Consider the following 123,222-nt stretch of genomic DNA (forward strand, 5'->3'; position numbering starts at 1 on the left):
CGGGTTTTAAATTCTAAATGGCAGGCTAGATACACTTTAAGATATCTCCCAGACAACTGATAAGTCATAATACGCTTTAAGATATCTCCCAGACAACTGATAATGTCCCAGACAACTGATAAGTCACGACTATCAAAACTATTACGTCGTAGATATTGTAAATGTAAACCATCATTTGTAAATTATTTATATCTACGATATGGTATTACTTTCACTCTATTACATAAGTATTTCAATATCCCCAGTTCTATGCTTTCGTTCTAACAAAATAATTACTTTAAAAAACGTTTTTTTTTATTTCATTTTACTTCAGTTAAGTACTTCCGTAAGTTCCATAACCTGTTAGTTCTTCCGAATTACCTATTGTTAGTTATATTATGTGTATTTAATGTTAAATTGGTGGCCGTGACACGTGAAATTATAAATATATTACGACTGTCAACTTACAAAGACGCTAACTGTTACAGCCGACGCGTAAAATAAAAACGCAAATAAAAATATTAAGTGTTCGTGACAGCCCTATTTGCGCGTGACGCGGCGGCGACGCGTGCGCGTGACGTCATGCGTCCGCGCAGCGCGCGGGAAACTACGCCTCTGATAACTGACAGGAAAACATGGTAGGATTAGAGTTCTTGGAATCGATGGAATTACACACATTTAATAAATAACTGAAAACCAGCCGGTACAAATGACTCGCATTGTTTAACTCACAATCACTGGTAAACACGCGTACGACCTAGCTCTTATTTCACCAACTAAGTAAATATAAATATTATGGGAGGAACTTACTCAAATACCTACCTAGTCTCACACTGTTAGGTCAATAAGGATTGTGGCTCACCTAGGCAGATCACTATAAGGGTGTGAACATAACGATGCTCCACGTTTTCAATTGCATTTTATAGTATTTTTGTGTTTGAATCATATATCTTGCATAGGTACTCGAATGCTTGAATAGTTTTATCTATTGTAAATGAAAGCCGCTGCAATGGTACTTTACGTAAAACCTATTTACAACGGTATTAACCACCACTCGTTTCTAAGTACAGCGCGTATTGGTAATGCCCACCTGTCTAGCGGATAAGGATAATTCCAATGCTTGCAACAACACGTGCTTGTGTATAGCAGCAGAAGTGCCTAAGCGGTCCACGTGTTCAGAATGATCTACACACGTTCTTATTCTCTTAGCAATACAACCTGTTGGCTTCTGCTGATACAGGTATTTTTTTAATTGCGCCCCTTGGTATTTTTTTATATAAGTAGGATCCCGTCTAAAAACGTAACCAATAATATAATTAGCTGCTCGGTATTTGGTAGAATCATGAAAAAAGGCACACATATCAATATAATATGTATGTAGGTATTGGTAATTATCTACTTAATTATGTCCAATTAGACGTCACGTTGATTTTATGACCTATAAACTCGGTCTGATACCGCTCTGACCTAAATGGCCTAAATGCCATTGTGAATCCATTCACTGTAGGTATTCACTAATATAATATGTCACGTGGAAAGATTTATTCAATACACGTGTCTCTGAAATTATCTAAAGACTCTTTAAATTGAAACAGTGACATAGATAAAATATGTGTAAATTACTGGTAAATTAAGATTAAAATACTGTTCATCCCCAATATTTTGGAATAAGTAAATAATACAAACATTATAGAGTCGGACCAAGCTAACTTACATGGCATTTGCAATGGCAATGTCATCACTAATGTCAAATCTAGTGTGCATATCTTTCTGTTATTCGAAATTTTGGTGTTAGATCGACGATGGATTTGTACGAACGTTCTACAGATATCGATTCGTGCTCTTACTACGTACGACAATAGAGATGATGACACATGTTGAATTTAATAACAAAATCTAGTAAAATGGATAGCAAACGAGCAATTTATCACAATAATGTGGATATTAAAATAAAATATTGAGAAATTACAAAAATACAGGACCTGAAAGTTTCAAAATTTAAGTTTTTTTTTTAACTTCCAAAAACTATAAAAGTAAGGGTACCATTCGATTCCTTACATTTCATCCAAAAAAATACATATACACATACATAAACGCAATATTTCACCGACAAAAACGCAATTTTCTTGTTTTGTCCATACTACAAGATGGGCTCCCAGAGACCTTGACGTCACGTTCCCTTATCGTTTTGTTTAGGGCGTTTCGCGAGTGAAGTGCGACGTCGGCCTTTGACTACAATTTCTGACTTTTGTGTTACCTTAATGCAATGGGCCCATATAGAATCCTAAAAACAAACCCGATCGATTGATACCATAAATAAAAATTAGTCATGTAGCCTATTACTTTTAGACAACGGCAACACACACATTTAACGATGGTTCATTCTAGATCGCAATGGATTTATTACTCTTACTGATCCCATCAACTCTTGGCACGCGTACGTTACCGGCAGTGACATTTCAATATCATCAGCATCACCCACACAGAGCAATAATCTCGTTATATCTTATCGTCAGCAAACTTAACAGTCGAGAGCAATGGATTCCAAACGTCCCGTCATTAATTCTAAATACATATAAATAATGTACTTCTAAATATCATTGAAAACTCATGTTTTATTCTACGAACGCTGGGGATGTCCACTGCTATACATACTTTTATTTTTAACATAAGTTATGTCACGAGTGTGACTCGTGCAATCACGGGATGACTCATGTATCAACCGAACGCGTTGCCAATTCACAGAACTATTAAGATGTACTTTAGGCATGTTTAACTAATGAGGTTGGCAGCTGTCAAATGTTTTTATAGATGGCGCCAGAATAGCTTTTACCTGTCTTTAGTTTTGTTGTATGGGATTTGGCTTAAAGGGCTCGTATGCAGGGCATACATTTTCAAAAATAACAACAAAAATTTGACACTATTCGTAAGATTGACAGGTACGAGGGGTGTTCAAAATATTCTCGGTATGAGAATGAAAACAAACAAGTACGAAAAGTTTGATATTTTTATTTTTCAATATACTCCCCCCCTATGTTCATACACTTAAAAGATCGATCAATTTGTTTTTTTAATCCTGCATAAAAATATTTTTTATCTTTGGTGTAAAAATGCTCCTCCACTGCCGCCTTCAATGCTTCATCATCGGAAAATTTATTTCCACGCAGATCCTTTTTAAGATTGGGGAACAAAAAGAAGTCGCTGGGGGCTAAGTCCGGACTATACGGTGGGTGAGTAACAGTTTCAAACCCACATTCAACAATAGCTGCCTTGGCAATATGAGCAGTATGGACGGGGGCGTTGTCATGCAGAAACATAACACCTTTGGTTAACTTTCCTCGCCTCTTTTCTTTGATTGCATCCTTTAATTGACGTAGAATGTTAGCGTAGTACTGTCCTGTGATATTTACACCTTTTTCTTTATAATCGATCAGTAATACTCCTTCACAATCCCAAAATATCGTGGCCATGACCTTGCCAGCTGAAGGGATGACCTTGAACTTCTTGGGATGAGCTGAACCCTTAATGTGCCACTGCATGGACTCTTGTTTACTCTCTGGGTCATAATGATGAACCCAGGTTTCATCTCCAGTAACTATTCTTTGCAGCACCTCATCAGGATTTTCACCGCACAGGTCAATAAAATCGGAACAACAAGCTACACGCATGTCTTTTTGAAGCCGAGTCAGCATTCGCGGAACCCATCTTGCACTTACTTTTGACATATTAAGATGGTCATGGATAATATCATGTACGGTACCAATAAAGAGATTGGTTACTTGTGCTATAGATTTTACCTTCACTCGACCATCTTCCAATATAAGTTTTTCCACTTTATCAATATTTTCTTGTGAAGTAGCTACTACAGGCCGGCCAGGTCTAGGGTCGTCTTCAACACTCTCCCTTCCACGTTTAAACTCGCTTGACCACTTTTGAATGGTAGATAAAGAAGGAGCAGACTCACGGTAAACACAATCCATTTCCTCTTTTATGGTTTTTTGATTTTTACCCTGTTTTGTCAAGAATTTTATCACGCATCGATGTTCTAATTTAGTTAACATTGTCAATTCCCACATGATGTTCATGTTTGTTCAGCAATTGCAGAAAAACAAAAGAACATCTCGCTTCGAATTATACTTTTTTTTAATGTCAATGAATAAACCTTAGCGGCCAGTAACGAAAGAAATTTTAGAAGAGGTTGTAAGATATCAATACCGAGAATATTTTGAACGCCCCTCGTAAAACCTATGCTGGCGCAATCTGTAAAATAATTGGGCGCGGTCAACCCCATTAATAAGCACTTCACACTTTAAATGTTTTCTTAACTTTTTCGACGATAAGGACGCTTAATATAAAGTGTTCTGAGATAGCGTTCGCTGTCAATACTACAGTATTTCAATCCTTTCAGGTCCCAGAGGTTTATGTCGCTTACGCCCATGATCTTGGCTTGTAAGTGACATTTTGATTATGACATATGCCGTTCAAAGGGTTAATCACACCCCACAGACAAGACATCCTCCAGACTGAGCATAGTAGCGCTACCCCCTCTGCCACAAATATACGGTAGTTTTACTCCATTTTCGAGTCAAAGTGTCTTTGTGTGACGGCCGTGTCTTTGAACGGACCAATCACGGGACGGGACTCGCTCACCTCGTCTCCCGCACCCCAGTATTTTTGGCAGCATCGGTTTCACGAAATAATTGGTCTAAACTCCGTCTAGAGGATTCTTAGTCTATTTCACACCCTTACCCTTACCATAGAGAAAAAAATACATAGATTGCTCAATCCATACAACAGTTTTGGTACCAAAAAGACTTATTTTGATAGTCTACATCTAGCATCGAGTAGCGGAACTATCAGTACTGCTCTGTACTGCTACTTGACAATAGATGTAGCAGTACTGATAGTTCCGCTAATCGATGCTAGATGTAGCCTATGAAAATAATAGTCTTTTTGGTACCAAAACTGATGTATGGAGTGAGCACTCTAGTCTTACTATATTTCTCTATGCCCTTACTGAAGTCCGGTCACACAGTCTGAAACAATTTGTAACAAAACGGTTTACTAAACTTGTTATCAATCGATCACGTAACTTTTAATCAAGCCGCATTGTAGCAATAGTTTCATAATGGCGGCATTGCGAAGGTTGTCTATCGGGGTCAGTGTCGAATTTGGTCGGCTAGAACACCACAAACGAGGTTATGAGCAATCAGCGACCCGATTACTTAGATACTTAGGTACTTACCCCACCTAGCCGAATGAAACATTAAACCTGTATTGCCATAGCTTTTTGGGCTTCATATATCCTTTCCTTATATTTTTCTATGAACACTACCTCTCTTAATCGAATCTACCTTCTTATAAGCCAATCTAAGAGCTGGCGAGAAGTAATAGTTTCTTTAAATCGGTCAAAATACATTTGATTTGGAAAATGTACGATAAATAGGAATTTATACTTTATTTTATTTATTTTGTATGGTCCCTTTTCTTTCATCTTGTGTTAATAATTTTGAATCAACCAACCAATTCATATCATATCAACGTCCCGCATTCTGTAAAATTAAGTGACATTGACATTTCCAAAACACCCACAAAGTGACGATAGTGATAGTGACGGATAGATCTCAATGTTAACGAATGTGGTAAGAAGGCTGCAGCAAGGTTAACTGTCTATAGTCTATACATAGAAAAGGTCATTACCAAGCTTAAATGGAATTGAGCGGAACATGTTTCCAGGCAGAGTAATAGAGTCTGTGCGGACAGAGAAATGTCCTGAAATGTATGGAATCCAATACATTCTAAAACTCCTCTTTCCGCACAGACTAGCAGGTGGACCAAAGTATTATCGAATCGGTGGCCGCTTTCGGATGAAAGAAGCGCCTGGTTGGGTAAACGACATTCCGAAGATCGCGGGGCTCCAGACACCAGTAGTTCTAACCGACTTAACTTATTTTTAGAATATACTCATTTTAAATTCCGGAAAGCCCGAACGAGGTTTAAACTTGGGACAATTTTACGCAGCTGCCCTAAAATACGGAGAGAAAACCCTAAATAGACCCAATGGGTGAAAGCGTAAAGCCAATAGTATAGCATCATAGCCAAGTAATTCATAGTCTTAAATGCTAGGAAAAACGTCATATCATCAGTCATCACCTACTCGTAGGTCGTTTTACATACAAATATCAAACCATATAATTTAGGTAGGTACAGTTACATCAGCATGTGTGACACTGAGCAAAGTCCGCTTTATGTGGCGCAGAGCTGATTAATGTTCAATTGTTCTAATTCCATCATATTGTTAATATTTTATACATATTATAGCGAATAACCACCTAATTCTGACAGGGACTTTTTTACCCACAACGTAACATGATTATTAAAACGTATTTATTTTGTACTAGATGTTCCCTATAAGTATAACATATGACATGAATGGCACCTCACAAATATTTGAGAAATAGCAGGTGTGCCAGCCAGAAATGTTTCCAGCTGTATTTGCTAGTAAATGCAGATATGAAGCCGAAACGGTCGTGCCAGCTAGTCTAAACGTAGTATTAGCATGTGTTACTGTTTCATTAACATTCTGCGTCCACATATTATAACAGCAACGTAACTCCGAAACGTTTCTCACAACTTTCTAATTACTTAACACAAAAGAAAGAATTTCGCGAATGTGTGGCGCCCACTTTCCATTTCTGGATGGAACCGGTTCGCGCTAGATCGAGGTTCCGGATGTTTCGTTAATGACTGATGACATACATACATAATACGGTTAAGCGCGTAGACGTAACTTTGTATTGAGTCTAATGATTCGAATTTATATTATCTTGAAGATCCATTGATCCCTTATTCCTCAGATTGTTCATTAATAATTGAGGAATGAGGGACGTATGTACAAACGTGGTACAAACGGTAACACTCTTAACTGTACATCGGTGGACCCTTGGTGGACCTTATTACAAAAGGCATAAGGTCCTGGGCAATGGTAATGGTAACAATGTAACAATACAAATGATATTTCAATTGGGTATGATAGAAATTCCCGAATGGTGGTAGTAAAACAAGGAAATGTAGTGAAGCTCGTTTTCTATATGAGAAAAGGCCTTCTTGTATATATGTATAATATAATGAAATAAGATAGTGCAACCAAAATATGTTGGTAAATTACTGTCATGCAGAAGGCAAAGCCTTTGCCGCAAAGGTGGTCTAAAATGTTGGTAGTTGTAAAAATGGAAACGCTAAATCAGTAAACATCGCTTGCCTACATATACAAACTCTCAGCTCCCTTTTACATGCCAGCCATAAACTGACATCTGTCAAATAACAGTCTTGAAAACATGCTTAGGCATCGCACAATTGGTGGGCAAAATTAAAAATAATGATTAGCAAGGGAAAAATTGTGTTAAAAATTATCGTTTATACAGGATACCAGGAAGCCATGCTTTGGCAGACCTACGTTGCTTTGCTGACCCTCACCGTTGACTTCGAACAAACCATCATGGGTCAATACAAATTGAAGGAGACTGCGGTAATATAGCTGCCTTGTTTAAGCACATTTCTCCAATATAATTTTGAGAATTCGTAAATGAAGTTCAATGAGAATTCAATAGTTATCAATAAAACCCATTTTAAAGCAGTCACTTCTTTAGCTAGTTGTTTCATTCGCGAATATTGATCAAGCAATCTTATTGCATTGTTTTGTAAGCTAACTTGTATCAATATTGGTTAAAGCACTTGAAACTCTAGCCGAGACTTACTGTAGCTTGGTCGTTGACTTGCTTTATGCGAATCATAAATATGATTGTCAGATTATATTACTGCACTAGGATCTAAAGAACTGTTCAAATAAAATGCTTTATTACTCTTTATTTGTGTAATTTTACATACCACGAGAAAAAGCTATAAACTTGGAAACTTAAGAAGTAAGAGGCACCACGTGCAAGTTACAAGTTTTCTACACAGAAGCTATCATTTCATATTTGAGTTAAGTCGTAGTTTCGATTTCAGTTCTATTCACGACTACTTAGAGAAGTGACGCTTCTTAAGAATTTCCATAGTCGTCAAAATAACTTCCTTATTAATTAGGTAATTAGGCCTTGTATACTTGGAGGATCTGACCCTAGTTTCTCACAGGCGGAGCGGCTTCTGTACCACGCGTGGACTAATTTTAATATTAAATTCAAACAAGTGAAATACGTCAGACCCGAAGTGGACGAAGTTGTCGAGGAAGATGATGATGACGATGTAGAGTATGAACATGAACAACATGTAGACCTTTGTATTAGTGTAAGGCCTGAGTGGACGCTCGAAGCGGAGCGTTCGCGGCGGGGCGTGCAGCGTGGCGTCGTCGGACTCACAAGTGATTTGAGTAGCGTGCACTAAGGCCGCTACTCTGCCCCCTTAAGCCAATTAGCGGTATCTCAAAAACAAAAATAGTTGAAAATGGAATTATAAGATAAAGAACTTAAAGTCTATGTTTGCATTAAATTTTGATTTGAGATACCGCTAATTGGCTTAAGGTGGCAGTACTATACGTTTGCATTTGTTTAACATGCACGCCGCACCCCCGCCCCGCTGCACACCCAACTCGAGCGTCCACTCAGGCCTTACACTTAGGGTAAAATACTAATCACTAGCTACATACGTACCAATAACTGGCCACTTCACAACTTAGTGTGCAAACCTCAACCTCTAGTTGTAATATAATATTTAATTTAAATCCAGTAACTGTAATGCCATACAATAAATAAATAGGTAGATTTTAGCTTCTTAACTGCTTATTTAATTTAGTAAATCCTTCACTTTAGATGCATTCTCTCTTCACTCTACATCCTGTCATGAGCGTAATGTTGTAAGCCTAACAAAAATCTTTCTATTATCGCGGCTGATTAGAGTATTTTTAACGTTTTGGCAAACGCGCGAGTTATACAAAGAACTTTGGCAACGCAGTAGCCAAAAAAGAATAATCTTTGCCCCATGTCACCCAAAGACTCCTTGTTTGATTTCCATTGTCGGTAGAACGTATCTCGATCATATTATAAAATTTCGCACGATCAGCTGCAGAGAATTACCCATGAAAACTTGTTTCTTGTAGAGTATCAAGGTTACACGTCACTAAAAAATCTACCAGATGTCCTAGGCAAGCCTGTGATTTATATTTACAGTACCTAATACTCGTACCTCTGATGACATCTTACGGACGGCCCTCTCTCAGCAGCAAGAGCATCTGCTTTAAACCATATATTTCAATATTGTAAACTGAGCGGGTTGTATTGTATATTAAACATATTCCATGGTACCAGGCAACCATAAACTAAACAGAACCTTCTCCTTCCAGTATCTGGACATCGGGGAGGACATGAACGTACCCGACGACTTCACACAGAGCGAACTCCAAACGGGCAAGTGGTGGCGCCATCTGCTGGCGGGTGGCATCGCCGGGGCGTTCAGCCGGACCTGTACGGCGCCTCTGGACCGGCTTAAAGTGTTCCTGCAGGTAACTAACTGTTCGGTTCTCTGTGTTAATTATTGCTTAGCTTATACGTAGAATCTCCACACTGATTTTGTCCCGAGTAACCTTTCGGACTGGGCCAGCGCACGGCCAATTATTAGAATTTTTGGGATATGCTCATTGGGACGTAACTGTGTCTTTCTGTTGATTTATGAAATAACGACAAAATGATGTTACTTTCCCAAAGTCAAACTCACTCTCTAAAAGTCACAGATATTATATTACAGAATAATTGCATACAAAGCTTAGAATTTATAATAATAGTACTAAATTTGGACGGCTGATAGCAAATCCAACTGGATTTCAACCACTGCTCAATTAACCCCGAATCTTAATTTCCAGGTGAATCCAACAAGAGAAGGCATGAGCAAGTGCTTAGCGCGAATGATAAGCGAGGGCGGCATCACCGGCCTCTGGCGGGGAAACGGCATCAACGTCATTAAAATAGCGCCAGAATCCGCACTCAAGTTCGCCGCCTACGAGCAAGTCAAGCGTCTAATACTCGGCGACAGAAAAAACCAGCCTCTAGAGATATACGAGCGATTCGCCGCCGGCGCTACCGCCGGGGCAATCAGCCAAACCGTGATATACCCCCTGGAGGTCCTCAAAACGCGACTAGCGCTAAGGAAAACCGGCCAGTACAGCGGCATTCTCGACGCCGCGCGGAAAATATACGCTCGCGAGGGGCTCAGGTGCTTCTATAAGGGCTACATTCCAAATATCCTCGGGATCGTGCCGTACGCCGGGATAGACCTGGCGGTCTACGAGACGCTGAAGAAGAAGTACATAAACAAGTATCATCACAACGGGCAGCCGGGCATGCTGTTGCTGCTTGCGTGCGGCAGTGCGTCGTGCACGCTGGGGCAGGTGTGCTCGTACCCGCTGGCGCTCGTGAGGACCAGGTTGCAGGCGCAAGGTAAATATAGCCTCCTGAGACCCAGAAGCATTTGTTTTGTTTTTGAATTTGGAACCCTTACTTACTCAATGAAAGTTCAAAATATTTTTTGGAATGTGTACAAAAGTTTGTACGCAGGGACTTAGGAGACAGAAAATCAATCATTAAAATAATGCTTTGTATACTTGACGCTCATGAGCTCACTAATTAGAATCATTCACGCCTGTTTTGACAAAAACAAAAGCATACAGCAAAAGTTAATGAGAGCGTTATTTTTACTAGCGGTATTGACTTTAGATCAAGTAACATTACACAGTTTAATGAAGTGTTCATAGAAGTTTAGAATAACTCGATCACTATCAGACGCCCACCCTTGTCAGTGCTTATACCGCAGGAAGATTGAAGAAAACATTATCTTAGTGAAAGTTATTGATGGTTATATGGAAAGGTAAGACTAAGAAAAAACGTGTTCCCTAGTTTGACAGCCGAAACAGATGGCGCTGTACTGTGCCATGAATCATCAATAAACAATAAAAAGTTACCTTATAATTTACGGAGACGTCAGCGCCATCTCGTTTAGCTGCCAAATCAAAGCACGGAATAATCAATAACTAGATCTTTGTCTTAGTGTAGTCAATTCTACGGTTACCTGCTTCTCGATCTCGTACAAGAATGTTACCCATTATAGAACGAAAATCATTTTGTGGAACGGCCAAGTTCTCCCGAGACATACTTAATCAAACAACATCATAGAGAAATATAGTAAGACAAGAGTGCTCACTCCATACATCAGTTAGACTATTAATTTCAGTGTCTACATCTAGCATCGAATAGCGGAACTATCAGTACTGCTACTTGACAATAGATGTAGCACCGACCGGAAAGTCTTATCTCAACAGCATAAGACTTTCCGGTCGGTGCTACATCTATCGTCAAGTAGCAGTACTGATAGTTCCGCTTCTCGATGCTAGATGCTAATAGTCTTTTTGGTACTAAAACTGATGTATGGAGTGAGCAATCTATGTATTTTTAGGGTTCCATACCCAAAGGGTAAAAACGGGACCCTATTACTAAGACTCCGCTGTCCGTCCGTCCGTCCGTCTGTCACCAGGCTGTATCTCACGAACCGTGATAGCTAGAAATTTTCACACATGATGTATTTCTGTTGCCGCTATAACAACAAATACTAAAAACAGAATAAAATAAAGATTTAAGTGGGGCTCCCATACAACAAACGTGATTTTTGATCGAAGTTAAGCAACGTCGGGCGGGGTCAGTACTTGGATGACCGTTTTTTTGCTTGTTTTGCTCTATTTTTTGTTGATGGTGCGGGACCCTCCGTGCGCGACTCCGACTCGCACTTGGCCGGTTTCTCTATGACAACATTAACCAATCCTTTTCCTTGTTAAGAAAAAGCAGCGAAAGTAGCGGAAGGCACGATGCGCGGCGCGTTCAAGGACATCGTCCAGCGGGAAGGCGTGCGCGGCCTGTACCGCGGCATCACCCCCAACTTCATCAAGGTCATACCGGCCGTGTCCATATCCTACGTCGTGTACGAGTACGCCAGCCGCTCCCTAGGCGTCAACATGACGTGATCGCGCTCCGAACATTATTGAGTTATCACTTAAGCATATTAGCAAATTTTGCATTTGATTGTATATAGCTGTATGTAAGTCTTATTTATTCTATGTATGACATATTCCATTTTTGAGTACGCATCGTACTATGGTGAGCTAATGATTGCATTTTGTCCGGCCCGGTTGGGTAGCATCTGTGATTATAATAAATAACGTAATTTTTTTAAGTTTGATTTTTTTTCGTTCCTTTTTAATTTTTGTTTTGGTTTGCGCTTCTCTTAGGCAGGGTTCTTTTTAATTTTTTATTTTTGTGTTATAGTTAACGATATTGATAGCACACGCAGTTCAAATATTATGTATAGATACGTCATAATTTCATAGAAGTTTGACGTTTAAAATAACACTTGCACGGTGCGCTATCAAAATCGTTGCAGACTTATCTTGGTCTAACTCTACCTATTGAAAACTCATTTACAAGTTTATTATTTCGTTGTACTATTTAACTATAATAAAATTGATACCATCAAGCGTAGGTACTTTACAGCTTTCAACAGATATCGTGACAAATATCCATACAAATGTGGGTCCTAAGCTAATGATTTTGCCGACTGTACTGGAGCCTCGCCTCACTCGATCGAGTGGGTGCCAGCGCCTGCTTAGTCGGTTCCGAACTTACTATTCTATAGAAATTGGGCTATAGAATTGGTCAAGTTGAATAGAAGTGTTATATTTAAATAATATGATTGAAGATAAAGTCTAAAGCTAAACTGCACCAACTTGACAGCGACAAAGTGTGGCAGCGTCATTATAAATGTATTAGGAATTTGACCTCTATAATGACCCCACGCTGTCGCTTACCACGTCACTGCAGTAATTTTTTCAATAATTCACTTGGATATTAGAAAAGTATTTGATTTTTTTGCTAAAAGTACCAGGATTTAAAATTTGCAGAAGCTAAAAGATTAAAGTTATCTCACAGATAATATCCGGTAAATGAACCCATATATGCCTAGGTCTAGTTTTTGTTTTGAACGGTTGAGGTTACAGACTTTCTCTGCTTTAATTGTAATCGAAATCGACCCAATGGGCATATATGGGTTACTTAATAAAAATCATAATACTTTTTAAATTTCCGAATGCGCAGATATAAGTAAAGAAATGGCATTCAATCATGTTCTCGTAAGGGACACCCATACATAAACATAAGTCACTGTACTGTTGTACTTATTCTATGCTTCATCTATGTCTAAAATAAACTACATCCATTCATGCAATGTGCATATAATTTAAGTAAGTAAAGTAATCACAAGACGTCGAAAATCATGTCAAATGTGGGAGCTGTGATTAGAGTAAGGTATGAAGGATTAAAGAATTAGCTGGTAAAGCTCAAAAATACTTAAAATCTAGCTGTGAATGTGCCAGAGACATTTAAAATAAAAGGACCTATACTGCCTCACCAAGCGTAAACAACTACTGATGTGCGCTCTGAAGGTTTCCAAATTTGCGGAATTTCCGCTAGCTGGCGCGGCGTCCGCTAGCTGGCGCGAGGGTGCACGTAGCGGACGCAGTGACTAGAGATGGGTAAAGATCGGTTTTCCTAGGATAGCGGTGCCGTCGTATAGCGGCCGTCTCCATACTAAATAATACGGCTAAATATGGATGTCGTAGTATTTGTATGGAGACGGCCGCTATATGACGGCACCGCTTTCGGAGGAAACCAAAGCTTAACTCAGGAGTGATAGATAAAAAAGATATATATCTTTCTCTTTTCATGTATCACTCTTCTTGTCTTTACGAATCCGAATGTATCAGTATATCCGTATAGCTCTCACTCCCTCAGCAACAATTTACTAAAGCGATAAGCGATGTCTCAAAAAATAACACGAACGAGCGATAGCGGTCGTTCGGGCGTGCTCGGACGCGTCATTCGCTAAATATTCCGCGAAAAGTAGAACAGTAAGTATAGTATTTCTCGCTCGCTACTACTACTACTACTCTTTGTCTCTCACTCATAAGGTGACGCATAGTCAGCAAGTGCCGATACAGTTTCGAGCGGGACAGCTGATATAATAAATATTCTTTATTGTGCACCCTACAATTAAAAATACACAGAAATTAAATACAGATTAAAAGCTAGGTAACAACAGGCGGTCTTATCGCTAAGAAGCGATCTCTTCCAGACAACCTTTCAGTAGCAGGAAACTAAGGACTAACAACATTGAACGGGTAGTGCCGATAAACATTTAATAAAAAAAAATAGAATTAAAATAAAACAAGACGAAAACCATTACATACTTTAATAAAATACATAAATACAAATATAATAAATACATATATACATACATACATAAAATATTATACAGGCATAAATAAAGGCAAAATTAAGGCAGCGAAAGGTAATGTGATTTTAAAAGAAATTTCAAAATGGGAAGGGATTTAGCACGTCTAATGTCTAATGGCAAAGCATTCCACAACCGAACAGCACGAAAAGTAAAAGAGTTTATATAAAATTTTGATGAAGAAGATGGTGGAGCAAGGAGAAGTGATATATACGGATATAAAGATATAAAAGAGTGCGTCCGACACACGCACGCGGGTGCCATTGTAGGTAAAATCCGTCGCACGCGTCCGCGGCAGTTAAGATCGGTTTTGCTAGGATAGCGGTGCCGTCATATAGCGGCCGTCTCCAACTCCATACTAAATAATACGGCTAAATATGGATGTCGTAGTATTTGTATGGAGACGGCCGCTATATGACGGCACCGCTATCCTAGGAAAACCGATCTTTAGCGTTGTTGCCAGTGAACGAATTGTTCACTGGTTGTTGCTCATACTCTCGCTCCGTGCAACCGCGCCATCTAGCGGACGCCCTAAGGCACGTAGGAGATGTCACTAAATCTGATCGTCTCAGTTGTTTAATTTAATTTAAACAATAAAAATAGAGGTTTTTTTAACTTACTACTAATTCCTAATTCAGTAACAGTAATATTCAAACAACTCCATTAAATGGACCTAACATATTATAGTCACAAATTATCATTTTAACTTACGTTTAAATGTTTATGTGCCTCAGGCGTTTGAACTCTTTTTATTTTAATAGTATTTTAAACTTTAGATAGGCATTGAGAAAAAAATACTATTCGATTATTTATCGAACCATTTTGAAAAAAGTGTAGGTATAGGTTGCCTAAGAAACTTAATGCCATATATGTATTATTATACCTTCTTATAGGTATCTGTAGTCCCAGGTCCTATTTTAGAAGGCTTACTTCTTTAAACTTTAGTATCCAATCTTTCTCTCTAGTTCTGAAGTCTTTCTTTCTTTCTACCTATATATTGAGTCTCTCTACATACTAAACTTGTTTTGTTTGAAAACAGCATGTAAAATGGTAGTCTTAATATACAGTCGCCATCAGAGAAGGTGCTCAAAAATATCCGAATATGCACTTTAATATCCTAATAATAGGAACTTTTTCAAGGAATTTTCGAATACCTTGGCCGCTACGGTATATCTGATGACAACTGTACATATTTACATATATAGTTCAAAGTAATCGTAAGTCCGTGGCGGGAGTTTGCCTAGCAAGCTGTCCTTATTATATTGGCACAGACGTCGCTAAAGTGGAGCCATCTGGATATTGTACATTTTCGAAGAATGCAACGTTGTGTGGACATTAAGCAGTCTTTATAATTGACTCGTCTCTGATATTAGATAGTCTTTCAAATAATATACCATATTTAATAGTTTTTAAGCATTTACCTAAAAGATAAGAAAGCCCCATGAATACGTTCTAGGAATATTATTTATTCCAATTCTTTTTTTAGAAAAATGGCTATATTTCCTATTAAATAACGGATCTCTTACCATTTAATTTTCATTAAAATGTCCAAGAAATAGAGTGTAGACGCTATAAAGGATTGCTGACTTTCTAAGGCTGCCCACAGACGCTACGGGATTCCGGCCGGAATGTGTGTGGTGACAAAAAACTGTCCGGCATTACGAAATTGCGTCTCGCCTCTGATGACCCTAAGATAAGACTCTTATTTTTTAATATATATAGATTAAACTATAAAACAATGGCCGCAACTGGTAAGATTTTTTTTTATAGTATAACTAACTAACCTAACCTAACCAAGTTTCGGTAATACGAGTAGGTATCAGTCAACAGTATCACTACTGTACAAAGGTATTGCAGGGCACGAGTGGAATATTTCTTAAATGAATTCTTGGGGCTTTCAATATTTTTGGCTATAAATGTTAGATAATAGTTATTCAATAGTTGTTAAATTTTAAAACTGCCATGATGCCTGCCTCTTAATCATTTATGAATCCAGGATGTTTATAAAAGGTAAATCTAGAAGGAAACTTGTAAAATTGCAGCTTTGTGGCATAGGTCATGTGTGTCGTTGACCTATGAAAAGATAGTTATTTTTTCTCGATTTAATTATAAATTGCAATTAATGCAAGGATTTAATGCGATCGCCGTCGGTCGGTCAGTTTTTATGTTATATGATACCACAGAATCTACAATGTAAGCGTAAGCGTCATTTAAGATCTGAATTCTGAGTATGATATAATTGATATAGATAGAAATTTGAAAATAAATTAACGAACCGCCGTCGCTATTAAAGCGCAATTACCATACTGATTGGTATTTGCGAGTCTCTCGCTAATCAATAATAAAGATACATTTGTCCCTTTATATCACTCCTACTAGACTTGTCTAAAACCATTAAAACATCGATTATACATATAGAAATCGACAGCTACGTTCAGTGATCTAAGACGTCCGCAATTAATTATAAAAACGACGAAAAACATTGAAAACAAGAAAAGGGACAGGTAGCGCGATTTTAGGCAAGTCTAATCTAGACGACACCATGTCAAAAAATTTGATGTAATTATTTCATAGCTAGTTAGCTAGTCAACAAATTATGTGTCGTTTTGTATTAGATATGCTAGGCTCTAGGCTTAAATGTGCGTGCGTGCTGTTACTTTGACAACATGTTCATCTTGTAAAAAATAGCGGATGTAAGAAAGAAACAATCTAACCATCAAACTAGGGAAAGCCTCGTGACTTTGTTACAGATGTAAAGTAGGGGTTCCTACCTGATTTAAACGAAGATTTTGGGAGCACCTTCTCGTTTCGCTAATGTTCGCGGTTAAGCTCACTGCAGACGCAACGGAATTCCGGATCGGATTTTTATAATAACAGAATCATGTCAGACCAACTGGCAGGTTTTAAGTAACTTTCAGAAATAATTCAGCCAGGTCGGAAACCACTGACCAACTGCTCCCAGACATCCGTTATACCGGCGGTGAACGATTGAAATGAAAAACACAAGGTAGAGTCTGTGCGGAAAGAGAAGAGTCGTGGAATGTATTGGGCCCCATATATTCCACGACTCTTCTCTTTCCGCACAGACTCTACTAGGAATATAATTCACCTCTCGTTCAGTATACAGCACCAGAGACGCCCGAGTTACAACATGAGGCATATTTGATTTTTGTTTCAAATAACTGTTGCCTCTGTAAAAATCCTGTTAAAGTACTTATTTATTGTCCATTGAGGCATTGTCTTATTAAATATTTGTAATTATGTCAAAGTTTCACATTCAACAAATTTATAATTGTAAAAAGCTTGTTAAAAATCAATGTATGCGGTCACTAATTGCAGACAAAATTTCCAAGCCTGATAAACCTACAACGTGTTGTATTCTGTAACGTTGAAGAAAATTAATTGTTGATTATTGTAATTCACTATTGTCTGTTAATATTTAACATCTTAATAAACATACTTATTCGAAATACTTTTTATGTAGTTTTTCATTCTTTGTAGTCATCTTATCCAGCGTTATGCGATAGGGTTCTTCGCTTTGCTCTTTATTCAGTTTACGCCCTCGCTGTAAGTCCATCGGATGCGTAGCGAGGATTTGGAACGTTGTGGAACTTGTGAATGTTTCCACCAAAGATGTGCGAGGTAGCTGAGTGGCGAGAGAATGCGTAGCGAGACTAGAGAGATGGTAGTGGTAGAAGAGCCGGCCGCAAAATTTCTAACCGACTTGATACCACGATGAAGTGCACAATGGTTTTCCATAAAAGTGATGCTAAGTCCGAATTCGATAGTTTGCCACGGCGGAACTTCCCGAAAGTACGGAAAAGAAGGCCACTTCCGGTGCGAAAAAAGGGGGCTGATTTAACCCATCTGATACCGAAATAAAATAATAGTTATGGCAGCAGTTAGAAATTTACATGTAGATACAGAAAAGCGAAGTCTGCCAGTTTTTTTTTGCCGGAAGTGCTTGGCAGAACGCTCTCAAAGGTCACCATCGGGACCCATAAATTAACCCATCTGATACCTACCACCATGAAACCAATTCCGGTCGGTAGGTATGAACCCCCATTTCAGGAATATATAAGTCTGCCAAGGCTTTTCCTGCCGAAACACCTTGGCAGACGAGATTATGTTAGCAAGGTCAACATCGGTTAGTTACCATACACTAACCCATCTGATACCACCATGAAACCAATTCCAGTAGGTAGGTATGAACCCCCATATCAGGAATAAGTATACAGGATGGATTTTCTTTTTGGGTCAATGAGGGCAGCTACCAGATCCCGTGTTGCTACGAGAAAACGGTCTTAGAAGACCTTCCCTCGATTTCAAATTAATGAAGATTGGCTTTTACAGATTTTGGAAAAAACATACAGGGTCCGAGAAAAAGACAATTTTTGAGTAACTTTTTTTTGATGCCAATCGATCCCATTCCTAATTGAGGATCAAAAGCTTATATGGAACCAAAAAAAATTTTCCCATACAATTTGTATGAAAATGAAAACTTCTATTTTTCACATGCTATTTTTGTATGCCAATCGATTCCATTCCTATGTACTAAAAAGCCACAAATTAAAGATATCTTTCTCCATACATTTACTATGGACAAAACGTGAAATTTAATTCACATTTTTCTATCTGGCCAATCAGTCCTGTTACATTTAAGGACCATAATACTGGAAGGAGGAAAATGCATGTTTTAGTATGTAAGTTAGTTTTTAATCGAATTTATGTACTTTGACGACTGGTCTGGCCTAGTGGGTAGTGACCCTGCCTGTGAAGCCGCGGTCCTGGGTTCGAATCCCAGTAAGGGCATTTATTTGTGTGATGAGCACAGATATTTGTTCCTGAGTCTTGGTTGTTTTCTATGTATTTAATTTATGTATTTGTATATTATATATATCGTTGTCTGAGTACCTACAACACAAGCCTTCTTGAGCTTACTGTGGGACTTAGTCAATCTGTGTAAGAATGTCCTATAATATTTATTTATTTATTTCGTACATAAGTATTTTACTCTGTTGTTCTCCTAATAAATAAAATAAAATATAAAAATGTGACTTAAGCACCAAGCTTAAGCAGATAAAACGTGACTTTTAGGAAAACGAAACGTAACTTATGACTCGAGGCAAGGCCCCAACGTAATCTGTTCTCTTTGACGGCGCAGCAACTAGTATCATTTCTCTCTCTTCGCTCTTTTAAAAATGCCTTTTGTCAAAAAAGGACAACCATACTGTTGACCATCTGTTGACAAGATGGACTTCAAATCAAGGTGTTACCGTTTTAGGTGGTGTCAAGTTGTGTTTGGTAGCGTAAAAACGTATTGTGTGCCCTCTGTCGAAAATAGGCGGCCAACGGTCATACACAATGTATGGACTGACGTTTATCTGACATGGCTATTTTTACGTTACGCATACATTTGACGTTCCCCTCCCCCGCAAAAATCGGCAGACTGTTTTGTACAGAAAATTACAGACATGGCGTCTCCGTTTGATTATATCCTCCAAGCAGCGGAACGAAATAGCGATTAATTGAAGCTTCAATATCTTCGTTAAAAATAAACATAATTGAAATGCTAATGGATAATGAATATATTATAATATCATAATATATACTGGGTCAACCAAATCTTGTCAGTATAAAAAGGCGGCAAATTTGAAAAATGTAGGCGCAAAGGGATATCGTCCCATAGACAATTTGAATTTCGCGCCTTTTTTTACTGACAAGATTTGGTTGAACATCTATAATTCAATTATTGCGGAACACATATTTTAGTAGGTATTTGTGTATTGTAATTAAAAATCTGAACTTTCCCTTTGTTCCCTGCTGTGGAGTGACGATAAAATCGTGATCTGATGACCTCCATAAAGAATAGAAGCATTTTTTGTTTATTTTAGTTGTCGTTAAGCCTTTCAAGTTAAATTAAAATTGCAAGAAATGTCGATAGTTTATCGATATGACTTTATCGACATGGCTGCAGCAAGGTGGATTCACATTGTTAATCGTACAGGTACACTAAACAAAAGTGGTAACAGTGACAGCTCGCTAAGACTTATCTTTAAGTATATTATATCTATGTCCAGAGCCCTGGCAACACTGCCAGGCTGACGCAACTAGGAACAAAACATTTTTTTGTATGGAAGTTGGTTCCCCGACCATAGCCAACAAAACAAAATAAAACATCAGTGCTATTTAGCTGTCAAGCAAGTCAACTGTCAGCCATATTGCTTTGCTTGTCATGGCGCCTTGCATGTGTTACTCGCGTATTTCTTGGAGTTTAATTTTCAAAAGCCTTTGCCATTTTCAAATTCAATCAAATGTGATAAAAACATATAGTGACTCCATCGATTTTGTGTAAATGCCACCGAAAATCAAGGTCTTTAAATGCAAAATATGTAGCAATCGCTACACTCGCGATGTTCCCCAAAAAAGAAAGTTCATGGCGAAATTTCCGTTGGATGAAGACCTTACCGGTATTGCTTTAGATACTTTTAGCTTTATTTTGGTGTAGCAGGCTATAAACACATCGAAAATTAGATATTTCATATCAATTTTCATTGTCAACTAGGGATGTACTATGTACTACAAGTATCGATAACTGCAGCTTTATTTGTTTATCAATGTCATTCAATGTAAATAATATAAGTAGTAATATGAGTGATATTTCCTGATAGAGTTTGGCCAAGAAAAGTCTGCAGCGATTTTGATTGCCCACGCGGTGCAAGTGTTATTTTAACGTCATAATTTCAAAGACGTTTGACGTTTAAAATAACACATGCACTGCGTGGGCTAGGTATCAAAATCGCTGCAGACTTTTCTTGGACTAACTCTATCTTGCATGCGATATGACTATAACTAATTCTCCGAAAATTTTCCCAGATGTATATCTTCCTTGCAGGAAATTTTCCATTTTTTTGCCATTATACCTTGTCACATAATTTCCTATTTTAAGAATCTCCCTTTCACGCTACAGTTTGCTTATATAACACATTTAGATGTTTTCTGTATGTTTTCAGGTGCAAGCAGTGGGTCAAATTAATTGGGAACGAAGACCTGGGAAGAAAAGTTACATGCATTAAAATTTGTATGCGGAGACCATTTCGAAAAAAGCTTTTAATAAAAAAAACGTGTCATTTTGCTCCATCCTCCAAAATATTTCTGGTCCACATTTAAGTCCAACCATGTATTAGTCCACTCAAAGAAAAGAACACTATATATAAAGGCCCCAGTACACAATGGGCCATCGCCGGCCACTCCAAGGCACGCAGCCATGCGGTAGAATGAGATAGCAATATCACTTGCTGCCTCTAACGCATAAATGCGTCCCTTGGAGTGGCCGGCGATGGCCCATTGTGTACTGGGGTCTTAACGTACGACTTAAATGTGGAGTCAATCCTAACCTGAGTACGAAATTTGTTGACAGGAGCCTATGTTACAACCATCCCCATATTATCGATATCGATAAAATTTTATCGATATCGACAAAATACGCAAACGCGTAGGATGCTACACTATTTAAGTCTGTTATGTTGGTACTATTGTTCTTTGACAGTTCTTTGCCGTACATGTTGGTAATGATTAGGGAACCAAACATACACAGACTGCAAAAACTGATTCAAATCGCTAGTATGGAAGTCCCGTCTCTTAAAACGTAGTGATTATATTCTCTTTGAATACTGCTTCCTTTTCATAGCAGCACGTGTAGACGCGGACGACTTGCTTATCATCTTATAGAATAATTTCGGTAAATTGATTATTTTTAAAAGCTTTTGATACTACAATTCTTACCAAAGTAAAGTCTGTGAGATTACGAACCAATACATACCCCCCAAGTGACCCTAGGAAATTGGTACCCATGGGAAAAACCGTGAAGTGATACGTTGATTCTAGTGGAGTGAAATTTAACAACGTTTTTATGATTACACTCATGTGTTGGTGACGCATTAATGGTTTTTTTCCTTCAGCTTAGGTTCGGATCAAGATGCCTTCAGACGCGAAAAAGCGAGCACAACAGAAGAAGAAAGAGGCAGCCAGTAACAGGAACAAAAAGAACGTGACTCGTGTAACGAACGAAGAGAACGGTACAGCGAACGGCACCGCGAAGGAAGAGTCGAGAGAGCTCACAGCTGAAGGTACGCGTGTGGTATAACCCTATGTCTTGTTCTATATATGGTCACGCTTGACACAATGTAGGTACAGTCGACTACAAAGAGATGTATCCACTTTTTCACCTTACTGCCTTGTAATAAGGTGAAAAAGTGGATACATCTCTTTGTAGTCGACCCTACATGATTTTCATTCTTCAGTGCAACTTCCTAGATGGCGTTTCTAATTGAACTTGTTTTTTTTTCGTCCATTGTAATATTTGTAATGAAACTGCAAACAGCATAAGGTTTTGTTTTGTGTGGTCAAATGTAGTTCATGATAAAAAATTTGGAAGTATTGAATCAATCTGTTTTAAAGTTTGGAATGATTGCTTATAACATTAGTGTACAAATAAGTATTACTTATTAAATTAAAGGTTTTTGTAACAAGTACTTGTTTATGATTTATGATACAGGATTTAATATAAGGGCCACCCCACATCTAGCGTCTTTCGAGCGTCGGCGTCTCGTCGGCGTCTACAACTCTATGGCCCTGCTTGACGCAACGTCGACGCGACGTCGACGCAACTGCGCAGCGGCGTCATTTTCCATAGCTCTGACCGACGCCGACGCTCGAAGGACGCCAGATGTGGGGTGGCCCTAATACAGGTTGATTGGATGTTAAAAATCTGTTTTATGTATCTATATGTAGAACAATTAGACTTTTACAAATACTTTAGAGCAAGGGCCTGTTTCTCAAAAGCTTGTAATTTGTAATACGGAAGTCCCTACCTAACAATTGTTGTCAAAAAGTGACATACGCTTATATTACAAGTTACAAGCTTTTCAGAAGCTGAACCCAGGAACTGTAGATATATCCCTTTTTGTAAAAGTATTCCAGGGTGGCAGATAGTTTTGGCGCGTGACTTCTTCTGCTACTATAGATGCTGACTGTACTAGAACAAAGAATTATTATTATTATATGTGAATGCACAGGCAGCTTAAAGCTGATACGTGCACATCAATGTCCACTTGTGTTTATTCCCCTTCGAAAGTGTCCATCGAGTTTGTTGACCGACCGACCGACGCACCGGCCGTCACTTGAGTCCGCAGCCTTAGGCTGGGTTTCCACTGATGTGCAAGGACAAACATCCTCTCTATGCATCCACGCACATCTCTGGTGGATATGCAGCCCTGAGGTGTCATACTTGACAAAATTGACAAATACATACTACATACCCATATCAAAAACAGAAAAAAATTGGTTTAACCTTTATTAAAAGTAATAAAACTTAACTAGTATGGCCAGAGTTTCATGTTTAGAGCTGCAGAGTGATTAATAACTGTGTTTTTCTAAAGCTAGTATTATAACCCCAAAAAGATAATTTATTATTTAACTGTTACTATGACGAATTCCAATTTCCAACTCGTATATTAAATAGCATAATATTTCAACTTAAATATGTATAGTCAAATTCAGAAATACACAAATAAAATTGATTGGACAATAGGTGTATCAGTATATTCTTTTAATTTAAATTGGATACCATTAACGTTTTTAACCAGATGACATTTGGATCTATTATCAAATCTAAAGCAAGACAGATTGTTGGCAGTCTGTAGTTTTTGTAAGAAATGCAACTGTGCCCAGTCCACCGTGACAAACTTTCTATAGCCCATGGGGGCAATGAACTCTGTAAAAACTTAATAAACTATATAGTTTTTTCACCGCTTTGCGTCACTTGAATATTGTTTATTGAGTTAGAATCGTATCTAGTTGTCTTTAGGGTTGCTATTGGCGTGCAGTTCCCATACAAATAACAGTCAGGTTGCAGTCCATCTGTATCGGCCCTTAGGCTTTTACAGACAATACCGATGTTGCAACAAATGGCTTGCGATTTTAGATTATTCCACCGTCCCCATTCTACAATCGGACTTTTAGACGCACGGCCGGTTTCCATCCTTACTTGGTAGATATTCCACCAATTCGCACGAAGCGCTTTGCTTTCTCGTTTCTTATGCGCACTGCCAAGGAATGGAATTCCTTGCCGGCGTCTATATTTCCGAGCTCATATAACCCGGCAACCTTCAAATCAAGGGTGAACAGGCACCTTCTGTCTGGGCAGGCTCGTATCGTAGGCCACGTCTTCGCCTCGGCTAGTCTGTGGCCATGAGTAAGCCCATTTATAATATTAAAAAAAAACCTAATTGTAGTAGGAGAAACGAAATCGATTGATCGACTAAATACCACAATGTATTGCAAATCACATGCGATTATCGGTGACGTATTGAAAAGCCAATATTCGGTATCTGTGGGGAGGCGCGGCCAAAACGCGTTTCTTGCAACTAGAACGTGCGCAGCGCAGCCTACTAAAGGTCATGTATTTTAAGAGAATAAGATTTCCCACTGAAAGACTATATAGTATGACAAATCTTCTTTCCATAAGAAGATTGTTTATTCTTCACATAGTTCTGAGAAAACACAAATTATTACCATATGATGACACTTGCACACCAGGGATGTTGCGGATGCCGATTTTTTGACATCCGCGGATGCGGATGCGGATGCGGATTTTTAAAGGCTCACATCCACGGATGCGGATGTCAAGATAGGTACATAAAAAACGTCAAATATTACATTTTAGTATTTTTTATTTCATAAAACCGGCCAAGTGCGAGTCGGACTCGCGTTCCAAGGGTTCCGTACAATAAGTCCCACTCACGCTTGACTGCTAATTTCTAATAGGTTTTTTTGGCTAATTACTAAATTACCTAGCAGTCTAGCACTTCGGCCGATGCTAAGACGTTCCTGTACCGAACTGTTCCACATCCGCATCCGCATTAAATCCGCATCGATTTTTTGCGGATGCGGATGTTGAAAATAATGCGGAAGTTCCGCGGTTGCGGATGCGGATGCGGATGTTCGCAACATCCCTGTTGCACACATAAAAGACGAATGTATAAAGTTGTTACTGCACCCCAAAATAAAACTAAATTTGCAAAACGGCATTACGTAGCACTTTCTACACACTTATATAACTATTTTAATAAAGAACTCAATATATACAGTAAACACTATTATGAGTGCAAAAAGATTATACCGGCTTGGCTTATGACACAAACCTACGAGGAAACCGAAGAATTACTCACTCGACTAACCTATCCAACATAAAATACGCACAGCTTTACTTATTCACACACGCCCCCCCCCCACACACACACACCGGGGGGGGGAGGGGGTAATTTATCGTTCTTATATTGATCTGTATTTTCTTTAGCATTTTCTGTATACAGCTTTTCAGCATTTTAATTGTAACTTAAATTAAGCAAATGAAATACTTACCTTTTAACATTACCTACTCATAAATGTAGCACAATTTTTATTAACATTCTCCAGATAAGGAAGAGCGGTACCTCCTGGCACAGGCTTTAAAGCTTAAAAGGAGGTTCCAATCACTAAGTTTAAGATGATTATTGTGAAAGTAAATAAACATTTTTAATTTTTTTTTAATTAATCTGTGAGCTGTAAGTAGAGATGCATCTTATAGCTTTAAACGAGCAATTCTTGTTTATTTATATATATATATATATAAATAAACAAGAATTGCTATGCTATATATTTGGGGATCTCGGAAACGACTCTAACGATGTCCATGAAATTTGCTATATGGGGGTTTTCGAGTGCGAAAAATCGATCTAGCTAGGTCTTATATGTTTTCCGAGCAACTTCTCGGACTCCCAGATATTTTTAAACAGTGCCCACATCTAAAGAGGCAATACATACGAAAACAATGGTTTCTGTTCAATTGATTAGAGATAAGAGACTTAAGAAGCTGACACACATCACCAAGGGCCGTCATTTTTGTTTTGTATATGATATCTACATATTTCAATTTCTAACTTTTTTTAAATATTGAAAATATTATAGGTACATAGGTTCGTGTATGAATTATAACCTGAAATACTTGTAGATATCATACACTAACGAAAAAGTGACCGAGTCCACCGATTGCCGGGGCGGGATTCGAACACATAGTGTGACTACATAAAAATACATAAAGAAATATTTTGGTTTTTATAGATAGCGCCAGTACCACCTCGTTTTGTTTTGTTCTATGGGATTTGGCTACATTAAAAAGCATTGAGGCCATCAAATAAAAATAAAAACTAGAGTTTGCCACTATCGGTAGGATTGACTAACAAGGGAATCCTATGCTGGCGCAATCTGTAAAAAACTTCGACCGGTCATCTAAAAATAACTCTGTTCACGTGTTTCTCGTGATGAGAAGCCACCCCGCACCGAAAAAGGATTCACACAGGCGTCGAAGGAGAGGTGCCTCGCAAGAGCCAGTGTGGCACTACGGAGCTAGATATTACTTCTGACCTGAGAGTTGCCACGCCGAATACGGCGCTATATGTATCGCGCCTGCACGTTTCCGCCACGGCTGACGATGTGGTGGAATATGTTCGCAAGAAGATCCGGTACGACCTGGAAGTGTTCCAGCTGCGATCGCGCCATTATGTGCACTTCACCTCGTTCTTGGTGCGTGTGCACCCGCGCGCGTGCGTGTGTCGAGCGCGGACTTCTGGCTGAAGGGAGTGGTGTTTCGGCGGTTCCGTGGGAATCTGCCAAATCCTACACCGTAACAGGCGACACAACAGAAAATCACCGTGTCGCCGAAATAAATAAATTTTTAGCTTGTAAGATTTTTATTATTGAATGTATGTTAGTTTGTAAGGTCCTATGGCCTATGGTATCAATGGGCCTTAGTTGCCTGATAATAAATGATATTTGATTATTTTTTATTTTTTATTGTAAAAGCGACTGTAATATAATATTACATAACGCTACTGTCTTACGTCATCATTTTATCGACTGACACTATCCCTTGGACCCTTTGTTTCCCATAAACTTTTAAGTCATAATGTATTGTTTGCCATATTATCATAAGTCATAAAACTAAAACCGTTAACTTTTCAGGATTTCCGTAAGGTTATCCTATAGATAGGTTAGGTTAGGTTTGTTTTATGGCAATCCTGAAAAGTGACGCGTTTCTGAACCAAATTAATTATGACTTACAATAGAGACCCGTTTCACTTGTCTTCGCAGTTAAACGTCAAACTGTTAACTCGTTGACCCCCGCCTAACCAGTCCTTTGTCCACAGAGGCGCTGTGTCTCAAGCTGGAGGAGGAGGCGCGAATAAACTCGGAGGCGCGCTCATGCACCGGCTCCCTGGCCGTGCACCCTCGCTCGCGTGACATCAAGATCGCGAACTTCTCCATCACCTTCTACGGGTCAGAGCTGTTGCAAGACACGCTGCTCGAGCTGAATTGTGGACGACGATACGGGCTTGTCGGGCTTAATGGATGCGGTACGTACGCGGTACCATAGAGAAACATAGTAAGAATAGAGTGCTCACTCAGTCTTGGTACCAAAAAGACTATTATTTTTGTAGTCGACATCTAGCATCGAGTTGCGGAATTATCAGCACTGCATTGGTTGTACATCTCCTCAGTGGAAGGGCATCCTTACTGCTAGTATATAAAATAATATTACATAAAATAAAAATAATTTATTACAAATACAGGTTAGGGTCTCTTTTTAATATAAAGCTTGCTATGTTGCGTAGAACTCAGATCATTCTGGTTACTTTACTGCACTTGCTTTATTTACTTTGCATCATTCTTATGTATGTATGTATGAACACATAAATGTAACTGGGTCTGGCGTCATCACTTGCAAGTAGATATCTCTAGTACCAAAACAATTAAATATTGAACGTAATGCATAGCGAATGTTGAATAATACATTCTTGTAAGGCATCGCAATGTTTTTCGGAATTTTCCTTTCAAATGTATGTATTTGTTATCTGCAATGTTGCACTAACACTTAATATAGATGGAACTTTACAATATAGAGAATAATGATTAGTTTTGTTTGATATGTTTTGGCTCTTGCGACTTTTTAGAAATCTGTATCGCAATGTGGAAGTTTCCCTAAGTATTAAACCGCGTAGTTGTATTTTCAACTCTATACTTTGCTATTTAAAGTCTAATACACATTGTGCGACTATAGGTAATGCTGTTTAGTAAATGTGCGTGTTGTTTTGACAGTGGTTTGCGGGTAGTTAAAGAGCGCCGAGGCTTAGTTGCGATCAGTTGTCGAGTGGCCTCCGCGCCGGCTGGTCGCCGGGCGCGGCGCGTTGTTTTTACACTTTTTACTATATATTTCTAAATCCATTTTCGTTAGTATTAGTATAAAATATCCACTTAGAGACCGTAGTGTTAAAAAACGCCAAGTTCAACAACGAAAGCTTTTTACAATTCATTGCTAAACTATATTAGATTGTGCAATAGTTTAAGTATTCGTTCCATATGTTTCATTTATAGTCATTCCTTTAGACTGACTAGGAAAACTGTAATTTAAAATCAGGTAGAATGCAAACGTCGCGCCCGGTGCCACGCCATGACGGAGGGGCAAAACTTTATGAGTGCCCTTGTACATAAACCTTTTAGTGAATAGAAAATATTTAGTTCCTTCTTTTAAGTTAGTAACAATGGTAAGCAGTTTGTTAAGAAGTTAGTAAATATGAATAGTCTAACAATCAACATAAACAATCGTTCCTATTTCAATAAACAAGAGTAAATTTCATAGGTAAAACTCATACTATAAACAAACAATATACTTTAGTCATAGACTAGGAATCCTCTAGACGGAGTTTAGAGCAATTATTTCATGAAACCGATGCTGCCAAAAATACTGGGGTGCGGGGGACGAGGTGAGCGAGTCCCGTGCCGTGATTGGTCCGTTCAAAGACACGGACCAATCACGGCACGGAATTCTGACACTTGACTCGAAGATGGAGTAAAACTACCGTATATTTGTGGCAGAGGGGGTAGCGTTACTATGCTCAGTCTAGAGGATGTCTTGTCTGTGACTTTTGTACATTGTCATTTTCATTCATAATTCATATATTTATTGCATCCATGGTAGGTACTCAGGTGTTACATAGGTAATAGTTGTTTCACATGGGCCCTGGTAGGGCACGGCAATATTCTTAAATCTATTGATTTTACATTATAAATTAATAGAAATATTATATCATTATTACTATCATCAAATAACAAATTAGCAAATTATATGTCGCTAAAAAAATCATGCTTAAAAAATTGTTACAGTTTATGTCAAAAATACCAATAGGTATATAATATTTGGCAGATGTCTGCACCGAAAACGTCCTTGTTACATTATTAAAGCAATTATAGGTTTTTTTCTATTGGTAGCTAGTATCACGCACTAGTACAAGACTTATTATTAATGAACATACCTGTAACGAGGCCAGGGCGTCATACAATTTACAAACATTGGAAGCCGGCCGTGTGGCCGGTGTAGCCCCGGCCGGACGAATTTCAATTACTTCGACTTATATTGCCATTATTAAACTATACAACGGGACTTAATCGCGTATCTAAGTTTTAAGATTTACCTCCGACGTATCGAGGACGGCGTTGTCCCCGTGGTCTCGGAGAAGACCACTCTCTCGTCTCGGTCGTCGGAGAGTCTTCTCCGAGACCACGGGGACAACGCCGTCCTCGAAACGTCGGAGGTAAATCTTAAAACTTAGATACGCGATTAAGTCCCGTTGTATAATTTAATAATGTGTAAAAATCGTGAAAGTTTAAATCAGTGTTATATTGCCATGTAGCCCATGTAATCCAGCATTAGCGGGCCGTCCATGTAACTCGGGTGATTAAGGGGCCTAAAGTCTCCGTTAACCAGAAGGGCTAAGATGGCCGGCTCTTTATCGTTTGTCACCATGCCTGTCACGTTCTAACAAGTATGTAAGTGCGAAAGTGACGCATGACATGACAGGTGATTAAAACGCGATCATGATATTCATTTTTTGCTGAGCGAATTTGTCTCTTAATATTTTGAATGTTTGCACATGCTTGTTACTATTACTCGCAGAAAAGCCTGGAAAATTCCTTATAATCTTAGAATTCAGTACTTTAAAAGATGTAGGTTGTAGTGTAGGATGGATATTTGTATGGAGTGCGATTATCAAATTGAATCGGACGTATAGTGGACAGAAACTAAGGCTGAATAATTTATTTTGAACCTCAAGGACGTGACAATATGTTTTAAGCCTACAACTGGAATAGTATTACGGTATTTCGTGTCACTTTTTCAAAGTAACTCCATCTTTTTATTAACATTTATATTGACTCGTTTTAAATAGGATTTACAACTGCTTTAAAGGATTAAGTAATAGGTACGCAACCATATTTTTGTCCCGCATACTCTGCATTTTTAATCGTGACTAAATTTGTCATCGTTTCCAGGCAAATCGTCTCGGAATAGTATCACTTTTTCAAAGTAACTCGATCTTTTTATTAACATTTATATTGACTCGTTTTAAATAGGATTTACAACTGCTTTAAAGGATTAAGTAATAGGTACGCAACCATATTTTGATCCCGCATACTCTGCATTTTTAATCGTGACTAAATTTGTCATCGTTTCCAGGCAAATCGTCTCTCCTGTCCGCTCTCGGGCGCCGCGAGGTCCCCATCCCGGACCACATCGACATATTCCACCTGACGCGGGAAATGCCGGCCTCGGACAAGAGCGCCCTGCAGTGCGTCATGGAGGTCGATGAGGAACGGATCAAACTGGAGAAGTTGGCCGAGGAGCTGGCGCACTGCGAGGACGATGGTGAGTGTGCGTGCGAGCGTACGGGTGTGTGTGCGTGCGAGCGTACGCGTGTGTGTGCGTGAATACGTATAGGTAGTTCTAGGGCATTCAGTACCGGTCCCGGTACCAAGAATTTCATTTCCCGGTTCTGGGTATAGCCGGAACCGGGATTCCCGGTTCATCCCGGTTCTCTAGGCTTCTTATGATTATTTTTAAGAAATTGTTTGTGTTAGCGTTAATGACTTATTTTCATATAAATAATTGCATAAATATTCATAAATGACTTATTTTATAAAAAAAAGAAAACACTTTATTAGGGTTCCAACCTATTTTACGAAATTAACCCGCACACTTTGCCTCCGCCTGGGCATTAAGGTATACGAGCCACACGGCCGTAGTTGATACACTCATCACTATGACGGCACAGATACGATAGAAGAAGATATAATAGAAGGGTCAAAAGGTAAAAATTCAACCTGAGAACGGAATATTTTCATATAAAACCAACTTACTAAAAGAATATTCGAAATATCCTAAAACTAAACTACTAAAAGATAACTACTATTGAAATGGGAATAAATACGCAAACTGATGAGAACCGGGAAGTACCGCTACCGGGTCTTCAGTACCGGTTCTTTCAGCACTATAAAATTCCCGGGAATTCCCGGGAATTTGAGAACCGGGAATTCCCGGGAGCATGCCCTAGGTAGTTCCACGGGAGTTGAGGCGAATGATTACACACACAGCTACATGAAGTACTGATTGCAAAAAAAGTGAATGAATGTAAATGTAAATATATACGCGCTCAATACTGCGCATTCAAAATTTTGACAGCGCTGCGTAATGCGTAAACGCAAAGTTCACGCAACTCTCACGACTATAGTTTGTTATTTTAGCATTAGAAAAAAAGGTAAACATTCCTGATGTGTGTTTTAAGTGAAAAACATGTTTTAAAAATAATTCACGGCAAATGTAACAATTATTATTCTAATACGATCATTTATATTCAGCTTTCATAAACAATAGTTACTGATTTTCAAAAAACGTTTTCCAATTTAAAGACATGTCAAGATCGCTTACCTTCTTTCTAATGCTAAAAAAAAACGAACTATAAGAGTCGGTTGCACCAAACCGTCTGTCACCGTTAAAAAATTCGCTAAATTTAATTTAACGGGAAGATTCAAAGTAAGGCGCCGCGGCGCGCCGGCCGACGTTGATCAGTCTGTCAAGTGTGGATGGTGCAACTGGCACTTAACTAACTATTACGGCTCAGCGACCCAAAGAGGATCTTGGTCTCCGAAACGAGAGCACACCATTTTTCCCGATCCTGCGCCGTTTCCTGCCAATTATCGGCTTGAAGCTAACGCAGATCCGCTTCCACACTGTCTCCCCAGCGGTATCTGGGCCGACCTACCGGCAGTGTTGGCCGAAAGTTAATGCAAATTGAAAATGCTGGCCATTAACCATTATAAATTGAATCGTAAACTATAATCGTCCGATACGGTTTAAGGTTCAATTTATAATGGTTAATGGCCAACATTTTCAATTCGCATTAACTTTCGGCCAACACTGCCTACCAGTCGGTCTTCCCAGGCACGCCCTCTTGGCAGCTCGGTCCTCTCGCATTCTCAATAGGCGCCCGAACCAGCGAAGTCTGTGGGATTTCGTTTCGCCGATGATATTGGGTCCGGCCACCAACTCCTATTCGGCATTCCTCCTTATCCTCCACGTGCCGTTGTCTCTCTTGATAGGTCCCAGGATCTTACGAAAGATTTTCCTTTCCGCTACCATGAGCACTTAATCTTAAATATTAATAAATTAATTCATGTACCTACACTTTCTGTTTTTCTTTTTATTTTCTTCATTAGGCGAGCAAATGCATTGAATTTATCAACTTAGTGTATTAATATTATACTGACATTACATAACGTATTCATTAACTACATTTCAATCTGATAAATTTTATTTTATTTTGTTTTCATCTTTTGAGTTCTGAGACCTCTGTTATTCTAGGCGCTATAAGTGTTAAAACTTAGTTATAAGTGTTAAAACTTAGGATCCATTTATTGTAAGGCTTCTATTGCCATTTTCAATTATGCTTCTTTTCTCTCTCTTTTTGTACGCATGTGTGTGCGCGTAGGTGCTAGCATTAGTTGTAAATTTAATACTTTGTAACTACCTGTGAGTTCCTGTAATTGGCTTCCTGTTTTAATCTTGTTGTCTATTGTAAGTTTTAAAGCTGTTGGTTCTCCTAACATAAATAAATAAATAAATAAATATTGACGACCGGTCTGGCCTAGTGGGTAGTGACCCTGCCAGCGAAGCCGATGGTCCTGGGTTCGAATCCCGGTAAGAGCATTTATTTGTGTGATGAACACTAATATTTGTTCCGGAGTCATGGATGTTTTCTATGTATATAAGTATATATTTATCTATATAAGTATGTATATCGTCGCCTAGCACCCATAGTACAAGCTTTGCTTAGTTTGGGGCTAGGTTGATCTGTGTAAGATGTCCCCCAATATTTATTTATTTATTTATTTATTTATATTTGTTCCGTAGAGTCTCAAGACCAGCTGATGGACGTGTACGAGCGGCTGGACGAGCTGAGCGCGGACACGGCGCAGGCGCGCGCGGCCAACATCCTCAACGGGCTCGGCTTCACCAAGGACATGCAGCAGAAGGCCACCAAAGACTTCTCCGGAGGTAACACTTCACTACATACTATAAAACAAAGTCGCTTCCCGCTGTCTGTCTGTCCCTATGTATGCTTGGACCTTTAAAACTACGCAACGGATTTTGATGCGGTTTTTTTAATAGATAGAGTATAGTTTGTAGCTTTCTAGTAGAGCCCGAAGGCTTATCCTATTGTCTATTGTTCAGTAAAACCGCACGTGCTACTTACCTGCAAAAAAGGGTCCTAATTATTCTATTTGGCACCTGAGCGCGGCCTAGTCCAACGCTCAAAAAACCAGTGTAGGTGCGCTCTCCGATAACGCTCCTTTGTTACGCATCTCGATGACACATTTTAGACTGGTTCTGTAGCGCCGGCACTCAGTAACCGAAGTACCGATTTTTTATGCAGGTGGTTGTGGCACGTGGCACGAGCGGTTTTACTTAACAATAGACAATAGGATTAGCCTTCGGGCTCTATTAGAAAGCTACAAACTATAATTCAAGAGGAAGGTTTATGTATAATTTGCTAACCCGTGCGAAGCCGGGGCGGGTCGCTAGTTGAAAATTATTTTCATTTATACTCGAGTTTCATTTATATTTTCACATTTTAAACATCAAGTTTTGTTGTGTGTTGATATCGACTTGAAAATATACGAGTGATAGTGATGCACTGCGAGTAACAATCATTATCAACTCGAGAGATTTTTGAGGTTCATAATAAAATTAATGCCATTAAAGATCGGTTTTCCTAGGATAGCCGTGCCGTCATATAGCGGCCGTCTCCATACTAAATAATACGGCTAAATATGGATGTCGTAGTATTTGTATGGAGACGGCCGCTATATGACGGCACCGCTTTCGGAGGAAACCAAAGCTTTACGGGTGTAACGCGATTAAATTTCATTATTTTGCTGGGACGTCAGTCTTCCTGGTGCTAGTGCAACCTGGTTGAAACGTCGGAAATTTGTTAGAATGAGATAACGATATTCATCTCTCATTCTGTAGTACAGCTGTGTCCCAACTTTAAGTAAAACTTACAAGTGTATCTTGGGCCTTAGAACCGTTACTGACATTAATTATGTGTACAAAACGCGAGAGTTAAAACTATTTTTGAGGTTCGATTGTGGGTTCTAAAGATCGGTTTTCCTAGGCTAGCGGTGCCGTCATATAGCGGCCGTCTCCATACTAAATAATACTGATAAATATGGATGTCGTTGTTATATGGAGACGGCCGCTATATGACGGCACCGCTATCCTAGGAAACCAGAGCATAACTAACTGTAAAGTGTAGTGTGGTGCCGGCATCAGAAAAGAATAGCACCACCCCATCTCGTCCCGTGGGTGTCGTATAAGGCGACTAAGGGAAAACTGGCGACAGATATGCATATGAGCAAGGCTCGCCCGTATCCTTAGCGGGGTCCTTGCTCACAAGAACTGAGCGCGCGCCACATCGAAAAAAAAAAAAAACTGTGAAGTGTAACGTATAATTTTGTGTACAGGGTGGCGTATGCGCATAGCGTTAGCGCGCGCGCTGTACGTGAAGCCGCACCTGCTACTGCTGGACGAGCCGACCAACCACCTGGACCTGGACGCGTGCGTGTGGCTCGAGGAAGAACTCAAAAAGTGAGTCGCCTTCCTCATATCGTCGTTGAGAATGCCAAATCCGGTATGTGCGTGATTTTAATCAAAGTAATTAATACCTTATTAATTTGTTGCTAGGTAACTATTTGTTAATCAAAAATCGAGCACATAACGGATTTGGCATTCTCAACGACGATATACCACCTTGACTGCAAGATGGAGAGTGTACGACAACTCGCAGTCACCACAGGCCCCTATATCACCATGGTCACAGAATAAGTAGTAGTAGTAGTAGTAGTAGTAGTAGTAGTAATCACTTTATTGTACACAACACAGGTTTACATAATGTTTACAGAAATAAAGGTACAAAGGCGAACTTATCCCTGTAAGGGATCTCTTCCAGCTAACCTTCGAGTAGATGAGGGGAGAATTCAAATTAGATAGACAAACTTACGGAATGTACAGTAACACTTTAAAAGTAAACTAACCTAAATGTCCAAAAGTAAATAAAATACATAAATATTATTATAAAATAAAATACATGCTACATACATAAATACTAAACATATATTACATAAGTAATAGTATATCATACAGAACTTCCACGCACTTCCATGTACTGGAATCTGGCGGACTTTTGGCGTCATGTCAGTATAGCGACTTACCCACACATACACAGTGACGCGTGTACAGACGTGCCGTGCACACATAAACGCAAATTATTTTTGATGTATGGTGTGTCCGCCCTGTGCCATGGTGACAGGTGCGACAATCGTCAATATCACTGTTACTGGCGTCACAGGCCTCCATAATAATAGTCTTTTGGTTCATATATTTTATAACTAACATTACTTTAAACTTTTTAGCTACAAACGCATCCTGGTGCTCATCTCACACTCGCAGGACTTCTTAAACGGAGTCTGCACCAACATAGTGCACATGAGCAAACGGCGCCTTAAGTACTACACGGGCAACTACGAGGCCTTCGTGCGGACCAGGATGGAGCTGCTCGAGAACCAGATGAAGCAGTACAACTGGGAGCAGGACCAGATCGCGAACATGAAGGTACTGTCTCTCTCGCACTCGCGGGACCCGCTGCAAGCGGGACCGGGACACGACATTCTGGAATCACTCACCAACAGGCGCGCAACGTGAGGTTCCCGTGGCGATCCGGTCAGATCTGGACGTACCTTATCATTGGACAACAGGAGCATGTTTTCGCTAGCGCAAAGAAAAACGCCGTCTAAAATACGTATACGTAAATTGAAATAAATTTTAGCCGCTTTCGTTTTTTTTTCATTATTTTTGTCTTCACTCGCGCACCATGTTTCGGAGAGCCTAGGTCTCACAGTTTATTTTATTATTATTTATTTATTTAGAAATTTAATTCAGGTAACAAGGCCCATATTACAAATACCTTACAGACTAACATACATATGTATTTTATAAACTTAAAAATAAACACTATTTAGTCGACAAAACGGCGTGGCTCCGTTGCATCGGCTGCTCCTGTGTCGGATTCGGCAGTTTGCCCCGGAACCTCCGAAACACAACACCCTTCGGCCAGAAGTCGGCGCACTCGATGGTCCCCTGCAGCACCACAAAAGAGTTTAATAATAAAAATAAAAAAAATATCTTTATTTCGAAGAACAGACTTCATAGTTGTTAGTAACAAACAGTAAAATTAAAACAAATAAACTAAGCTAAAGGTTAGTATTAGGTATAAGTAGGTACATACATATTTAATATTCAATAAGGGCTACCCCTTTAATTTGCCCAATCCCACAGACAAGACATCCTCTAGACTGAGCATAGTAACGTTACCTCCTCTGCCACTATACATACGGTAGTTTTACTCCATCTTCGAGTCAAAGTGTCAGAATCCCGTGCCGTGATTGGTCCGTGTCTTTGAACGGACCAATCACGGCACGGGACTCGCTCACCTCGTCCCCCGCACCCCCGTATTTTTGGCAGCATCGGTTTCATGAAATAATTGCTCTAAACTCCGTCTAGAGGATTCCTAGTCTATGGCCCAATCCAATAGGCGAGAATTGGGCTATCATATTTGTCAGCAATAACATTCAGAATACCGTTGGGACTGCTTCTAACTCGAAATAGCAGAGATACTATTTTCTTGCGCATGATTGCCGGAAAACCGTCTGTTCTAGCTTCGCAAAACATGCCAGATGCACTACATCTACTGGGTAAGCCCAACAGCCTTCTGAATGCATTGTAGTTTAAATTCGAATAGTAGTTTTTATTAAGGGGATTAGAAACTTTGAAATGAAATGAAAACTAAAACTAAATTAAAACTAGTGCCCACGCCAATTACTGGGATTAGTTGCCAAGCGGACCCCAGGCCATGAGCCGTGGCAAAATGCCGGGACAACGCGAGGAAAATAAGATGAAGAAACTTTGAAATGTCCACAGAACTACATCGCCCGGTTCGGTCACGGTTCGGCCAAGCTGGCGCGCCAGGCGCAGTCCAAAGAGAAGACTCTAGCCAAGATGGTCGCCCAGGGTCTCACCGAGAAGGTCATCGACGACAAGACCCTCAACTTCTACTTCCCCTCGTGCGGGAAGGTGCCGCCGCCCGTCATCATGGTCCAGGTGGGTCGTGTCACCGACCACCATAGACTAGGAATCCTCTAGACTGAGCATAGTAACGCTACCCCCTCTGCCACTTATACGGTAGTTTTACTCCATCTTCGAGTCAATCCCGTGCCGTGATTGGTCCGTGTCTTTGAACGGACCAATCACGGCACAGGATTCGCTCACCTCATCCCCCCGCACCCCCGTATTTTTGGCAGCGTCGGTTTCATGAAATAATTGCTCTAAACTCAGTCTAGAGGATTCCTAGTCTATGCCGACCACTAACCCGGGCTCAACGGGTTCAACCTGGAGTTTGCATGGTTACTTGCACAATTTGATACTGGGATAACGGTTTAACCGCTTCCCGGGTTAGTGGGGTGGTGTAAGTGGGCCTAAGAGAAATTATTAGTTGAGCCCCTTCTCAAATTTAAGAATAAATGTTGTCTCTCGCCGGCGGTGCCTTAATTTTAATTTTATTTACCACTTTGTCAGGTTAATTCATTAATATATCCATGGCAAATTGCAGCTTTCTACCACGATCGTGGAGTGGGTCGCGGAACGATTTTATCGGCTAGTTTAGTCTAAATGTAATTTGTGTTTTAAGCGCTGGTGGCCTAGCGGTAAGAGCGTGCGATTTGCAATCCGGAGGTCGCGGGTTCGAACCCCGGCTCGTACCAATGAGTTTTTCGGAACTTATGTACGAAATATCATTTGATATTTACCAGTCGCTTTTCGGTGAAGGAAAACATCGTGAGGAAACCGGACTAATCCCAATACGGGCTTAGTTTACCCTCTGGGTTGGAAGGTCAGATGGCAGTCGCTTTCGTAAAAACTAGTGCCCACGCCAATTCCTGGGATTAGTTGCCAAGCGGACCCCAGGCTCCCATGAGCCGTGGCAAAATGCCGGGACAACGCGAGGAATATGATGTAATTTGTGTTTTATCCTTTAATGTTTCTTTTATCATTAGTTAGTTTAGATTGTGTTTTTTTTTTAAGTTACTTTGACGTGTAAATCTGTAAATCTCTCATATTGACATATAATATAATGCTTAAAATTAAATTTACTTAATAGTACATTATTGTCGAGGTTCGGAAGTAGCTACTTGCAGGCTGAGGATTCGTTTTAAACGGACGACCTTGGGAGTCCGTTTAATTGAATCCGAAGCCAGCAAGTAGCCTTCCAGCCGAGTCATATATAGTGCTTTTCTCAAAAATGGTGCAAGAAATAGAAATATTTTACAGAACTTACAGAAGCAACGTTCTAATTTTCACAGAAAAAAATACAACCATTAAAAAAATTTGCTTACCGCTTTAAAAAAAAAAAAGAAGTGTATTTTTCTGCTGAAAATACGCCAACCTATTTGAGACACCTAAATAGTCGCGGTACCAACATTAAGCCTGTAACAGACTATCGCACCGCACCGCGACCTTGGAGCGTCGCACCCATAAGTGAGAGCGAGAAAGAGATATCTGTTTCTCGCTCTCACTTATGGGTGCGACGCTCCAAGGTCGCGGTGCGGTGCGATAGTCTGTTATAGGTTTTATAATAATAAGTGCTGATCATCTGTTTGGCTGTTTAAGGGACCTATGCCTTCATTTCATATGGCCATTTAAAGTTTAAAAAAGTTTGGAACTCGTTAAATAATGGAATTTGTATGCGACATTGCAGTCCCGAAATCGAGACTGCAATGTTTTTAACTTTTTAATTTTTTGAATGACCATAAACTACGCACTTCGCGACCTATTTTTTAACCGGCAACGTCGACTTTGCCGTCCATTTTTGAGAAAATATATTATTTTGCTAACGAGTATTATATTTCAGAACGTGTCGTTCCGCTACAACGAGAGCACGCCTTGGATCTACAAGAACCTCGAGTTCGGCATAGACCTGGACACGCGGCTGGCGCTAGTGGGCCCCAACGGCGCGGGCAAGTCCACGCTGCTCAAGCTGCTCTATGGAGATGTGAGTGACGACTTGCGAACCAGGGATGTTGCGAATATCCGCATCCGCATCCGCATAAAATCGATGCGGATTTAATGCGGATGCGGATGTGGAACAAGTCGGTACAGGAACGTCTTAGCATCGGCTTAAGTGCTAGACTGCTAGGTAATTTAGTCATTAACCAAAAAACCTATTAGAAATGAGCAGTCAAGTGTGAGTGGGACTTAATGTACGGAACCCTTGGAATGCGAGTCCGACTCGCAATTGGCCGGTTTTTTGAAATAAAAATTACTAAAATGTAATATTTGACGTTTTTTAAGGTACTATCTTGACATCCGCATCCGCATCCACATCCGCGGATGTGAGCCTTTAAAAATCCGCATCCGCATCCGCATCCGCGGATGTCAAAAAATCGGCATCCGCAACATCCCTGTTGCGAACAATGGCACAGAATAAATAATAACATAAGATAAGATGTTTATTTGTATAGTCATGTACATAGGATGTTGTTACAATTATTCAGGAAGCTTCCATGACACCCCGTTAGGGCACACAAATTGTCTTATATCTAGCTTAATACTAAATTATATTACAGGCCCTGCATGCTATTATGTATAATATTTAATTTATGTATAATTAGTAATTGGTCAGAGTAAATTTCGTATAAAATAAAATAAAATTCGTATAAGTTATGAGTGTCAAATAATTTAGGTAATAGTACTAGGTACAGAAGACTCGCTCTCTAACAAAACGCGTCTGTTACGATCAGGACAGATATGGCCGCTAGGTGGCGACAGCGCCACGCGCGGCTTATGGCTAGCCACCAAAATTGGTGTGGAACGGATGTACTTTTAGCTACCTGTAACAAAGCGACGAAATCGCGGAGTGAGCCACGCCTGACAATGGCGTTATTCATTAGCGGCTGCTAACTTTATCAGTCGATGATCGTCGTTTGTCTGTACTTATACCATAGAAAAGGACAAACGACGACCATCAACTGATTAACTTAGCAAACGTGTATGAATAACGCCGTAATATTATATGTAGTGGGATACGTTTTCTTTCGTCAGTTTTCGGTGATATTTGGTGGTTAAATGAACTTGCTATTCTGTAGAATATAATAGCAATTTTACTCAACTAGGGAACAAATCAAATTATTACACTACTATTGTATAAATTATATAAACTGAAATAGATGTCATACACTAAAGAAAAAGTGACCAAATCCACCGGCGGCCGAGGCGGGAATCGAACCCGCGTCTTCAGCTTACGCGGGTGAAGAATATTTGTTTTGCAATTTTACTCTATATGTCTATTTAAAAAAACTACTGAGGAAAAAGTCCACATCTCAACCTCTCATCAGCCATGTCAATTCGACCCTTGCCAAATCGTTAAAGTTTTAAGACATTTTAGCTAAAGATCGGTTTTCCTAGGATAGCGGTGCTGTCATATAGCGGCCGTCTCCATACTAAATAATACGGCTAAATATGGATGTCGTAGTATTTGTATGGAGACGGCCGCTATATGACGGCACCGCTATCGGAGGAAACCAAAGCTTAAGTATTTTTATTCCACCTGTCCAATTTCTTTGAGTGCGTCTCACTCTCTCATTCAAGCAAAATGTGAGATGCAAATACAATTTGGACAGGTGGAATACTACCCTAAATGACCATCGGTATTCCAGCTGGTCCCAACAACGGGCATGATCCGCAAGAACTCCCACCTGCGCATCGGCCGCTACCACCAGCACCTGCACGAGCTGCTGGACCTGGACCTGTCGCCGCTCGACTACATGATGAAGGAGTTCCCCGACGTGCGCGAGCGAGAGGAGATGAGGAAGATCATCGGCCGCTACGGCCTCACTGGCCGGCAGCAGGTACCATCTACTAAAATTGTACTGGTAGACATGGTAACTCCAGGTTTAACCGGTTAACCCCGGTTAGTGGAATGGTGCAAGTGGCTCTAAAGCTTTGGATTCCTCCGAAAACGGTGCCGTCATATTACGGCCGCTATATAGCGTTGACTGACGTCACTAGAACGTTGTCTATGTAAACAAGATGGCGCGGTTTCCTAGACGGCGTTACGTTACGTTGATTGTCAACGTAACGTAAGATGACGGCCGTCATGACGGTGTCGATAGTTTCGTGAACGTTTTATTAGATAGCGCTGACGCCATTTTGAATAAATGACACGAGATTTGAATAAATGATTCCGTGCTACGATTATTTTCCTCTTCTGATGATATTTCATCCTCCAAGTAAATTATAGATGATCAAGCAAATCTTGTCAGTAGGAAAAGGCGCGAAATTCAAATTTTCTATGGGACGTTATCCCATCGCGCCTACATTTTTCAAATTTGCCGCTTTGACCTTGGTGGATGACGGTGTGTTATGACGCCGTGGTACTTTCACATGTCGCCACCGTAAAGACGGCCGTCTTCTATTGCGGCCGCTATATGACGGCCGTCATATGACGGCACCGTTTTCGGAGGAATCCAAAGCTTTAGGCAATCAAAGGGTGAAGGGACAGACCGCTTTGAAAGTTTGTCTAAACATTTCAAAACGAACTAGTGTCACACCGAAGATTCGGTTTCGGCCAGTTTCGGCCATTAAATCATGTTTCGGCCGTAGTTTCGGTTTCGGCCAAAACACGGCCGAACCTTTCGGCCGGGCCGAAACTTACGAAATGGTACTTCGTACTATGAAACTAAACTATGTGACAAAGGCCAAAAGTTGAGGAGCAAGTAGGACAATAATATTTATGTATACAGAAATTAATTAGTTTATTAGAAAACACAATTCCCCTAGTGAGCTCGCCACTGGACGGTTGACTCAGTCTTAATATCTGTATAAAAGCGGATAATTTTTTTTAACAATTTTGTAAATTTACTATAGTTTCGGTTTCGGCCAAAACTAGAGCCAAAACCGAACTTTCGGTTTCGGCATAGAGAAAAAAAATACATAGAGTGCTCACTCCATACATCAGTTTTAGTACCAAAAATACTATTAGCATCTAGCATCGAGTAGCGGAACTATCAGTACTGCTACTTGACAATAGATGTAGCACCGACCAGAAAGTCTTATCTTGGTTTGGTTTGTATACCCTTAACTTGCTGCTGGAAGAGCGGGACCTCCTGTCACAAGTATTGATATACTTACTAGGAGGTCCCAACCCTTTCTCAATTTGTTACACAATAATGACTGTGACCAATAAACGATTTTTTCATTTTTCATTTTTTCATTTTCATTATCTCAACAGCATAAGACTTTCCGGTCGGTGCTACATCTATTGTCAAGTAGCAGTACTGATAGTTCCGCTACTCGATGCTAGATATAGACACTGAAATTAATAGTCTGAACGTATGGAGTGAGCACTCTTGTCTTACTATATTTCTCTATGGTTTCGGCAAAATACATGTTTCGGTCGTACACTAAGGGTCTCCCCATACTTATCGACGCGGATTCGGCGAAAGCCGATAGTAAACAGCATAAACAGGTAAGGTTCGGTTCGGCTCCGTTCGGCCGTCGACGGCCGACGCGTCGGCGTCTTTTTCGCTCTTATTGCGTGGACATAAAGTTTCATTTCTATTGGCATTGCCGATTCCCCGTCGATAAGTTTGGGGAGACCCTAAGACGAACATTGTCCGTCGTGTACAGGTGTGCCCGATGCGTCAGCTGTCGGACGGGCAGCGGTGCCGGGTTGTGTTCGCGTGGCTGGCGCGATCTATTGTCAAGTAGCAGTACTGATAGTTCCGCTACTCGATGCTAGATGTAGACACTGAAACTAATAGTCTGAACGTATGGAGTGAGCACTTTTGTCTTACTATATTTCTCTATGGTTTCGGCAAAATACATGTTTTGGTCGTACACTAAGACGAACATTGTCCGTCGTGTCATAGAGAAAAAAATACATAGAGTGCTCACTCCATACATCAGTTCAGACTATTAATTTCAGTGTCTACATCTAGCATCGAGTAGCGGAACTATCAGTACTGCTACTTGACAATAGATGTAGCACCGACCGGAAAGGCTTATCTCAACAGCATAAGACTTTCCGGTCGGTGCTACATCTATTGTCAAGTAGCAGTACTGATAGTTCCGCTACTCGATGCTAGATGCTAATAGTCTTTTTGGTACTAAAACTGATGTATGGAGTGAGCACTCTATATATTTTTTTCTCTATGGTCGTGTACAGGTGTGCCCGATGCGTCAGCTGTCGGACGGGCAGCGGTGCCGGGTGGTGTTCGCGTGGCTGGCGTGGCAGACGCCGCACCTGCTGCTGATGGACGAGCCGACCAACCACTTGGACATGGAGACCATCGACGCGCTAGCCGACGCTGTCAACGACTTTGAGGGCGGCCTAGTGCTCGTCAGCCACGACTTCCGGCTCATCAACCAGGTATCAAGTTCCGTTTTTAGGGTTCCGTACCCAAAGGGTAAAAACGGGTCCGTCCGTCTGTCACCAGGCTGTATCTCACGAACCGTGATACCTAGACAGTTGAAATTTTCACAGATGATGTATTTCTGTTGCCGCTATAACAACAAATACTAAAAACAGAATAAAATAAAGATTTAAGTGGGGCTCCCATACAACAAACGTGATTTTTGACCGAAGTTAAGCAACGTCGGGCGAGGTCAGTACTTGGATGGGTGACCGTTTTTTGCTTGTTTTGCTCTATTTTTTGTTGATGGTGCGGAACCCTCTGTGCGCGAGTCCGACTCGCACTTGGCCGGTTTTTTAGAAGCATTAAAATAATATAAAATTATTCTATCTATTAAAAAAAACCGCATCATAATCCGTTACGTTGTTTTAAAGATCTAAGCATACATACAGACAGACAGAGAGATAGCGGGAAGCGACTTTGTTTTATACTATGAAGTGATTTATAACTTAAAATCACTTATAGTTCGTTTTTTTTTGCATTAGAAAGAAGGTAAGCGATCTTGACATGTTTTTTAATTGAAAAACGCTTTTTAAAAATCAGTCACTTATACTTATGAAAGCAGAAGAATATAAATGATCGTATTAGATTCATAATTGTTACATAATTATTTGCCGTGACTTATTTTTAAAACATGTTTTTCAATTAAAAGACACATCAAAATTGTTTACCTTTTTTCTAATGCTAAAAAAAACGAACTATAGTTATGGAATAATAAGGGCCACTTGCACCAGCCTGGGTTAGCCACTAACTCGGAGTTAAGTTAACTCAGGATTCAATTGTACTGGTAACTCTAGGCTTAGCCGGTTAACCTCGTGCAAGTGGCCCTAAAAGGATGTACTTAAAAAAAAAACAATAGTTTCCCAACTAACCCCCCAAATGATTCCAGGTAGCCGAGGAGATCTGGATCTGCGAGAACACAACCTGCACCAAGTGGACGGGCGGCATCCTTAAGTACAAAGACCATCTCAAATCCAAGATCCTCAAGGACAATGCAGCCAACGCGGCCAAGATACGCAAATAGTCCAATGCTTAAGATCGGTTTTCCTAGGATAGCGGTGCCGTCATATAGCGGCCGTCTCCATAATACGGCTAAATATGGATGTCGTAGTATTTGTATGGAGACGGCCGCTATATGACGGCACCGCTATCGGAGGAAACCAAAGCTTAAGGGTCTCCCCAGATATATCGACGCGCATTCGGCAAAAGCCGATAGGAAAAAGCTTTATGTCCGCGCAATAAGAGCGAAAAAGCCGTCGACGCGTCGGCAGGCGCCGGCCGATGCGAGCCGACCCGAACGACGACTTTTTCGCTCTTATTGCGCGGACATAAAGCTTTTTCCTATCGGCTTTTGCCGAATGCGCGTCGATATATCTGGGGAGACCCTTAGCCTTACACTTGTATACGCGCCGCGTGACGCCCGGGTAGCCGAGTACACAGTAGCCCAGAAATTATCGTTGCCGCTTCACAGCGCCACATGCACCATCCCACTAACCCGGGGTTAACAGTTTAAACCGTTAACCCAGTGTCTAATTGTACTGGTAACCATGGTAACTCTAGGTTAACCGCTTGACCGTAGGTTAGTGAACGGTGCAAGTGGCCCTAACGGGATTAGAACACTTATGAGTAGCCTACGTGTGGTCTTCCCTTATATCCTTAATGTATTGGTTGTTCCTCTTAAATCTCTTTATTTAACATATTTTGCATGAAAATGTTATTTTTGTTAAAATTAATTGTAACATAATATTTCATTATGTATATAAAGCCTTTATGTAAAGGTTACAAGGTTTTTAATTAGTAAAATCATAAATTAACTAGAAAAGTAGATTTAAATTAGTGAATTAGATCGTGAGTCCATGCTTTTACTGTGTTGCCGTGTGTCGGTTAAGGCAAAAGTGACCACTTTGTGAGTTGTGTTTATTGTATCAGAAATTCAAAGCAACAAAGTGGTACTTTACGTCACGTTTTGAAATAATTACATTGGTGCTGCTGGGCTATTAGTGAGACTTAGTGATAGAAACAGTTAGATCCCTTTTTACTTTTCGTTAGCCATGATTTAAATGTGTCCTTCTTATCCAAAAGAACCACTGCCTGTTGTTAATAGGCAATGTACAGTGGCCATGAGATATATCGAAAAATATCTGAACACGACTCTAACGCCTTGACAATAGAGGCATGTTCAGATATTTGTGAGCGCCTTGGCCGCTCCGATATATATGATGGCGACTGTACGACAGTGGTACGTTTTGAGAGAAAATGCCACAAAGGTACCTTTATCAGCATGTACACGTGGATGATGGTAGGGTATAGGCACAGACAAGACATCCTCTAGACTGAGCATAGTAACGCTACCCCCTCTGCCACTTATACGGTAGTTTTACTCCATCATCGAGTCAATCCCGTGCCGTGATTGGTCCGTGTCTTTGAACGGACCAATCACGGCACGGGGTTCGCTCACCTCGTCCCCCCGCACCCCCGTATTTTTGGCAGCATCGGTTTCATGAAATAATTGCTCTAAACTCAGTCTAGAGGATTCCTAGTCTATGGGTATAGGACTGAGGTCACCGAGGCCGTTAGTCTCATACGTGCACGTTACAGACATTGTGAAATTATTCAATATGTATGATAAATAAAGTTGTCACTGCATTTTACACTTGAATTTATTATAACTCCCAAAACTAACGTACAGTATAAGGGTGGTATTTCACCTGTGCAATATTTGATCAAATTTGTATTTGCGTCACACATTTTGCTTAATGAGCGAGTGTGACGCAATGCACATTTAATCCAATATTGGACAGGTGGAATACCACCCTAAGTTTCTAATTTAAGACGTAATAGTCCTATACCCTGATAGTAAATATTATAGGGTTATTTAATTCATAATTATGTAGAGTTAGTATGAGCAGTATTCAAGTATTTATTTAGTTCCAAAAACGTCTACGTTAACAATTAGACAATTCATTGAAAGGGCAACCAGTGCATTGCATGTTATAATACTAATGGGTGAATCTTGTAAAATATTATAAACAACAGTGAATTTTTGGCGCTTTGCTAAGCGGGCGAGGTGTTCAAAATGATCTTGACGCGACTTTATTGCTAAAAATCGGTTTTCCTAGGATAGCGGTGCCGTCATATAGCGGCCGTCTCCATACTAAATAATACGGCTAAATATGGATGTCGTAGTATTTGTTTGGAGACGGCCGCTATATGACGGCACGGCTTTCGGAGGAAACCAAAGCTTAAGAGAATAAGAGCGCGTCAAGGTAATTTTGGACACCTCGCCCGCTTGGCAACTTCTGCTGCTGACTGTACATGAGCACCTCGTTGTATTTAAAGATGATCAATTGCCCAAAATCTAGCCCCGCTAGAGCGTAATAAATTAATAATCACTAAAGCTTTGGTTTCCTCCGAAAGCGGTGCCGTCATATAGCGGCCGTCTCCATACAAATACTATGACATCCATATTTAGCCGTATTATTTAGTATGGAGACGGCCGCTATATGACGGCACCGCTCTCCTAGGAAAACCGATGTTAATAAGTACATGCACTCAAACAAGTCACTGACACCTGTCGGTTAAAAAAGGGTAACAATCCTAACACGTTTTAATGGTTGGCAGAAAAATTCACTTGTTTTAAGGTTCGTGCAAATATATACTTATTCCAATTAGTTGAATGTTATTAAATTAAAGGTATGAAAAATACTAATTTAAAACCAAGGGCGGAAACCAGCCATCTTCCGATTTTGAAGCTTATTTTTTATATTATTTATTGCCCAAAGGGCATCAAATTACACACTTTCGAGTTGAGTGGGTTTTGTTTATTAAAGAAGTATTTTTAAAATTTTACTTGTAAATTTCTTATCTTTAGGGACGCGAGATCGGTATATAGTATGATTATGATACGTTCACAGCATATTTCATCTAAATAAGGGCACTAAAAATATCTATTTTCGATACAAGTGCGAAAAAGAGGAAATTCGAAACGAGTGGCGATAAATTAAAACACGACCGAAGGGAGTGTTTTAAATCGACACGAGTTGCGAATTACCTATTCGCACGTGTATCGAACAACGTTTTACAGTACATATGGCCCTTTAAAATTTGACATTCGCACGAAAAGTGCTATTTTACGCACTAGTGCGGAAAAGTAGCGCCATATGTACTGTAAATATATATTTGAGCAGACCAAAAGTATTTCAACAGTTTTTCATACGTATTTTTATTACTTCCTTATAAAACCATGTTAGGCTGCTGGAAGTTTTAATATTACTTCCGAGTCTCAGTACCTAATGTATATATTATACTCTGGCAAACCCACTTTGTGAGTACAAAAAGGCGCGAAATTGCAATGTCCTGAGGGTGTTCTTCGCGCCTACATTTTTAAATTTGCCGCCTTTTTCTACTTACGGAAATGGCTTGCTAGACTATAGTTAAATAAATTCAAAATGTTATTCTCTTAACCGCCAACAATATTTAATTTGCAAAATAAAACCTAACGTAAGGTGAATTTTAGCTGTCGATGGCGGTCAAAATTTTAACCTTTTGAACGCCAAACGGCGCATCCATTTGCCGTGCCACTGACGCCACGGGGGTAAAATTTAGTTTTGTGAATAAATAATGCCAACCTAAAAGTGGGGTCTTGTTCAGTAGATTTTCATCAAAAAACTATCGACGTCAAATGCTGTCTTTGGCGTCGTTGTCACGATTTCACGTTGACGTCATATGCCGTCTGTGGCGTTCAAAAGGTTAAAATAGATGATCCTTCCCGCGTCCTAACTGTCACCGCTTGCTCCACTTTACATTGTAGTTGCATTAAAGTTTACTGGCGTTACGCGGTGCGTTTACGCCTAACATTTGTCTAACTAATTCCTCGTTGGCTTCGCATTTCAATTGTTTTGGGATACTCGAACACTAGAACCGATAATCGACGTTATCGTACGTCCATGATGTAACGTATGGTTACCTAATTCTGACAACGCAACATGTCTCACGTTAAAAACGCTGCCTCTCTCTCCATCTTAATGAATTAGGAAGAGATAAGTGTTTCGCACGGCATGTGTGCTGTGTCATTTGCACGAGAATCATACGATTTATTTTACGAACAGGTAGGGAGTAGACTAATTGTATTGTGAAATATTGATTAAAAGTTATTGAATGATTTGTAATGTGTTATTAGTTCATTTTTTAAAGATTATAAGTTATAACATACGCAAAGGAACTGTAAAATATATTGTGTATATAGTTATAAATACCTGAATTAGAAGTAGTTGACATGACGTCGTATGTTATGTGGTGACAAAATTAACAACTCTTGAAAATTTTGTTGACAACGCCATCTAGTTCACGTATTAAAAATAAATACTCAACTATAGTAATTTTAGTATGGTTACAAGTAAGAGCGTGACTTGCGTACATGTTTGTCTAGGTATGCGTTTTAGGTAAGAAAATACACGCTTATTATTTTTTTATATTTTGTGTATTACTTTGAATTATATTTTGTGTCTAAATTGCAATGTCACTAATGTCAGTAAAAAAACGTGTTTCTAAGTTGAGGAGTGTCTTTTCAAAAGGGTTTATTTTTTCTTAGCGGTACTTCTAGAGAGAACCTTGCTCAAGAAAACTTAAGGTCCAATTTAGAAATAGATTCCCAGAAAAAATAAACCCTTTTGAAAAGATACTCCTTAGTTATCATCTTACTTACTATAATTTTTCGTAAAGTTTTACATTTGGCTATCTTTTTAAAATTATGTAAAAGCAGAGATGAATAAGTTAAAGGGACTCGAAATCCATACAAAGCATTCGTCATAAGTATAGCGTCATTTGTAAAGTTTGTCGCGTTTTAAGTAGCTTGTTTGTCCTCCGCTTATACACACAACGCCATCTGATGAGCTAAGAGAGACAGGTTTGTTATACTTACATCGCCTATATTATACTTAACTATACTAACTTTCGTTTTGGCTCTTGGAGATTCCGTCAAAAAAAGGTTATAAAGATATAAGACTAGCTCTATGCCACATATTTATCGCCCTAAGTGGACGAAACTTCCAAACCTAACGGTCCTAAGGCTCATGCACCTTGCATCTGAGTTTCTTGCCAGTTCTTCTCAGTGAGTATTTTTTTACCACCAATAAAGCTGCTGGCTGGCTATACCAACAAATAATACAAACTTAGCGTATTTATGGGGACTAACAACTTCTTTTTACTTGCCACCTCCCATTGTTAGGGGTCGGCTCTCCTCGTTCTAAGGCGCACAGGACGGTCTGTCCTGGGTTGTCGCGGTTTAGATGGGCTTGCTCCAAGCTGCGGGCTACAGTAACCAACCACGTGATTTTGGGTCTATCATTGCCTTGTGCATGGTATTGTCAGGGCTCTCCGGGCCATGTGGTCTTCAGGGCGCTTCATCCTAGCCGGTTTTCAGTAAGCTTGTCTATCATGGTGCATGGCTCCAACTGCAGGTATAACTGCCTCATCAGAGGTAGTCAAACTCGTTTCGTATTTATCCAGTCTGATTACACCTCAGCATCTTCATCTCTGGTAGGTAGGTACCTAGTTAGAGGGGGACTAACAGTTGCCACGAAAATTATCAGTTATCTAGTCTAGCTCTTTTTTTAGCTCCTTCAGACACTCCCATGTAATAACAAGTACGCAGCTTTAAAAAAAAGAACTGGATTTACATCTCAAAGGCGTAGTCTTTTGTGGGGAGGGGGGGCTGACAACTGCCACGGAATTCTACATTACAACATCCCCCCCTATAAGCTACGCTTTTAGATGTCCAATGAACGATGTTTGTTAACAAGAGAAAAATGGTACGAAACCTGAGTTTTTAGCCAATTCTTCTCATCAAATGTCATCTTTGCGCAAAACTGAGTTGACAGCTGTCGCATGCCGAACGACAATATGTCGTGATAACGCTGAATAGGTTAGAACATATGGCACCGAACAGCGCCATTTAATGGTTAGCGTAGCTCCTCGGCTTTAATAGTGCAGACCTTCAATAGTTCTTCTCTTTGACCGTAACAACTGAGTTCCTGGCTAGTTCTTCTCAGCAAGTGTTTTTCTAACCATACCAAATGTAAAAGGTTCGTAAGAGTAGCGCATTCGTGGAGAGAGGGGGCTAACAACTGCCACGGAAATTATCACCACAATTCAACATCCCCCCCTTACGCTACGCTTTATTTTAGAACTCTTTGAGTGCTCGCTAGATGGCGTTGCGCTTTATCTCTTTGTTGATGGCGCCATCTAGTATAATGCTGAGGCAGAGTGGTTATTGATAGTCTTTTTAAGTATTAAAGTGAAACCTGGTTAAGTGGGACCTGGATAAGTGAGAAACCTCTATAGCTGTTTGCTTAATTGGGTCTAAACGACTTCAAGTTTCATTTAGGTACTTTATGTAGTTAAAATTATCGAAACGAAAGCTGATATCTTAATAGTAACACGAATAAACAAATTTTCATTTAAGTAATAGATTTCTAAGACGCAATGAAGTCCGTATCAAAAATTGAAAAAATATAACCTTTGGAGAATCATTCAAAATAAATTCAAAGAAATATTTAAACAGATTTAAAAAATATTTACGGACAAGGATTATTTTATCTTATTTATTTTTAAAGATAATTACAAAATACCTTATTAACCACCTCTATAACTGAAATATATCCTCTATTCTCACCTCTATTAGTGGGACCCTCTGTAAATGAGACAGAAATTTATTTGTACCTGGCTAACTGAGAGCCTGGGTAAGTGGAATACCTCTTTAAGTGAGACAAATCTGCTCGTCCCTTGAGATCTCACTTATCCAGGTTTCACTGTATTTACTTTTATTTGCTTCCTTGGACGAAGGCTGCTTTGAATAAATATTTTAGAGTATACGTTTTGCAAAATCTATTATTGAACCGTACTCTATGTTGCAACTCGGAAACTAAGGTTACGCTCATCGATAAGTGAAAACATGATTATGTATAGTGTTCGAGTATTCCAAAATGTTTTAAATTTGTCTCTTCACAACTTACACAAGTCTAATCACAACCTAGCGCTTATAACGGGCTATTTATCGTCTCTTTCACACTAACGCTCTATAACATAAACTAGAAAGAGACAGGCCCGCGAGAAGCCTAGCAAATGTAATTGTAGCAACGAGGTGCTAAAATAGTATTATACATTTAGTAACATAAATACATAATTGTTCACGCCGGCTGTACCTAGACAGTAGACACTCGTCAAGAGATCCCGAGACAGACCGAAAACGAGTGTGTAATGTAATGGTCTCGCCTTTATCCGACTGAGTCGGGGTTTTGCCAAGACTCGGCCAAAGGTTCCCGACGAGTGTGCACAGCCGGCATCAAATGTTTATAATGAGACGGTAGAGACAGCTAGCGAATAGTGTATTAGCCAATAAGTTTTGTGCCGGATTTATCTAGACTCGGTAGTAGTCAATGCTGAAGTTTTTCTCGCCTGAGTGAGGTCCTTAGAAGAAGTTGAATAGATACTTTCTTATTATAAGTACCACCCAGCCAGCTTCCGCAGACACTGAAGAATGTCACAATCGTCGCAGTCGTTCCCTGCTGCCGTTCGCTGTAGTTCACCATGGCTTGACGTTGCACCATGGCTAGAGATATAGTTGCGCATTTCTCGAGAACGTTCTCCGTTTTGTATGGGGCATGTTCTCGTGCGAGAAAATTTCTCACAATAAACGAAGAACGTCGAGGACGAGAACGGCACTACCGGGCTAAATCAGCTCAGATCACCAACGGAACACCTGTTCCAAGCGGTTTGCTTTGTCTCAAAAATGCAAGGTCCCCTTAAAAAACGGGATCTAAGATCTCCTACTAATACGTAGACCATACACTACTTATTATATCAGGCAACTTAGCTAATAGACGTGCCAAGTCAAACAAGAAGTGCGACAGTCAGTGGGACCGTCTCAGGGGAAGCTAACATCTTGACATCACGAAATTCTTGTTTGAGTTTGCGTGTGTTGGTTCAGTTGTCTGATATACCTGGTACTGGAATACACGTTCGCTCTGTTAACCTTTCATGTGTATGTGGTGGTCAAAATCCGGGCTGTCCGAATTAATTTTCAAAATGTTTCAGACTGAAAGAGTGATTTTTTACTTGCATTTGAGTACAGTGATTTTCATCTCTTAAAAATTTTGTACCAAGATCGTAAATCGTGCACGTTACGTGTTAAATCCGGCACGGAACACCATTATAATTTATTATTTTATCCACATTAAGTCACGTGTGGTAGGTATATTAGAAAATCCGATATTAATATATTAAATATGTCGTCATACCCATTTGAACAGTTGTTGTCAAGAACTTGCAGAGCGATGTTTACCTTATGAATTTGTATAAGACTTGGCTTACAGTTACACCCTAGTTCCTAGTTGACAGTTTGTAACCGATCACTCGCGTCCGATAACAAAATGTGTAAAGTTGTATTATTTTGTAATGTCAACAAATAATCATGCATTGACACACTATGTGGTTATTTTTTCATTTGTCTCCAGTCTAAACTCCCACGTTTTGAGTTTGGTTTAAAAATCAACGTTTCGTACGATACGCCAACGGCCTCTGCTAATTCGCATACTTTATGGATCACAATAATGATCTCGTCTGCCGACCTGGCCAATGTTACCTGGAACAGATGGACGTTTACGTCCGCGTTTGAATTCATTGAAGCAACATCTCACGATTGTTATAGACGGCTCCGGCAGACCGAAGACGGCGGTATTGTAGCAGTGCTATGTGACAGGGGATGTAAAATAAAACGCAAATTCTATTGATAAAGTTTACTGCAGGTTGAAAAGGCATGGGGACATGAAAGCAACCGTACAAATTCGCCGAGGCGAACCAACGTACTACGAACCTTTAGTTATACTCGTATTATAAACGACTACGTATACCGTACGGTGGCTGCAAGAACCTTCTTAAACCCTTTCTGGACAGTATCTAGGTATTAGGAGTCACTTGGTAGTAGTACAATATGCCTTAGAAACACTTAAACTATTGTTTGTCAAGTTACCACGTGCATGTGAACCATGAAGATATGTCCAGGTCTCGCGAATGCGCCGCGAGCGGTCATCACGCATGTTTGCTTCAGGTCAGGTTGCGTGCCTAATGAGCGCAACTCGTGCAAAACTCGCTTATAATGCAGAAACATTCGTGCACATTCGCGGTGCATTTGCTAGATCTGGACGGACCGATAGAAACAACGTAGCAATGCGCACAAGGATGTTAAACATTATTCTATTCGCTGTAGGTACCTTCGCGATTGCGTAATCGAATTGCGACAGCAAAACGTAAGAGGCGAATAAAGATTTTACAGCATCCCTCTCGCACCAACATAAATGCAATGCAAGATGCCTTTAATATGTAGTCAAATCACTAACACATTTTAAAAATCAGAATGCGCCTATAAGGTAAACGCGCGCGCGATAGGTGACGGGTTAATTTTATTTCCAAAACTACCTCGGGTTTTGGCGAACGGATTAATGTAAACGTGTCATAACTACAACTATGTTTCTGGTATCTCCCTTACCATAGCTTATTCTATAATTTACTTTAATATAATCGAAACTAAACATTATAAAAACAACAATGTATAACAAAATACGATGTTGTCAAACAATCTGGCAATATAAATAAATGATCGCAATATAAATCTTTCATACAAATCAACGAATACATTTAAGTTTAGTTTATAATTAAATCCGTCAACCTGCATCTCCAGCTAGACGTGTATAATTTACGAAACATAGGTACATAAAAATCTCGAGTAAAAACGTTTTTTCTGTTACAATAAAATCTGAATTTGGATAGGTACTTTAATGACCCGAAAGTAAAGATAAACCATTTTTAAACTTCGTCTTCGTGTTAAGTACCTACAGTAGATATGGACGAAGGTGCATTAAAAAGGAGCGCGCATTTATTATAAATGGTTTATCTTTAGGTACTTAGGTACAACTTACTGACTAAATTGGACACACTTCATTCACATCACAGTCCACTCCATAGGAAGGTGGGCTATCGGCTATCAAACAATTTGAATAAACGGAATAAATAGGTTGGTACTCATACCGCTTCACGCCGCAAACCAGCACGGCTACAACGAGTTGGCGTTTGACATTTACGTTAGCGTCTGCCAATGGACTGCGATCGAATTTATGCAGTCGCTAACGTAAACGTGAAGTGTCAATTCGTGGTACCTACGCCTAAAGATCAACAAACTATTTTGGTCTCACGGTATTTGGTAGGCAAAACTTTTACTTTGATTTCAGTGAAGCGGGCATTATACTGTTTACTGCGTTTTCAGTGCCTTGATGGTACCTATATAAATGTTGTCTTAGCGTTCAAATCGCACATAACATGGCGGCGGTGAATGCAGCAGTCTCCGCGTATACGAGGTATTTAAGTTAATATTGATACAGGTTTAAACACTGTCCAGAAAGAATTCTCGGAAAACTTTGTAGTAAGTACATACCAGTAAATCACTCATGAGAATGCATGTGCAGATCACTTGTGAATTTTGTTAACAAGTAGGTAATTCAAAGAAAAAATATAAATATAGGTAACTGGAAAAAAAGGTGACAACATGAAGAACGTCGACTGCAATACTAATGCTGAAATAAATCGTCGTTGCTTATACTAGGACCCGTCACCGACCATATTCCACCTTATGTCGTTCTAAATCAGAGTGTATTACACACAGCCTGTAGCCTGAGGGTCGCGATCTTCACATGAATACCTAGCGTCAATCGCTGCCGAAACCTTAAAACTTTGAGGAATGGACCTAAGAGGCAAATCCATGATTTTTGAACTAACTTATAAGCAAAAATTGCATGGGGGTTGAGTTTATTTTATCCAATTTATCCCGCAAAAATAGGCTAGTAAGAAAACTTCTTATAAGTGTTCCTCTTTCTTTCTACGCTTAGCCTAGCTACTCGTATTAGCTACAATATCTTTTCACAATACAATTTACAGTATTGTTACCAATATTGTATTATTTCATAATAATTATTTATTTATTCAAACTTTATTGCAGAAAACACAAAAATAATGTACAAATGGCGGACTTAATGCCTAATTATATGCTTAAGCATCACAAAGCATCGACCATTTATCCCACACTAAGTTAAGATCAAAAGAGAAGAGACAGAAAACCCATCGTCACTTGGACAATAATGTTGTTACCTTTTTTTCATGTAAGTAATTCACTTCAGTATTTTTTGTTAATAATTATACCAAAGTCCACGAAAACGAAGTCTTAAAGAACCAGGTTTTAAAACCTCCACTTGTTTTTTTACTCATTCTCTGTTGGCTACGGTCGTCTACGCCGTAGCAGATAACATGAGTTTTCCGGTACGTAGCAAAATGCTACGTAGAGGCGGACGAACAATGTGTTGTCATAGAGCGCTAAAATGATTAACGAATGATCTTTTTTTTTCACCTCAGCAGCTCGAACAAGGGTACTTTGCTACTTAAGACAAAATGAGCAAAATGCGATTTTGCTCACTGTTTTTAAGTAGCAAAGTACCCTTGTCCGAGCTGCTGAGGTGAAAACTTAATTGTTGGTATATCTTAAGAAAACATGAGTGAATAGAGGTAAGTGATGAAGAAGGAATACATTTTTCGGGTTCTCTAATATGTTCTCACTGCTGAGGTGAAAAGTTTTGTGAACTACACGAGATCAAAGTTATTTACATCTCGTGCGCTTTTGAGTCCCTTACTACGCTCAAGATTCTAAATTAGAATTAGTATAGAATCTTTCGCTTGCACGGGACTCAAAATAAGCACTCGAAGAAATATCAAAATTTGATCTCTTGTTGTACAAATAACTATTTATAATTACTAGTGAATACTGTAAAACTTCAGAAATAATCAAGTGCTTCGTTTATGTAAACCTCTCTCTGGTCCTTTGTTACTTCGTTTTTTGAATACAATAAAATATCCATGGGATAAGGTTGTCACTGCGGTAGCAATAATTTTTTGCCAAACGATAAAGCTTAAAGATTAGTTACTATCCAAACTATCTAAATGTACATAAATGTTTCCAGCGTACGGTATACGGCGCCCGTCACTACCTATTCAAAGTGATATAATATTTCTTAAGTGTATAAACATATGAGTACTAATCGACTCTATTTTTTTACTCTAAAACTCTCCTGTTGTAGGATAATGCCAAATATTCATGTTGATTAGCCAAAATAGCAAAGCAAAGCCAAAAGTATCTAAGATAATTTACTGAAACTATTTAAAACTAATCAACTTTTATAAACACTTTAATTATGGATCTTTAACCGACTTCAAAAAAAGAAGTCTCAATTCGTCGAAATATTATTTGTGACCATTTGATTAGGTACGTAGTCTATTAACGTTGTGGCGAAATCACATTTTATGTAGGTACTTACATGTTTTTACGAAAACATTGGTACCAGCCGTTCTAGTAGTACCTAGGTACCTATCTTAAGGGCGCCTGTACACGGTGCCGCCGCACCTTCGCGCTATGTACACGAGACGCGTAAAGCCCGTCGACGCACCTTCGCGCTATGTACACGAGACGCGTAAAGCCCGCCGCCGCACTTTCGCGCTATGTACACGAGACGCGTAAAACCCGCCGCAGCGGCGCGGCGGCGCGGCGGCGGACTTTACGTGTCTCGTGTACATAGCGCAAAAATGCGGCGGCGGTGCGGTGTCAGCGCGGAGGCGGTACCGTGTACACGAGCCCTCGGCGCGGAGGCGGCACCGTGTACACGCGCCCTGAAAAAGAAAATCTGTATGTGTGGTACTCTTTTGTTGCAAGCTCGATGCATGATACGTAGTGACACGCTGACACGTAATAAAAGAGCTGTAACTTTTTTAAGAATAGCGATCCCGAATCTAAAATTGTGTATTGTAGTTTGTAGTGATATTCGATATGTCTGTCGAATACGAATTGTATTTTTAAAGACAAAGTTTTGTGTGGACTCTGTTATTTATCCACTGTTGTAATAATAGTTTGCTGGCAGCTTTTCTAGTGTTTCGTTACAGGGGGCCGATTTTTGAATTTCGACCACTCGATCTCGTGTATTTCGTTAAATAATATCTCCACTACTAGGCATTTAAATTCTACTAATAGAATTGAAATCGAGTGGTCAATACCACTGGAATCCCAATGTCTGTCGCTCGTATTTCAAAAATTAGCATTTCGCCGTTCTCCACCGATTTTCGAGTGACGAGTTCGAGCGGTCAAAATTCAAAAATCGACCCCCAGCAGGAGTCCTTTTACGAGTGATAGAGTAGTCAGTGTGGCTACTACCAGTTTGGCACCGACATAAACACTGTATCACTTGGTCTCGGTAAGACCGTAACTTACTTGCTATACATCTCGCTCGTACTCTCTTATTAGTTCGAGCGAGATGTATAGAAAGTAAATTACGTAGGCGTGAACGTATATCTCAGTTTTGACACTGTCAGTGACTCATGGTACGGGTACTTAAGATGAATATTTGGCACGACCCACCGACGTGACAGCGCCTCGCTACAGCGCCCTATCAGAACCTCTGTTTCTTCTAAAGAAAGCGACACCTTACATATTAATATAATGTAGTATTGTATGTTATATATCACAAACAATAGCTATTTTGTAGTAATAGTACAACAGTCAACGTTTCTGTGCATCATTGATACAGTGTAGAGTAACTACAGAGTGCTACAGACCTCTCGGCAAAATAAATTATTGATTGGTAAAAAGCAAAGTGACGTCGGCTTTACGATACCAAAACAGATGCGAGTGGCGCTTACGTCAGTCCGCTTCTACCACCGTGAAGAGGAAACACATGTTATTCATTACCATAGAACACTGATATATAATAAAAGGTAATCTAGACACGAACAATGAATATATTGTTATTTTAGAACACATAGTTAATACTAAGTCAACGCTGAGTCCGTGGCATTGTTCTACCAGGGGTAATGTTTAACTTTTAACAATTAATCTAATATTTGCCTTTGACTTTTGACCGCCAAGATTATATTGGAATGTAACCAAATTACTTGAACTTGTGTTACTACTTAACATAACCATACGTAAACAATACCATAGAGAAATATAGGAAGACAAGAGTGCTCACTCCATACATCAGTTAGACTACTAATTTCAGTGTCTACATCTAGCATCGAGTAGCGGAACTATCAGTACTGCTACTTACTTGACAATAGATGTAGCACCGACCGGAAAGTCTAATGCTCAACAATATAAGACTTTCCGGTCGGTGCTACATCTATTGTCAAGTAGCAGTACTGATAGTTCCGCTACTCGATGCTAGATGCTAATAGTCTTTTTGGTACTAAAACTGATGTATGGAGTGAGTAATCTATCTATTTTTTTCTCTATGACAATACATTGGCGCATCTGGCGAACGGCACGGGTCTATTTATGTTAAAACTAGATAAATAACATTAATAACACAGCTCATCATTTCCACGGATCTTGGCGGTGAATCCCTTGCTATATGAACCTTATTATGTCATACAGAATAAATGACACCAATCGTAACTTCTAGCAAACACGGTCGTGTGCGTGTGGTCATTATACTGGGATCCAGTTATCTATACTAGAAACAGTTTGGTTTGTGAACCACCTATGTTAAATTGTTGCTTAAAGTAGCCGTAAAATAGTATTTTCGCCCGCTACGCTTTGGGTTTATTTTCGTTTTTAGAGCAGGGAAGGACGTACAATTTTAAACTGTGAAGTCAGTTCGCAGTAGTATCGCCCGAAGCAAGGACTAGAGCATGACTAAGAGCTTTACATATACAACATAGGTAGGTATTCCAACTTTAGATTTCCAGGCGGGTCACAAACCCAAGTGTTTTGGCGGGACAGGGGCGACATCTGGTGCAGCTAACAATCATAACGGGTATAACACTTTTTTTGTATTTTCTCGGTTTTTTAATTCAACAAATAATGTAAAAACTTAATTTTTTAACTTATATAAGACATTTATGCATTAAGAGAGGCGGCTCGTAATTACAAGGACATTTCACTGGGGCAACATAGATAATCTAAAGGGTATTGTTACCCAAACATTAGGTAAACGACTGATGTTGCCATTTGACGTCAGATCTCATGGCCTACAAGAATTCCAAGAGCAAGAGTACTATCGATTATTTGCGTTAAATCGATTAGCAGCCGACTGGGTTTTGTGTGGAAAATAGGCTAAAGAGTCTGAGTATGCGAATCCATCACTCCAATGAAAAATATATCGGTCCCAGAAAAGAGAAGGTAGTAACACCCTGTACGTTGTTCCTAATCCTACGCTCAATCGCTGGACTCGCATTCAGCCAACCTCGTGTCTATTCAACGTGCTCATGGTGCGAAACACGAGTAGCAAACTACGCCAACCCAAGCTTGTCGAATACAGCGGGCGCAGCACGGTTCCATTTTTATCGACTATCACTATGCCCGTCACTTTCGCACTTACATACTTGTTAGAACGTGACAGGCATGGTGATAAACGATAAAAATGCTACCGTACTACTAAGGCTGGTGTACTTAGGTCGACTGAACAAGTCTAGAGATTGAATCTCGCGATCGCGAGCTGGCCAACAACTATATAAATCTCTATAAACATTACTATAATAGTGAATTAAAATATTAGTGACTATAGTGATTATATGGTTACAATTAGGGTTTGTAATCCGGATCCAAAATGTATGAAATTATCCGGATCCGCGGATATTCCCATACATTTCGGATCCGTCGTGCAAACCCTAGTTACAATCTATTCAAATAGATTACGGGGTCATCTGACTTCAAAGAAAGGAGCTACAAAAGTAAAAGTTGGTCAAACTTCCTAATACTTTGATAAAAGTCTTTTATCGATAGTGATCGCGGACGCGGGAATCGCAAAATGTTAGTAAGTATAATTTGTTTACAAAACCCAAGTAGCTACTAAGGTTTGGGCAAATCATAATCGTACCTACATACATATTGTATGGTATACTTTTAACTTCGTACTTTACCGACCGATAATTTTTCGTAAAATAGGGAAATGTAGGTATTCTACCTATAACAGTTTGCGATTTCTGTGTTTAACTTAAAGAGAACGTCATCAATTGACTGGAATATATTTTGTACTTTATTTAGGTATGATTAATTTATCGACAAGTGCATTTAAGACTCACACAAGCAAATCAAATAAATCACAAGCATCTGCATGTTGTGGTGTGTGTATTAGAAGCATATGATACATTAGAAACAATAAACTACCGCAGTTTTAAATAAAATAACATTTAAAAGGATATTGATTTAAATTCACATTTAAAAGTCAAAAATATAATAAAGTCAGATTTTGCTCTAGTTGAAAATGTAAAGTAAGTGAGAAGACATATTTTCTATAGATTTGATCAAGTATGAAACGTTTAGTAACCTATAAGTACGAGTATTTCGATTTGAAACTTAAAATTATTTGTAAATCATCAATTTATTTTGATATACATCTGCATCTTTTTAGATAATTTCTCATTGATTATAAAACCTTGGGTAAGTTACTCGTACACAACTATCTATATTGGAAACTTACATCAAACATCGCTATAGGTGTGCCGAAATACATGCACATCTTTAATGAAGCCCAGAAATTCTCCAACAATTTTTATCCGATAAATATATAACAAACTTATTTATTGTTCGACACTGAAGCAAGGCAAAATGTGTTTTTTTTTCTTCTTTATATTCTGTTATTGATTATATATATATTATATTAAAGAACTGAATATTACTTACTCGCTGGCCAGATATTGAAAGAAAAGAAGTCTTCGTATAAATGTATCGCAGTGAGTACTGATTTTTTTAGTCGGTACGGTTCGTATTTTATGATTTGCCCCTCTCTAGCGCGCTGGCAGCGATGTTTGGTTACCAAATTCGAGTACATAAAGAGTAACAAACAACATCTTTCACGTTCAGCACGGAGAAGATTGTATATGCATGTGATAAATATAAGGTAGGTAATAACCATCCGACTATTTCGTTGTAACAAGACGTCATATGGACGCAAGATATAATATGATTACAGTTATTAAAGTATACCACTTCCTATACAGTCTTGAGGCACCTAAGAATGCGCGTTTAAAAGAAACTTATATTGTAAGTATTTAACAATGGTGATACATTTATAATAAAAAGGATCGTTGGCCAGTTCGCGATGTTCTCATACCCCTAGTCAGCAGGTACTAGATCGTGCTATTACACCTAGCAGTAACCAGTATATAATAAGTAGGTATGTACAGCTCCACTGGCCGGGCCGACATTCAACATATCTATCCAGCCGAGCACCGGCCTGTCCGAACCGTTAGACACTCGCTCGCTAAACTCGCTTTATTTTTATTATTTTATATTTAAAATATACTTAGCTGATCAGATAATGATGGTTATTTGTTACTGAACCCATATGACATTGAACAATGATATGCTCGCCGCTATCGCTGCGTTATTATTTTTTGTACGCTAGAGTTAAGTATACTCTTTCACTATGCGGCCAATCCACAGAAAATATTAAAGAGGTGGGCCAATCCAAGTATCAATTTTATATAATTAAGTTTTAAAGTAGTTAAGATGATCCATATCTACATTCGTACACCGAGTTACTGAGCGAGATAGTTTCATTCTGACCGGTGTGATATCAACGATGTCACTGAAACGAGGGAGTGAAAAACGGTTCTTCCGCGGAGAAAGAAATAGATACAGTCGCAAGTTTAAGCGTTGGATTCTTTTAAGTCAGTGAGCCTAGCAAGTTGGGCCGAGTCGAGTTCGTCGGGTATGGAGGCGCGACCGGCGCGCGGCGCCGCGGGCGGGGACTGCGGCGCGGTGGGGGGCCCCGAGGCGCCGGGGGACTCGCCTTCCGAGGCCGTCGAGCTGTTGGCGGGTGGGGCCTCCGCCTGGTCGGGCACGCAGACGGCGGTCTGCTCGGAGATGGAGGACTCGTCCTCCTCGGCCTCAGGCTCGTGCTCCGGCGGAGGGAAGGGCTGCTCGGGCTCCTCCACCATGGGCGTGGCGGCGGTGATCACGATCTGCGCCACGCCGAGCCCGTCGTCGTCCGGGAGCTCAACTTTGGGCGGCGCAGGCTTCGACGGCGGCGGCGCCGGCTCCTCCTCGTCCTAAACATGACATGCTCTTAGAATGTCGCTTGAATAGCGTTTCTATCTAAATACGTGCAGTGATAGTGCAGTGAGTGGCCATGTGTAGATTACGTAAAACACCTTGAAGCAATCGAATTACTGAACGATTATACCTAATGAGATGTGCTCCTTATTAATGAGACACTTCTGTTTCAGTTTCGCTATACCCCATTTTCTCAACTTGACACCTTTAACATTTAATTGTAACATAAGCGTATTTTATAAGGTATGGAAATAAGGGCCTACGTGGAACCCTAAACAAAGACTTGAAACAGTTTAAGTAGGTACACCAACGTTTTTTTATTTGGGTAATTCGTTTACAACAGTTACTTCAATTTCAAAATTGTATAAATTGTATAAATTATGATATGACTTATTATTGTCGCACAATCATCACAAATTGGCAAACACATATTATATTATTAATTTTCAATAAGTGAGTCGGTATTTTCTGAGTAGACGAGACTTTTACTCATAGTATATTAAGAAAATAAAGAGGCTTTTTTTATTTTTTTATTTATTACAGTTTACTACTCGTAATTACGTGAAATGTTTTACATATTTTTTCTAGAAAGTAATCTTAACTAAAATAAAATTCATAGTTCGGTCGTGTTTCCAATACTATACATTTCGTACACCGGACCGGAAAATTGGAGCATATATTATGTCTATAGAAGCAGGTAGGGGTGTGGACACTGTATTTGAAATGGGCTAAACAGTCTGGTCTCTTGCAACTCTTGCAAGAGTATAGACAGAACGAGGGGTTCACATCACGCAGTCGTCTGATATTTTCGGGAAATCTATTGTGTTTTTTGAAGATTATTTGATTGGCACGTACAGATAGGTAATATATGTATTATACCGCCCTATCCGCCAAATAACAGGTGCATTAGAATACATACTCGATATAAATATACCGAGTATTCATCTTTTTATTTTATAATATGAAACATAAGTAGTTGGTTTGAAACGTGGTCTGTACAAGACAACCGTTTGAAAAAAAAAGGGATTGAACTTACGGAGATTGTAGGTCGTTCTTTTCTTTTCACAGATTTCTTATCCTCTCGAGTAAACGTCTAACTATACCCTGTGTTCTTTGCAGAATAAATGTTTGATGCAGATTTTTGAAGCATGTGCTTTTGAGGGAAAACAAAACTGACGAATTACTTTCGAGAGGTCAATCCGGGATTTTGGGTTTATGTTGTGTAGGTATGTTTAAGTATCTGACATGCAAAATATAATCATGCATTGGTACATGCAGTGAGTTCCTGGATTTCTGGGGAACCTTTTACCTACTTGTGTCGTGTTTCGTTAGTGTGTTCTTCTGTAACCATCTTAAAATTATTATCCATAATATAATAGCTAAAGTAGCACCTGCAAAGCAAAGCTCAAATAAAGCGAAGTAAATTTAGAGCTAGAAGCATATTTGGCGTAGCGGTCACAGTAAGACGCAAACCCACCGTTTCAGAATATATTTCTCGTTGGAATATAGACTATGTGTCCTTGAGACAGAACAGGGTTTGCTACAGCATCGGAATCAAATTTAGTCTCCATATAACACGGGTCTGCTGACCTGAAATGCAGCGACACCGTTTACTCTGTCGTTGGTACCATAAAGTTAAAGGCACAGACAGAATATAGGCACTGTTTGCGAACGTCAATCTTGCCGCAGAGTGGTTCTTGTCTCGCTCAAATTCCTAAAGGTGTAAGCAAGATCGCGTGAAGTCTTACTGTGACACATACATTAGATTAGAGTCTGTTCGGAAAGAGAAGAGTCGTGGTATGTATTGGGCCCCATACATTCCACGACTCTTCTCTTTCCGCACAGACTAACAATATACATATATAATACAGGATGGGGCTTATCTACAACTTCGATTAAATATCTATAATAATCCTAAGTTCAATTAAGATAAGCTGGATCAATATGAGGTCTGCAATCGTGTCGAGTTCCTGGCAATAAGAATTATGGTCTTTTGATCCAGCTTATCTTACTACAAAAATTAAAAATGAAATGTGTGTTATGTATGGATTTAGTTAATATTTATAATGAGGTTATGCATATGTCGCGCATTTGAGGGCCTTCTGCGGCTCGTCGTGTCGAATATTAAGAGGTAACATCTAACCTTATACACCTAAGCACCTGGCTATAGTTATACGATTATATTTCGAATTGATTTTCGATGAGGCATTTTAACACATCTTATATGTATTAATTATAATTTAATATTCATCTTTAATAGACTCTATCTATCTTTAACTCAACAATTTGTAATAACTGCACCTAACATAAAATCATTACTATCCTACAACCCAATGTTACTTAGACTTTTTTTAAATTCATGACACATATATTCTAAAAGAGTTCTTTATTAATGCTGCAGAAGTCACCGCAAAATACCTAATAAGTAAAACAATGTAGCATAAAAGGTATAGTTACAAAATACATGAATTTACGACTTAAAAATGACAATATGTAACTCATATAATTCTATTGTACCTATGGGATATTAGGTTTTATCTGTTCTCTTTTATCTAAATATGTCACGCCGAAACGTGTTAAAGGGCGAGGCACTATTTATTTGGCTTTCAGTGCTTTTCTGCAACCGCAACTTTATGAGTTTTACCTCTCAATAAACGATATAGTCATATTCACACATCTATGCCCCATCCTGTACATAGCAGTGTTCACAAAGCACACCTATTCACAACACAAAGTGAATGTAGAATTGTCTGTGTGGGGTCAAACCTCGTTCCAATTTTCTGCGACAACCTCATCAACTGATGCATGAAAAAAGTCAAATCGATTAAAATTTATACAGTGTGTGATGGACTGATGGTATCTAAACATGAATCGTGATCAAAATAAATACGAGCTATACAAATGTCTTTACAAATATGATAATAAAGTTCGTAATCAATTTATAATTGTAACATGGGTACATGCGACATGGGCATATCCATTTCGGTACATTCCTTTTGATTTCTTACATTTGGGGTAAAAATAATGACAAAAACGAGTTGGGAGAGCTTTTGTCTTACTTTGGGGACTCATTAACTTTAGTTTCATGCTGTTCCCTCTAAAGTTACTCGCGTTAATGCCAATTCCAGTAGGTACCTATTGCAAGGAGTAGTTGTCCTAACAGTATTCATAAGGGAATTACCTACATATGAAGTCCAAGTACGTAACTACCTATGCAGGTTTTTGCTAAACACTGAACTGAACCTAAAAAATTAATAACCACTATTAAGATTCGATCGAATTCGATTTACGTTATTTACTTTTTATAATTATTTATCAACATTATTTTTCTTAACCTAACTGATTTATCGATCCGTTTAACAATATGAGCAACAAAATAATGAAATAGGCTTGTGTGTTGCCTCCACTGTATTGACTTTTAAAATCAAGCCGAGTTTGGCTGAATGATTTCCGAAATAATATTGGACCTGGATACATCTTACATACCTAGGTACTTAAAAGAAATTAACATCTTTATTATTTTATAATTTTTTGCTGATTTAAACTTCGACAGTTTTCACCGAATTCTCAAAAATTCAAAATCAATCCTGTTGTAATAATTAATAAATTCATACAACACAAAGGTCATACGAATAGGTAAGAAAGTGTTTAAGAATTTATCGATAACAGTGTAGTATATTGTTGTCTAATACCATTGGCAACACTAAACCTTATTGACCATAAAGAGACATAATACTATTGCTTGTTCATCAACTTTCTACAAAGAACAGCCTGCTGCATTGATATTTATAAGATTGGAAGCTATCTTCGAAACTGACCAATAGTCAGATGTATTTTCTGATCAACAACCTTTCATGCAGAGTTCGGTCCAAAACTTACCAACGATAGTAACGGCAGGCGCGACGACGCTCTCCTCCTGGCCTTCAAACTGGCTCCCGTATTGCTCAACTTGGTTCTTGGTCAGCTCCAGATTAAAGCTGAAGTCGGGCTGACTGTCCATCGAGTCGCCGAGGTCGATGTCGTCGTCGGCGTCGTCGTCGGCGTCGGCGTCGGCGTCGGCGGGCGGCGGCGGCGGCGGCGGCGGCGGCGGCGCCGCGGGCGGCGGGGCGTCTTTCCCATTGTTGTTGTCTCCAAGGATCACTGGCAGCGTCCGGGGCAGGCATACAATGAGAGCGGCCGCTCTACGTTATCGTCAATGTCAACTCGCTAGTTGATAAGGGTTTTGTTTGCCGGAACGGTCAAAATGTCCAATTTAAAAGTTGCGTATCAATCGATTTCTATGCACGCTTGACAATGTTCCTAATATAATGTACATTAATAAAATAGAGTATTGGCGAAAACGAGCTGTTAACCGCCACGATACCACGATGAAGGCAGGCAGGTTATTAGTCGGTATTTCGGGATGTTCGTGGAGAAACGGATATACTCGTTCCATTAGGCGGCATTTAAATATGCGTATGTATTTACGTACATAAATTCGTTTCTCCAAGTCAAAAAATAATTATCCCTCTGTCTATTACATTGCAAGTCGATGAGTCACAAGATAGCGCACAAAAAATAAAGAGGCCGTCACAGCCTTATTTAGAAAGAGGTCAGAATTGTATTTCATAAAGCGATAGCCTCCTAGTGACCTCTTTTAAAGGTACCTAAATGCAATTGTATGATCGTGAGTGTACGAGCTATAACGCTTTTAAAACCTTTGACGCTCCGCAGCGAGGTTTTATCTAGTTACAGATTTTATTACAACTATTGTAAAGTTAGAAAATAAGTACGTGGTCGAGAGAAATTGAATTGTGAGTAAATAATGCAATTTTTATTTGTCTCTTCTCCTAGTCCCATTACTTTGTTTACGTTTGTGAATTATATGACTTGATCGTTTCAAGTTGTCTGTAACCATACGTTTTATCCGAATAAATATAGGGTTCAACATTTATGTCATTATATTATGTGAATTACTTTATAAAGTTCTCTCAGCGATTCCGTGAAATATATTCATGTAATAAACATCAATGTCAAAGTTACAAGCTAAAATTAATTTAGTATTTTACGTGTCATACACGCAACCAAGTAAAAAACTAATTGAAAATCCCGTTCTGCACTCCTACAAAGGTGCCAATCACGTTGAAATGCAATGAACAACCTTTGTAACAATTGAATTATACAGAAATGTAAACTAAACTGTACCTACCTACGAGTATGAACGTACCTCTACGTGTTACATATGACACAAAACGGGGTGATATCGGCCCACTGTCTGACGGTACTCGTAATGGTGATTCTCTTTGCATGTTCTTAAAATATAGTGATTTATTGTCTGCATCTCTATCATATTTATTTTGTTTATATATTTAGTATAAGAGTTGATCGAAAAAACATCAAGTACTGTAATCCCTATCTGTTAAGTAGGTATACTGTAGGTCTCGCAGCTACATGTAAATCGATGGATACCAGAACCATAGAACGAACTAATTTTGTACATTTTACTGAATTTTTCTCTATTTATCGATTTAACTTCAAAGATAATTTATTAAAATATACATTTGAACACACAAACTTATATCGCAAGGTCTGACATATACACCTAAACATGACATATAACATGACGACGGACTACATTTGAAGAAGAGTGTATACAATAAGTGGAAATGAAGATAAGGGTGGTGTGTAGAGGTATAGCATACATTATTAATAATATTTTGTTGTATTTATACTTACATATTATAAAATTAATGTCAGTCAACCAACTTAGGTTTTTTATATTACATATTTTGAATTTGAAATAGCTAGTGAATATTTTGTTTTATTATAAAAACATCTAATTTAGAAATGCCTCAAGGGCCTATTTTAGATTTAAGCTAGTTTTTAATTTCTTTTAGTGATACACTGTATATATCTTGTTTGTAAATAAATAATTTCTGATTTAGGAAATCATACACTTGGAGTTTTATAACGTGAGGTGCCAAATTACCGGTGTGTTTTTTATAACTTTGGTTTTTATTTTTGATAATCTGTAATATACAGGAACAGCGATTATTTATTTCCCGGCATAGCCTTTCTTCATTAAATGAACTCTCGAAAAACTTAGTTTGCTTAAGTGGAAGGATGCTAACAACACCTATAAATAAGAACAATATAGAATTTCGAAAGAAAACATCAAGTGTTTCACGTTTACGTAACTGTTAGATAAAACGTGCAACCATGCAGTCGTGGAGATGACACAGTATCGCGTCGCAGTAAGAGTTGAGGCGACGATATGCGTCTCGCTTACACCCTAGCGAGAACCAATCGCATCGCTCGCTTCATCTCTCGGTGTGACGTCAGGCTAGCCAGAGAAAACGTGCGTACAGTCAAGTTGGTAAGAAAAAGGAGGCGAGAGGGATGCGCAGTGATGCCTTTCACTTCAACTGATACTTTACGGTTATTTAAAAAAATTGCCTCAAATAGGAGTATGTTGAGTATGTTCTTTGGCCCTTAACTGCACATACCTGACGACTTATTGACCTGCCAGCAATACCATGCCAATTGGGGAAAAACCACAAAATACCCAACCAGCCTCAAGCTATATGCTAGGTGTCAACCGCACAATGTTGGCCACTATGTGAATACGATACAGATACTCGGTAAATACAGCAAGACACTGATTCTTCCGAACGAGGACAACTTCGATCATGATAGTGAATACTTTATTTATCAGCTGCAAAGAATAATAAATGAGGAGAACTTTTTCTCTTGTACTACTTTCAGGTTTCCACTTGGGCTTTGGAAGTTATGGGCAGGGTGTTTCGCAAACACACCGAACAATGGAGTTTAGTGCATAACAAATACATATAAGTGTATACTATTGCGACGTCGTAAAGTTGAAGGTGAAATACACAAGTATATACCTACGAGTTATAAATTAACGGAGTAATAAAATAAAAATAAAAACATTGCTTAATTTGAGATTAGAAACCACGACTTCACTCAAAAACCTATTTAAAACAATATTTGTAATTGATTTTATTTGATTTAGGCAACTTTTCACTTCCTGATGTACAAAACCTGTACCTTCCTACAAAAATAAACACCTACTCATCTTTTTGGCCGACTTGTTACGTAGCGCTAAGGCGCGGCGTAGCACGTAGCAGTGATTCCTCGCTGCATAGTAAATTTAACTTAACATCATATTTCTTTTATTAATATTTTCTATCTAGACAGGTAAATGTTTTCTAAAAAGGCACATTTACATAATATAATTTCAAGTCTGTCTAGGACGGAGCCAGGATTAAATATTCCATTCTTGTCCTCGATGATTAGAATTACATTGTGTAATACACGCGCTGAATAAATCCGTACTGGGCGGGAAGAAGTTGATAAGTCGAGATATTTTATTGAAGAAATTTGAACTTAAAATTAAATTGCATAAAGTTCAAATTTCTTCCATTTTTTCCCGCGAGTTATCAACTTCTTCCCGCCCAGTACGGAAATAAAGATGAAAACATAAAGAGAAGTTTGACGCGGTGTAATTTATTTCAAAACAAAGAGAATGCTTATTATACAGTAGATTGTAAATGTAATTAGGTCTTCTTTACAAATATATATCGATTAAAGTTTAAATAAGTACATTTTAAAAAATGTATGTCAATAATTATTATTAAATGCAATCTCAATGAAAACCATCGGTAGGTCGGTGCTATACAAAAAATGTTTGAATAAGTATTCTAACTTTTGGTGACCGATTAATACTTATACAGATATTTGTAAGATAGATAGATAGTTGTAAAAATTTTTTGTACACGTTAAGGTACTCGAAGTTGTCCAGGTTCGCAAGCGTGGTGCACGAAGGGTCAGAAAGGTGGGTGGGGGGGAGGTGACTTACTTTGCTCATCGAAGCCCCCGGCCGTGGGGGAGCCCGGGGGAGAAGCGAACACCGGCGGCGCGGAGTCCGGCGGGGACCACTCGTCCTCACCACCGCTCAGGGGCTCCCCGTTCTACCAAACAAGTTCATTCTTAATAAAGTTATATCCCTCGAATGACGTCACGCCGTTGTGGGCCTGCGGAGACTTACCTCGTCACACTCCTCGACGATCAGCGAGGGGAAGTTGCCCATGACGCCGTTGGCCTCGCCGCGCCACCAGCCGTCGTCCACGCCGTGTGCGTCGCGCGACACCACGCGGATAATCTGCACACGATCGATTGCTTAATAATCAACTAAATAAGTGGCTTTAAAATAAAATAAACACTGCATCCGTCTAATTTTGCAAACTGAGAGGACGCTCGAGCGCCCCGTACGGCGCGGCGTCCATGTTAAATAAATGCAAACATATGTGAACGGCCTCAGTGCACGCTGCTCGAATCACTCAGAAGCTGTAAGCACGCTCGCGCTCCACCGAGCGCACCGTACTCGCGCGCCACTCATGTTTCCAAACATGTTTAGGTACATTATTTTGACTGATCACTAAACCCTGTTGGCCGTAAATGAGAATCAAGTGAGAATTATAAGATCCAAAAGATCATAAAAGATGCCACCACAATTTCCGAATGAAGTCGAAGTCTTTCTTGCAAGTATAAAGTAACATACAAATAACAGAACGCATCAAGCTGCGCTAAGTAAATACCAAATTTCAGATATCTTTCCACCTCTTAAGTTAAGAAACTGACTATTGAACCCTAATTATGCGTCATAAAGATCGAGTTATAAATAGAACCCAATTATTTGTATTAAATATATTTATTTTTAAAATTATGTATATCTATCAATAAACCCACTATTATAGTATTGTTATAATTAACCTTAACTCTGAAAGTGATAAGACGATTTCGACGCTTAATTGAACAAAGTGGTATTTTAACGACGCGATAATTGAGTTTCAGTATTTGGCACTTAATCAGAAACTATGCACTATCCATAATCCATTTATTTGGTATCCACACACACGTGAACTGTCTTGTAATGTTCGCAAGTAAAGCGTCCGTTCTAGGGCGCGTCTCGCCAGTGACTGAACGTTAGCGGATTCCTTACGATTGAAAACAGCACATCCGTTCTTGACGGCGACACTACAAGAACTGACCAACACAACACGGTGTCTCCTCGGGCACACTGAAATAAAAGGCAAGTACAGATACGCGTAGCGTACGCACCGATAGCTCCGCGACGTACGACGTACAGAATTTTCGTCTATCTTCGACTACAGCTAATATTATCCATAAAAAATATCACTACAGTTCTAGAATGAAGTCGAACCCTTATGTTTACGATTAACACGGCTGTACTGGTCAAGTGACGCGATTGGAACTGGCAGCCGCCAGCGTGGTACCTGGAACCGTAACAAAAGTAGCTTTGTATGTTCTATTTACACACTTACTCCGTTAGGTAATTCATCTACCGATTCTACCTTCACAGTATATTAAATTAACGGAAACAAGCACGCGGATAAGCGAATAGATATAGAAAAATATCAAATGACGCTGTGCAGTCTATATGTATATCTAACAATTTTACCATTTTGTTGAAGGCAAAGTTTGTTCATTTAACTTTGCCATAGGTGACTCATGTTGTCATACGTCATACCTACACATAGGGGAGACGTGGGTATAATGATCCCCTTAAGGGAGAAACTTTACTGTGTTCACAGTTGGAGACAAAAACACAAGATTTAGGTCTTTATGAATAGTCCATTTACTTAACTAAGTAACTGCATACTTATTTCTCGTGTTTTTTATATATTTAAATAATTATGTTATGTTTTCTAAAGGTTTAGTAAAGGATCATTTTATACGTAGGTATGTATAAAACGATCCCTAGGGTAGAGTTAAAATAATCACAGATGATTCCTTTGTAATATCAAGATTTCTTCGTCTTAATCATTTAAGTCAGTCGATTCCAGCGTTTCTTTATTTTCAGAAGATGAGTGCTATTTTTTTTCTATTTTGGCCTTCTTTTTAGAGGGCACAGATTTTGCTTGCTGTTTTAAAAGGCAATCCATAATTTAATCGCATTAAGAGCCCTTAGCATTTCTTCCTAAGGTTGATTTTCGGAAGTAAGTGGCTTTGCGCACATAAATTCGCGACATGATATGTTATGGCCTGTACAGGAAATGCTCATAGTAAATTACTTAGGGGGTAAAATGATTCCAGGGATCATTTTACGCCTACGAAATGGGATCATTTGACCTCAAACACCAAATTTTAAATAGGTATCGACAAAAATATAACTTTCAAATTCAACTTGCTTCAGTATAAACATCCTTATAGTATAGATAAACATCATTAAGATCCGACAGTGAAACATAATTTGAATAAAACGCAACATGCTAAAAGTAATGGAATTCGGAAAATAGGCTACCGTAGATTAGACGTATATGTTTTAATTATTTTCTAATAAAATCACGTTACGTGCTCATACCGCCATAACACTTTAAGAGGCAACTGGCGGGGTCACGGGGAAGACGTTTAATGCATATTTAGATAGATGGCATCAGTAGTTGCTAAGATAAGAGGGGGGATCATTTCACTTTGAGGGATCATTATACTCACATCTCCCCTATGTTTACAAATTAGCGTATTTTGAAAACATAAATATTATTTATAGTCGAGTGTGCTCAGAGCATAAAAAGGTCAACGACGGCGTTGCGTGAACAAGAGATTTCCTCTGGAAGGATTGGTCCTCAGGACCCAAGGATGGATTTAAGAAGTGGAGCCACCCAGATTTTTGATGCAGGTGGGGGGTGGGGGGGTTTTAATCGTTTGCGACGTCTGAGGTTAATAATTCTCTTTAGTTTAGGTTCTAACTCAAGTTTAGTATCATTTTCAACTAAATCAAAGATTTATGTGTACAAATTTCATCCAAATCGGTTCAGCGTTTATTGATACAATCCTACAAAACTATTCTATGTTCTTTCCCGGGACTCTTGATTTCTATACCAAATTTCAACTAAATTGGTTCAGCAGTTTAAGCCTGAAGAGGAATTTAAAAAAGTATTTTTTTATATTTTATGCGTTTTTACTTCGGAATGGTGTCATTATGATATCATAAATGAATTCGGCATCCCCGATTTATACGAAAACGATACCAAACTTGACCCAGTAACTAAAATGATATAGATATCAGGATAAAAATTTAGAGCCCGCCCCCCCTCTATAAATTTACATCTGAAATCTTGGTGGCTCCACTTCTTAAATCCATCCTTGGGTCCTAAGGACCAATCCTGCCAAAGTAAATCTTTTGTTCATGCAACGCCGTCGTTTAGGGCTTCCACTCTCGACTATTATGGTCACTCGATAGACCTACGAAATACCAAGGAAACAACATTACACTTTAAGAAACGTACCTGTCCTTCTTCAAGATTAAGTTCATCAGTAGCGTCAGCATCGTAGTCGTAAAGCGCAAAGCAGTAGCCCAGGGTCGGCCACTCCGACTGGGACTCCTCGACGGCCCTCGCCAGCTCCGTGTTCAGGGCCTCGGCCTTCGGCTCGTCGGCCTTCGCCACGGGCGCCGAGATCACCGAGATCTGGTCCGGGGACTGTACCACGTCCGCGTCCTCCCCTTCCACGGTATAGTCCACCGAAGAGAACGATATCTGAGTGACCAGACCAGGATTGGATGAGGCCTATGAAAAGAAAGTGGGATAAAGCACTAAGAAGCGGCGTTCGGCTGCGCGGTGTTGCTGTGTCTGTGTGTAAGGAATTCAGGTTATGTATGTAAGTATACTAAGTTTTTGTGACACTGATATACGATTTAATTTCGCCTGGCATGTGTGGTGGTTCTCCTATAAGTAAAGAAATATTTGTTTACCTCTATCAAACCTACCTAATCAATTACATATGTCTGTATGTACCTTTAAAAAACTCGCGTATCAATTAAATACATGGTCGTTTAAAAAAAAACGATTAAAAAACTAACATGTAAATAATGAGACAAAGACAATTAAAAACATTTAAATTAAACGTGGTTTGAGTGTTTAAATCAATTCCTTTCTGAATTGGAGCTATTAAAGTAACTGTATTAATTACTTTATCACAAAGCCGCCTGCAGGGTTGTCGCGACCATTATCAAAGCTCTCAAGACATCGACCAGTTACTGTGGCAGCTCTATCCACTGCCAAACCACGTCGCAACGGTTTTCAGTATAATGATAGTCTTTGATGAAAAATGGCAAAATGTACACATCTAATTCCCAACGAAGCACGGCAATTACCCCACTGTGCGACTTTGACACGGAAAGGCAGATTACCGTATATTATTTTTTCTGAAATACGTAGGTATTTGTATGATTCCATACAAATTGTATTACACCTTGTGTGTATAATTGCATGAATTCTATAGTAATTTAAATTGTATTTTTTTTTCTTTTTACTTATTTTCTCGTAATGCATGTTAATTATAAGATGTAATTTTTTTTGGAAAGATGTGTCCCGCCGAGTTTGTTGCCGGTCCCATATTGGGATACCCTCCTCCAATTGAGGGGGGACTTAAATCTTCTCGGGGCAGAGGTGTAGGGTTGGAGCCGGTCTACCTAGCTTTATTTGACGTTCATAAGCGCATTGTAATTATGCCTACTTGAATAAATTATCTTTTATCTTATCTTATCTTTATTAAAATTTCCACCGGTAATTTACGGCTAGTGAAAAGGATTACGAGGCTACTTTGTTAACTGCACAGTCGGCGATCTTTTTGACACAAAAAGATGGAAGTTACACTTGTTTGTACTTTTTTTTATCTTTATGAACAATCTTGCATGTTTATAAATGCAGTCCATTGAATCGATAACTTATTAAGTATCTCGTCAGTTTCTGTATCAAGATTGTAATTGACATACATGGCCAACGTATTTTTTAGCCATCCTGTACAGTGAATTAAAACCACTGATTAACTCCAAATAGGAATTTGTTGAATGTTAGTTTAGAAGTTTAGTGAATATTTAACTAGTTTGAACTCAGACTATTGAAAATTTAAATCCGTTTGTCGCAACGCATCGCCGTAAATTTCCGGGTGAAATAGATTTTCCGCCGGTAACACATCGGTTACATTTCCAATGAACCCGATTATAAATTCGGTGGCACTGTGAGCTCTCAATGAATAATCCGTTCTATACATTTATCTAGCTAACCACCTTTCGCATTTAGTTCCAGAGTACGCCACAGTATGGCGTATATTATGGATACAATCATGTCTAGGAAAATTAGAGTTTTGCACATCTTTCTTTGTTTATAGAACTAAATAAATGTACCTACATATTTAAAATGGAGTTTTCAATACAAACCCAAAACAATACACCAAAATGGACAGAAACACGATATTTACATTCTGTTTTCAATTAAATCGGCTTCCTCGAACCTTTCATTATACATAAATAAAATAAAAGCTATTGCTATATACAAATACAAAAGTTTAATTATTTCAGACAACCATTGATCCAATGTCAATGTACTTCTGTTATTTACCTAGCATAATAGCATTCGAGAACTTAAAAATATATAAGTATTGCACATATAACGCAGTTGCATGGAACCGGAACGTTTCAAGACGATGCGAGGAAATGAAAACGGTCGCGGAAGCTTGCGGGAAATGACGGGGAGCGCGGTGTTCCCATCCTCCACGGGACATTGGTATATTACATTTAATGGATTATTGGTGTACCTATAAGTCTAATTAAAGTTTCAAGTTTGAGGAAGTAAGGAGTATGTCAAGCCCCGTAAATTACCTGGCTTGAAACACGTCTTTTTTTGCCACAGTACGGACTAATGGTTGGCGTATAAACTAATGGCTGAGCAATATAATCGGCATGTATTCCAACATATTACCTACGAATGTACAAAAATGGTAAAATTTCATTTAATTTCTAATTTTGGAGCAAAGTATATAATATGAACATGAAGTAAGTTGTTTAGAATTAAAAGTATAAGGACGCGAATAAAGATTGATTTGAAAGGACGTCAATCGTACTCGTACAACACTGTAGATGTCATTCGTTTATCTAATACCTTTAAACGAGCAATTCTTGTTTATTTATATATTTATTTATATATATATATTTCGGGGATCTCGGAAACGGCTCTAACGATTTCGATGAAATTTGCTATATGGGGGTTTTCGGGGGCGAAAAATCGATCTAGCTAGGTCTTATCTCTGGGAAAACGCGCATTTTCGAGTTTTTATATTTTTTCCGAGCGAAGCTCGGTCACCCAGATATTATAGTTTATTGACTTTATTGTGTAAAGTTTCTGTGGATATTTACAAGAGCGTAGCGAGATATTCTTGCAATATAAATGTGCTATGTTAAGTCATGTATAGTATTAGTTGTAGTATCGGTGAGTTATGGCCCTGAACAGGGCCTGTATTTGTCGTGAGCGAAGGCGAAGCTAGATGATACGCTTACAACGCCACATGCCATGCAATGATAAATTGTAACCAGTTACACACCGCTTAAAGAAGAAGTTTAGTAAACTAAATTTGCATAAAGAGCAGACATCTGTTAATAATATTATATTGTAAGTCACACGTAACAACAAGGTAGAGATTGAAAAATTCAATCAGTCAAGTCTTCAATCGCCCGGTTGGCTATAACAACCGTCTCGAGATGGAGAAACATCTCGCGTTCAATTGCTTTTCGATGCGATGAATTTTCCAATTTTCGTAATAATATTAGTTATTTACCATTTATAGGCTGCAAAAATATTCGTCCATTTTTTCGAGATTAATGTTAACGTTTAATCAAGCGCCACAATTGATCAACAAGCAATATTTAAAGACAAGAAAATAATCAGCATTTAAGACTCACATAAAAATGAGGCATAAAATATTCTAAATACACATTTTTGCTAAGGTTACGTTTAAAGATTATTTAAGATCTTCAAAAGCAGCTGGATCGTCATATTCAACAAATAACGAAAACACTTCAGGCCGCGTAGCCAACCTGTCAATCGCTAACGCCTCGTAGCGATCGAAACGCAACTGTCACTGTCGCACTAATATAGAAGAGTGATATCTAGAGATACACAAAGCGTTTCGTTGTCGAAGCGATAGCGATTGTCAACTTGGCTAGGCCGGTGTTTTTGAAGCCAGCATACGCACAATTGACGTCGCTCTAGTACACGTGGCATCACACACTGACACTGACCTGCTCTCGCTCCACGTCCAGGTAGTTGTGGGGCACGTACCCCTCCTCGCCGCGGTAGTTGCGCGCGCGCAGCCAGCCGTCGCCGTCGCCCTCGCCAACCACCTCCAGCTGCTCGTTCTCTATGATCGACAGCTCGTCTGGATTTTGGGCCTGCGAGTGGAAATAACACGTTACCTAATCAAACCGTAAAATTATTCAATGTTAGTATGTCTCACAACAGTTTAAATTCGATTACCTAATCAAGTTAAAAAAAGTCTAGTTATTTTTAGGGTTCCGTACCCAAAGGGTAAAAACAGGACCCTATTACTAAGACTCCGCTGTCCGTCCGTCCGTCCGTCCGTCCGTCCATCCGTCCGTCCGTCCGTCCGTCTGTCACCAGGCTGTATCTCACGAATAGCCGTGATAGCTAGACAGTTGAAATTTTCACAGATGATGTATTGCTGTTGCCGCTATAACAACAAATACTAAAACCAGCATAAAATAAAGATTTAAGTGGGGCTCCCATACAACAAACTTGATTTTTGACCGAAGTTAAGCAACGTCGGGCGGGGTCAGTACTTGGATGGGTGACCGTTTTTTTTGCTTGTTTTTTGTTGATGGTGCGGAACCCTCCGTGCGCGAGTCCGACTCGCACTTGGCCGGTTTTTTTTATTCAAAACAGATTCTTACGAAACACATCTTGAAGACCAAGACTTGGAAAAAAATAATCCTATTAATACATTATTCCTATTCCTAGTAGCAAAATTGGCTATATCAAATTTTTAACGAAACAGTATTATTTCTCACATGCATTATATTTTCATAAGAATATTTATTTCATTACATTTATGGTTTCCAACATTTCTATAAGAGACTGACTGATATTTAAACCACAAATCACGCGTATTGCTCGTTTTTGTAAGATGAGAATAGTCTCAACATCAGCAGACGTGCCCCAAAGTAATATCCCGTTACACATACTCGTACTTAAATGCTATGAAAATAACAAAAGAAGTAGACCAACTTTCAAACAAAGAAGTATATCAATCTTCTGCGCCGTTCCGTGTTAAGGTACGCCCAGTAATTACAAATACCAATTAGATCACAATAAAGGCACGTGGCTACGATGCAATACCATTCCAAATGCATCACAGTATTACATTTCCAATTTCAATCAAACAGACACGAGAGGTGCCTATAAATTAGTCTGGCGGGACTAATATTGGCTTTGATGACTTAAACAACCAGTCTTGTTGCGTTTGGTGCATAAAAGGGGTATTATGTTAGTTGAATGCGAATAGAAATTTCAAGGAATACCCGTTGGTTAGTCGGCTCCAATACTGTAACTATATAGCCAATATACTCTCCAATACCGTGTATAGTTAACAGACTCTCTAATCTCCAATACTGTACATGTATCTAGTTTGTAGTTACGAGTATGTAGGTATAATGTTATTAATGTTAATGTTTTGTCCGGAAAATATGGCGTGGGAAATCAATTTTGTAGGAAGCATTAATAGTTTACATAAAACATAATAAAAAATTTCCAGGGCTTAGCCTATTTTTATCATAGAGGTTGAAGTGGGGTCTTTGCAGCCCACCGCCAGGTCCATGAGGCGCGCCTCCAGCTGTGGGAGGAACGCCTACAGAACTCACCGTGTAGGAGTAGAGCGCTGTGCACTTGTAGAGCGGAGCGGCGGGCGGCTCCGCGCCGGCGGCCGGCGCCTCCGCCTCCGGCTCCTCGCCCCAGTTGACGTGCGTGGGGTCGTCCCAGCCCACCGCCAGCTGCTCCATCCTCTCCTCCTCCAGCGCCGCTGCGGAAGAAACGCTTGTATTCCGGCCGATCTCCCGAGAATCATCCGTGGGTGGACGGTCCCAACCAATCACCCCCCCGTCTCCTGTGTTACACACAAATAAAGAGGCCTACTTTACACTTTGCCTCGGGGTTTGAGTCTGGCTGGATTTGGGAACTCGATTAAAGCCAAAATAATTTTTATTTTTTATTTTTTTTTTTTATTTTTTTATTGAGAAACAAACAGTCTTATAATAAACATAAGAGCAACTTAGCTAATAGCTACAAATTGATTTATTTATAGACCTATAGTTTCCTATAAGAATGCATTATTGTAGACAAAGAACTGCAAGGAATTTACATTTCTTTTATGCAAGTATTCACAGACAAATCTTTTAATACAAAACATTACATTTGTTACAAATATAAGGGATAAATATGTATGTTTCATAATTACTAAAGCAAATACGGCCAGCTTAACACGAAACTTCTGCACTCACTCATTTGCTTTGCCACTATGTTAAATTTTTCAAGATGGCAGCTAATATGCCGCTAGAACTATCGCTCCACTCGTACTCACTGTCAACCTCCTCATCGTGTTCGTCCTCGTGCTGCGAGCCGGAGGTGGTCCGCTGGTGGCCCGACACGGAGGCGGCCGGGGCCTGCTCGCCCTCGGTGTTGTCGCTGTCGTAGAATGAGTCGGAGCTCGGCTGGTCCTGGAACATACGCTGCCATTACTAAAGTGTTCAAAGGACGATAAAAGCCTTCGATCAACACGGGCTTCCGACACGTCGGAAGGGATAGGCCCAAGCGATATCTTGACATTCAAATCATTCTGCCATTTTTCGCGGGGGGGAACGTGCACACAGTCACACTTCTCACACACCTACATACAAAATCCAATCTTTAATGACGGCACAAATACATAAAAAGACACCCTACACAGACAAATCTTGCACACCTCGATCTGTTTTTGTGTACGGACGAGTCACAAGTGTCACAACACGCACACTAACACATTTTCGTCAAGAGATGAGAAGTCGGATTTGTCGCTCGACCGATCCGCAATTTGTACTGGGCGAGAAAATGCGATAAATCTAACAATTACATGAAACTAAAATATAATAATTGTGTTTAAATGTAATTAAACGTATGATATGTAAAAAAATGTGAAATGTAACACCTTCTTTTTGTAAATTTGATGCCCTCGACCTCTTTTTACAACAAAAAACCGAGCAATTGGCATTTTTTCTGCTGCTGTGTTCACTAGCGCGTCTGGACTCGGTCTAGTTTAAAATCCGAGCGCAACTAGTTTTGTTACCCGCGCTAGATCAGTTGATCTTGTACCTAGGCAGAGGGGAAATAGTGCGAATGCCGCGTCCCTTCCGTGTTGGTCGAAGATAAAAGCCTTTCTAACTTTAAACCTAGGCGCCTAGCCAAGTGACTATCGTTTACAGAAAACGCCAACTGGAACTGAAATCCCGGTAAACTGGAGTACCTTTTTCACGGGCGAAACATTGATCATCGCTATAATTTAAGAAGATTTAAGATATATTAAGTACTTGGTTTCTGAACACTTTCATCGTGTATTTCCATTTAGGTTGATTAATAAAATTCTTAAGCTCGCGTTCTAAAAACAACTCCATATTTCTCAAAACTCGATAATTAAGTAATGTTGCCCCGCGATTCAAAGCATTTACAAGTACGGAAGTTATCACGTAACTTTTCCTTCTCGTTTGTAATCCCGATATTATGGGGTATGGGTACATACATATTCTTATACTTATCGATTGGCGTTTGTTAATAAGCTATTGTCATCATGGCAAGGTGACAATAGATCAGCTCAAAAATAGTAACAGTAACTTCCCGACTTACCTACTTATATATAAAATAAATGTCAACCATTTCGAGTGTTTCATAAATAGCAATATTATTCGTCTCTATATACCTATGTCGTCATTAGTTGGATATTACCAAGTCAGGCGTGGGTTGCTTACGTAGGTTGCGCAATGAAATATTCCTAGCGTGAACTTTCAGGAATCAACCATCAAAGTACCTTCAACTTAATATATATAGCGATGGTAGTGAAGTCGGTGTATCGTCCTCGTACTTCTTGTACATGATTCCTCGTACACATAATATTTCAGTAACGAGAAATGCAAGACGTTTATGCTCGAGTACCTTGTTATAGTTCTTATTGATTTCTAACGGCCGCGGTCATATTCGAACTTTAAGATACGTCAAATACTACAGATTGAAACGATATGGAATGGATATGTCAGTGTCAAACAAGTGTCAAAAGTGACGTTTCTTCAAACAAACGCGTCACTTTTGACACTTGTTTGACACTGACATATCCATTCCATATAGACATAGACATATCGATTCAATCTCTAGTATTTGACGTATCTTAAAGTTCGAATATGGCCGTTGTCTTTTAATGACGTTGGAGGTACAATACGCTAAGTTCTGGTAAAAGGTACAACCATTATTGTATGTATATGTATTACGATTTATGAACAAAAATAATCTGTCCGAATCGCGATTTTATTAGTTAAACCAATTTGTCAGTCAGTAAGAACCAGGAAGACTATACTCATCCTTTTATTTTGGGTGCTAGTACTAGTGTAAGACAAAGATATAATAGTATTAAGGCTGGCGTCCACTAGACTCGCCGAGTCGAGTCGAAACGCGTGGCCGCAGAAATTCGCCTGACGAGCAATACGCGGGAGATTCGAATCGGCGCGCCGCGGCTATTCGTCAATGGACGCAGTTGCATAGAAAATATAGGAGGCGTATTATTGCGATTCGATTCGATTCGCCTCGGCGAGTCTAGTGGACGCTAGCCTATTCTCTTTGTCTATGTTTGAAATGAGACAGTCCTTTGACAAAAACTATAATTCAGAATTTGGAATTGGAACTTACATAATTATAATAAATACAAAGCGGTATCTACACTCATGGCAGCACTGGAGACTGGAGCTACGCGGCAGTGTGTCCTGCACGGCCAGCAGGTCGGTCTCCTGCAGCCACTCGTTGCTATAATACAATTGTACACTCACGGCAGCCCCGGACGCGTCGGTCCTCACGCTGAGGAGACTGGAGCTGCGCGGCAGCGTGTCCTGCACGGCCAGCAGGTCGATCTCCTTGAGCCACTCGTCGACGGGCGCGCTGCTGTTGCGCAGACACTCGAGCCGCGCCTCGTATTTGGCCTTCGAGGTCTCGGAGCGGCGGATGTTAGAGCGCAGCTCGTCCATGCGGGTTTCCAGGTCCGGCCCGTTCGGGTCGTTCGGGTCCGTCTACGAACAAACAAGGAATTATTCTCTAGCTGGACTGTATTTCTTTTTGATTTATGAGTATCTTTTTACTTATGTCGGTGACGTCTGTATGCAAATCTATATCTGACATGAAAATCGTGGGTCCCTTTGGATTTTTTTGGTTAATTATAAAATATAATTTTGAGTTGAATGCGCACATAATTACAGTCAGCAGCAGAAGTTGCTAAGCAGAGGTGTTTAAACTTAGGTAGGTATTCATTAGGTATCTGAGTAGAAATGTATTGTTAAGGCAGTGGAATATGGGATATTCAAGCCGCGTTCGACAATGTGATTATTTCTCACTAATGTTATTTAGTGCACTGTTCGAACATCATAATATTAACTCTTGTTCGAACTCCTGAAATAAAATAAAAAATCTGATCCTGGTTATCTGTGCAGGGCAAGGGCTATCGTGAAGGGCTAGCCAGTGGCCTTCTCGGAACTACGTACTAACGTATTCATAAATTCATTCATTGTCATGCACTCTCACGCGTAGAAGTTTGATTGCAATCACGACGTCATTCTCATGCGCCCCGCGGGACACTGCCTAATTTCGCTGGGCAGCGGCCCATTTCTCGAACAGTATTAGTCTAATGTTATTAGTGTATTGTCATGGCAACCCATACGATTTCACTGTTCGTGGACTAATAATACTAGTGGCTCTGTGAGCTGTAGACCTCGCGAGCATAGCTAGCTATTGGGACCGTGCACGATGACAGCGCCACACAGCGGTTTGATCAATCAACAATACAAAGATTTTAAATTTCACAAGAATCGGTTGAGAATTGTGACCTGTAGAGGAGAACATCCGGACATACAAAAGCAAAATGCCCGAGTCAAAACGTAGACCTTCGCTACGCTTCGGTCAATTAGTCTAATACCGTTCGAGAAATGGGCCCCAGAATTGGCGTATTCGTCAATTTCGTACGTTGTTCACACCTCGTGTAACGGCCACTACGAGTATTCTGACAATATGTAAAGGTGCATTTAGCTTCTTGAACGCATTTAGCTTTTGCATAAAAAAATAATACTTTTGGCAATATTAAAGAGAGATGAAAATTGTGATACATTAATAGTACCTACTTGAATTGGTAATAATAATTAATGTATTTGCAGCTTATTCAAATTGACATTACCTATTAGTAGTAAGCGCTCGTATGCTCTTTTCATTGCCTATTTTTTTCTAAGTATATTCTATCCCTTATCACCCCATTCCATAACCTTTAAAATCTAATCAGTTACGTTGCGTACCTATATACAATTATTTTTAGTATACATTTAGCCACCAAAAAAGGTGTTTCTCCGGCGTTACACGATAAATCGTCTGGAATAGACGCAAAGGCCAATGATGATTACATAGTATAGATACACGGAACGAAATTGCGGAACGCGCGACATTAACACAGTCTCCGTGTGAACAGGGGCTCCGCCTTCTAACTCCCGAAACCCATCCTAATTTAACATTGATACCTACTGCTGCAGAATAAAGCTTTATTAATATAAATTACTAAAAGACATAGAATATAAAACTAAAACTAACTACTTACAATTAAAATAACTAAAACTAAAAATTAAAAATACCTATCAAAATTTGGTGCCCTCGGGAGGGTGCCCAATACGCAGGCAGCGTTCCCGCGATTGCGATTGCAATTTTCTGCGCGAGAAAGCTGCCCGCGCGGGGGTCGCCCGTTGCCTCCCTCAGCCGTTTCCCGAGCGCCTTGTGGAGCATCAGTGCGCCTCTGCCCCACGAACCAAGCGTCTCGACGCCAAATGCGACAAATTCGTATTTAGCGCCGAGACAGCTGTATTTGGCTACCTACTGCTGCACCGCCTTGCATGCATGTATAATGTATTGTATTATGCGTGTCAATTACAATGCATACTAACGACCAGCTAACTAGTTCTCGTCTTGGGGCCGCAGTACTCTGAACTCCGTTTTTACTTGAAGGACGGAGGGCCAATGTTTTTACGTATCATTGTATCTTTGTCAGTATCAGGGTCTGCGCCACGAACCCATGTTCCATGGTCACTCACCTTCTGTCCCGCCTCGCGCATGGCCTGGTACAGGTGCAGCTTGCGTGTGGCGTCCCGCACCAGCGCGGTCTCGCGCACGACGCGCGTGGCGCAGCGCCGCGCCTCCTGCGCCAGGGTCTGCGCCACGCTCGGTTCCATGGTCACTCACCTTCTGTCCCGCCTCGCGCATGGCTTGGTACAGGTGCAGCTTGCGTGTGGCGTCCCGCACCAGCGCGGTCTCGCGCACGACGCGCGTGGCGCAGCGCCGCGCCTCCTGCGCCAGGGTCTGCGCCACGCTCGGTTCCATGGTCACTCACCTTCTGTCCCGCCTCGCGCATGGCTTGGTACAGGTGCAGCTTGCGTGTGGCGTCCCGCACCAGCGCGGTCTCGCGCACGACGCGCGTGGCGCAGCGCCGCGCCTCCTGCGCCAGGGTCTGCGCCACGCTCGGTTCCATGGTCACTCACCTTCTGTCCCGCCTCGCGCATGGCTTGGTACAGGTGCAGCTTGCGTGTGGCGTCCCGCACCAGCGCGGTCTCGCGCACGACGCGCGTGGCGCAGCGCCGCGCCTCCTGCGCCAGGGTCTGCGCCACGCTCGGTTCCATGGTCACTCACCTTCTGTCCCGCCTCGCGCATGGCTTGGTACAGGTGCAGCTTGCGTGTGGCGTCCCGCACCAGCGCGGTCTCGCGCACGACGCGCGTGGCGCAGCGCCGCGCCTCCTGCGCCAGGGTCTGCGCCACGCTCGGTTCCATGGTCACTCACCTTCTGTCCCGCCTCGCGCATGGCTTGGTACAGGTGCAGCTTGCGTGTGGCGTCCCGCACCAGAGCGGTCTCGCGCACGACGCGCGTGGCGCAGCGCCGCGCCTCCTGCGCCAGGGTCTGCGCCACGCTCGGTTCCATGGTCACTCACCTTCTGTCCCGCCTCGCGCATGGCTTGGTACAGGTGCAGCTTGCGTGTGGCGTCCCGCACCAGCGCGGTCTCGCGCACGACGCGCGTGGCCCAGCGCCGCGCCTCCTGCGCCAGGGTCTGCGCCACGGACTCGTGCTCCATGGTCACAATATCGACGGGGTCGTTGTCGCATGGCTCGTAGTCGTACTGTTCAACAAAGCACTAATGAGTACTGGTGATCCATTGTTACTTTTTTATCTCAGAAGAAGAAATTAGCATCACATCATTAATTTTTGGGTTATGCTGAACCCATATATATACTGTGGTCGTTATTATTACAACCGACTACCTGAACATTACAAAGCATAGCTTCCATTAAACTGCTGTCTACTTATAGGTCTCTACCCTACGTACAGGTATTGCACTACCTTCGATTAAAATGTCATTCAATAGAACTTGCTAACTATGTAAACAAAAGTTACTAGTAAATTGACATTCAGTGTCAATTTTAGTATGGCGGTTTGTTTACATAGTTAGCAAGTTCTATTGAATTACAGTTTAGGAGATGATTTTATATTTTCAACTTAGAGCAACTGCAATTTAAATTCAAAATTGTTTAGGGTTGGATAGGAACGTATATTCAAGAGCAATAGTTGAACGATTCTCGTTGGAACGCCCAACGAGTTCAGTACGCGGTCTCCTTCAATATGCAATTAGTGTGTGTAGGAAGAGTTGATATTAGTAATCGATAGCTGTTATTAACTTATTAATTATAACAGTTATACACCGCGGGATTTAATAACCCGAAAGATTTAAACCACCTATCTTTGACGACAGTACGAGTAAATAATATTAGATATCAACATGGGTGAAATTATGCGTTTTAATTAAACTACTATTTCAGTACAAATTAAATCATATTAATTTACCGCTTCTCTGTGAACAAACCTTTACTTCAGAGAGTGAACGAGTTTAATTAATCTCAAGTAGAGAAACAGAGAGCGAGCATGTCATTTCACGAATCACTCCGATATCATACGATGCACGGTGAATGCAGTGACTTGTGTTCCATGACAAGAAGTGTCAAGTTATGTCTAGGATGATGTTTACGTTGAAATTATTTCAATTTATTGGTACTTCAAAATACCACAAATTGTATCAAAACTTTATTAGTTACTACAAGAGTACAGTGCAGTTATTATTGTTGAAGCAGATTTTATCTTGCATGACAATCAATAATAATATGAAATAATTATGTCATTTTATTGACATCAATTTCAAACTATCAGCCAGTTATCGTGAAGGTAAATAGTTTGCACTCTCGCGATTGAGAACAGAACAAAATTTCGGTAGTGAAACCTTTTTGTAGGATAGATACCAAACTTAATTAAGTGAAACTGGCTAATAACCATGCAGTTAGTGCGTCTGCGTGTAAAATTAGTTGGTGGCTACGTCACGCATAAGGGTGTGTTAGAATTGAGATTTTTTTAACTTGTGATTTGTTTTAAATAATTAATATCTCTTAAATTATGGGTTTTTGGACTATATGTTATATAACTTTATATACTCTAATTAGGCTCTAAAATCGTTGGTTTAAATCTTTCGGGTTATTAACGCCCACGGTGTATTTATTTACTAATAATCGCGTTTTGTGTAAAAAATAGGCAAAAACAATGTTTGTTTTATACAGATAAGTTTGATACATTTTTTCAGCCTTCAACCACTTAAATTTTCGGCTGCAAACATCAAAATGGGGCGCTAAAATTTGAATCGCACACATAGGTAGCTAACCTGAATGTGTTGTTTCAGCACCGGGTAGTACAGATACACGCACTGCAGGTTGTAGTCCCGGGTGAGCTGTTGCGCCTGATCCCGGATCTTGCCGAACGAGTGCTGGGTGGCGGAGCAGGTCAACAGCTCGGTGCGGCCCATGAGGGTCAGGAACTCTGACACCTGGACAATTAATAGGTACATATAGGTACATGTAATGTACGAAATATTATCCCGCGCAGGACATTAATGATCCATAATTTCTATTTAATTTACTTACTCCTAATCACTAACTCTGGAACCTAAACTGGTAGGTTTGTAAATTTTTGAACAGAATAAAAATTATCTTGTTCTACCTACTCAAAATTTTAACTAGCAATATTAATAGAAACTTCTATAAGAAGATATCTATAAGAATAAAACATACTGGCTCCTAGGTGATTAAAAACACAATTTCAACATGATTAATTCCCCACCTTTTCATATACGGCCGACTCCATGTTCTGCATGCAGGTCTGCAGTTCTACGAGGAAGTAGCGATTCTGAGGACAAAAATATAATATGTAATAATCCATGTGATCTCTTAAATAATTATACAGCAAGCTGCAGAGCTAACTGACCCCCTGCAAACAAGTTTCTATAGTCAAGTTTCATGGGGTCAATTATCTCTGCAGGTTACTGTAGGTACATGCGTGAGAGCCAATCAACACGTGGCAAACGAAACTGTCTTATGGTCTACTAACAGCAAGACTAGGTAACAGGTAACAGGTAGACTCTAATCAGCTACGTTAGTACGGTCGCATTTTTATCACCTGTCACCATTCCTGTCACGTTCTAACAAGCATGTAAGTGCGAAATTGACGGGCGTAGTGACAGGCGATAAAAATGAACCATGCTGCCACCGGCTATGTTGGCAGAAACAATACATTTAGAATATCCTAGAGTGCCATACTTGATGTAGCACTTGGTGTAAATACTTAGCGTGGTCCGACTTTAGAGTCATTCTGATCATTGGTAGACCTTATTTCATTGCAATAAGGATTATGTCTGGTACCTGATGGGCATTGGCGGCGGCGATGCTGAGCAGATAGTCGTTCCTGGCGCCCGTGGACTTCTCCTCGAGTTGATCGCGACGCGACGACACCTTGGCGCTGTTCTTCTGGAGCGACGTTATCGACTGGAAGAAGGAACCTTTCTTCTTCTTCAATCTACGGCGGAAAATGTTTGATAAGGAACGAGTATTTTTTTAATAGAAGTAAAAATTTAGTGTGCTGGTTAGACTGACTAATGGCAATTACCTAAATGATTAGCAAATAGAAATGTACATAATGTAAATCATCGACTGCTGTAATTGATCACATCATGTAACTTTCTCATCATACTCACTCCTTAATGCCTTTTAAAAATTGGCGTAGTCTGTTTGTCACTGTCACAAATTTGGCTTAGTTTGTGGAGTCGGTCATTCCAGGCTCTTAAGCCTGTATAAGCCAGACGGAATATATTTCCCACATGATTTTGAACTTTCATTCAAAGGCCTTAAGGGTTAAATAAAAAACAACTTACTTTTCTTCGATGTCTTTGGCTTTGTCCCTGACGTCGTGGGCGGTGTGTTCCTCGTCGAAGTACAGCTTCTTGGTCTTGTCGACGTCGATCACCGTGAGCTGTAGTTCCTTGTGCGCCTGCGCCAGTGAGTCCGTGCACTGCCCACAAATTAGGTACTACGTTTAGTGTTTACAGTATATAACACAGACTAGGTACCTATAGTAAAATCCGCTTATAATGACATCGAAGGGAAGTGACAAACACGTCATACTAAGCGGAAGTCATATAAAGCATAGTTGTACAACTGCTTATTTTTGTTATGTTTTCCAAATTAATCTCAAATTCCTTTGTGAGAGACGAGTTTTAGTAAACTTGTAACAAATGTCAACTAGTCACTGAGAATCAATACGTTACATCCCACGAACGCACCAAACGTCCTCGCAGGGAAAGACTTGGTGACGGCTAGAAAACCAGCGAATGTGTCAGTATAACCGGACATAATTTCATGGAAATAGGATTTTTAGGTCATAGTAAGCGATTTGTCACTATAAGCGAAGTAATCTTATCCGAATTTGTCACAAAGAGTTTTATATGAAAACCAAACTTCGCACTGTAATTACGTCATAGTAAGCGGAGTCATAATAAACGGATTCCACTGTACTAACAAACAGGAGCATTGGGTTCTTGCGCCATGCAGAGTTAGTCACTAACTCTGAGTTAACCGGTTAAACCCGGAGTTACCAGTACAACTTAACCCTGTGTTAAAGTTTAACTCCGAGTTAGTGGCTAACCCTGGATTGGGGCAAGTGGCCCTGGTCAAGCGGTAAGGCGTGCGACTCTCTGATCATGGATCGTAACAATGAGCTTACCTGGTGCAAATAGTTTGCAAATCTATGTAAATTTTTGTGTAAGTTGTAATTTAGTTTTTGTAGTTTTTTTACTATACAGGGGTGGAACGTCACGAAAGACCTTCCCGGAAATATAGTGTCGTTTAAGTGATATAGAATAGATTAGTAGGGGCCAGAATCATAAATTAAATAAAAAATAAAAATAACAAATTCACAACTTTTTAACTGTGGTGATAACCCTATAGGTACCACGTTTATTTCCGAGCGTTGACGTAATCACACTAATGCATAAATGACGCATTAATATGTCAAATACTTAAATTCATGAAATAAGTGCGAAAATATTAATTTCAATTAAGATCTTTATTCGTTTTAACCATATCTAACACTATTTCACATTTACGTGCCCGAGTATGAGATAGTGTATGCATTAACCTTTGGATTCCGTTCTAAATAGTAGTACGTAAATAGGTACCGCATTCGTTCTTCTAGTCTAGCCGCCAGTTACTCAACACATCATCCACGTTCGTTGGTCATTCCGAGCTTGGTCGTGGTACAATGGACTGATTGTCAGTAATCAAAATGTCGACCAAAAGCACGTAACATCGTCCTACGCCCAGTCTGATGCGTCCTGCGCCCAGATATGTTTCTGTATTTATAAGAATCATAGTTGCATGTCGCGTATAATAAGAGCAAATTTAAATAATCACGAGCTTCTAACAAAGGCATTTTTAGTCTTGGAGGATATAATCATTTAGTTGTATCCTCCAAGTTTTTAGTTGAAGAATATGACATTAGGTAAAATGACAATTTCATTCAAGTGTAAAACTTCTTGTCTATTTCCAACCACGCAAAGAGGTTCGTTAGTCATCAAAGTATTTAATAATTCGCAAGCACGTTTTAAACCAAATAAAAACCAAGGACAAGCTATTGCATGAAAATATTCCTTCTCAACCAGGGCACAGTTTCAATACACTAGGAAATAACTGAATTTAGCTATAAAACCTTTTTATCTGGCTAAGTAAGGGAAACAGATTTTTTTTATGATGAAAGAGGTTACGATATCATCTTGAATTGTTTATGCCGATTTACTTTCTTTTGGGTGGTTGTCATTGGTTGTCAGATGTCACTACTCGGTCTGTATGTTGTGGTTAGTATTACATATTAATATTAGGGAATAACACAAGTTCTCCATCCAAAAATTTTACAAATAAAGCCACAAATATAATCGTCTCGACAAATCCTGAAACGATTCTTACCAGCACTGCAGGCACACCCAGGAATGGAAAAACACGAAAACGATTGTTTACAAGTAAGTTCATTGACCCTGTCACCTGTTAGGGTTAGAACAAAGTAGTTTTTTGCATGGATGTTTAAAAGGCCATAATTTAGAAACGGTTGCCCATATTAACATAGTTTCTATGGAGAAAATATAGAGCTAAGGCTAAACTATCTCCCATTTCCGGAAAGGTCCGTCGTCAAATTCCACGCTGTATATCTTTTTTCAGTTATATATATCATTAAATCGGAATTGCACGATTAGTACAAAAGAGAATTTCGTAATAAAATTACTAAAGTATGTTATTGTCGTATAACGAATATACTTATAGAATAATTATTCAATCTTGTCAATCTTAACTACCGACCGCAATATAAGAGTAATTTAACAACGAGGCAAAACATCGATCACTGTAATATGCATTGCACATAGAATTGCATAAACAGGGCTCAATGACATTGTTACTCAAACATGTCAATTTAGATCAATACAATACTTGTGTTCAGTCTATGTATGCCTAATCTGTATGATGATTAAAATTGTAAGTGGCCAGAATTGGGTACTTTCCTCTACTTGAAATAAAATATTTCACACCGTGCACGAAATAAAGTACCAGATAATTATTAGAAAAATATAGACAGCAGTTATTTTTAAATACTATTTCTATTTAATAAATTGGATTGAAACATAAAAAGTAGGTGAGTTGACCGTGACGTCACTACACACGTTTTCATATAAATTCCATATTAGAAAATCGTTTTGACAGTTCTAAAAAAGAAGCTGATTTGACTAGTCTAGTAGGAAAGTAGCCAATTACCTAAACTTCTAAGCTTTGTGGTCAAAATCATAGGTTTAAATCTTAGCTCCTACAACTTATACCAATGTAATGAATACGACCCTAATAACTAGGAGACCGTTACAAGGTCCACAATTAGTAAAAGGTAATTGAAGGTGTAACTGCTCTATTACCGTGTGGGACACATCAGGTGACGGTGTAAATCGATGAAAAGAACTGGCACGGTATTTATTACAGGGCATAAAGTCACTTTCATGTTGTAGTCGCAACCGAGCGAAACGAATTTAATTAACTTGTCGGGATCTTAACGAGGAATAGGAATGTGACTTACGCGCTACTACTATCTACTATTTACCCTTGATCCCTTGACTAATTTCTCGTAATGTTACAGGATATAACAAAATTATTGATGATCCGTTTAAGGGCATTACATAAAACTAGACAACTACACTACTAGACTAGACAAACTGATATTAAAATTTTACTTAAAATTAATAATATTAACTTCAAATAAGGCTCCTGTAAATAAAAAGCGTCCTCCAAATCGTTGCCCGCAATATAACATATAACGCTATATAACGCTGGCCGCATTGCCACGTTGCATTGCAACCAAGGCATGCGCGAGCTAGTCGTTCCACTGCGTGGTCTACATGTGTAGGGCTCTGTACTAATTTTTGAAGTGATAACTTCTTTAGCGGCCCTGTGCACTTTTTGAGGTGGGGAAAAAATGTTAAACTCGCGACAGATCACTTGACCGTATAAGACGGACACGTCACCTGATCGAAAAACTGTTACAATGTCATTGAGTTTTTCTTTATTGATTTAAATGCCATCTAGTGAGTTCCCCTCTAACTGGTATTAAATAAAACGAGTGCTAACAGTGATGTGCTTAGGAGTTTCAAGTAATGCGACGAAATAACGCTAGATGGCGTTAACCTCAATTATACAGACATTTTGCACTAGTCATTGAGTTTTCACTTCTGCCGGCACTCCCGGAGTGCAACCCGTTGTTTTTTTTTATGACGTGGATTTTGTGCTAACTTAATATCTTGACCTTAGCTATCCTCTACTTGAAACCCACTCGGAAGGAACTAACCTTCTTCGCGACGTTGATCTTGTGCTGGCGCAGCATTTTAGCCTCGTCGGCGATCTGCTGTTGAAAGACCTCGACGGCGGCGAGCCGCGCGCGCGCCAGCTTCTCGTTCTCCTCGAGGACCGTGCGCCACACGTTCCACATGTTCCTGTTCGACAACAGTTAACCGTTAAATTGAAAACAAAAGAAAAGTTATAGTGAAAAGAAAATGTAAGAGAATACCTTTAGACCATAAATGCTTGCAACTCGCGGTATCAAAGACGCGTTACCTTACCGATCTCAACTCCGCGAGGCGTCAATTGGGTACTTTCCTCTACTTAAAATAAATTATTTCACACCGTGCACGAAATAAAGCACCAGATAACTATTACAGAAACATAGATAGCAGTTATTTTTAAACACAATTTCTATTTAATAAATCGGATAGAAATATAAAAAGTAGGCGAGTTGACCGTGACGTCACGACGACACACACGTTTTCATATAAATTCCATATTGGCAAATCGTTTTCACAGTTCTAAAAAAGAAGCTGATTTGACTAGTAGGAAAGTACAATAGCCAATTACGCGTTATTGATCCATAACAAGTAAAGGATAATTCAGGCTAGACCGGGCCGGGCCCGAACCGAGGCGACCGACATGTCATTTTCTATGACGGCTCATCGGTAATCACGTGGTGCTTTCCATAGAACACGAAGCGCCGCAAGCTCCGCCCCGGTCTAGCATGAGTCATCCTTAACTCCTCTATACACAACTCTAATATTGTTATTTGTTTCTTTAAAACTGCATCAACTGTAAAGTTTACGGTTATTGCCTTTACAACTTTGTACATAAGGGATCATCCATTAATTACGTCACACGAATTTCTAGGTTTTTAACCCCTCCCCCCCTCCTTGTCACACTTGGTCACATTTTGCAAACCCCTCCCCCCCTGGTGTGACGTCACATTTTAGGCAATTTTGTTTTCAACGAAATCGACAATATTAACTCTGCATTATTTTTTTAATAAAAAAATATTTTTGATATATAAATATTAGTGATATATTTATGTATGTATGTATTTATTTATTTATGTATATATGTATTTATTTATTTATTTATATATTTATTTATTTATATATCGCATTAATGTATGTAATCATATTGTAATATATTTAGTTGTGCTGATTTTGTTTTTTTCCTGTTCTGGCTGTCCATTTATATTTGCTACCCTTATACATATTTCTTCCCGTCGAAAATGTCTACTACCGGAAGGTTGTCTGGAAGAGATCGCTTTTTAGCGATAAGACCGCCTGTTGTTGCTTAGTTTTATGTTAATTTGCTGTATTTAATCATGTTTTCATTGTGCACAATAAAGAATATTATTATTATTCTCTTTATTTATTTCTGATCTTAGGTTAGGTTATTTTATAATATGGATATAAAAATAAAATACAAAAACACTTACAAAAACAATACAAAATACATATAAACACATTATAAAAAACCTAACCTAGGGTGCCGCCAGCAGCGGGGCAAGGCCCAAGCTACCGGTGGTCAGGGCTGCAGAGACAGGAACCGGCGGACTATCCGCGTCGTGTCCAAGATCACCGCCTTCTGCATCTGGCCCTTGATCCAACCACCTAGCGAGAGTCTCTCAAGATGTTGGTCGAGACTCTTCGCTATTAGACCGTTCGCTGAAACAACTATCGGAACAATGATCGTCGAATCAACATCCCACATGGCGGTTATCTCGTGAGCCAAGTCTAGGTACTTACTGGACTTGTCCTTCTCGGCTTTCACGAGATTCTCATCATGGGGGATGGTGATGTCAACGAGCACGGCCCGGCGTTGCGCTCGATCTATTATCACAATGTCAGGCTTATTGGCTACAATAGTCCTGTCAGTGATGATAGATCGATCCCAATAGAGCGTGGCACGACCATTCTCGAGAACTGGCGCAGGTGAATACTTGTAGTACGGTCTTCGCGGTCCACAAGGCCGTATAGGAGAGCAAGCTGCTGGTGAATAATCCTGGCTACGAGATTATGTCTGTGCAAGTACTCGCCATTAGCAAGATGAGAACAACCGGAAATGATATGCCTGAGTGACTCTCCGGGACGGCGGCATGCCCGACAAATGTCGACCGTACCGTCCTTCAGGATATATTTCCGATAGTTGTTCGTCATCATTACTTCGTCCGCAATTGCACAGGCAAAACCCTCGGTTTCTCCGAAGAGGTCCCCGAATCGTAACCAGTTCACCGACGCGAGCAGGTCCACATCGGGTCCCGTGAGGGCCTTGTAGAACCGCCCGTGTAGCACCTTACTCTCCCATGCCGCCTTGCGATCCGCAGTACTTAGTACCACAGGTTTGCGCCAGTTCTCGTTTGCCAAGGAGAGCGGCGTGAGGTTCCTGTCTACTGCCACCACATCACGATGCATCCCACACTCGTTGTTAAGGAAATAATTCCTGAGATTGTACACCTCGCGGTTGTGGAGATCCTTGGCGTTTAGGAAGCCTCGGCCTCCACATTTCCGTGGAATGTACAATCTCATAACTGACGAGCGTGGGTGTAGCATGCGATGTGCGGTGAGCAGTGATCGGACTCTCCGATCCAGGGCATCCAACTCGGTCTGAGTCCACCTTAGTATGCCAAAGGAGTATGTGAGTAGGGGCATTACCCAGGCGTTGAAGGCGCGCACTTTGTTGCCTCCTGACAAAAGACTGTTAAGGACTTTTGTGAGCCGACTGAAAAAGCGCTCCTTCACCGACCGTCTAATACCCTCGTCCTCAAAACCCAACGACTGTGACATACCAAGGTATTTATAGGTTTCTGATTCAGAGATAGATCTGAAAGACATTGTCTCAGAAGGTTGTAAATTTGTTGAATTTACAACCCTCCCCCGCTGTACATGCATAACCGCACATTTATCGACACCAAACTCCATGTTGATGGCACTACTGAAGACTTCGGTGGTTTTCAGTAGCTCCTTCAGGTCTTGGTTATTTGGTGCAAATAATTTGAGGTCATCCATGTACAGAAGGTGAGAAATGACTTCACCCTCTCTCCGAAGCCGGCAACCTAGTCCCAAATCCTTCAGCAGGGTGCTGAGGGGATTCAGAGCTAGGCAGAACCATAGGGGACTCAGACTATCACCCTGAAATATTCCTCGCTCAATCCTTATGAAATCCTGCGGGCCAGGGCGGTCATCTCCGCTTCCTGGTTGACGAAGGACTGTGGTCCACTGCCTCATACACGCGCTTAGAAAGGCTCTCAAAGCTGCATCAACTTTATACAGCTCTAAGACCCTCCCCAGCCATGAATGAGGCACCGAATCATAGGCCTTCTTATAGTCAATCCAAGCGGCTGAGAGGGCCTCCCTGTTCCGCCGGATTTGTTGGCAAATGGTCATGTCTATGAGGAGGAGCTCTTTAGTACCACGGGACCCAACCCTACATCCATTTTGAGCGGGGGCCAAAATATTGTTAGCGACAATGTGCGCGTTGATTTTTGTCCTCAAAATGGATGTAAGGAGCTTATAGAGTGTAGGTAAGCACGTGATGGGTCTGTAATTCTTCGCTTCCGTGGTACTACCGGACTTATAGAGCAGGAAGGTAACACCAGTTGTTAAGGAAGGTGGGAGAGAACCAAGCTCGAGGGCTTGTTGAAATTGTGCTGCCAAGCACGAGTGCGAGCATCGGAACCATTTTAGCCAGAAGTTGTGCAATCCATCCGGCCCAGGACTTTTCCAGTTCTGGGACGTGCGGATGGCACAACTTACGTCATCGGGGGTGATAGTGACTACCCCCATAGGTTCGATGGACTCGCACTCACGCTCGACAACATTCATCCAACTCCCCTCGGTGTGTCCGACAGGCACCGACCAGGTGCTACGCCAAAAGTCATTATTATTATTATTATTATTATTAGTAATTTTAACACAACGAAAGTTACATCCAAAATCTCATTATTTAACTGTACAGCGAATAAAAAAAAAAAAATTTTCGGTTACCGATGAAGTTAAAGTAACATCACAATGTGACTCCCCCCTCCCCCATGTCACAACATGTCACATTTTCTTGACCCCCTCCCTCCCCCTAAACGTGTGACGTAATTAATGGATGACCCCCTAAGAGCGGAAATGGCAATTACTTATGGATACGAATAGAGCAGTAGACTGTCTTCACCAAACGGCAGCAGTCACCGTGTAAGTAAACTAAATATATTAAATACCATTTTTCCTCTGCTCCGTCAACTTTGATGTCCGGGATGTTGGGGATCTTCTTACTGAGATACCCTGAAGAGATTTTCAGCAAGGCCTGCGAACAAAAACTTTGTGTTAAGGTGCGTTTGTAAGTACGATAGGTATATACTACCGCGAGTTTCACGCAAACAAAACAGATGCACATATGTTTAAAAGCTGAATATTACACCCAGAAAGTGATTAAAATATGATTTAGAAATTTCTAAAGACTCAGAAGAATATCTTTTGTATTTATTTTTGATACAAAGTGGTATCGCATTTGCCTGGCACTTTTTCTGTGATTATATTGACAAAACCTTGACTAAGCTTGATAACCACATGCGGACAAATTAAACGTTAATGTTTTATTTAAAAAATAAAACACTAGGAAAATATTGCTTTTTCAAGTTATCTCCATATATTTTTGTCCAAGTAACTAGCACGCGTCAATAATGCAAGTGTAATGCGCTGTCTCGGTAGGTATGCGTTCACTGGTACCTAACGATGACATGTGTGTTTGTTAAGGGGCCCACTGATTTTCAGTCCGCCGGACGACATCAGCCTGTCAGTTAGAACAAAAAGTTGACAGTTCCAAACAACTTACAGGCTGATATCGTCCGGAGGACTGATAATCAATGGGCCTCTTTAGAATGGGATAGAATTTAACAAAGGGGTTTTTACGATGTTGCATTAATAGGTAGTTCTTATTTTAAATCGCTCCGCGAATGGGGTGTCTCGGTTGTAAGAAATGAATAAGATGCAAGTTCAACCCAAAATCAAAAGAAACAAAATATTAATTTTTTGAAAACAAGTACCGTAAAATGGGGTGAGTAGGGGCAAAATTGACATTCACATATGCAAATTGAATGGTGTAACATATAATAACAGAGATGTACAAAATGGTTTTAAAAAAGCATTTAAATACAAAATGCAAAATACTTTTCAGATTTACTATTTCCAATGCAAAATACCAAATAGTTTTGCATTATGTATTTCAAATGCTAAATGCAAAATAGGTATTTTCAAAATACTTTTTCAAAATAAAATACCTTATGACCAAATCTCAGATATTTTTATTTATTTTAGGTATTTGTCATGAGAAATAGAGACACAATGCCGAGCCGAACAAAAACGTCTAATAACATGGCACCTTATGCATGACATTTTGGTCATATTTATCAGTACGCGTATCAATAAATTCTGTTATTAATAATAATAATACTTCGTCTAATAGCGAAGAGTCTTGACCAACATCTTGAGAGACTCTCGCTAGGTGGTTGGATCAAGGGCCAGGTGCAGAAGGCGGTGATCTTGGACACGGCGCGGATAGTCCGCCGGTTCCTCTCTCTGTGGCCCTGACCACAGAATAAGTAATAGTATTATCATACAGAACGGACACGCACCGCCCCGCCCCGACTCGGATTACCTCGCCCCTCGACAGCAGTAAGCCGAGTTTTAGCCGCGCGCTCAGTTCGGTTAGCGACGCGATGACGGACGGAACGTTCAAAATTCCGGTCTATTGTGCTATGTACGAGTACCGAGTGTACCCTGTGTGTGTGTGCGTGTGTGTTATTTTAGAATTAAGTAATCAAGTTTTTCAATTTAAAGTACATGAAATGTTTATAAGGTTAAACTTTTGTATAATAACAGGTAATAATATCGTACGTCACATACATACACGCCTACCGATTTTTTGTTCGTTGAATTTAGGAATGTTAAGTTAACATTTTAATGTAAATACCTACACAGATATTACTTGTAAATGTTTTAGTTTTACACTCTTTTCACAAAAAAGAATTTATGCTCGGAATATTCGCGTTTTTATTGATTTATTTATTTATATTTTGGAGATCCAACAGCTATCTATACAGAGTATCCCAAATTAATAAGAGATTAAAAAGAAATGGTTTTTTTTATTGTAATATAATTAATTAGGTATTTCGCCCAAAAACTCAGCCTCACTGTGCGGAGGGGGAACGCGGCCAGTATCCTGGGTACTGCCTCAGGCTAATTTAGGGTTAGATTTTTGATTTATTTTGTTATTCATTCTCTGTTATTAATATATACTTATTGAATTTTTCCATTAGGTATGTATGTTATATAAAATCAATAGGTATCAACAATAACGTAAATATAATAATGGCGTAACAAAACAATTGGAGCGTAATTAAACTTAAACATTAGTTAACATATTTCGGTTGAATTATCCAACGCAGCGGGCGGCTTGTCGTGTCACTTCGGCCGGCCTTGACAAGCTTCGGCTTAGCCTTCCCCGCGCGCCGCACGCGAGTCAGCCCCAGGGGGGTGTCACTCCACAGTTTAGGTACATTTGGCCGGCGCGCCCATCGGACAGGCGTATGGCAGTGGGCTGCCGCTCGGCGTGCACGATAGTCGTGTCACGTGGCGCTCGCGCAAAATTGAAAATACACAATGGCTTCGGAACTTACTTCCGTGAGAATCAGACATACTATCTCCGGATAAAAAATGTATGTTTACATAATTAACGTTTTGTAATTCCTACATATTTATCTTAAAAATAATAAATCAGTGGGTATAAAGTCTATTTTTAACCGCCTTCAAAAAAAAAGGAGGTTCTCAGTTTGACCCGTATGTATGTATGTATGTATGTATGTATGTATGTATGTATGTATATTTGTTCGCGATTATCTCGCGTTTGGCAGAACCGATTTTGATGCGGTTTTCAGAAAAGTGTTTGTTACATTCTGGAGTAGGTTTTAGTATACATAAATCTGAGCTGATGCTGAACCCTGGCTGTACCTAGTGGAACTCAGGTTTGGTGCATCATAGGCACACGCTGTTTTGGTCATCCGACACGCCTTGATGAGCACTTGGGAGAGCAGTACCCAAGATAGAGCTGATGCTGAACCTTGGATGTACCTAGTTGAACTCAGGATGTACCTAGTGGAACTCAGGTTTGGTGCAACATAGGTCCACGCTATTTTGGTCATCTGTCACATCTTGATGAGCACTTGGGAGAACAGTACCCAAGATAGAGCTGATGCTGAACCCTGGCTGTACCTAATGGAACTCAGGTTTGGTGCAACATAGGCGCACTCTGTTTTGGTCATCCCACTTGTCTTGACGAGCACTTGGGAGAGCAGTACCCAAGATAGAGCTGATGCTGAACCCTGGCTGTACCTAGTGGAACTCAGGTTTGGTGCAACATAGGCCCACGCTATTTTGGTCATCTGTCACATCTTGATGAGCACTTGGGAGAGCAGTATCCAACATAGAGCTGATGCTGAACCCTGGCTGTACCGAGTGGAACTCAGGTTTGGTGCAACATAGGCCCACGCTATTTTGATCATCTGTCACATCTTGATGAGCACTTGGGAGAGCAGTACCCACGATAGAGCTGATGCTGAACCCTGGCTGTACCTAGTGGAACTCAGGTTTGGTGCAACATAGGCCCACGCTATTTTGGTCATCTGTCACATCTTGATGAGCACTTGGGAGAGCAGTACCCAAGATAGAGCTGATGCTGAACCCTGGCTGTACCTAGTGGAACTCAGGTTTGGTGCAACATAGGCCCACGCTATTTTACTCATCCGTCACATCTTGAAGAGCACTTGGGAGAGCAGTACCCAAGATAGAGCTGGTGCTGAACCCTGGCTGTGTGTGAACACTTTGTTTTGGTTAGCCGACTAGTCGTCGTGATATTGCAGAGTTCCACTAGATGGGTCGATCAACTTTTTTCTAACCGCCTTCAAAAAAAGGTTCTCAGTTTGACCCGTATGTTTGTATGTATGTTTGTTCGTGATTATCTCGTGTTTGACTGAACCGATTTTGATGCGGTTTTCAGAAAAGTGTTTGTTACATTCTGGAGAAAGTTTTAGTGTACTTTACATGGATGGTTTGAAAAACCAATTGGACCCGGTAGGTGGCGATGCTATCGGTATACCTACCATCAAATTTAAGTTGCTGAAACCGATTTAGATATAAAATAGTGGGAGTGGGAGTCGGATTCGGACTCGGACTGGGAATGGGAGTGGGACTGGGACTGGAAGTGGGAGTGGGAGCAATATTAATACAAATCGTTTAGCACCGAAACGTCATATTATGTTTTGTCGCGATTCTCATCGAGTTAGGCCATCAGTTCAGCAACATTAGTAGGTAGGTATAGTTACTTACTAGCCCAAAACTAAATGGAGATCCTACCAAATTAGTATTTTAGCCCAAAACCCAAAACATAAATGAAGTACTAAAAAATAAAATCACTAAAAAATAAAAAACAAAATTAAATAAATATAAAAAGAATAAAAAAATAAAAATAAACAATAAGAAAACCAAAACAAATAACTTAATACTAAATTACACTAAAACTAAATGGAGAGCCTAACAAACTAGTATTTTAGCTCAAAACCTAAAATAAATGATTCACCTATCACTAAAAAGTAAAAAATAAAATAAAATAAATAAAAAATAATAATAAAAAATAACAAAAAAAGAATTAAAGAAAAAAACAAATCCAAAATAACTGAATTTTATTACTTTTTAAAAAAAAGGGAACCGCCTTCAAAAAATCAACTCACTGAAAAGCACAAAATAATTTTTATATACCCCACCCCTGTCCTTGTCCAGTCCCTATCCCGTCGTTAAGCATTCTGCCAAAAAGTAGTTAATACCTAATAATAAGAAAATTTATAACCATCCGGGTAATTACTTAGTTTTTGAAGGCGGTGCCAAACCAACAAAAATATTCTTTGCTGCCAAACAGAATAAAAAAGAGTAGTTAGTAGTGCAAGAACTAAGTTAGTGAGACTCTAAAATTTAAATTTTGGGTTGGCACCGACTTTAAAAACTAAGTAATTACCCGGATGGTTATAAATTTTCTTATTATTAGGTATTAACTACTTTTTGGCAGAATGCTTAACGACGGGATAGGGACTGGACAAGGACAGGGGTGGGGTATATAAAAATTATTTTGTGCTTTTCAGTGAGTTGATTTTTTGAAGGCGGTTCCCTTTTTTTAAAAAAGTAATAAAATTCAGTTATTTTGGATTTGTTTTTTTCTTTAATTCTTTTTTTGTTATTTTTTATTATTTTATTCGGTAGACTAAAATGACATTTCATAGTATGAAATGACACATGATGTTCATACTACGAAATGTCATTTTAGTCTACCGAATAAAAAAATAGACTTTAGGTATAAAATCTTGTCAAGTGATAACCCCGTGCCGACACTCACAGCTCGGTCATAAAACTGCGGCGCGCAAAGGAGATTCACGGTTCGTGCGCGGTTATAAGTTTCAATTTTGCTTGCAGGCGGCGATATAGGTGTAATTTTATACCTAAATCTGACTTTTGTGAAGGAGTGAATTTTCTGTACGGTAGTACTATTAGTTATTCTGTGTCAGCCCTAAGCGACTTACTCACACAATGACGCGTGTACAGACGTGCCGTTCACACATATAAACGCCAATGATTTTCGATGTATGGCGTGTCCGCCCTGTGCCCTGACCACCGCCAGCTTGGGCCTTGCCCCGCTGCTGGCGGCACCCTAGGTTAGGTTTTTTTATAATATTTTTATATTGTTTTTGTAAGTGTTTTTATATTTTAATTTTATATCCATATTGTAATAAAACCTAACTTAAGACGAAAAATGAATAAAGAGAATAATACTCACTTAAAATAATGTAAAAAACTAGACTAACGAAAAGAGAGTGATGGCTCCATTTTGTGACTTGTGTGGCCATTTATTTCGGTTGATTGTGCATCTCGTTCTTATTTTATTATTATTACACTTTTCTTTTATTAATAACAACTGGACTGGTATTTTTAAAATGTGAAAAAAAAATACAAATACAAAATACAAATGCTTTATTCGTCGATCATAGGTGTACACAACATGATATTGCATATGATGGTAAAAAAGAAAAATTGTTCCACTATGTCGTACCCAAGGGCATACGAAATTAAGTTTGCTAATAGCAATTAGCAGGCACCATGCACTAAATTAAGATTTACAGGCAGTGTGTATGTGAAAGAAATAAACATCAATTTTTATTTATTACGCTTTTTAACAATACCTGGCGCTGGCGCCAGGCGCTAGCAGGCGCCTCTATCGGTCAAATTCGGCAATACAAGCGTTATTCGTTCATTTCATTTTGTTTGACTGGTAATGTTGGCTAAACTTAATCACAAAGTATTTTGCATTTTGAAATGAATATTAAAAATGCAAAATACATCTCGAAAAGTATTTCAAATAAAATACAAAATGTTTTTTACTAAAAGGCATTTAAATGCAAAATACAAAATAGGTATTTTGCATTTTGTATTTGCATTTTAAATAGAAGTATTTCAAATAAATCGCATCTCTGTATAATAAGTGTTCCGGACGTTTGTATTTTGGTTTTTATTTTATTTTGGGTAGTTCCATTTCATAACTTTGACGATAAACAGGAAATCCCACATCACCCCGTAGTCCCTCGTAATTGGGGTGAGATGGGATTTTGGATTTTCGAAGATTGTTGGATCGATTTTTTTTTATTATGAGTATTACTATAGCTCCATTTTAAATTGCAATACATTATTTTTGTAGTAGTAGCCTTAAAATTCCATCTCACCCCCTTTCATCCCTTCTCTCCCCATTCATAACCCAACTCTCCCCGCGAACCCTACTCACCCCATTTTACGGTAGCCGCGAAGGGGCTGGTATTTTTCTAGCTTCCTCTCTGGCAGAGATCCAGGAAACCTAAAGTCAGGGTCAAAAAAGTTACTCTTTGTAACTAAGAGCCACTATCCTACGTACTCAATGCAAGTACATAAAGTAAAATTTGGAAATGCATCTTACGTTAAATGGGCGTTTCTTTTTTTTGTTGTCTCCTACACTTTTTCTTCAAATTTGGGATTTTTTATGTTATTTCTACTCAGAATCACGAGCTCTTTCTATCCTAATAGGAGAAAAAAAGTGTCCCAACATTTCCATACATTTTTCGATCTTTCCATTTCGCGACCGCCATACAAAGTCTATGAAAAATGGTGACGGAATGGAAATAAAAACCTTTGGACACTTTTTTTCTCCTATTAGGATAAAAAGAGCTCGTGATTCTGAGTAGACAACATAAAAAATCCCAAATTTGAAAAAAAAAGTGTAGGGGACAATAAAAAAAAACGCCCAAATACGATGCATATAATTTTCCTTTACTACCTACTTATGTCTGATATTTTCGTTTATCTACTTAAATCACAGTTTTTATTCTACAAGTACCGTGCTGAAATCACTTCGTTACATTGACGTCTATTAGCTATCTTAGAAAGTCTGAAAGTTAAGGGGCCCACAGATTATCAGTCCGCCGGACGATATCGGCCTGTCAGTTAAACGAAAAAGGTGACAGTTCCGAGCAACTGACCGGCCGATATCGTCCGGCGGACTGATAATCTGTGGGCCCCTTAACTTTCAGACTTTCTAAGATAGCTTAGATAGCTAATCTGTGGGCCCCTTAAGTATCTATGGTAACGGCACCAATGATGAGACATTAAAATTTCTACCGCTTTGTGCGTTCAAAGTTGAATATTCTATTTGTATTTTACGTTATAATGTTGTATTTGTATTTTAGGTCTTCGGCGTGTTCAATTAAAGATACTGTGCCTAACACATTAAAACCAATCATGGACAGTATGACACAATTTCTTTTAAAATAGACAGAAATTAATGAAACGTGTAACTTAAGCAGCTCTATGACTTCTTCTTCTTCCTCGCGTTGTCCCGGCATTTTGCCACGGCTCATGGGAGCCTGGGGTCCGCTTGGCAACTAATCCCAGTAATTGGCGTGGGCACTAGTTTTTACGAAAGCGACTGCCATCTGACCTTCCAACCCAGAGGGTAAACTAGGCCCGTATTGGGATTAGTCCGGTTTCCTCACGATGTTTTCCTTCACCGAAAAGCGACTGGTAAATATCAAATGATATTTCGTACATAAATTCCGAAAAACTCATTGGTACGAGCCGGGGTTCGAACCCGCGACCTCCGGTTTGCAAAAGCAGCTCTATGACTTGTTTATGCAAAAATGAAAATAATTAATAATTCTAATTTTACAGAATCTGTGGCTTACATCTAATTTACCTACTTCAAAGCTTAGAATTTAATTAATTTAAAAGCATCGATAACGATTCTCGGACATGCTCGGGATATGAAAGCAAAAATTATTAATTAAAAGTAAAGCTATGAGTAGAACAGAAATATTATGCGTTGTTTTTGATGAAAATTTGAGAGTTTTTTCCTCATGTTGGCTGGTAGAATTGACTTGTAAGTGATGAATAATAAATATTTAATAACTTTCATTTGAATTTGATTTATAATGTTGGATTTTTTTATTTTTCCTCATATTAGTGAAAATATTTGTGTTTCAGTCGGGCGCAAAGTTCGTTTAACCCTCGTGTCTTGACACCCTCGCAACGCTTAAGATTCCACTTTTCAAACCACTGGTGGTTCAATTTTGGAACCTTACGCTTGCTCGGGTATCAATATTAGCATGAGCTTGTAAAACAATTAACTTTTAATAAAACATATCGATTTGATAAGTAGGTATGATGCCAATAAACAGGACGCTGCGCTGACTCCTCCCGTCTAGACGTCAGCTCCTACCTAGGCCTAATTAATGAGATTAATACTCACACCTCACTGCCTCCTTCTTTTACCCTTCCTGCGCTTTTCGCGCCAACGCTTGGCTTGGCTAAACATTAGGGCGAAATATTGTCGTCTGGATACCACTACAATATGGGTTGGTATACTTGGTCAACCAGATCTTGACAGTAGACAAAGGCGGGAAATTTGAAAAATGTAGGCGCAAAGGGATATCGTCCCATAGAAAATTTGAATATCGTGCCTTTTTTTACTGACAAGATTTGGTTGACTAGCTATATGATCATTTTTCTGACAGAAGCAGTAAATCAAGTTGTAACACGCTGTGGTTATATTCTCTTTGGTTGTGACCTTCATTAATTGGCAAGCGTTAGTGAAGGTCTCCGTTTTAGCTTTTTGGCAACAACACTTTCGTAATGCTTTCGTATGTCCGGAGCATGTCCGGATGTTCTCCTGTACAGGTCGCCATTCTCTAAATTTTGTAAGCAGGTTCGATGACTAAATAAATAGTATTTAACGTCGATTCCATTTTTGGAAATTTTTGAAAATGGAAAAATAAATTATGCTCGGGAGACAGCTCACAGAGCCACTAGTTTATCTCCGGGGGAATTCAAAAGAATTGCGGCCCGATTTGAATATAGTATCTAGACGTAATATTTGACGTATCATATTGTAAAGTTCGAATCGGGCCGCTAGACTGATTTCGAGTTATAATATGCAAAATCATCGTACCGGTCTCGGGCTACAATGCCTAATACCTACGGTATTTAACGTCAGGTATTTTACACAGGTCGTGCTGTCCCTTAGGACTAATTTCATAGGTTTACTAGGTGTCGAATCGCGATTAGTACAGTTTACAAAAGCAATTAAGTAAATAAACCGTGACATTGTGACGATAACGGAAAAGTTCGTGCTGTCACGATAACAATATATTTTGTACACATAACGCATGCGGAATAAAATTGGAATATGTAAGATGTTTAAGTACTGTCCAGTATAGCGTCTTGGAATAAACTTTTAAGTGTGACTAAATAAAATTACAAATTATATTTAAAGTTGCTGAATAAATGGCGGTCAGTTTGAGGAGTACAGCCTACAGTTGATTTTTTGCTCCTGTTACAGACTACACCCGGTGTATATATAGCTAGCTATATATATGTATGTATGATGGTATCTATACCTACAGCTCTATCGAGTACACGTAAGTTACAATTATAAGCGTGAAAGGAAGTGCGGTCGTGCCTACGTCCGTTTTCCTGTCCCTGTTTCCTATTACAACGTAGTACGTAACACGGTTACAGCACGAACAAATATATAAACTATTCAATTTCACATCTATTTCCGCTATTCGCAACACTTACAGGGTGCTTTTCAGAGTAGCGTTGCGTAACTAAGTTGTCAGTACGATTGGTGTACAAATAAAATATGGCGAGATTAGCAAATGTAATTATTAGTAACTAACCAGTCCAATTCGTGCAATAACCGAGCGGAGTGCGGTCTTGTTTAGGATCAACTGGGGGTGCAACTTTTAGGTTAGTAAGATGATATTTTCAGAATTGTTTTAATGTTTATGAAATACTGGTAGGAACGTAGATAGTTTAAGATCGTACCTATATGAGTATAACCAGCCTGAAAAGTAAGGGGTTAAAGGGATCAAAAAGTACGAGTATTTATCATTGTGTCTCACGGTTTTTGTCAGATCCAAATCTCAAGTGAAGCTCATATCTTGTCAGAGTTAGAAGATATATATTTTATCCAAACCAATTAATAGTTATTTGTACAACAAGAGATCAAAGTTTGATATTTCTTCGAGTGCTTATTTTGAGTCCCGTGCAAGCGAAAGATTCTATAATAGATTCACGAGCGTAGCGAGTGAATCTAATTTAGAATCTTGAGCGTAGTAAGGGACTCAAAAGCGCACGAGATGTAAATAACTTTGATCTCGTGTAGTTCACAAAACTTTTCACCTCAGCAGTGAGAACATATTAGAGAACCCGAAAAATGTATTCCTTCTTCATCACTTACCTATTCACTCATGTTTTCTTAAGAAATACCAACAATTAAGTTTTCACCTCAGCAGCTCGAACGAGGGTACTTTGCTACTTAAAAACAGTGAGCAAAATCGCATTTTGCTCACTGAGTGAGCAAAATCGCATTTTGCTCATTTTGTCTCACTCAGTGAGCAAAATGCGATATTGCTCACTGTTTTTAAGTAGCAAAGTACCCTTGTTCGAGCTGCTGAGGTGAAAAATAATAATAATAATTTAAAGACTTAATAAATAATTTCCTGATGTACTGAAACACGTTATTAACTTGTGCAGTTTTCAACTCAGTTCCAGGATGCACTTCTCGTTCAAGATGTCTAGGTAAACAAACAAGCATCACGACTTAACTACCAAGAATTTCATCCGATAGCGGCATTAAGCATCCCATCCCTCATACTTACCTACGCCATTTTCTTCGTGGAACTTTCCCGGTAAAAGCACACACACACGTGTACTCTTACGAGTTTCGTGGGCTATTAGGTATCGAATAAAATATTTATATTCATTAGTAGAATTTAAAACTCGCATTCGATTAAGTCATACGATATTCGCAAGATAAGTACTCAAAGCGATATTTAATATGATTCTTGTATACGTGAGTAACGCATTCGATTATGACACGATGAATCAATTCTCAAAGGCGCAATTAACGCCCTTCGAGTTGCGATACCGTACGTGTAGTTTAAATTATATTTTCTATATATTACGATAACTCATATCGCGTACAGTCGAGTTCACAAACATCTTTACAAGCCAACGTTCTAAAAATTATATTTGCACGCCTCTAAGACCCTGACAATAAGACTCGTGCAAATATATTCTTGGAACGTTAGCTTGTAAAGACGTTTGTGAACTCGACCGTACACGAGAATTAAAGCTGCTTCTACAGCAGAGCTCAGCCTCAGCTGCGCCATGAGCTACGTTTACAATGACAGCTTTATAGCTTTAGCTTGGCCGATTTGTATGTAAATGTACGCCGTTGTAAGGTAAGTCGCCAAGAGAATTAAATCACTACATCGATGGGCTGGTAAGTAGCTTATCATTTATATAAAAGCAGACTAAGCCGTTGATGAAAAATAGACTCGGACGCATAACTACTTAGACGTAGGTAGGGGAAACTTGCCTAATTCGTACCCCTTAAGAGAAAATGCTAATTTCTTGGAAATATTATTAATAAAAAAAATACAAATTGTGTTTAAAGAATCATTATTTAATAACGAATCAACAAAAGTAATAAGTTAACCTTAAATCTCTTAACTTAGAAAAAAAAGTTTTAAAAAAAGCGGAAAAGGTACGATTTAGGCCTAATTGTCCGTAAAACGTACCCGTATATTCCTATATCGTACCCATATATTATCCATGTTAAACTATGAGATCTTATAATTTGTATTTAGTCTCATAATCACCGCAATTGACATACATAAGTAATATAAATTATAATTGAGCCACTAATCTAAATAATTTGTCCACTTCTCACCTCACCTCAAATATAGAACGAACATTTTAATTATCTACTTATAGAAGATCTAACTGTATTTTCTAACTCTTTGCAGTCATCACAAATAAAATTATGATTTATGAGTATTTTTATCAACCCCAGCACATAGTTCGTGAATCCAGGTTTTACGATATGTGCATTGTATCATGTTTACTAAAGTACGAAATAAAACAAAGTGTTCCGTATGAATAAGGCACATGATAACTAACGATTTTAAATTTGCACCGTAAAAAAATGGCTGCCGGGCTGACGCCTGTCATCCATTATTTCAAACCGTACAAGAGTATATAATTAAGCATAAAACTTTTAATTTATATATCTCGACATGTATCAACCAAAAAAAATACTCGAAAACAGCAAAATTACTTATTTTTTGAATATTTTCATAAGGAGGGGCAGCGTGGAATTGTTGTACGGGTGATGAGACATGGCGAACTAGTAGTTTCATTTTGTAGCACTGGCGTCGCCGCTGCAGTTTCACAACTCGAGATCTTGATAGGGTACGTTTTAGACGCAAGTACGAGGGAGTAGAAATCAGACGGTTAACGGACTTTGACCCTTCGACGATCTTCTCGAATGCTTGCGACGTTTTGAGCGATAAATAAATTGTTATCAAGTGAGATTATTTGTTTTAATTTAAACCTCACAGCTTAAACGTAGCAGTGGCAAGTTTCCTACCTACTCTAAGTGTAAGGCCTGAGTGGACGCTCGAGTTGGGCGTGCAGCGGGGCGGGGCGTGCGGCGTGCATGTTAAACAAATGCAAACGTATAGGAGCGGCCTTATTATTAGTGCACGCTGCTCAAATCACTTGTGAGCCCGACGCCACGCTGCACGCCCCGCCGAACGCTCCGCTTCGAGCGTCCACTCTGGTCTTACATTAATGCTGCTTTTGTAGGTACTCGTAAAATGTGCCGTGCATCGGATGAAAATATGTCGTTTATAATGACACTTTGTTCTGTTCAAGTCGGTGCACGACGGACTCTAGTTTTATTTCCAGTTTAGCTTTTGCCCGCGACTTTGCTGCGTGGAGTTAGTAATTTGGGTAGCCCGCTTCCAACCCCCTTTTCACTGATTGGGTGATTTCTGAGATAAAAACTACCCTATGTCCTTCCCCGGGACTCAAACTATCTCCATACCAAATTTCAACTAAATCGGTTCAGCGGTTTAAGCTTGAAGATGTAACAGACAGACACACAGACACACTTTCGCATTTCGCATTTCGCACTCGTATTATATTAGTATGGATACGGATTCATGGATGTGGATGGGCATTTTCACTTAACTGTGCACCTGTAACGGCCGGTTAGCAATCGTTACAAAACTGACGGTCAATGTCAGATCCCATACATTTTGTGAGGAATGTAACGGTTAAACGAACTTAAGTCGCGCTTTAAGGTGCACAGTTAGTGTAAGGCCTGAGTGGACGCTCGGAGTGGAGCGTTCGGCGGGGCGTGCAGCGTGGCGTCGGGCTCACGCGTGATGTGACAAGCGTGCACTAAGGCCGCTCCTATACGTGCGCATTTGTTTAACATGCACGCCGCACGCCCCGCCCCGCTGGGCCGCTGCACGCCCAACATGAGCGTCCACTCAGGCTTATGCTCGGATTCAAGCAAAGCAATAAATGAGCACGATGCGTACCTCGGAGTAGCTTTTCTCGATGGCCGACCGTTTGATGGTGTAGGTGCGCAGGTCCTCCAGCAGGTCACACTCGTGCTGGTTCTTGGCCTGCAGCTTGGCTATCTGCTCCGTGTGCAAGTTCTTCAGGAACTTGGTGTAGTTACTCTGGAAAAGGACCACGCGTTAGGTTTGGCGATGATTTATTCAGCTAATAATATCGGCGCTTTGGGTCAATTGACGTGAGGAAAGGAGCCGTGTGTGTAGACTTCTTTTTAAATGGATTTGGAATGAAATAGAATGAGTTTTTGAGTGTTAAAAACTTTGTCTTATTTTTTTCTTGGTCTTGACCCTAACTTTTTCCCCAGCACAACAACATAACAACTTGGTGGGAACTAGTAAGAATTACCCAAAATTTTACCGTTTTCAAATAATTTTAGGTAATAAATAATAATAGAATTTTTTGTTGTATTTGTTTTTAGGACGACAGAAAGGAATATTAGCCGAATATCAAGAATTTAATTGCGGAAAATTGATATAGGTAACACGAGAAAATATTATGTCAAGAAAGTAGAATGATACTCGTATTTGCTCGAGCACTATTGACCTTTAATAACTAGTACATTATTAGTAACCGGCTACTAAACTAGAGAACCTTATACTTACATACTTTGTCACGGTAAATGTTGCTAGATTATAAAAGCGGCCAAGTACGAGTCGGACTCGCCCATAAGGGTTCCGTATTTAGGGGATTTATGACGTATTAAAAAAAAACTACTTACTAGATCTTGTTCAAACCAATTTTCGGTGGAAGTTTGCATGGTAATGTACATCATATATTTTTTTTAGTTTTATCATTCTCTTATTTTAGAAGTTACAGGGGGGGGGGAGACACACATTTTACCACTTTGGAAGTGTCTCTCGCACAAACTATTCAGTTTAGAAAAAAATGATATTAGAAACCTCAATATCATTTTTGAAGACCTATCCATGGATACCCCACACGTATGGGTTTGAGGAAAAAATTTTTTTTGAGTTTCAGTTCTAAGTATGGGGAACCCCAAAAAAAAATTTTTTTTTTCTATTTTTGTGTGAAAATCTTAATGCGGTTCACAGAATACATCTACTTACCAAGTTCCAACAGTATAGTTCTTATAGTTTCGGAAAAAAGTGGCTGTGACATACGGACGGACAGACGGACAGACGGACAGACAGACAGACAGACATGACGAATCTATAAGGGTTCCGTTTTTTGCCATTTGGCTACGGAACCCTAAAAATGGATCATAAGTTTACTAAGTAGGTATTTTACTATGTTTTGTCGAAGTAGGCCTTACAAAGGTGGTTGAATTAAAACCTACTTGTAAAAACGCAAGCAAAGTAACCCGCCGCGTCTGTCTGTTTGTGTGTATGTAGGTTCGCGATAATCTAAAAAACTACTGAAAAGGATTTTCATTCGGTTTTCACCTATCGATAGAGTGATTCGGAAGGTTTAAGTGTATAATGTGTTAACCCGCGCGAAGCCGGGCGGGTCGCTAAAGTTTAAAAATAAGAAGGACTCTTATCTAGTGATTATAATAGACAATAGGCTATTACTAATACAACACATTGAAATCAATTCTGTTGTTTTGCGTCACATTATTTATATCAGAGTGAGTGTGTTATGTTCACAATAGACCTTTTTAAACACGCGTGCTAGGTACGTTGAACTTTAATAACAGAAAATTTTCGTTTTCTATATTCATGAACAAATAAATACGAGCTCTTATTCAAATACAGGATCTGACCTGAATACAACAGAATATTTAATACTTATATAGAAGCCGGCCTCGTTCAGTCTGAAAGCTTTGCAATACCAAGTATTGAGTAAAATACGCACAATGTTGTTATTATTTTCAAATTGAAACAATATTTTTTATAAACTGCTTTATATTTACCTATTTGTCAACTTGGATCATTTTATGTTTGCAATATATGGGAAAAACAAATATGTACATAAAAAAATGTCAGAATTATCAGTACAGTCGGTTCCCTACCCCAAACTCTATACCCTAGTTTAACATGAAATGTTTGTTCCACAAAAACAGGATCCATGGAAGCCATAAAAGAAATAATTGTAAGTTCTCGAGTAACAACTAACTTGTCATCAATTAGGAAAAGTAGACTTACTTTACAACTAGGTACTTGTTTAACTTAACTTTAACGACCAAGAATGATAAAAATCCTCAAATCAAGCCCCATCGCCAAAATATAAATCTATAACAAGATGATGTTATAAGGTGGTCTTTTTAGGGTTTCGTACCCAAAGGCTAAAAACGGGACCCTATTACTAAGACTCCGCTGTCCGTCCGTCCGTCCGTCCGTCTGTCACCAGGCTGTATCTCACGAACCGTGATAGCTAGACAGTTGAATTTTTTACAGATGATGTATTTCTGTTGCCGCTATAACAACAAATACTAAAAACAGAATAAAATAAAGATTTAAGTGGGGCTCCCATACAACAAACGTGATTTTTGACCGAAGTTAAGCAACATCGGGCGGGGTCAGTACTTGGATGGGTGACCGTTTTTTTGCTTGTTTTGCTCTATTTTTTGTTGATGGTGCGGAACCCTCCGTGCGCGAGTACGACTCGCACTTGTTTGAGATCATAAATCATCAATAAAGGGTTAAAGGATAGACCTAAAATTCAATCTCTAAACGTACCGATAGCAAATAAGTACTACATGTTGCGGTAGTACAAAATTGGGGCCGAAGTAAACCCTTCGGCCCCAATTTTGTCCCCACCCCACCCCTACGAGGCAAGGGTTGTAGGTACCTATCCGTCGTAACATGTTAAACTTGCTATTTGATCAGAGGAATGTACCTGCTGTGAAAGATGGACAGTTTAAGTACTTTTTTGAAGTCGACTGTACTTTCAACTGCACAATAATATCTCGCTTAAAAATGCGAGTAATAATATATTACGACTCTATCTTACGGCTCTACAAAAATAATGTGGCAGATATGTTTGAGCTATTGTTAAGTACTTAAGTTAAGCGTAAAAGCGAAGCCAGTTCTGATGAATATTGGAACTTTTCGGTGGCTACCATAGTTAACCCATCTTGCGGCCTAGCCAAAGTGACAAACGCTTGCGCTTCGCCATAGAATCGCTTTGTGTCTCTCTATCACTCTTTCATATTAGTGCGACAGTGACAGTTGCGTTTCGATCGCTACGGAGCGCGAGTGATTGGCATGTTGGCTTACGCGGCCAGAGGGCCTACCGCGAACCACGTTCGACGTGTTGCCTCTCTGTCGCACTTGTAAATTCGTACGTAAGTGTGACAGGGAGGCAACACGTCGAACGTGGTTCGCGGTAGGCCCTCTGTATTGGACTCATATTCGTATCAGGGATGTTGCGAATATCCGCATCCGCAACCGCGGAACTTCCGCATTATTTTCAACATCCGCATCTGCATCCGCATCCGCATAAAATCGATGCGGAGTTTAATGCGGATGTGGAACAGGTCGGTACAGGAACGTCTTAGCATCGGCGTAAGTGACGACTGCTAGGTAATTTAGTAATTGGCCAAAAAAACCTATTAGAAATGAGCAATCAAGCGTGAGTGGGACTTAATGTACAGAACCCTTGGAACGCAAGTCCGACTCGCATTTGGCCGGTTTTTTGAAATAAAAATTACTAAAATGTAATATTTGACGTTTTTTATGTATCTATCTTGACATCCGCATCCGCATCCGCAGATGTGAGCCTTTAAAAATAAAGAAAGTTTGTGTAAGTAGATTTGTCATTTATTATTGTTAAAAACTAAAAGTTTTTTATCCTATTTGGACGTGATAGTAGAAAGTAATAAGTTTGTACACACCTATTCTTCAGATCCAGAAGTTAAGTCACCGCGGAGCTTAGAATTCTTAGAACAACCTATACAAGAACAAATAAGAATCAACTCGAAATAAAGAAAGCTTTTGTATAAGCGTTGTGAACGTACTTTTATAAAGTTCCGTTTGAATTCTTAAACCCGAATCCACTTAATTCTACACTATGTTTTTTTGATTTCCGTTAATTTCAAGGGTGCATTCCTGAGCTTAAATCAAGTAACTTTCTCAAAGACACCGATATTCTAATTAACTCAATTTCGGAGATAATGGATAATTTATTTTTTCCTATAAGGCCTCTACAAGCGTGTACACTTGCCTTAGGGCCGGTTTACATATTGATTAGTGTTTAGAATGAGTTCTTACATTTGCTACTAAACTTAAGTAGAATCTCGGTCGATCGATATTCGAAATGACATTGATATGTCACAGATTTCAATTGTTTCGTTGAGTTAAATGAATGCCCACGTTACAACAACGCTATGCTACATTTGATTACTTTTTAAACTTTTTTTTTAAAGCAAAAAAAATATATTTATTTAATTTACTATGCCATTTAGTTCTCTTAAATGTACTTAACCATACCCCGAAGTTAACGGAATTCAATAAAAACGCGGTGTATACGTGGAAGGAAAAAACCTTTTGTTTTATTGACGTCATTTAAGACATGTGAACCTACTGAAAAATATTTTGGGTGGGTTAAATTTTCAAGTGTAGTTATATGCTTTTTTTACCCAAATAATGTATACCGAATCACTTTGTATTGTAGTAATTCCAATAATGGATTCTGTCAATTAATTAGGATTGGGTGCTAGAAAAGGTTTTATTTTCAATTTTATCCCTGGGGGCGCAAGTTGATCGTACGTAACAGTTATTTACGATACAAGTTCAACAAAATAGGAATTGCGAATGGCGACGAGTGGCGAATTTTAAAACACGCCCGTAGGGAGTGTTTTTAATCGACACGAGTTGCGAATTACTTATTCGCACGTGTATCGTACAACGTTTTAAATACAGTACATTATGGACCTTTAAATTTCCGACGCACCAGATGTACTGTAAATATAAGAATTTATACATAATTTCGAACATATATAGATTTTTGATTCCATACTAACCTTATTGTTTTTCGTTAGATTTTAAAATAGTTCTTCATTCTAGGCAGTGTAAATCGAAATCACAACTTGCCCCAAAAAAAGTATGTAATTTTCTGTTAAGTTAAAAAAATACTAGTTTTCGTAACTGAGTAGAAGACGTACCATCGTACTTGTTCCTTCGGTTAAAGCTCATTTTTGAATGTAAGGGTAGGTTATACACAGTAAAAGACATGTTTCTTCGATGCAGGTGTAATTGCAACTGAGGTAAATCATTAGATTTACTATGTAAATCATTAGATTTACTATGGCTACATTTATATGTATAGATACGTTTAGACGTACTCATACACACATCACGGGCTTCAGAAACCGGGGCACATATTTCACACGAGTAACATCAAGCGAACCCAAATCGAAAGGACGGGGAGAAATATGCAGATGCAAGAATTTCTCATACCGACTTAGATTCCAATTTTGAATTGAATGCATCTTTGATATACGAGTAACATCGTTTTTTACCCGACTGCGTCAGAAGAAGAGAAATGTTTTTTATTTGTTTTTTTAGCATTAAACACTTTTTAATAAATTAGTTATGAAAAAAAAATGTAAATGATCGTATATGATTTACAATTGTTACATATTTCCTGCAACTTATTTTGCAAAAGTGATTCTTTAATAAAGAAAACACTTCTTTCTAATGCTGAATAAACGAAGTATAGTTAGCTACTATACTATACGTATAAAAAAAGCTTCTAATATCCCCCTAAACCAACTATAGTAGTTTATGCAACAGTGATATAATAAGGGTTCTTAAAATTCAAGGGTCGAAGTTACAAAACGAGACGTAGTCGAGTTTTGTAAAAAAAGACCCGAGAATTTTAAGAACCAATTATGAGCTGTTGCATACATTACTTTTTCTATGACAGCTGCAGCAAAAAAAAAAAAAAAAAAAAAAAAAAAAAAAAAAAAAAAAAAAAGAGTTATTATTAAAAAAAAAGAGTTATTATTTAAAAAAAATTGAGTTATTATTTTAAAAAAAAAAAGAGTTATTATTGTAAATGAAAACATACCTCTTTCAATCAAGATGATCGGAACTTGTATCTTTAAAAAAAAAAAAGCAGTTGTATTATACTCATAAGATGACTAGCAGAGCAGATAGCAGTCATCTTATGAGCCTATAGACAAAGCATTCAAATGACATTGCTTTAGATATCACTGTCAGTCATTTAATTGACACATTTAAGTGCTGGAGTAGAAAAAATATTTATTGATATTTTTCGCTACGAGATAATATAATAAATAGGTACTAAGGGCCCGATTCTGATTTTAAAATAGACATCTATTAGATATCTTTTAGACATCACCAAAATACGATAACGATATGTTTAAGATCTAACCTGTCAAATTTGACATTTGCGCGATTCTGGGGATACTCTTGAACGATTTCCACAAGATATGACTTAGAGATCCATTTCACATCTAATAGATATCTAACTCTATCTAACGTAAAAGTGACATTGGTTGCCCGAATTGCGCTGAAAAGAGAACTAGTTGAAATCTAAACTATAACGTATCTAGAATGGATCTAGTACGTGTCGTCTCTTGTGAATATCTTGAAGTTCGAATACGGCAGTTTGACTGTATATTCAGTTGTTCACATCGCTACTGCACGCGTCGTAGCACCTCCGAGTGCTACGCGAGTGCTACGAGCCTCTACACGCGACACCCTTCACGGTCCTCGCTTCATTTGGACTCTCTTGTATACCGTGCGCTTTATTACACGTTCTAACAAGATATGCTCATCGTTTTCCTATATGTGACGTTCCACGGTAAAGGTACCCTAAGGTGGTTGGCGGTTACGCAGCGTAGCACCGCATTATTATTGCAGCGTCATTAATAACAGCGTAAGCGCCGACCGCGATAAGGTACCTCTACCCGTGGAACGTCACAATTATATGTATACATATAGAAGATGATCATGATGTATATCCAATACAAACACTTAAGAGAACAATGACATACCAAAAGCGATAATCGATATCTACATATGTCCCTAGTACCATAGAGAAATAAGTAAGCTTAGAATGCTCACTCCATACGTAAAATAATAACACATTTATAAGAAGTTTTGCGAAAACTTTTATAGGTATGATAAGATTGATAAGATTTCAGCTTTTAATAATAAATCATCTTACCTCCCATACAACTTTTTATTAACATATTCACCGCTGAGCTACGGTCATTCATAGCGCTACGTCGACGTCATAGCCGATACCATGGGTTTCCCGGTATGTAGAGGAAATGCATCGACGACTGACGACAACATGTCGTGATTGGCGCGGAATGGGTTGTATAACACTAGGTCCACCGATGGACATTTAAGAGTGTTGCTCTTTGTACCAACAACCACGCATTCCTGATTAAAACTATTATTAAACAATCGTTCAATTTGACACATGTTATCGATGTCAAACAATCGTTATCTTTTCTTGAAAATCAATACGTTTTTATTAACTAAATAAAATTATATTTTAAGGACCTTTCTAAGTAAATGCATAAACTGAGTGAACCTATTTTTTTTTGTTTTTCTTAGGTACCTACTTGTAGCATTTTTAAGCCGTTTTCGAATGTTTTTGGCCTTTTGAGCTACTTATTTGAAAAGGAGCGTGAGTTACGATTTTCGTGGACGATTCGAATTGCTGCAGCTATCGATTCTTAGTTCCTTATACGAGTTATACCTACGGCCTAATGCTCTGCGTCGAATTCATGCTACCCAATTTTATGAATGAACTTTAAACTAAGTGACACTTTATGTGAAATATTGTTAATGCTTCATTTGTTTTTGAACATTTACACATATTGATTTCGTCCGTATAACTTAATCACCAATAACAGTTACAGGTTTCGTTCACTGCCTTGCCACGAGATTTTCACCTGTCGAGTTTGATACAGATTTAGAACAATTAAGGAAGACATTTTTTTTTATCGATTTTAACTGTCAAACTTTATAACACTAATCTTTGTCACCTTTAAGATATTATAGTATTGCGAATTCGTCACAAAAGTGTACAAAAAAAATACTGAATTATAATCGCCTTAGAGAATTTAAATCACAGCAAGGCACCCCCAAATATTGCGCAATTATCACATTATATAACGCGTGAGTTACACATATTGATAAATGAAATATTAAGTAAATAATGTTACTTAATTTGGGAGGATGTTTATCTTGTTGGAGTATTTTCTCTTACCTTTCTCGGCGGTGGCTGCATGGTGCTTGCCTTAGCCCGATCGATGGCGGCGCACGCTTGCGTGCGGTGGGTAACTCGTCCGCGTCGCGATAGCCGCTAGCCGTGAGCCCGCGACGGCCGCGCGCCGCGCCTGCGCCCACCGACCCACGCACCCTACCATAGACGTGCATTTTTGTTTTGTATAAGGTGCTAGCGGAGAAAAATGAGATGGCAATTCCAGGAAGAGAAGGTTGCAGAGTCCAGTGTTTGTAAAAAAAACTTGTATTTTTTGTTTAGCCTTTTTTATACTTATTTATCAACGAATGAAAGCGGATGATAATATGTTTATGATTTATGAGGTCTGCATTTTTGGTATGGGTAACTTATGGGTAATGATTGGATACGATCGCATGTGTTATTGACATGTGACATTTAAGTTAATTCGACGGATGCAAAACTTGAGGATTGGGCGATATTATCCTTCAATTATCCGTAGTAATTCGCTACAATAACTCGCCAGTCCGCCACTTATCCAAATGGTTGTCATATAAATGTTGTAGGTAGACAATGTCAGGAGTACCTAGTCGTTAAAGTACCTACGTCTTTACATTCAAAATATCTATATATATTCAAAATATTTATATTCTTGTTTTATTACAAGATTTTTTACTAGGCCCAACAAAGACGATATCCATCTAAGCTAACTAGATATGCACCGAATTTGGCGTGATAAGACTGATAAGTGTGGCAGCCCTCATACGTCACGTCTTATTTTCATACTGTTTGACGTTTATGGTGGCACCTTCACATCGTCATTGCAAAGTCTGTGCATAGTTAGCTTGACCGACTACCACATACCATACCTATGCCAAATAGGCTATCACATTTTAGTCTCAACAATGTCACAAGTTACAAGCTTTTGAGAAACGGTCCCCAGTGTGCGGCACTGTGCGGTACAAGCTTTTTGTACCTACTGAATATGCTTGTGCTGCACAGTGCCGCATATTGGTGGAATCCCGTCTTACGGAGTCCCATAGTCGATAGAAGGCGCCACAGTGGCGCACAAAGCCAATACTTAGGTAGTGGAACAATTCTAACGGTTAAAACATCCAAGTTATGTTGCACACTCTAATCTAGTTGCACTGTAGTTATTGATACCTTCGATGACAGGCGGTGGGTAAAGGAAAATATTGAGTAGTTCGAATCGGTATTCATTTTACAAATATTTTTTACTTGTTTTTACCTTTTTTATGGCTTACTCATGACCCCGTAATAGTATAATTGTTCGATATCAGGAAAAAGGGCATTAGGTGCAGGGTATCATCCAGACAAAAACATTGCCGCGTCTATATAAATAAAATATTAATTGGGGTCATAAAATAAAGACTAGATCGAAAGAATTACATAGTGTACTTACACTTTTTGTGTAAATAAATTCAAAAAAGTACGTTTTGAAATTATACACAGATAAACAACAGCAGCGACATCTATGCAAAATCAGCTGCAGAAATACGAAACTATTATATACTTATTTTCATTTGAACTCATTCTAAGGCTTATGTTTAGGTAGCATCTCTTGCTCTGTGGTTTAATTGATCGCTAGATGTCATTGTATCGAGCTAAATTTAGACGAAATATTTTCTGAGGAAATTGGGAAATATTTTAATAAATAACATTTGTAATAGTGCATATGTAGGTATAAAGTATATACAGTTGTGTGCAATATAATAGCAGTCAATAGGAAAATGAAAATTAGGGGAAAACTATAACTTTATTTTGATCAATTATATTGGATATTTTTTTATAATTCTTCTGCATTACTTGACATTGTTTCAAAATTAGCTTTAGATCGGACGTAAAAAAACCGGCCAAGTGCGAGTCGGACTCGCGCACGGGGGTTCCGCACCATCAACAAAAAAACAGTCACCCATCCAAGTACTGACCCCGCCCGACGTTGCTTAACTTCGGTCAAAAATCACGTTTGTTATATGGGAGCACTTTAGTCTGTTTTTAGTATTTGTTGTTATAGCGGCAACAGAAATACATCATCTGTTTAAATTTCAACTGTCTAGCTATCACGGTTCGTGAGATACAGCCTGGTGACAGACGGACGGACGGACGGACAGCGGAGTCTTAGTAATAGGGTCCCGTTTTTACCCTTTGGGTACGGAACCCTAAAAAATATATCATGAAAATCGGCTTTTTTACTACCTCGCGGAAATTCTTATAAAAACGTAACAACCTACGAAAAAAATACAATTGTGTAATATTACTAATATTATTGTAACTTAGTATTTTACCTATTATTTCCAATGAAAGCTTTACATCTAAACCTATGTCATCCAGAAAAAAAACATTTCTAAGACGATCTTTTTTTACTTCCAATATTATTTAAGTAAAGGTTACAGTTAATTTTGAAACAAAACAAAGATTATAACAAAGATACCATATAATTGATCTAAAGTTATAGTTTTCCCTAATTTCCATTTTATACTAATGACTATTCAAAAATTCTATGACATTCTTCATCACTGCTAATATACAGGGTGGTCCAAACCTTGACGTCCAAAATTTTTTTTTAGATTCCTCTAGTCGTGGACTATCAGAATATACCCCATGTATATTAGCCGATTTTTTGTAGTTTTCGAGTTATGAATTTTTGAAGTTTTTTTTGGTGAAAATTTTGGGGGTGAAGTAATTTACTCATAAAAAAAACTATTAGATTTTTTAAGATGATTCTTCTTGTAACATACTCCTTAATAAATGACGTAATTATTAAAAAAAAATCAGCGTCCTCACGTTGATACAAGTTGTAAAAAAACATGACAGAAATAATTTTTTTACACTCAGGCATGTCAAGCTTAGATTTTGCGCTTAAATAAAAAAAAATACAAGCTGTTACAAGGACTTCTGCTGATTTTAAAAACTGATACACCCTAAGTGTTTTACAAAAAGGTAACAAAAAGTGACACTTAATAGTCGAAATTTGACAGAATCGGCACTCAAAGGAGCTGAGGTCGAAAGTTCCCAAATTAGTGAATCACAAAAAAATACGGTTTTATTATTCCTAACTTTAATAAAACACAGAAATGACCACGATGCATCAATGTTGTGACATGCGATAAGCGAATCATCATTTGGGTAAGCTTAATCATTATCTTAACTGGACCGG

At 39.3% G+C, this 123,222-nt stretch overlaps 3 protein-coding genes across 6 annotated transcripts in view; 2 read left to right on the forward strand and 1 right to left on the reverse strand.

Annotated features, from left to right (window-relative positions):
- Window positions 1-12,187, forward strand: part of LOC134660904 (calcium-binding mitochondrial carrier protein SCaMC-2) — a 69,074-nt gene extending 56,887 nt beyond the window's left edge. For all 3 annotated transcript variants that reach the window (XM_063516774.1, XM_063516775.1, XM_063516776.1), the window contains 3 exons: window positions 9,317-9,475; window positions 9,833-10,406; window positions 11,796-12,187. In XM_063516774.1, coding sequence (XP_063372844.1) covers window positions 9,317-9,475; window positions 9,833-10,406; window positions 11,796-11,980 — 918 coding nt within the window. In that variant the 3' untranslated portion in view covers window positions 11,981-12,187. The remainder of the gene's footprint in view (window positions 1-9,316; window positions 9,476-9,832; window positions 10,407-11,795) is intronic.
- Window positions 12,188-21,977: 9,790 nt separating this feature from the next.
- On the forward strand, window positions 21,978-45,340 carry LOC134660896 (ATP-binding cassette sub-family F member 2). 2 transcript variants are annotated; one of them, XM_063516763.1, is made up of 12 exons: window positions 21,978-22,042; window positions 22,263-22,430; window positions 27,549-27,755; window positions 30,911-31,099; window positions 33,641-33,784; window positions 35,254-35,377; window positions 36,202-36,400; window positions 37,766-37,945; window positions 39,750-39,890; window positions 41,554-41,745; window positions 44,064-44,267; window positions 45,200-45,340. In XM_063516763.1, the coding sequence occupies exons 2-12, from the start codon at window positions 22,280-22,282 to the stop codon at window positions 45,332-45,334; spliced, it is 1,866 nt and encodes a 621-aa protein (XP_063372833.1). In that variant the 5' UTR covers window positions 21,978-22,042; window positions 22,263-22,279; the 3' UTR covers window positions 45,335-45,340. The 2 variants fall into 2 exon arrangements, with proteins under 2 accessions (XP_063372833.1, XP_063372834.1); XM_063516764.1 differs by lacking the exons at window positions 21,978-22,042; window positions 22,263-22,430; window positions 27,549-27,755 and adding an exon at window positions 28,923-28,943.
- Window positions 45,341-62,946: 17,606 nt separating this feature from the next.
- LOC134660943 (protein nervous wreck) lies at window positions 62,947-120,208 on the reverse strand. The gene is made up of 19 exons (XM_063516830.1): window positions 120,072-120,208; window positions 111,878-112,021; window positions 98,081-98,166; window positions 93,869-94,013; window positions 89,871-90,007; window positions 89,362-89,515; window positions 88,784-88,849; window positions 88,329-88,490; window positions 86,559-86,744; window positions 83,382-83,618; window positions 80,900-81,035; window positions 80,184-80,341; window positions 78,549-78,698; window positions 74,761-75,039; window positions 71,499-71,612; window positions 71,310-71,421; window positions 67,331-67,591; window positions 66,218-66,249; window positions 62,947-63,447 (listed from the first exon to the last, which is right to left on the reverse strand). The coding sequence occupies exons 1-19, from the start codon at window positions 120,090-120,092 to the stop codon at window positions 63,046-63,048; spliced, it is 2,982 nt and encodes a 993-aa protein (XP_063372900.1). The 5' UTR covers window positions 120,093-120,208; the 3' UTR covers window positions 62,947-63,045.
- Window positions 120,209-123,222: the final 3,014 nt, after the last annotated feature.

Source organism: Cydia amplana, chromosome Z (genome assembly GCF_948474715.1).
Source record: "Cydia amplana chromosome Z, ilCydAmpl1.1, whole genome shotgun sequence".
Lineage (NCBI taxonomy): Eukaryota > Metazoa > Arthropoda > Insecta > Lepidoptera > Tortricidae > Cydia > Cydia amplana.

Coding starts and splice junctions, on each gene's coding strand:
- LOC134660896 (XM_063516763.1), top strand. CDS start 22,280: ATGCCTTCAGACGCGAAAAAGCGAGCACAACAGAAGAAGAAAGAGGCA. Junction 35,378..36,201: donor CTCGAGGAAGAACTCAAAAA/GTGAGTCGCCTT, acceptor TAAACTTTTTAG/CTACAAACGCATCCTGGTGC. Junction 36,401..37,765: donor ACCAGATCGCGAACATGAAG/GTACTGTCTCTC, acceptor AAATGTCCACAG/AACTACATCGCCCGGTTCGG.
- LOC134660943 (XM_063516830.1), bottom strand. CDS start 120,092: ATGCAGCCACCGCCGAGAAAG. Junction 98,167..111,877: donor TCGAGAAAAGCTACTCCGAG/GTACGCATCGTG, acceptor TTTTGTTCGCAG/GCCTTGCTGAAAATCTCTTC. Junction 78,699..80,183: donor CAGCGCTCTACTCCTACACG/GTGAGTTCTGTA, acceptor TTCCACTCGCAG/GCCCAAAATCCAGACGAGCT.